The sequence below is a fragment of the Adiantum capillus-veneris genome, chromosome 6 (genome assembly GCF_014529385.1).
Source record: "Adiantum capillus-veneris isolate H3 chromosome 6, ASM1452938v2, whole genome shotgun sequence".
In the NCBI taxonomy this organism is placed as follows: domain Eukaryota; kingdom Viridiplantae; phylum Streptophyta; class Polypodiopsida; order Polypodiales; family Pteridaceae; genus Adiantum; species Adiantum capillus-veneris.
Genome location: NC_140936.1, coordinates 62,385,696 through 62,529,874, shown reverse-complemented (window position 1 = coordinate 62,529,874; position 144,179 = coordinate 62,385,696). Strand labels below are relative to the sequence as shown.

The 144,179-nt window shown below is 41.7% G+C and overlaps 1 long non-coding RNA gene across 1 annotated transcript; it reads left to right on the top strand.

Annotated features, from left to right (window-relative positions):
- The first annotated feature begins 59,121 nt into the window (after window positions 1-59,121).
- On the top strand, window positions 59,122-117,619 carry LOC147455604 (uncharacterized). The gene is made up of 3 exons (XR_015188496.1): window positions 59,122-59,425; window positions 92,545-92,696; window positions 116,982-117,619. It is a non-coding gene; the product is annotated as an uncharacterized LOC147455604 (long non-coding RNA).
- The last annotated feature ends 26,560 nt before the right edge of the window (window positions 117,620-144,179 follow it).

The window sequence follows — 144,179 nt, the reverse complement described above, 5'->3', positions numbered from 1 at the left end:
AGTGCTATGCAGGTTTTTTTACATTCAAATCAAGCACTAAGATACATATCCAATGCCATTTTCAAGCATAAAATCCCAACCAAACAAGCGCAACTCGTCATCCACAGTGTAACTCTCACAAGAAGCGCACATGCAAATCACAGAGAATTTCTTTCATTTAGTGCAAGGGGAATCTTTCAATTAAGCCAGGCACTAGATCATGCACAAGTCGAATTATTGATGCAAGTAAGGTCATTTGTGCATAGACACAATCATAGTACACACAATCAATGCCCACATACGTGCTCTTTTACTAGCAAATATGTCATACATATCAAATGATGAAATGACTATTCATCCCTCTTGATTGCTCAACCAAGACTATTCATTGTACTTCTTCAAAATAGGGCTCAACCATTAGTGCATGAGAGAATTTAGCATTCAAAATAAGCACTAAAAAGAGGCATGATCAATCACAAACGTCGAAAATCTAATGCCATCCATGCTAGAGTCATCTCAAAAATTGATTCTTTGGGCACTCAAGTAGCAACATACAAGGTAAGAGAAAATGTTGTCGATCAATTAATGCACATAGCATGTTTAATAAGCTCATTTTCTACTGTTGAAAAAGATCTATCGATAGATTCGACTAGGTTTCTTTTCATTTTATTTTATTTTTTCCAAATTTTTATAGTATTCCGAGTCTGCTACGGCGTGACATTCAGAAGAACAAAACAAGATAGAGAGGGAGAACGAATCTAAACAATGAATCGAGAGGGTGTTCAATGTTCTCATTGTTGTTCTCCAAAATTCTAATTGGTGCAGTTAAGGAAAGACAACCGCAAATGTGTGTTACACTTTGTGTGGCTGTCAGGCCGGAGGTGTGGGGACCGTGGGGTACTTATGCGAGGCATGGCGGGGATGGGCCTTGAGTTGCAGGTAAAATCGTCAAACCAAGGCAAATAGTGGTCATAAACCCAAGGCCAAGGCCAAGCTAACATATTATGATTGGTTTGCGCAAAAAAAAAAGCTCGTGGTCTATAGCCAAGAAAGGAAGATGGTTTGCACTTTGCAGCCCATAACCTTGAGGGTGTGTGTCGGTGTTTTGTTGTGCTGGAGTCCGAGCATCAAGCAGGATCAACAGTTGATAGGGCAGGGTTGTGGGTGAGAGATGTCGAGTCCCGACCTGAAGCAGCGGGTGTGTGTGCACGTGTTGTGAGCTCTTGAAGGCATGCCAAGGGAGCTCATTAGGCTACAATAGGGCTCGGGAGGCATCTATTTAATGCATTGAAGTGCAAACCAGGGCAGGCAAGCGCAGGGTAACAAGGAGTGGTTTGAGTGTACTGTGTGGACAAGGGGCACCATGACCCTAGCGGCAACGAGCATAAAATGGGCTGCAGGTTATTGCATCAGCAAGGCGGAGGAGTATGGTTGTATGAGCTGAACGTGGCTTTAGTAGAACCAACTGGCAACTTTCAGCTTTGTTCTTATCAAAATCTTAAACAAGCCACAAGTGGGCACTGACCATCGTGGGCACGAGGGAGTGGGGCTAGCTTTGCAGTTGAGGAGGATGGTGTGGTGATTCCGCAAGTGAATTTTCAGGTGTGATGCCATCAGAACTACCAAACGGCTCAAATAATAACTTCAAAAGAGTGTTTGGAGCACGCAGGTTGCACCAATCAAGGAGGGCATGGGCAAGTAGATGGGATTGGGTGTTGGCTCTTCAAATTTGCAAGTGTGTGTGCGCATGATGGAAGAAGCTACCCTCCCATGTAGGCCATAGCTGTGACTCGCGAGTCAGAAGGAGCATTTGGCGTTTAGTAGCTCAGCGAGGTTGTGCCTTGGCAGATGTGAATAATGGGGGTGTGTGCGCGCCAATGTAGGGTTGAGCCAAGTCGAAAAGGTGCCAAAGCTAAAGCCGGGCATGGCGTGTGTGTGTGCGTGGATTTTGTTTGCGCCAAAATCGGCCAACCAAGCATGCTCAACGATTTTTTTTTTAATTTTGGAAAATTTCCCTTTAGGAGTGGATTCTCACGGCTCCAAGAGCCTAGAAGAGGAGTGAGTGTGTTCAGATGATGTTGAGCTAGGTGAGCCACGTTAAGGAGGACGAAAGAGTGAGAAGAAAGGAAAAATTCTCAAGGAGCTTGTATTCAAAGAACAAATCTCGACTCTTGAAAGAATGTCATACATAAATTCGTAGTCACAATGGCAATTTTAACAATGTGATATTTGATTTTGCAATTGATCAGATAGTGATGCAATCTCACTCATTTTTAATTAAAATCTTTGACATTTTATGGTGAGTATGCTCCCCAACCTTAATCCTTTCTTTAAAAAAACAACAAAAGCGCAGAGACCATGCAATCCACAATGATGTTATCTACCGTATCTTTATTTGGGCATTATTCTAGCTTTCAAAATCCATGTTTATTCGTCTTCAAAGAAAGAATTCATGCAATTGAGTTGAAGGAATTCATGAACAAAGTTTCAAATCCATCAACACACAAAATGAGCAATCCTCATCGGCCATTTCAAACCCGATTAGCAATCATCACAAAATCAATTGCTCATCTCTGATTTTCCAAATCATCCAAACCCAATTGGATTTGTCATTTTTTGGTTTGCTTGGATACACACACTTGTACTTATAAACACGTAATGCAATGCACTTTTTACCACACCAATCAATGTAGAATACATTGTAGTGGTAGTGCACTTAAAATCATCCCCACGTGAGTGCCAATTGGGTCATTCATCTTGAATCAATCAATCACATACATACCAATTTTTAGGTCCAATAATAACTATGATTAGTGTTGAGCACCAATCAATTACCCTCAATGTTGATGCCAAATGCCATTGGGTAGGCACACACGCCCAAATTTAGGCCAAAAATTTATGCAATTCACATTTCAATTTCTCATTGAAATGCTTAAATTGCACACTCAATCAAGCATAAACTAATGCATGCATGCTCAATTTCTCAAAAAATTGATCCTAATTACACCTAATCAAGCAATGCACACACTAAAAAATTAAGCACACAAATTCAAATTTGGCTCAATTGACAGTGCATTTAGGCTTACAACTAATGATTGCACACACTTTTCATGCACATTTCACAATCAAAAAACATTTTGGTGCCCCAATTGACCATCAATCATTGAAAATCAAGTGGTCTTGGATGGGCAAACACATTCAAATTTTGCCCAATTTTTTTGGCATTTAGACTTATCCAATGATGGGATTAGCCTATCATTCATATCAATTACATGATTTCACACTCACATATCATCAATTCCACCAATTTATATGCATGCACACACTCAAGATTAGGTGCACACACACTTGAGTTTTATGGCAGTTTTTTCCCTCTTTGGTGCATTACACACACAATGATTTTTATGCACACACATGGTTTCTTGTTCCAAATCAAACTTAATCTTGACACACATTATTCATTAGTCAAAATTGACCATCAATTTCATTCCAAGACAATCAAATTAGGCTCTCAAAGTATGCCAATAGATTTATACACCTAATTTTAGCAATAAATTAGCAACACATTGGAATCAAATTAATCCCAAAATTGAATGGAGTAGGTCAATGCACTTACAATCGATTGCATCCAAGCTAAACCTTGATCTGCACGATGATTCCACCATCATGCACACACATGTGTGGCTCTTCCAAATTAACTAAAAAATTGACCATTGTAGGCCAAAAATCTAACACTCAAATAACCAAATTAGGTATGGATTAGCACAAAGAAACTTGATAAAAGTGTTGATTCCACCTCTTATAAAGGAATTGAACATACATTACACATAAAATGTTAGTGGTTAGGTTAGCAAAGTTAGTAAAAAATTGTTGGAATTAGGGTTGTAGAGAAACACACACAGCTTGGAGAAGACGAAGGAAGCTCAAGACACACAATAGAGATTGTGTTACTTAGTGTGCAATGGAAAGATAGATAGCCCTAGAGTGATGGGCGTATATACAATGCACGTGGGAAAAAACCTCCTAAAGAGGGAAAAAATGCCCCGGCGGTCCTAGTGTGTTCACACACATCACTACCACATGTATATGGTAACAAATCCCCCCCTGGAGTGATGCAGTGAACGAGAGCTGGCACATGAGTAAAGGGAAGTGCCATGCCCTGAGGACATGATCAGTCCACAAAGGGGAGTAAGCCCAAAGCTTTGCGGAAAGCTTCAAGCTTCTCACGAGACAATGCCTTTGTGAAAAGATCTGCAAGGTTGTCCTGTGTTGGCACATAAGCCAAGCTGCTCTCTCCTGCTGAGAGCCTCTCCCTGACATAGTGGTAATGCACCTCAATGTGCTTTGTGCGAGCATGAAAAACTAGGTTCCTCGCAACTGCCAATGTGCTCTGACTGTCAGTGTAGATAGTGTTGGCAGTGTCCTGTCCAACACCCAAATCAGCCATAAGGCATCTGAGCCATACACACTCAATCGTAGCTGTGAAGACTGCCCTATACTCAGCCTCACAACTCGAAGTGGCCACAGTAGGTTGCTTCTTGCTCAACCATGATAGACATGAACTGCCAAGCATGAAACAAAAACCACTTGTGGACACTCGCGTGTCAAAACAACCAGCCCAATCTGAGTCCGAAAAAGCATGTAAGTCTGGCGGCAATGATCCCCCCTTGGGATAAAACAAGCCAAGAATGAAACAAAAACCACTTGTGGACACTCGCGTGTCAAAACAACCAGCCCAATCTGAGTAGGTTGCTTCTTGCTCAACCATGATATACATGAACTGCCAAGCATGAAACAAAAACCACTTGTGGACACTCGCGTGTCAAAACAACCAGCCCAATCTGAGTCCGAAAAAGCATGTAAGTCTGGCGGCAATGATCCCCCCTTGGGATAAAACAAGACAAGATGTAAAGTGCCACTAAGGTAGTGGAAAATCCTCTTGACAGTCTGCCAATGCTTAGACCCTGGGCTATGCATAAATCTGCTGACCTGTGAGACTGCAAACTGAATATCCGGCCTCGTGTTGCATACATAAATGAGGCAGCCAACAGCAGTTTGGTAAAGAGTGACATCAGCAGGATCGCCAGCATCATGTAGACTCAACTTCAAACCTGTTTCCATGGGAGTTGCAATAGGTTTGCAATCCTCAAGTCCAAACTTACATAGCAATGTCTCTATGTAACTTTTCAGACACAAGGCAATACCACCATCACACTGCTTAAACTGTATACCCAAGTAATGATGCAACAACCCCAAATCTTTCATCTTGAAAGTAGCATTCAAATCAGCCTTAAATTCAGCAATACGTCTCTCATTTGGTCCAGTGATCTGCAAATCATCAACATAAAGAACCACAATGAGAAGTACATCACCCTCACGCTTTACATACAATGTGCTTTCTGTTGGACTGTTACGAAAGCCTTGTTTGACCAAATGAGTGTCAGCTTTCTCATACCAAGCACGAGGAGATTGCTTCAACCCATACAAAGCCTTGTTACATTTGCACAATTTATCCTCTTGTCCTTTTATGACAAAACCGCGAGGCTGCGTTACATAAACTTCCTCAAATATGTCACCATTCAAGAAAGCAGTAACAATGTCTGATTGATGTACATCCCAACCAAAATGAGCTGCCAAACACATAGAAAACGCACAGTAGTCATACGACAAGTGGGAGCAAAAGTCTCTTCATAGTCTATGCCTTTTTGCTGTGCATAACCTTTTGCAACAAGTCGAGTCTTATGGCGATCGATCTCACCATCCGGTTTGCGTTTCAACTTGTAAACCCACATCGTACCAATGGCCTTTTTGCCAGGAGGCAAATCACATAAAGTCCATGTGTCATTTTCTATAAGTGCATCATATTCTGATTGCATGGCAGCCATCCAATTTTCTGAATTTTGTGCTTCATCAAAAGTCAGAGGCTCCTCAACATCATGTAATCTAGACACAGCCAAAGCATAACAATCTGATGCATAAGATGCATGGCGAGAGCTTGAAGGAGTACGACTAGACAAAGGTGCATCCAATTTACTGTCACGCAAAGTGTGCACCAGCCATTTTGGCATACCTCTAGCCTTCTCATTTTCAGCCCTTTCCTCATCAAGTACATCATGTACATCTGCATCAGTAATAGGCTGATCTAAAACATTTTCAGAAACCCCCATAGGCTGTACATTTGCCTCATTGGAACTTACATTCGTATTTACACCACTGAAAAGAGGCAACAAAGTGTCATAAATGTCCTGTGAGCTTACATTACCGTCTCTAGTACACGACAACAAGGGCTGAACAGAATCTTCCACAAACACTACATCCGAGAAACCAGAATACGTTTTGTTTGCGGATGATACAACCTGTAACCTTTGCTTTCAGCACTATAACCAACAAAAAATACATTTGACAGCCTTATCATCCAATTTTTTGCGCTGCACTTGTGGCACCAAAGCATATGCCAAACAGCCAAAAACACGCATGTGCTCAATAGAAGGTTTTCTATCATGCCATGCTTCATATGGAGTAATAGACTGCAAAGCTTTCGTAGGACACCTGCTAAGTACATAAGTGGCACACATGATGGCCTCAAGCCAAAAAGAATGCGGTAAAGCTTGACTTTTAACCATACATCGTGCCATTTCCGTCAGTGACCTGTTTTTCCTCTCAGCAACACCATTTTGCTGAGGTGTATAAGGCACTGTACATTGGTGTTTTATCCCACGACTAGCCAGAAATGCATTAAATTCATGAGACATATACTCCCCCCCTCGATCGAAACGGAGGGTGCCCATAGTACATTTCGAGACATTTTCAGCCATAGCCAGAAATTGTTTGAAGCACATAAAAACTTCGGACTTCGCTTTAAGCGGAAATACCCATGCATGCCTGGAGTAATCATCAATGAAAGTCACGAAGTACAGGTAATTACCCAAGGACGGAGTTTGCATGGGCCCACAAACATCACTATGCACAAGCTGCAACCTGCATGTGGCCCGAACTGAACCATCCTTTGGAAATTTAGAACGCTGCATCTTACCCAAAATACAGCCTTCACAAACATGTTTGACAGGTGCTTCAAGAGGCGGCAAAGAAGCAACCATATCAGATTTCTGCATACGCAACAAACTAGCAAAATTCAGATGACCGAAACGTGCATGCCAAAGTTTTGCATCTGAAATAGCCTTGAATCTGCAACAACATTTGCAAAATTTTGTCCACACTTGTCTTACAAAGTGAGCTTATACAGACCACGGCACAAAAGCCCAGATGCAACAATTTCATCACCAAAACTGAGATCATGAACTGTACATCTGTCATCCACAAATTTGACTACAAGTCCAAGCCTAGCAAGTGTGGATACAGACAAGAGATTCTTCTTGATCCCAGGTACATAAAGTGCATCAACAAGTGTGAAGGAACTGCCATTAGCAGCAGTGAGCACAATCTTTCCAACTCCTTGAACTGGATAAGAGGCGTTGTTGGCACAAGTGACTGAATTCCCATGAGGGACTGACTCGAGAGAGGTAAACAATTCACGATGTGAGGTAATGTGCTTTGTAGCACCACTGTCAAAATACCACACATGTGAATCTGCAGCAAGTGACAAGCATGCATCATGGACAACAGGATTGTAAGTGCACTCTGCGCTAAAATCCCATTCTGCATCAACATCAGCAACACAATCTCCTTTCACAGAAGACTCAACAATGGCTGCATTTGTAGTGGAACCAGCATTTGTAGTGGAACCACCCTCTTTCTTCTTAGCCTCTTTGGCCTTCAACTTAGGACACGACTTGATCAAGTGATCATTGGCTTTACAATAATGGCAACGCATCTTCTTTTTGCCCTTATCACCAGAATTGCCAGACGAAGTACTGCCAGCAGAAGCATTAGGAACATAATTTTTGCCACTCGCAGCAGAACCATAAGAAGTGGCTGCATTACTGTTACCACCCTTTCTTTGAGAAGCAATAAAAGCCTGTTCAACTGCACGCTGCCTAGTCCTGTTTTTTCTAGAAAGTGACTCTTGCAACAGCAATGTGCATAATGCGTCAAACTTGACAACTTCAGGATTTCCTTGGGTCATCAGTCTCCAAGTACTAGCAAAAGTCTGGTAGGAATCTGGTAAGGCATCAAGAACAGTCTGCACAAGGGAACTATCAGAAATGACTTCACCTGCAGAAATAAGCTGCTCATTGATATCCTTGACACTAGCAAGGAAAGTGTCCATATCATCTTCCTCATGCATAATCTTCGACTCCACCTCTTTACGCAGCAAAGCAATTTTAGCCTCATTGCGGCTTGCATAAAGACCTGCTAAAATATCCCAATCCTGTTTTGCAGATTTTGCTGAACGGATGTGAGGAACAATGGTGTACTTCACAGACAACGCAATCAATGCATGAGCCTGCGCATCCTTAACATCCCAATGAGCTTGTTCTACCGTAGGCAAAACAACTCTAACAGCTGCAATCCTTGCAGCAAGACCTGCAACATCCTCAACATCGCCTACATCCTCAGAACCAGGACGTACATCAATGCCCTGCACAATGTTCCAGACACCCTTTGACACAAGAACATGTTGCATCATATAAGCCCACATAGGGTAGTTGTCCCCATCCAACCTGTCCTCAGCAACAAACATCTTGAACACATCTGTGTTGTTGTTGTCAACCATGGTAAATGCTGCACCTGATGTGAAAACTGCCCGAAAATAGGAGAAATGGAGCGGGAACAACCTGTGCTATATAGCACAAACCGTAGAAAACTATAAGGCACCTGTTATGCAGAAAACAGCACTGACAAAAATTCTGCACAAAATGACGAAATAGCCTATGCAGTACTGCATGTAGTGGAAACGGAGACCGAAATGAGCCCAAATCAAAATTCTGAGCAGACCAAGCTCATCGAGCTTACCCAAAATTTTTGTCGACCTGCGAACGCTCGCCAAAGCTCACTGAAATCGGAGAAGGTGAGCAGGCGTGTGCTGGAGCAGCTGTGACTAAGCCCGGGAGGACGTGACCTGCTCTAATACCAATTGTTGGAATTAGGGTTGCAGAGAAACACACACAGCTTGGAGAAGACGAAGGAAGCTCAAGGCACACAATAGAGATTGTGTTACTTAGTGTGCAATGGAAAGATAGATAGCCCTAGAGTGATGGGCGTATATACAATGCACGTGGGAAAAAACCTCCTAAACAGGGAAAAAATGTCCCGGCGGTCCTAGTGTGTTCACACACATCACTACCACATGTATATGGTAACAAAAATTAGTAGAAATTAGTAGAAATTAGCATGGAATTAGTACAATTAGCATGGAAATGAAGCAAAATTAGTAATGGTTAGTGAGAAGTTAGTGAAATCGGGGATTTTGGGTATTCATAACTCAAAAATTAGCTTTATTTACTTGCACACACATCATCAAATCAAACCAAAATTGAGTTACACATACTCAAAACCAATGAAATTAGTAGTGAAATTACTCTATTCTAAACATCCTTTACTCACTAGCTTAGGTTATCGATCCCCGGCAATGACGCCAAATGTTGGGGGCAATCGTAGCATAACCTAATCAACCCAAGAGCAAAAAAGTTATCAATCCTAAGAGCGGCAACCCAGCTAGGACATGTAAGCACGAGCATCATTGGATGTATTGAATGAGAGGATTCAAGAGAATGCTCGTCCAATGCAATAGAGATTAGGCATGAATCACTAACTCTAATCACATCATCAATCAAGCATCACCTACACGCATTAAGTCCACCAAAGTCGCAATTGCCATAGACTAGAATCTTAAAGCACACTCATGATAAGCACACACTAATTGCTTTGGTGTTGGCCTCTCCAATCACCACATGTCAATCAAGGTACTTCATCAAATGCTACACACACAAGGTGAATGGTGCTAGAGTTTCATTAAACCCATCCACACACAAACAAACAATAGGGCACATACACTAATCACAAGATTAAAAACCAGCTTAATCAACCTAATTAGAGAAGTTAAATATCACAAAGCAAGTGCTCATAGAAGGATAGGGCTGGTCAATAAGCAAGAAGTCATCACACACACTCAAATCTAGAATAATGAGAAGGTGAAACTACTACATGACATAACGGAATATAGAAGAATTAAGACTAATGAAGAAAGTAGAGATTAAATTAAGAAATGCTTATTTAATTACAATGGATTAGCACTAACCTTCTAAGCATGGGCATTAAGCTCAAGGTTAGGCCATCCATAAAGTGAGCACTCAAGAGAGAGCTCTCAAGAATGGATCCTCAAGAACGACTATGCAAGAATGAAGCCTCCTTGCATAAAGGCTTGCACCACAATCCTTTCTACTATGGGATTAAGTTGAGACCTCTAGCTAACATATACAATTTGGAACTCCCAATGAGCCCAAGACCTTATACAATGTGCATAGGAAATATTGTACACATCCATAGAAAATCTCCAACTTGGTGCATAATCGGTGTCGCATGTGTTAGCTACTACTAACACCATATGGATTTCGACAAGTGAAATTACATGTCCCAAATAGTAAATCTCAAGTGCGCTCTTCCTCAAAGGCACTATACACTAGAATTTCATCGTCGAGAAAAATGATAAGAAACTTGCCGAGATATGGTTTCAAGACACTGTCCATATGTGTCATGAAAGTAGCTGGCGCATTGGTCAACCCAAAGGTCATAACCAAAAACTTAGTGTCTAAACGTTGTTCAAAAGCAATTTTGGGTATATCGATAAGACTAATAAGTACTTGATGATATCCTAACCACAAATATATATTTATAAAGATACAAGCATGGGCGAGTTTATCAAATAACTCATCCACTCTTGACGTATACTTGTCTTTAGTAGTAACCACGTTCATGCCACAATAATCTATGGACATGTGCATACTATCACCTTTCTTCTTCACCAACAAAATGTGAGAGGCCCATAGTGAAGAACTAGTTTTATGAACCCTCTACTAAGGTAGTTAGCAAGCTAATGTTCTATCTCAATATCCTCAGAATGGCTCATTCTCTAGGGCGGTTTATTTACGAGCTTACTGCATACAACCACATCTATGCCGTGTTGCACAACACGTGTCGGCAGTAACCCTGATGTCAAATTATCTACAAACACATCCTTGTACTTCATTAATAATTGTTTTAAATTAGTAGCAATATTTTCGTGTTATAGTGAGAGAGAAGTAGAGATAGATGGAAGAGAAGAATGTGGTGTTGAGGAATTGTCATTTAAAATATTATCAACATTTGACAAGAAATGACACAGGGAGTAACATAAAAAAAGTTCTTCTATATCATCTTGAGAAGAGAGTTTCATAGGCTTGGATGTACAAATAAGCGGTGAGGAAGGAACACCGTTCTCTCCTAGCATTAGCACATGCATGCCATTGACAAATTATTATACTCATAGCTATGTTTTAATGATGACCCTAACCCATATAACCACTCCCGACTACATACCACATCTGGCTGATTCATATTCATGACTTGTAAATTCAAGTACAAGTGATACCCTTGAATCTTCAGTGGTATATACTTCACTTGGGTATCCCATACCTCGGTATCAGGGCAGTTAATTATTGCTACCTTGTAATGGTGGGAACTAGGAGTTTGGGGCAAGTTGAGTCATTTCACTACCTTATAGTTGATAAGATTATGCAAAGCACCATCGTCTACCAAGATTCTCACCGTGTGACATTGGATAAGCCCATACAACTTGTATGGACCAAAGGTCGGCTTCCACATTGAGGCTGTAATATAGCACTCGTGCACCGCTTCAGTGTGTGATACTTCCACATTGGAAAATCAAGTGGAGGACTTGAGAGGTGGCAATTTCACCATGTGCACCGCTTTCTCTTTACCTTGGGTAGCAAATTTTCCCTTGGGACAATCCTTCTTCTTTTTCCACTTCCTAAATAGTTAAAACATAGCTTTTCCTTCTTTCCTTTCTCAAACTCTTCACTAAATAGATGGCCCCTAGGTCCCTTGGGATTCTTGGATGCATCATATGTAGCAAATATAAATTTCTCTTATTATGCCCATGTGGTGTTTGTATATTTGAATGTGCAGTGTCAGGCACATGAGTGTTATGCAATGCTTTTCGTCGGGATCATCATGTATATGCGCCTGCACTATAACTTTCTCAAGTGTCTTGGGGTCTTGGGTTTTAACATGCTTCTTAAGCTTTGGTGTTCTCACAGATGAACCCATATACTTGTTGAAAGGTAGACCCTCTAGCTTGAGAATTACATAATGACAGTGCAAGATACATTCCAATAGTATCTTTTACTGACACATAGAGCACTTGTCCCATGTAAACCTATTTCTATCCGCTTCATTTGTGGTAGAAATTACATTTTGAACACATCCTCGGAGGCTGCCCAAGTTTGTGGTATGATGCCCTTCTCCTTTGAGAAACATCCACCATTTATAGACCTTACCCTCTAGTGTTATACTTGTTTGCAGTGCCTTGATTGCATGTGGAGTGTATCTAAGATTGTGATTACCATTCCATTTTCTCATGAATATATTCAAAGTATCTTTATTGTGCTCCTTTTACTCTTCTCAAAAAATTGGTGGCTTGGTATTCTTTAACAAGTTATCCACCTCTTTTTGAGAAAGAAGGTGCAACCCCTCTAGATTGGAGCCTTGCTCTTGTAGACCAGGGGTTCTCCTGCTAGGTACAGGTGTCGCAAAAACCCTAGTCTGCTCCTTAACTTGGCCCTTGGCTGACTCTTGCCTGAATTGCACAAGAATATTAGACATCTTAATGACATTCACATTCAACTGTGCAAAATTAGACTCTAAAATATTCATACGTGTTTATAGTGCTCTAAACTCTTGGATGTCAAACAATTAGATGCTATCATGCAGCCTAGTTGCCACACGGGCACCCTCCATGAGAGTGGCTGACCGTGGGGTAGCAGTAGATCGAACTGAGGTAGGGTCCAAAAAAACAAATGTATGTTGCATGTCAACGTCCGAATCCATGGCATAACGTGTTGTGCTAGCAAGAAAAAAAAAGTACCTTGTGGTTAAAGTCGCTTGACAAAATCAAAGAGTAACTAGCTCTATAAGTAACCCCAAAAGAAATCGACTGTCCTTGCTAAATCAAAACGATCAATCGGTAATCAATTGCCAATGTCAATCTCAAACGACAAAATTGACCGTTCGCAATTCGCTTCTTACTTTAAGTATGACGTTTGAAAATCGTCAACTTCTATGATAAGGATTAGAAGGTGATGGATGCCCCACACCTCAATGAAAATGACTAGAAACTCTTGAATAATGCTTGATAATTTCAAGAAAAAAATTGCCAGAATTCTCAGGCCTTGCCGGAGAATTTTAAAAAGTGCAGAGATTGTGCTCAGGTACCTTTGTGGTGCCGATACCTTCCCGTCAAAGGAGCTTTTACACTCATCCTCATTTCTAAGTTGCAATGGCTAGTGGGTGTGCACATGCCCTTGGGCTTTAAAATTTTGGGGTGCCCAACCTTTGGGACACCTTAGTATGTAAACACTAGCTTCAAGCTATGGAGGCAATGGACATGAGTGCATGGAGAAGAAGTCTTCACAGTGCTCTACACAGAGCTTAACCGAGGCCATTCAAGAAGAAAAAAACACCCCTAGAAATAGCACAAACGCATCAAGCTCCTCTGTGGGCATTTTGGTGAAGGTCATCCCGACGTCCCTTCCCCCACAAGCCCTCGTGCCCACACCCTACTCTCCGATCATCTTCTCATTCACGGATTCAACCCATGCAACTTTGCTAAAATTAGGACCATGCCTCGGTTTCCTTATATATTAATGTTTTAAGTACCATGAGTCTTGTACTTCATCTTCCTTGTCCATTTGGTGTGAATGGAGGTGACAAAACCATTCCATCTTTTATAAAGGTTCCAAACTTTGCTTGCATGGAAGCTTTCGAGTCTAGTCTTTGAGTGTGACTTACACAATTACTAGATTTTTTACTTGTCCATAGTCTCTATCATTCAAGATATGATGAATTTTTTTAGTAGAAGCTCCTTTGCTCACTTATTCCTTGTAACTGCCTCAATTTTTATGCATCCTTCAAGTGACAACAATGTGGGGTCATCCACACTAGAGAATCAAAGATGGCTCAATTAATGTGGTAATTGTTTTGTTGGTGGTGTGACGACATGTTGTGGCCCAATATCATCACGATTTGAAGAAGATACTTCCTTCACACAATATGGTATGTTGGTGGGACTCCCTTATCACTCATAATCACACTATAGGACATGTATAGATGGGATTAGGTGCTTGATAGTTGATTTGCTTTGACACTCGTTTTTTGCCAATTGATTCATTATCTGCCTAGATCTTGATACATTTCCTACTTAATATTTATGGTTTTCATTATTTGCAATTATGCCAAAATCCCATACCAAAATTTGATCAAATCTTTGCCATACTTTTCTACTTTATTAATGTATGTCATTATCATTGTTTTTTGGTTGACATATTGTATGTTTGATGTTGAAGTTCTGCTAGGTCTCTATAAAAATTTTCTTGCCATATTTTTGATGATTGATCTATGTGTTTTCTCTAGCAATGTTTTGGTTGAGATATTTCCCATCACTATCTAAAATCTCCCAAAATTTCTCGTGAGTTTACCATAATCTCCTACTCAAATATGACAGCTTTTGATTTTAATAAAGAGCTTTACAATATATGTACATTTGATGGTAGCAACTTTCTTTGTGAAAAGAGAAAATCCAAGATGTTCTTGTCCAAAAAAGAAGTTCAAGCCGTTTTTTGGCTTCCCATCAAAGCTTGCTACCACGTCTAATGGGGATTAGCTTGATTTAGATGCATTGTAAAAGTCTAAGATTAAATTTCACTAGGATAATTCTATATATTTCACTCTATCAAATGAGAAGATTAGTATGTTCTTATGGACAAATCTTTGTAGTGCTTATGAGAAGGAAATTGCCACAAATAAGGACTATCTTATACACAAAACCCTTTGATTTGAGAATGAAAAAAGAAAACATAGTTTTGCTTCTCATTTGAACGATTTCAATTTCATTTTTATACATTTACAAACTTAAAATTCAACTTGGATGAGGAAGTAAAAGCTGTGGGTCTTTATGCTCCTTACCTTCATCATGAAACAAATATATTTAATGCTATCAGTAATTCTACACCATCTACTAGTACCCTAAACTTTTGACGATGGAGTTGGCAGCTTGCTTTATGAGGCAATAAGATGGAAGTCTATGGATCAAGGCAAAAGAGTGTTGCCCTCAATGTTGACAGAGGGAGAAAGCAGTTTAGGGGGCAAAAGGGTCACATAAAAAGGACTAGTATAAGTGAAAAGAAGAAAAGAAGAAGGAAAAGCATAAAGATGGCAAGGAAGAGAAAATCAACAATAGATCAATGTTGTGAATAGTGATGATGGTGATATATTATTTTCCTTTCGTACATGCTATTTGATCTGCAAAAATAGCTCATTCAACCAATTTAGGATCATGGATTTTGGTCTCAATTTGGTGCATCCTTTCATGTTACCCTCATTAAGAGTGGTTTCCTACCCCCGACATTAGTAGACGTGGATGTATAATTTAGGCAATGACTTTACTTGTGAGTGACATACATTTGAGGTTTGATAATTGTTCTCTATCGGTGCTCAAGAATCTAAGATATGTGCCTATTCTTGTCCAAATTTTTTTTTTTTGGGCACTTGGTTGCTTATGGTTATCATAAATGCTTTGGCACTGACACTTGGAAGATTCGAAGAGAATCTTTGGTCTTGACTAGAGGAAACAAGTGTGGTACTCCTTACCCTTTATATGTGTCTATAGGCTAAGATAATAATGTAAACATAACCAAGCAGCCAAACTTCAATTATTGGCATAGCTGGTTAGGCCATTTGAGCTAGAATGGACCAAAAGCTAAAAATTGATCATTGCCTCTACACAGAGAAGCTTACCCAAATGATTTTCTCATATTAACTGATCATTTAATGTGGGAGAATAAACGGGAACAAGAGTTAGAATAGAGACATGTGATTTTAGACCTATCTCAGCACGGGACCAAAAGGAGAGATGGTTGCATCTCAATATGGGTCCAAAAGGAGATGGTCTACCAAAGAGCAATGTGCAATAAGTGCTTCTACACTTATCTCAGCAGGGGATCAAAAGGAGAGATGGTTGCATCTCAATACGGGTCCAAAAGGAGGTAGTCTATCAAAGAGCAATGTGCATCTAATGGAGCTTAAAAGACCTTAGGGTTAGCTTCATTAAAGACCTCCAATGGTTAGTGTTAAAACTCCTTTGAGCTTGAGGTGGGAACCAGACCTAAGCTTGAGGTGCTTGTCGTGCTTGATGACTAAGGTGCTTGAGGTGCTGGTCATACTTAATGAGGAAGGTGCTTGAGAAGCTTCCCATGCATGGGGGGTAAGGTGCTTGAGTAAAAAAGATACCCTACAAACTTAATAGGAAGGTGCTTGAGAAGCTTCCCATGCATGGTGGGTAAGGTGCTTGAGTAAAAAAGAGACCCTACAAAGGAGAGGGAAAGTCCCAAAGTTAGGGGAATCTTTGACTTAACCTCCCACTCACCCAAAGGGCACCCCTTTTCTCAAGGAGCACATGGGACACATGTGAGACTCTCCCTAATCTTAGCCACATGGTGTGCTTGAATGCTATTAGTTGGGCTAAAGAGGGGTCCGATGAGCTTCTAGTTCCATCCAACAAATATCTAGATATTTTCAAGCTCTCTCTCTCTAAGGGGTAAGGAGGACACTTGTCCAAAGACTACCCATGTACTTGAATGCATGCTGCATGTGATTGGTTAGGGGGAGAGGGGTCCAATGAGCTTGAAGCATGTGGAAAGGCTAGAACTCACCCCAAGCAAGCAAGGGGTTGCTGGGGGGGGTATACACCACACACACACACACTCATTTTTTAGATCATTCTCACTGGTGAAAGTTGAGAAACTCCACCTCCTTCTCCAAGCTTGTGAGAAGTGAGAGCCTGCACCAACACTCTTGGCTATGGAATGCAAATCCAACCAAGAGACATGCTTCAATGCTTAATCTTTCCATCTTCTGCATCTTCATTACTATGCTATTATGTATGCTAGCAAGAAGAGTGATGATAAGTGAGGAACTATTTCTTTCTCCTATGGAATGTTTCTTCTTCCTCTTCCCTATCCTCATTCCCCACTAGCTCTCTCCACCTTCGAAGGTGTTTGAGGCCTTGGGAGTGAGGCTTCGCATAGTTAATGCTTTCTACAAAGTTTATGTTATGCTTGTGATGCATGAAGCTTTCCATCTTCATTGCATCACCTAGGTCACAAGGAACACAAAGATTGTATTGTACCAAGTCTCTCTTGATGGGAGAAACTATAATACAAATGCCTATTGGAAAGGGGACCAGCTCCGTATGAATCAGGTCTTCAACTGTTCTCTAAACTCTCTCTCTTGCAAAAGTATTGTTCATGCCAAGTTAACTGAGTACCATGTTTATGTTGCTACCATCAATTAAGTTCACCCGCTATGCTCACAAAGTAATCTCACAAAAGTGCTTCATCTAATTTCCTAATTCCACTACTCTCAAAGTTCATAGGCCATTTCCATTACATTGATATCAGAGCATTTGGTTTCTCTTTTCTTGCTTAAGAAGAGAGGTCCTTAAGTAGCCTATTAATGGTTGATTTTGTTAATTATATTAGGGTAAGTGGGACTGGGATCTATTATTGGTTTTGTTGAGCCCACTATGTGGGATATGGTGCACACCTCGGAGACTTGTCTATGGCTTTATCATTATTGAACCATAAGAAGTTCGAAAGGAGCTATCCCTCGGCAACTTCGCTATGTTAGACTCACTCCACTACTCTCTATAATTAACCATTTCGAGCCGTGGGTGTAGATACTTAAGTGCCTATTTTCAAAGGCTAAGAGAAGTAGCAACTAAGGTTTTGAATTTCCAAAGCATACACTAAGTAAACACATAAGTTTAATTAACATGGATGACAATAAACAAGAGAGTAGAATGAACTTTGATAACTTTGATTTTGCACATGAAGGTGCTAATGATGATGCCCCCATGCTTGTTAATTATCTTTTTGCCACAAGCTATGGGCAACCCCGCTTTGCAAGCCGAAGTTACTCAACAACTTCGTGATTATGGGATTTCCCTTCCTCTCCAAGAGGAGAGAGAGCTTAGGAGTCCTCTTGATGAGACCCCCAAAAGAAGACTCTCTCCCATACGAGAGGAGGAATCCAAAGAACAAGAAAGTAATGAATCCCTAAGTTCCTCCAAAGATGTGGCTCCACAAAGACGGCGGACTAAACAATCGCCAACTCCTCCCAAGAGGAACGGTTAACCCATAGTTCTTCTCCTCGTCACTCCGAAAGGGAAGAGAGGAAACAAAGGAAGAAAAGGGCAAGAAAGAGGTCACCCTTTTCTCCTTCTTCTTCACCTTCCTCCTTAGGGGAGGACATCGCAACTCTTACCCTCCATGGCGAAGGTCACAAAAGATAAAGAAGTTCAAAGAGGGAGGAAAAAGTATCTCTTTTCTCACCTATGATGGCACCTTTGGTGCTACTGACAAAGTATTGGCCTTCATCCAGCAATTTGATGCGACCTTTGGAGACGAGGGCTTCACGGAGTCCTCCAAGCTACGCCATGTAGCTATGCACTTCCAAAAGTCAGCTCGTCAATGGTGTGCTAGCCTTCGTGGAAACGACGAAGCCCCAAAAACATGGAAAACTCTACGAGTTTCCATCATGAAGCAATTCCTTTGAAGCGATGCAAGGGACAAAGTGTTCACCGAATGGTGGAGTTTGAGGCTTCTCTCTCATGAGTCTATCCACAAATATGTGGACAAGCTTTGGGATTTACATCTCAAGGCTATTGTCTTTCAAAAGATAGACTTTGCCGTGCAAAAGAAACAATTCTGCGGGATTATTCAAAGAGACGGCCAAGTATGTCAACTCTCAACGGCCTGGTTCTATCACCGAAGTAATCCACCACACCATGGTTGCTTCGTGAATTAATTTCCAACAAGGGGCTAGACGGAATGTCAAGCCCATGGAAATTAGAGACAAAAGTGATGCCAAGAGGAAAACCAATGCCCAAAATTCTTACCAAGGCATTTCAACAACAACAACAATCGGTCCAAGGAGAAGAAGTAAATATAAACTCTTTCCTAAAGAGCTAGAAGATTTTCGTAAGGACCACAAATTTTTTTAAGCATGGGGAGCAAGGCCATGGTTATCATCCTTGCTCCAGGAGAATTGTCCGCAATGAGACTCCTAGAGCCTATATGTTGAAGCTCCAAAAGAGGATGCTCATTGCCAAGGGATTCTCCTTTCCTATGCTCGGGGAAAGATGGAAGAGCATGATGCCTTTATTTTGTTTGACCCTGGTTCAACTCACAACTTCATATCCAGAGAGTTGACCACTAAGCTAGGCATACAAGCCCACGAGATGGGAGATGCATTGAAAGCCAATGGAGCTATCAAGGGACAAGACGTTTTAGTTACTTCCTTAATTGGAAAATTAAGGCTTCATGTCGAAATCTATGTGGACAAAAATGATTTCTTCATCTCCCTTGTCAAACATGAGAATGTTATCGTTGGGGCACCATGGTTTAACCGCATGGCTTCCAACATGAAGTTCCTTGAAACAAGAATCTACTTGACCTACAAGGAAAAGAGCATGTACATAAATGCTAATGAGTTGGGGAACACCATATCCTTGCAATAAAGGGAATCAAGAGGAATTAGAGTTGCCTAATTTCCTAAATGGATCCCAAGATGTTTTCATTGATGAAATCCCTAGTGAGCTACCTCTAAAATGAGGGATGATGACCATGCAATTGAGCTCCTACTAGGAAGCTCACTGCCTAACAAGCCTTCTTATTGAGTTTCACAAGCTCAACAAGAGGAGATGATGAGGCAAGTGCATGAATTGGTGGAAAAAGGGATGGTGAGGTCTAGCTCCTCTCCATTTTGTTTACCATTGCTTTTAGTACAAAAGAAAGACGACACATATCACATGTGTGTCGACTATAGAGAACTAAATAAGATCACTATCAAAAATAGATTTCCCGTGCCGTGGGTAGAAGATCTATTTGATAATTTACAAGTTTTGGCATGACAAATGCTCCAGACGTCTTCAAGCTCATGATGGACAAAAATCTTCAGGCCATTCAAATTCTCTTGAAGAGTACAAGCGACACCTCTAGGTAATCTTTCAAGTTGTGAGAGAGAATAAGCTTTTCATTAATCAAAAGAAAAGTGAATCTTTCCTACAAGAGATTCAATATTTAGGTCACATTATCTCTAAGGATGGCATCCGTATGGATCCAACAAAGTTAGGTATAATAAAAGGATGGCCTAATCCAAGGAATCTACAAGAGGTACGAAGCTTCATATGTATGTGTGCATACTATAGATGCTTCATTAAAAAAATTCTCACTAATAGCAAACCCATTACATGACTTAACAAAAAATAACGTTAAGTATTCATGGACTACAAAAGTGCAAGAAGCTTTTGAAGAAGCTTAAGGAGAATCTTATCTCTCAACGTGTGCTCACACTACTAGATCTCTCAAAGCCATTTGATGTCCAATGTGATGCTTGTGGTCATTAACTTGGAGCTATTTTGCTTGAAGAAGGGCATGCCATAGCATATGAGAGTCAAAGACTCACCTTCGATAAGTGAGTATTGGGAAAATACGAAAAATGGCTACTAGCTATTCTATATGCCCTAAATACGTGGAAAAACTATCATGCAAATCAAGCTCTCCGACAAACAAATGAGGTGGGCAAATTTTATTTTGCAATTTAATTTCATATTGCTCACATTGCTAGCAAGCACAATCAAGTGGTCGATGCACTTTCACAATGACCAAGGGTAAATGTGGTGTCTATAGCAACTCACAATGATCTATCTTTTATGATAGATGAGAATGTTATTGCCCGAGACTTTAAGTACATAATTATAGCCTTTGCAATAGGGAAGAAAAAAGAACCATTCATCTTGAGGGATAGTTATCTTGCAAATGTCAATAGGCTATGTGTTAATCACCCATACAATAAGAAAGTCATGTATGAATCCCATACTTCTCCTTATGCAGGGCAAAGAGGGATTCCATAGTCTAATCTTCGAGGAGTAGAAATGTGTTTTTGTTGGTCTACCATGAAAAGTAAACATACAAGAGTATGTTTCAAAATGCGTGGTATACCAAAAGTTGAAATTTGTCGAGGGAAGCAACTTGGAGTGTTTCAGTCGACAGGCGTAACAAGAAAACACACTCTATGCCTGTCAAAAAGACTATTAAGGCACATCAAATAGCAACCCTCTTGAAATGTCAATTTTTCAAGCATCATGGCTTTCCAACATCCATAGCGTCGGAGAAAGAGCCTAGAATGACCAGTAATTTCTAGAAGGGTCTCTTTTGGAATCTAAGAAGTAGATTAAATTTCTCTTTCGGCCTATCATCCACAAACGGATGACCAAAATGAAATAACTAACTAATTGATTCTTGAATCTACTAAAAGCCTATGTCATGGAAGTAGATCAACGTTCTCTATGATAGAAGTACCTACCTCTTATAGAGTATGCATACAGTGATCATACTTCTATGGGAAAAGTACCTTTTGAGGTTAAAGAAGGAAGTTCCAAAAGTCTCTTACTACTTAAAGTACATGGGAAGATCTTCGCTTACTAATGAATATAGCCAAGACTTACAAGAATCTTTCCCAAATATTAAAATGGCTATATCCATTCCACAACAAAGGAAAAAAGGGCTGCTGGGAATAAGCACAAAAGAGCCTTAGCCTGTAAGGAAAATGACTGGGTCTTGCTAAAGTTTCTCAAAGCTCGTCTGAGGCATACTACGGGGGGCAAGAATCCTTCGGGCCACCAAGAGTATTATGCTAAACCAGCAAAAAGATAATATGGACCTTTTTAAATCCTTAAGCTAATCAGTGAGATGGCTTATCAATTAAATTTTCCCAACCATTGGCTCATGCACAATGTTTTCCATAAAAGCCTAGTAATCCTTACAAAGGAGCGCCACCAAAAGTAGCAATAGTTGCAGACCCTCCAAAAATCGGAGATCAAGTACTTCAATCTGAGTCCATCCTATGACATGAAGACAAGGTATTAAGAAACGGTAAGATTATCTGATGATATCTTATTGGTTGGGCTATTGGTTGGGCTAAAGAGGGGTCCAATGAGCTTCTAGTTCCATCCAACAAATATCTAGATATTTTCAAGCTCTCTCTCTCTAAGGGGCAAGGAGGACACTTGTCCAAAGACTACCCATGTACTTGAATGCATACTGCATGTGATTAGCTAGGGGGAGAGGGGTCCAATGAGCTTGAAGCATGTGGAAAGGCTAGAACTCGCCCCAAGCATGCAAGGGGGGTGCTGGGGTATATATTGTCCACCCTTCTTGCTAATGAAATCCCACAAACTTTATCGTCCACCATTCATGTGATTCTTCCACAAGGTTTACATCATATACGCCTTGTGGATGCACATCATAATGTTCAATGGATTGATCCATGATTTGCAATGCAAAGCGTTCCATAGGAGGAGCTTGTTGCTTATAAACGTGAGACAAACTTCAACCATATACATATACATCAATGCACCCAATGACTTATTGAAAATAATATAACATGAATTACCCTTGTCTGAAGTCATGTACAAGTATCATGACAATCTATGGGGTTTGAAAGGTGCTACTCAATTATTTGGGATTGTAGAAAGCATACCAAATCTACACAAGTAAGAAAGTTTCTATCGTAAACTTAAAGACAAATGTTACAAAGAGGTTCAAACAGTACAAAAAATAAATGGAATCTGTTGAGCTTCTGAGTACGTCATCCCAACCCTGAAGCTCACCTTACCAAAGAGTGCCATATCCTAGGCACGCAAACACAGATACAGTACTTGAAGCCTCTTTTTAAATGACCTTATATTTTTCAACCCACAAAGGTAGTACTTCACATTGTTTTGATGCAAAGATCATCTAAACCAAAACCTCAAATATTAAGCTAAGTAAACTCTACACCTTTATGTCATGCACACAAAGCAACACAACCATAAAGCCAAACAAAAAACATGTGCATTACATTACTCTACCAACACAGTTCAACGCATTGTATGCTTTAGTACATCACACAAAAGTAGGTGCTTAAATTATTCATAGTAGCCAAGATTGAAGGCACTTATAGGGCACGGGCATCAGAAGCTCGAGCCATCTTTGTCATAAGCGCATTCATTCGGTTCAAGTGGACTTTGAGCCTTGTCATCTCTCGTTCAAGAGCACGAACTTGCTCCTTAAGTGCATCAATCTGAATTTGGCATTCCCTACCGGTCAAGTATGAGTTCCATACCGATTCAAATTGTTATTACTCTAGGCGTACCAACATGTCAGACTGGTTTTTCTCAATGTGAGTCATTCTGTCATCAAAATGTTGTGTACATAAATGCACCTCATTCCGAAGTTGTAAAAATTGATGGCCATTGGTTTGTTAAGTCACATCCAAAAGAGCCTCTAAGTGCCTTTCAAATTCCAATTGCCTACACTCAACACGGGAAAAGAAATCCCGCATTGCTACCAAGAGTTGCTCAATCCTATCTTGTACCATTGGATCAGTAGAAGAAGATCCAACAGCACGAGCACTTCTCTTTGCTGCTCAAACATTGGAAATCCTTGGAGGAGTGGGCTCAATCCCATCGGATTCAATCTCAACAATGACTTTGGTATTAGGGAGTAGACCCTTATGTAATATATGCTAGAAACCCAACATTTAATCAAGCCAAAAGAAGCGTATACTACACAATGTCCAAGGTGCTCAAGTGTAGCAAGAATATGTGGAGATACTCTATAGTCTACCTTACGTTTTTGCAACATATATGGTTTTCTCTCTGCCTTAGTGTGTATTATCCTCTCTCTCTCTCTCTCTCTCTCTCTCTCTCTCTCTCTCTCTCTCCCCCCCAATAGCGATAGACCCTTCTACAAAATTGAGGATCAATGCATAAAAATTGACATTCTTAAAAAACAATGCCTACAATAGTGTTAACCACTAGCGTCCACTTCTAGTAGTCATGGGCCGGGCTTATCGCTCCAATAGGGAAAGGATAAGAGTGATCGCCGATGAGAGGCGCACTCTAACAGGAACATTCAAGGGTTAGTTGGCTAAGTATGGGCGCCCAAGTGTGAATGAGGCGAGCTCATATAAAAGTCACCTAAACCTAAAAATCATTCATTCTTTCATTTGTGCAATTGAAGAGTGCTCTTGCTCCATCTCCATCTCCTTATGTGTGTGTGTATTGTGTGCGCGCGCACGCGCGCGCGCGAGAGAGAGAGAGAGAGAGAGAGAGAGAGAGAGAGAGAGAGAGAGAGAGAGAGAGAGAGAGAGAGAGAGAGAGAGAGCATTGCGACGACGGCACGGTGATGGCAAGGCGGTTGAGCGTGGCATGGTGGTAGCTCCTTCTTCTTCGCGGCGAGGAATCCTTCATGAAGGTGAGCGTAGGGTGGTGAGTGCACACACCCTAGCTCTCTTGAGTTTGCTAGATTAGTCTAGTTGTGTGCTTGGAGCCATTTGTGACTCGCACACAGTGTATCAGCAAGTCCCTTGCATTGACACGTGCGACAGACGCGCATATTTTTGGCGTCGCTGCTGGAGAAATGTCTTGCATTAAGCTCGAATATCACTCTATGCTACTTTGTGGTGCATTTTGAAATATAGAAAAGGTAGAGAAGGAAGGTGTGTGTGTTGAGAAGGAGTTTCTTTTGCTTCTATGTATTGTTTTGTTAATAAGGCGTTGAAAGGTACTGTGTTTTTTTTTGTTAATAAGGTGTTGAAAGGTACTGTGTTTTCTCTGTGATAAGGTGTTAAAATTAAGGTAGTAGATCCATAATGTTAGTTCTGTGTAAAATACAGTAAGTAGATCTGTTAGCTAATGAGTTACTATAGTAGTGTGTTAATGTGTAATAGTAGCTGTATTAATTGTAAGTAGGTAGGTTAGGTGTGTGTGTGCTTGCGCACTCAGCGCGCCCAAAAAAAAAAATAAAAAAAAATTAAAGGTATGACCAAGATCAAGAATATCCCCCAGACCCAAGCCCAAACCCAAACCCAAGCCCAAGCTCACGCTCAGGCTCAGGCCTCAGTCCCCCTTTAAAATTACGTATTTTAGCCTCACGCGTAGGTAAAAATCAACCTTTTTTGAGGACCAACAGAGCTTTGGGTAACCGAACATGGTGTTGTAAAGCACACCATGACCCTCTGAGCGATACGCTCGTTTTGAGCTATCACATGCTCTAATCCAAAAATCGATCATTAAAAAACATCAAAAAACGAGTGAAAACGGACGCCTAAAAAAGTAAGCGGTTAACCTTCGAGGTTATTCGCCGATGCTTGTAGGGTGCCCAAGGCACATGCATTTGCGATCTAGTCATGTGCTAGAGATGGAGCAACTAGCGGGCATTTCAAATTACGCGAGTTCTCAATATCCACCTACCTTAGGTTCCGGGCCCTCGACGGGGACCCAAGGTAGTACAAACCAAGACCCAAACATAGCGGCTAGTGACACTTCCTCTGACAATGACGTCATGGAGGGTTACCCAATGCCTAATCCTAATAGCTCAAGCCAAGACATGCATGCCATGGACCCACGGTTTGGGCCGAGTGTGCTTAGCCACTTGAAGAAAACCTTTAGTAGAGCCACTCGCTCCGAACATGGAGCTAACGATGTAAATGAGGGGGGTGGGGAAGTAAATTCGCCATTCATGAACAACGTAGACCCCATGCTCTTGGAGAGTGTGCATGTGAATGCTCCATTCACTGAACCCCCTGACTCTTCAGAGCTATTCCTCTCCGAGGTTATATTACCTGATGGTAGAAGCCTTGCTAAAGTACAAGAAGTTGAGCGGTATATCATCGCGGATAGGGAAAAGGAAATTGAGAGCTTACGCAAGGTGGAGCAACAAAGAGAGTCAAAAGTGAAAGCCCCTATGTCAATATCTTTGCTAGGAGAGCAATCCAGTACTCCTGAATTAGCCACCACTAAGGGTCAAACCATAGAGAGCCACATTGCATCTAGTTCAAAGGACACCCCTAGCACCTCAAGCCTAGATAGAGAGTCCTAAATGAGAAATGGGAGTACAAACTACAAAAATAAACTCTAACAGACCTATACACAGGTCATACCTATCACGTGGATTGGTTAGATGTCCTACAATCCACAACGGGTGCTACTAGCGTGGAGGATCAACAACAAAGAGTTTGTGAGGTCATCCATAGGGTTATTGAGCTAGAGAGACACAACAAGGGGATCCATATGCCTTCAACGGGTCTCATGAGATTCTTGGATACAGGGAAGGCTAAGCAACCTTACCGCAAATGGAGACTCCCTCGGTAAGTCCAATGGGTCCCCCATATGTTGTTTCGCTAGGGGTCTTAGTGCAATCTGAGCCTACAAGTGATAGCTTTACTTTTCCAAGTCTAGCTCATCTTTCCCTTGATGACACCACGGCTACCATGCCTACCCCAATGATGGGCATACCAAGAAGCATGCCATGGACCTCATTTGTTAGTAAAGCACCACTACATGGTAGCTCAATGCCTGCAACAGTACCTACAAGTGTGTATCAATTGTATACAGCTATGGGTCCTCGTACTCATGTAGTCCTTACCCCTCCCATTGTTCAACAACCTATGCTCCACAACCACAACACCCAAGTTCTTATTTCCGTGGGACCATACCGGCTAGCATTAGCATGTCACATCGGACGTCTGCTATGCCTAGGGCCACACATGAACTTTGGATCGCCACATGGCACAACACCGTACCAAACGTGGAACCCAAGGGCTTCCTATGCGCCAAGACCAATTCCAATACCTACTCCACATGTAGTATCTGAAGCAGCTCCACCCACGGTGCCTGCTCACTTAGGTGACTTGGCAACATTTGCTCAAGCTATCGGTCGATCTATTGTTGAGAATATGCGTAACATGACTGATAGAGAACCTAGAAGTAAGGCAATACAAATAGCCAAGCTCACACAAAAATTTAGTGGAGAGGGGAATGTGAGAAAGCATATCGAAGTGTTTGAACAAATATGCGATTCTCTAGGAGAACACAATGACCTGCATAAGAGTAATGCTTTAAGCCTAACCTTAAGTGGGAAGGATGGGGATTGGTATAGAACCCTAAGGGTGGAAGGAAAAACAATTTACCCTACTCTTAGGAGACTGTTCTTAAAAGAATACATACGACAGGGAGTGCTTTGGGGTGTAGCCTCTCAGCTCCAGAAGGCCAAACGAGAGAAAGGAGAGTCGGTGAGAGACTTTATTAGTCGCTTGAAGCATTTGAATTCTCGTTCTAATCCAAATGAGCGCTTCAATAATAATCAATTGCTTGATAGATTCATTAGGGGATTACGACATGAGGATATCTACAATGGCCTAGTCATTAGAGGTATCACCACTTGGGAAGCAGTCACCACCAATGCAATCCAATTGGAGGATAATTTAACGATTCAAGGAGAAAGAGGGTCTGTTGAGCCTAAATCTATTAGCTCGCAAGCATCGGGGCATCAGCCAATACCCTAAAGCCTATTGTTAAGGAGCCAAAGATATCTGAGATGACTTTAGCAGACTCACCAAGGCCATTCAAGAGAGTCTTAGAGACAATCGTGCTCCATAAAACAATCATATGTATCCAAGAAGGGAGCAACAATGTAGCTCAGTATGCTATGGACCGCATAGTACCAGTGAAGCCCTACCTTTAGAGTAAAATTCAATGGGAACTGCAATGCCTGTGGAAGGTATGGTCATCAAGCTAAGGATTGCATAGTATTTAAGCGCGCGATGGCCAATAGGCCAACCTTAGCATGGACAGACACACCTCGAGTGCCTACATTGATGCCGGCCCCACCTCTTGAACAAACATCACAACACATGGTCCCTAGGGCCCAGAATGTTGTTCAAACAATACCCTTACCACCTCCAATGCTAGGACCGCAACCACCACATCCGAGAATCACTTCAATGACTCAAGTGGGTTGTGAGTCATCTATTGCTTGTTTGGAAGGCTGTGAGGAAGATATAGACCCTAATATTTCCCATGGGATGGATGCGCTTGAAGAAAGTCCACAATATTACATGGAGGACTATTGGGGACAAGTCAAACCTGTCTATCAAGTAGCTACTCTTGCTGCAAGAGGCCAAAATATCAATTACACTGCTAAGAGACCACCTCTTCAATGCTATGAGTATGGAGGTCCACATCGTGTGGCCGAGTGTCCTATTAGGCTACAAAAGGACGCCACACTAATGCAAACCAATCAAGCAATCACGTTTACAATACTGATACGCATGTGTAATCAATGTGGCATATATCATTTGATTGCCCAATGTCCAAACAATCCAAATGCACCGAAGATCACGTCATTAAAATTGATTGAGGTTATCGAGGAGACATCACAAACTACACCTGTGGTACCAATAAACGTACTCACACGATCGATGCTCCAAAAACAAAATTATATTCTTGAAGAAAGAGACACGGCATCAATTGCCCATTCTCAGAAAAAGAAGAAAACACGAAGGAAGAGATCACAAAAAGCAACGAACTCAGACCCCAGTTCAAAGACCAACATAGGGACTGGTGACGACCCCATATATAATAAAACAACATCGAAGAGGATTTTGATTCAGGTGAAACCATGGAGACCAAAATGACCACTAAGATAGAAACCAACAAGAAAGATCTTCATGAGCCACAATGGCCAGGATCCAAGAAGAAGATAGGAACTTATCCAAACCCTACAGAGGAGATTGAGCGAGTCAAGAAATTAAGGAGTTTGGTAGAAGATACCCAAAGGGATCTAGAACCAGCACCTAGGTAGATCCAGATTACAGACACAGTGTTCCCTACGCAACAACAACCTCACCAAGTCAATAGACCCTTAGCCATATCTAGTCTCATCCAAGAAGAAAGTGACTTAAAGTCACGGGAAACTCACTTATTGATGGAAACAATGTTTATAGGGGGACTACCTGACCCTATTGAAGAAATGGAGATCCCATCTTCCCCACATCAAGGGATTGAAGCCCAAAAGGTGCCGTTAAACATTGCCAAATTGATGGATTTCATGTCTTCATTAGTTAGAACCACCATCATGTCCAAACTATATAAAGACCCTGAGCTAGTCTCAGCTCTTCGAGCTTTCCTCAATGGAGAATTGAAGTTTGGGCTACCACAATGTGCGCAGATGGATGGAGCTGGGGAGATGCCAATAGAGGAGGAACACTTAGATCCACAACCCAACCTAGATGAGAACCTTATGGTAGAAACACCTGTTAACAAGTTGGGACAATACTTTGAGGGTGATGAATCCAATGCGACCATACCAATCACTACTAAGGGATTAACTATGAAGGGAATCCTTGATGGTGGCGCTGGGGTTAGCATTGTGACTAAAAATTGCTGGGGAACTATGGGAAGACCTTACCTTGCGACCACAACCATAGTAATGAAGATGGCCAATGGGTCTATTGTTAAACCTATTGGGATGTTAGAAGATCTCAAGATCTTGCAAGGTCTTTGGACATAAAATAAGAAATACCTTCATTGTTATGGATTTCTCCAAGCACACTATGGCGTTGGAGATGATCTTAGGACGTCCTTTCATGAGGAAAGCAAAAATGGTGTATGACTGGTCTAAAAATTATGTCTACCTGCAGCTCCAAGATTCTTTCATTCGAGTGGATCTTGTAACTGGTTGAGCACATCCCTTAGGAAACACGTTTATAATTGATCATAGATCTGACACCACAGTTCACTCGGGCCCATTGCAGTATTGTTACACGTGTAAAGCGAACACTGATGTTGGGGAACATTCTCCTTATATGGATGTACTACCTGGGATGACTGAGTCGGACAATGTGGATTGGGTTCACCTAGCAGCAACCATAGACAGTTGGGGAAATAGGGAGACGACCTGGGTAACACCCGAGGGGGATGAAATGCCACCACTCATACCCTTAAATATGCTAGAAGCAATTCATATAGCTTCTGATGACCTACAAGATGAAGGTTTGACTGGCATTGGAACCAGTAGCGCCTCACAAGACTATAGCCCATACGATTTGGGGTCAGAATCATCAATTGAAATTGACTTTGAGGACGAAGAATCTGAGTTAAATCTTAGTGCAAATGTGGGGACAAACCATTCAGGGCCCAGTGGTACCCTAAATGACAATCTATCCAAGGGAGCAGAAGACACAAGTAGCAAATCATCTAGTGACTCTTCACTAGAGATCGGCCGTAATAAAAAATTAGACAAAAACAGTAAGAGATATAAGAGGCGATGATATCGAGCAAATGTGCATGCTAGAATAAATGAAAAGAAATCTACCACGGAATGGCTTAATTATATAGGGGCAAGTGATGCTCATCGGAAGTTGGTAGATAACTGGGGTGAATACCTTCAAAGCGTTATGTGGTGTAGTCCACAACCCATTGACATCGCACAACTAGAGGCTACAGAGAAGCCAAAGTTGAGCCGTACCATAAGGAGACAAAATCAATAGTTATCTCAACAACAAAAGGAATTGGAAGTGAATCACAGTCCACAGAACAATAGGACCCCACAGACTTACACCCTGCACTTGAATATGTCAAATCCTATACCACAGAGGAATGTAAGGTTGTGTATACAAAGGCTCAAAGAAAACCTATCGATGGGAGCAATGGAGTGTATGACGGCCCAGTGATAGTTAAGGAAATAGAGTTAGCAGACTTAGGAGAAGAGTCCAAACCTGTTTTCATTGCCCAAGATCTAACAGAGACTGAGGAGTGTGTACTTAAAGAACTTCTCGAGGAATTCAGGGATATATTTGCCTGGGCATATCATGATATGAAAGGTGTTCCACCTTCCGTGGTGCAACACACAATCCCCATGAATAGCATGGCTAAACTGTTAAGCAACGACTCTACCCAATGAATCCTAAATATGCAAAAATCGTTCAAGAAGAGATTGAAAAGCTTGTGAAATGCGCATTCATATACCCCATTGAGCACTCAGAATGGGTGTCTCCAATAGTGATTGTGCCAAAAAAGAATGGGAAACTTAGAGTGTGCATGGATCTCAAGAAGGTCAATGCCGCCACAAGGAGGGACCATTACCCCTTGCCATATTCAGAACATGTGCTTGAAAGAGTTGCAGGGAAGGAAGCTTATAGCTTTTTAGATGGGTACTCTGGCTACAATCAAATCACAATTGCGTTGGAGGACCAAGCTAAAATAGCCTTTATAACCGAATTTGGAGTGTTCGCATTTCGTGTTATGGATTTTGGCTTTAACCAATGCTCCTACTACCTTTCAAAGATTAATAAACACTGCTTTTAGAGAATATTTGAGGGAGTTTTGTGAAGCTTTCTTAGATGAACTTTGTGTTTATTCCTCTTGGAAAGAACATCTATCATGCTTACGAAAAGTGTTTGAGAAGTGCAGATTGTATCCGCATCTCCTTAAACCCTTTCAAATGCCAATTTTGGGTTAAACATGGAGTCATTTTAGGGCATATAGTGTCCAAAAATGGAATTTTCACAGATGAGAGCAAAACTAAAGCCATTGTTGAATTGCCACCATCTACAAACTATAAAGGAGTTCAAAGGTTCATGGGCCATGTTGGTTATTACCGACGGTTTATTTTAAACTTTGCCGAGATAGCTCGCCCTTTGTACAAGCTTCTTATTGAGTTCCCCTGGACCGCGGAGTGTGACCATGCTTATGAGTCATTGAAAAAGACCTTGACTAGTGCTCCTATTCTACAAGTGCCCAATTGGAATGTAATTTTCCATGTGCATATTGATGCATCAAACTTTGCTATTGGGTGTGTTCTAGCTCAACCGGGAGAACATAAACTAGACTACCCCATTAGCTTTGCAAGTCGTCAATTGAATGATGCCGAGAGAAACTACACCACTACAAAGCGAGAAGGTTTAGGTATAATTTATGCAGTGAAGAAATTTTGTTACTACCTTCTGGCCAATTAGTTTGTTTTCTATGTTGATGATCAAGCCTTGTTGTATCTAGTAAATAAACCTTGTTCCACGGGAAGAATTACACGATGGTTGTTAATTCTCCTTGAGTTTGATTTTACCATGTGGTGAGACCTGGTAAAAGACATGTCATGGTGGATCATTTGTCTCGCATACCCAATGGTGAAGCCCCTACTGGAGTCGATGATGAGTTGCACGATACTTCTCTATTCCTAGTCAAAATTATACCTGAATGGAGTGAGAAGATTGTGAACTTTCTAGTTAATGGTTTTCCACCCAAAGAGCTTCGTAAGGACATAGCTCGAAAACTGTTAAAAGAATGTGAACCTTACTCTCTCATTGCAGGAACTCTCTATAGACTAGGGAAGGATGATAGTTTTAGATGTTGTGCCCATGAGGATGAGTATTTATACATACTGCAAGAGACCCACATGGGTATAGCCGAAGGACATTTCTCAGGGGAACTAACAGCTAGAAAGGTGTTGCAATCAGGCTATTGGTGGCCTACTTTATTCAAGGATGCGTCACTTTTTGCAAAAGGATGTGATGAATGCCAACGTTACAAGATCACGCAACGAAAGGATAGGATGCCCTTACATCCTGTTAAAGTGACTCAATCATTTGAAAAATGGGGTTTGGACTTTGTAGGCCCAATTAGTCCGGCAGCTCGTAGCACTCAATCTCGATATATTATTGTTGCCACTGACTATGTGACAAAGTGGGTGGAAGCTAGGGCAACACGTAAGGCTGATGCGAGGTAAACTACCAAGTTTTTCTTTGAGCACATTATTACAAGATTTGGTTGTCCCTTTGAGATTGTGAGTGACAATGGTACTCATTTTATAAATGGAGTAATAAAAGAACTCACTACCAACTTTATGATAGTTCACCATAAGTCCACACCTTATTATCCACAAGCAAATGGCCAAGCTGATAGCACCAACAAAACCTTAATCTCTATCTTGACCAAAACAGTGGAAGCTCATCGCACAGATTGGGATTTAAAGCTGACTTCAGCTTTATGGGCTTATCATACTGCATACAAGTTGCCATTAACTGCACACCGTTTAAGATGGTGTATGGCCAAGAAGTGGTTATGCCATGGGAGTTTGTTGTTCATAGTCTTCGAGTAGCTTCTCAGGAAGGTTGGGATGGTAACCCCTTAGTTGAACGATTATATATCCTTGAAAGGCTAGATGAAGAGAGGCAATTAGCTATGCAAAATGCACTTGTGGAGAAAGATAGGGGAAGAAATGGTTTGACCGTCATCTAAAGAACAAAGATATCAATGTTGGTGATAAAGTCCTTATGTATGGAGTGCGCAACAAAAAGAAAAAGTTGAAATATGTAGGAAAAGGACCATATAGAGTATGTGAGATCACCCCACAAGGAACCATTCGTGTTGAGACTCTTGATGGAGTTGAAACCATTGGATTCCTCAATGGGAGAAAATTTAAAAGATACTATGATCCTTTAAGCCAAGAGGAGCTACGTGCCATCCATAAAAAAAATGTAGCCAAGGCACAAACAGAATTGAAGAAGATACAAGCTCAAGCTAAGGCTAAGGAGCGACAACAACGGAAAGACACCAACGAGAGGCTAACCTTGGAGTTACACATGCATTCCACGTTGAAATCAATGAGGATTGGTTGGACTCTGACACACCTCTACGATACCCTATTGAGCTAAACAACGCCTATGGAAATGTGCTATATAATGCCTTATTGGACATGAGTGCTAAATATACTCTGCTATCATATGGGGTGTGGTGTCAGTTAGGGAAGCCACCTCTATCTGAAAGTATTATCCAAGTCAAGGGTGTCAACAAGAAAAAAATTGTGGTTTTTGGAATCTGGCACACTTCTGTCAGTTATGACAATGGGGTTGTAGCTCAAGACTTTTTGGTCATGCCTGTTGGAACTATGGAGGGTAATATAAACCTAGGATGCTCGTGGATGATAGCCACCAAATGCACTATTGATTGGGGGACAGGGGGTGTCACAACGCAGAAACCAACTCTTAGCCCTACCACTCAAGCCATAGTCCCTGAGATATTACCTCTTAAGGAAATAAAAACCCAAACATTGCATGTCCAAGAGGTTGAACCATATGTCCCCATAGCCCAACTCTCTAGAGCTTCAACTGATGTAGTTGAAATAAAGCTTGAGACACACAAGACTCATCCCAATATAACAAAGACAACATACAAGTGGGTTCCTAAAGCTTCTTTAACGACCATAGATAGTGCTAAAAGACAGGAGCCTGGTAAGAGATGTCCCACTCGTCCCAAGAAATGTAAAGAAACGTTGCGTTGGATTCTAAAAAAACTATTGGAAGCCCAAGGCTAATATGAAGAAAATGATCAAATCTGGGTGCCAAAACGTAAATTGTGCTCTTACTTGTCACCTGACCCATGTGAGCCCAATCTTGTGGCTCCAAAACGAATTGAAGATCACGGAGAGGAAAAAATCACGGAATGCTACACACCCGCTCCAAAGCTAGTTTGGGTACCGAAGAAAGAACGATTTGCTCCACCTAGCTCAAGAACAGGGAAGTCAAATGAAGCTTCTTGCTCTTCATGTAGTTCCTATACGTAAATAGAAGCTTTGACACAACCTCCACCCACCATTGTACATATCCATACAAACAAGGAAGAGTTTTCACCTCTCGTTGTAAGTTCACCACCTACAACAACATTGCAAATAAAATCATGGGAGAGTACCTTACCACCCTTGCAACTAGATGAAACGCATAGGGCGATCGAAAACTATGGGTTAAAGCCTTCATCCATAATAACTTGGAATAATTGTTTCAAAAGGTGATGATATTGAGAGAGCTAACTGAGGGAGGGGAAGATAGGGGAGGATAGGGCGGTGGTCCGTCGGTGGGAAGAAAACAAGGGGGGGGGGGGGGACGATAGGGAGGAGAGTGGAGCCGAGGGGGTGTGGACGAGAGGGAAGAGGGAGGGGTGAGGTATGGCGGCCTGCTGGGCTGGGATATGGACGAGCAAAGAGAGAGAGAGAGAGAGAGAGAGAGAGAGAGAGAGAGAGAGAGAGAGAGAGAGAGAGAGAGAGAGAGAGAGAGAGAGAATTTACAAAACTGGCGGCCCGCTAGGGAATATAGGAAATGTTTTTTTAATGCGCCCATTGGGCCGGGTGAAGCAGCAGCAGGGTAAGTGAGAGAGAGTGGGTTGGCGGAGATGAGCAGTAGGAGAGAGAGAGCTCTATCTTCTGGAAATAATGGGGAGATGTGGCCGAATTGGTGGCGTCCCGCCAGTGGTTAAGCCTAGAGGGGTGGTGAATGTTAAAGAAACTTTTTTTTTTCTTTCTTGGTAATATGCTCTCCCCTTCTTGAGGTTTGGTTCTCGTAGTTGCGGTTTCGAAAACCGGCCGTCATTAGCCCTCCCGTCTGGCTAGAGGCATTCATGCTTCTAGCCCTACCTCTGATTCTTTAGTTGCAGAGTTGGAGGGTTCTCCCTCTTCTGGAATATCTAGCATGAACTCTTGATCAAACCTAAGGAAATACCTTTTTAGCCTCCATCCATTGACTTTAGTCTTGTGAATTATCCCATCTACTCCCATCAGCTTATAGATGCCGTTGTCATAGCGCCTTTTGACAATGAATGATCCTTCCCATCGGGGTTGAAATTTCTTGTCCTTCCTGGTGTCAAATTTGTTGTTGTATCTCAATACTAACATGCCTTTTTCCAGGCCCTTTTCCTTAAGCCCTTGATTGAAGGTGAGCCGCTGTCGCTTTGACTGCGATGCATAGTGATTGCATCTTCCCTATCTAGTTGGAGCCTTTCTAGATCCAGGATATGGTTGCAAAGATTCATAATTGGGCGTTGTAATTGGCTAGCCATGACTCGTAAGCTGGCTATCTGTACCTCAATGGGTAGAATTGCCTCCTTTTCGTAAACTAGACTAGATGGAAAGGGGTGAAACCTAATGATGTTCGGAATGTCATTCGGTAGGCCCATAGAGCGGCCATGAGATGTTTATCCAAGTCACCTGTGTGGTTATTCACCTGCTTTGTGATGATTTTGCAGATCATTCCATTTACCTTTTCTACTAGGCCATTACACTGTGGATAGTATGGTGTGAAATGTTGGCGTGTAATGCCTAACTTTTTCATCAGTTCTCCCACCAGATCGCCTCTGAAACCTGGTCCTCTATCAGATATTATCTCAAGAGGAGTGCCAAAACGGCAACAGATGTGCTCAAATATGAACTTTGCTACCTCTTGGGTTGTAATGCGGGTGGTGGCTGCTGCTTCCATCCATCGGATCATGTAGTATACACCAACTAGAATGTATAGTTTACCTGATTGGGCCCTTGGTAGAGGACCGACTGCGTCTATTCCCCATTTCTCAAACGGACCATATGAGATGATAGGACTCTGTGGCTCATAGGTTAGTGTGCGATCACTGGCCACTTGACAAGCCTTGCATGTTTTACACCAATGATGCATATCCCTGTTCAGACTAGGCCAAGAGTATCCTACCTGTAGAATCTTCCTACTGGTGATATCTAAAGCAAAATGACCGCCGCAGACACCATCATGGCAACTTGAAATTACTCTGTGATCTCACTGGAGGTTGGTACTCGCCTGAGAATCTGATCCTTGCCTTTACAATACAAGTGGTCGTTTACAAGGTGATATCTTGTAGCCTTCCTTACCAGACACTGTTTCTGGCCCCTAGTGTACCCTTCCGGACATTCTCCTGTATCTAGAAAGCTGATGATATCAGGCATAGCATCACTACCTTGAAAGAGGGGTAGTTTCAGTTTGATTGCTCCTATGGGAACGTCTTGTATTCTTTCCTTGGCTAGAGCATCTGCCTCCTGATTTTCTGTCCCGGGGACATGAAATAATTGCACTGCTTCAAACTTTCTTAAAAGATCCTTAACTTGGCGTAGTTGACCAAGTAAAACCTGATTTTTACAAACCCAAGTGCCGTTTATCTGCTTTATCAAAAGCAGAGCATCGCCAAACACATTCAGGTGCTGAATCCCTTGCGAAATACACTGTTCTAACCCAAGAATTAAAGCTGCATACTCTGCTTCGTTGATGGAGTGGGAGTGTAATGGCTGCCCGATGGAGAATACCCTTTCCTGTTGTTCATTGAAAATGACGATGCAAGCTGTAGACTGTTCCACTGTTCTCTTGTATGCTCCGTCAAAGAAAAGAGAGTGAGCTCTTTCTAGCTTAGGACTTTCTACCATTGGTGTCTCTTCTTTTGCTTCCGCGTTGACCTTCAGCTTCTTCTCATAGTGGCGATGAGTAAGAATACCTGCTAGATTGGCCCTGGTAGAGTTTTCTACTTGCATGGTGTAGTCAAAATCTTGTAATCTAACCAATCATTTAGAGATCCTAGATGAGACATCCATGTGTCGCATTACATACGAAAAACCTCCTCCATTGTCAGAATTACAAAGGGTCTAGGCAGCAGATAAGAGCGAAACTTTGTGGGTAGCAAACATTACTGCGAGCACCATGTGTTCTACTGTGGTGAATCCCTTTTCTGATGGGGTCATGACACGACTAGATAAGTAGATAGGACGCATGAAAGAAGTTTAGGGGTCCTTTTGCATTAGTACTGCTCCAAGTGTATCACTTCCTACACTGGGGTTCACATAAAATGGCTCGTCCCATCGGGGGGGTGAAATGGTCGGGAGCGTGGCTAGGATTTGCTTCACCTCAGTAAATTGTTGCTCATTTTCTTCACTCCATGAGAAGACATCCCTCTGGGTGACTTGTTGTAGAGGGAGAACCACTTGAGATAGCAAGTGACTGAACCTGCTTAAGTATCTTACCTTCTGAAGGAAAGAGACCAACTGCTTAGCTGTGGTGGGTGATGACAAAGATACGAGAGCTTGAATCTTGCTAGGGTCAGCCTCAATCCCTTCTGCTGAAATTACATGGCCAAGGAGAGTGACTTTGCTTTCACCAATGTGACACTTATCCACGTTGAGCTGGCCACCCAAGGTTTGTAGCCTGGTCAGGCCATCATAGACTTTGCTCAAATGGAGGGAGCGTGAACTATAAATGCAAAAATCATCTCTGAAGACTGGTATTGACGTTTCAAAGCATGGTTGGAAGACAAAAGTTACATAGCACTGGAATGTGGCCGGAGCGTTGGTGAGGCCAAAAGGCATCACTCTGTAAGCAAAGCATCCCCAAAATGTTATGAAAGTTGTCTTTTTTTGGTCTTCTTTCGCAATGCTAATCTGAAAGTATCCTGAGTAGCCATCACATACTGTGTAGCACTCATGACCTACCACTTCATTGAGAATTTCATCTTGGAATGGCAGCGGAAAGTGATCCCTCTTTGTGGCTGCATTGAGAGGTTTATAGTCCACACAGACTCTCCATTTGCCATTCTTCTTTGGTGTGACTACTACTGGAGAGACCCATTCTGAGTCTTTGACGGGATAGATGAAACTACCTGTAGCAAATTCCTCACTTCTTTGATTAGTGCCTCTTGTTGGATTACCCCAAGTCTTCTGAGCTTTTGCACTACGGGTTTACTTCCTTCTTTGAGTTTTATGCGGTGTTGTACTAGTGTGATTCCTGTGATCTTATCATAACCATCAATGAACAATGTAGTGAAGTTACCTAGCATGGAGACATATTCCTTCCTCTCTTCATCGGTTAACTCATTGGAGAGCATCCGATGTAACTTACTTGTATCCTCAAAGGATTGCGTACCTGATGGTCCTTCTTGGTTTATCGGTGGTGCTTCAGATTGTGTCAATCTTTTTGGGTCTTTTAGGATGACCCCCATCACTTCGATGCTACTGTCACTTTCTTCAATTGTTGTTGTCTCTTCTCCTGAGGTGGACGAATAGTCACTGGTGGACTCATCTTCTGAAGCCTCCAAGATCATGTTGCGTTGCTTCCCAGTCCTCATGTCATAGAATATGGACTTCCCTTTAGCGTCATTCATTTGAATCATTCCGGTACTCCAGTCTTGCTTAGCTTCCATAGCCATGAGCCAGGGTCTCCCAAGAATGATAGGGTAGCCCTCCCCTTTGTGTGGCATGACAAAGATGTCTACCTCCACTTCTGTATTGAATGCCTTTACTTTGACCGCATTCACAATGCCTACGCATTTCACTCTGTTATTTGCCATTTTGGCTCGGCAGGGTGCCAACCTACTCACCTCTGGGCCTAGATGGTGCATCATTTTTTCACTCATGATTCATATTTGCATGCCACCATCTATGTAGACGTTTGAGATTCGTTGCCCCTTGATGTGGGCATCCATAGTTGGTAGGATGTCATCGAGATCCCTCCTAGAGATAGCCCCAGCTATCCTTGGTCTTGATTTTCTTGTACTTACCATCTTCGTTCATTGCCTCCTCATCCTTGGTGCAAGATGGAGTAATTGGGGCCAAGTTATCTTCGGGCCCTGCATCAACACATTTTGGACTAAGTCATATGGTTTAGCATACTCACCTAGTGAAAATTCCACGATGTCTATTTTCCGTCGTGGCTTAGATGCCTGGTTGCTAGACTCGCCTTTTCCTTTTATTTTCTCTTCTTTTTGAGAGGCTTCTTCATGCTTGGCACGCTTCACCCCCATGGCATCCACTTCTTCTACTTTTGCTTTCCCTCTGTGCTTCTCTCGAACTGGTTCTTCTACCTTTGCCTTTCCTTTAGCTTCCAAGCTAATAACACTTACTGCTTGGTTTACAGTAGGTGATGGGGGTAGTGGTGGAATAAGAGGTTGTGGTGGTGGTTGTTGTACAGGTGGCGAAGGATTTGGACCGGTGGAATTGGCCCTGGTTGCCTGGGTGGTGGTGGTCTTGTCCTTGCCGGAGACATCTGATTCTGTCTCCCTCCTCTATTGAAATTCTTCCTTCTTGGATGTGGGCAGTAGTACATGCCATGGCCGTCTTTCCCGCAATTATAGCAGTGGTACTCTTGGTTTTGCCTTTGTTGTCCTCTTCCTTGCTCTGGATTTTTGATAGGTGCATGCCCTTGCTGCACCAGATTCACGGATAAACTCTCGAGTTGGGTAGTGAGGTGACTCAGCAGGTCTTGTTGCTCTTCTGATGCCTCTTGTGGTTGGGCTCTATGAACGGCTGTTTCAATCACTGGGGTTAGTCGGACTGAGCTCGATTCCTCTAACTCGTTGACTCTTGCTTGCATGCGCAGCTTCTTGTATTTAAGTCGGGCTACTTCCACTGCCAACTCTTATGTTGCAGGAAACCTTCCCTTCACCTTCTCCTTAAGCGACGACCGCAGGCCAGCAATGAAACGGTCCCTCTTTAGGAAATTAGGCACTCCTTCACCTTCCTCCAGTGAGGCAACCCATCTCTCCCACAAATCCACAAACTTGGACTCGTAGGTGGCATACTCTAGCAGACCTCCTTGCTTTAATTCCGTCAGTAGCTGCCATAGCTTTTTTGAGGTTGTGCCTCCACCAAACCTCTTCACAAAGGTAGCACGTAATACATCCCATGCATTTTTGGTAGCTTGGGGCAAAGCATTGTACCAAGACTTGGCCTCTAATTTCATCAGTAGAGGAAAAATTCGTAGCCATGAGGCGTCGTCATCCTTGTTGGAAACCACACAAGCGATGTCAAAATCATCCAGAAAGTCGGTGGCGACGTCTTCTCCCTTTTTTCCTCTGAACGTAGGGAAAGAAACACTTGCCATGGTAGTGACTCACGAAATCACAATTTTTTTATATTAATAGATTTAATAATAGTAGCGGCTCATAACGGCTTTTTATAGGGTTGGGTGGATAGATTAAAATAGGATAAAGATGGAAACATTGAAGGAGTGGTGGTAATCCAATATGGGAAGAATGATAGGGTTTGGGGAGCTAAGGATTTTTCCTAGCACCGCAGCACCAAACAGATACACAATCTTCTGTTGGTAGAATATTTTCCTATCTACATAAATATTCACATGCATATGTTGTAGAAATCTAAACGGCAACGTTGTTGGCCCGTTTTTCATCATGCACAGAGGGTGGAGCACTTACTTATACTCTTACCGTGCCAGTGTTGATGAGTCAGCACATCCACAAGAGGTCATCGCCTTTCATAGGCTCTACTTTTCCTTCATCGCTCAGCATGTATGGGGTGATGGCAACGCGTCTGACTACTCCTAGCCTTTTGGCTAGCAGCAACTACAGATAATTACCGTAGTCGGCATGTTACTCCACTCCATTTAGCTGTAACTCGTCTCCAGCCCACTGGGTTTCACCTGTGGTGGAGAGCTTCTTCAGGATGAGCTGTATGGGGAGAGGAGGAAGACCCTCTACCCGTCTTCCAAAACAACGGGAGTAGTAGCCGAACCACTCCTCTTTAGGGCATGGAAACCTTCTTACCACTATTGCTTCAGGATTGTCAAAATGGACTGGCAGTACTCGCATGCACCGTGTGAATCGGTAGGCGATCTTCCGCCGCTTAGCCTCGGATGACCTTCTCTTTGGCAAACTAGATACGACCTGGCTTTCCGAACTTGAAGCACTCGCGTGGCCGAATGCTTCTTCCTTTGGGGTCATGTGTTTCCAGACTGGCTTAGCCTTTCCTTACCTTTGGCTCGAGCAGCCCCTTTAGGCCATTTTGGAGTAGAGGTTATACCTTTGATTGCAGTTTCCTTAGGGAAGAGAGGCCTTACCGTTTTCTTTCCTCCTTTGATATGGATGACCTCCTCGCGGTGAATGTCGATGTAGATGATTTCAGCCCCTTCGCTTCCTTCGTTGCTAGCACTCATTGACAGTGTGCTTTGGTTGACAGTAGTGATAGCACTTCATAGGCCTCCCACCTGATGCTCTCAATTTGTGGTTAGAACGAGCAACACGAGATGGGGAGCTTACCTCTTGAAAACTGACGACACTACAGCCTGGCAGTAGTACTTCAATGAAGGCGGTTAGTGCCTCTTTAGTCTCCTCCTCTTCCGTCCTCCAGTTAGAGAATTCCTTCAGCCATTCGTCCATGATTGATGATGAGTGTTGCTTCCAGCATTGTAAACTGAAGGTTTTCGAGAAGCCCTCCTTCATGGGGGAACCAAATGACGAGCGCGAAGCGTGACACGAACCCCGATGGCCTCAAAAACGCCGGGAGCCAATGCACGCCGCAAGCCGGTCACGATGAAGTGAACATGGGGGCACCACCTAGCTTTGAGCGGCTAGGACGTAGACAACGGTGAGTTGAAATATCACGGACTCTCCACAGAGAGAGAGAGAGAGAGAGAGAGAGAGAGAGAGAGAGAGAGAGAGAGAGAGAGAGAGAGAGAGAGAGGGAGGGAGGGAGGGAGAGAGAGGAAAATGACAGGTGATGAAAATCCTCAGGGGTGTGAGGGAGAATTATTTTCTTGCAATATTTACAGTAACCTTATTTTCGATGAGGTGGCAAATCATGGTGATAGAGAGATAGTGAGCCTACTTGGTGCGTACTTTAAAGATGACTCACCGACACGAGAACCTTGTTAACATGAGTGTGTGTGCATCGACCATTGGAGTCGAGACGTAGACATACCTTCTTCACATAGTAGAAATTCCCAAAGAAAATTGCTATACTAAGTCCCCTCTCTTGTGATGCAAAGGTTGCCAATTCCTCCCACCAAAATACTACCAAGTGCTGACCTCTGATGAACTTGGCCCCCCCCCGATAGTGACCTCTCAGTGCCGTTTTATAGGTGCTGGCTGCTTTAGATTAGGGTAATCTGGTTTGATTAGGGTAATCTAATCAGGGGAGACAAGCAAGGCGGTGGGCCCTGGGTGGTTGACCCTTGCCTTGTCTTGGGAAATATTATAAGGAAAACCTCTAGGTGGGCCTTTGTGACCATCACCTAGAGAGATGAGAATTTACAATTTTGGGATTTTTTTACAAGATTTGGTTTGAAACTTGAAAAATGACGACAACCTACGGGTTTTACTGAAGAGGGCGTTGTGGATGCGATGCCGGTGGATGGCGGCCTAGCTGGTGCATCGGTGTAACCCATTCATCACTTTCGGGATCGGCCGGGGCATGCCTTCGGTGCCTTTGCTTGTTTTGGTGTTGGAATGTGTGTGTGGGAATGAGGGTGTAATAAATCATATATTATATATAAAAAGAACCCTTTTTTTTTGGCTCGCAGGCTTGCGACTGCACAGAGCGAGGGAGAGGGTGAGAGAATGTGAGTGAGCGGGGGGGGGGGGGGGGGGGGGGGGGATGGCAGGATGCTGAGGGGATTGAGGTGTGTGTGTGTGTGGGTGTGTTTAAGAGAGAGAGAAAATGGTTTGGTGCCATGTTGCGCCATCGGGCCGACTTAGAGAGAGAGAGAGAGAGAGAGAGAGAGAGAGAGAGAGAGAGAGAGAGAGAGAGAGAGAGAGAGAGAGAGAGAGAGAGAGAGAGAGCGTTTCTACTTCATGCATGGCGGCCTTCAGGCTGTGGGCTCGACACAGAGAGAGCGCGAGATGGCGGGGTGAGGGAGCACTTGGCTCGGGTGAAGGTGAGGGTGGATAGAGAGAGAGAGAGAGAGAGAGAGAGAGAGAGAGAGAGAGAGAGAGAGAGAGAGAGAGAGAGAGAGAGAGAGAGAGAGAGCGGGCCTTGGTATGGCAGCTTATGGCCTTTGGGCTTGAGCAGAGAGAGCGCGAGATAGAGAGTCTGAGGGAGCGAGGGCTCGGGTGGCCCATAGCCGACAAAGAGCGAGAATGGGGGGTGTGAGAGTGGTCAACGGAATGGGAAAAAGGGGGGGGGGGGGTTAGTGGGCGTAGAGAGAGAGAGAAGAGAGAGAGAGAGAGAGAGAGAGAGACAGAGAATAATATTGTGGCGGGTTCCCACCCGTGGGAGAGAGTGTGTGAGTGGGGGGGTATAGACAAGAGGAAGAGGTTATGTGGAGGGGGTGAATTGAGAGAGAGAGAGAGAGAGAGAGTGTCATCCTATTTCATGCCCGCGGGGCCGCTCACTCAAAGGGAGAAAAAGTGAGAGAGCTAACTGAGGGAGGGGAAGATAGGGGAGGATAGGGCGGTGGTCTACTGGTGGGAAGAAAACAAGGGGGGGGGGGGGAGGATAGGGAGGAGAGTGGAGCCGAGGGGGTGTGGAAGAGAGGGAAGAGGGAGGGGTAAGGTATGGCGGCCCGCTGGGTTGGGATATGGACGAGAGAGAGAGAGAGAGAGAGAGAGAGAGAGAGAGAGAGAGAGAGAGAGAGAGAGAGAGAGAGAGAGAGAGAGAGAGAGAGAGAGAGAGAGAGAGAGAGAGAGAGAGAATTACAAAACTGACGGCCCGCTAGGGAATATAGGAAATGTTTTTTTATGCACCCATTGGGCCGGGTGATGCAGCGGCAGGGTAAGTGAGAGAGAGTGGGTTGGCAGAGCCGAGAAGTAGGAGAGAGAGAGCTCTGTCTTCTGACAATAATGGGGAGATGTGGCCGAATTGATGGCGCCCCGCCAGTGGTTAAGCCTAGAGGGGTGGTGAATGTTAAAGAAACTTTTTTTTTTCTTTCTTGGTAATATGCTCTCCCCTTCTTGGGGTTTGGTTCTCGTGGTCGTGGTTTTGAAAACCGGCTGTCAACATCATTCCAAAAGGTATGATCTACCCAAGGAAGGGGGGAGTGTTTGCTGACATCCATCATTCACTTGCTTCCCTTTCAACCTTCCTCCCTGACCTCTCAATCTCCAATCCTAGGGAATGTATATATAAAGCCTTATACTCACAAAAACAAGATAAAAATGTAAAAGAGCAAGAGCCACCAAACAATAATGTGGAAACTTACAAGTTCTATACAGAACACAAAATCATAAAAACACATTATGCACAAGAATACGACCCTTGTAATATTTGCACTCTAACCATCATCTATCTCTATGTACAGAATTATCTGACGATATCTTATTAAGTTTAAGAAATATTCTTTTAAAGATGCTAGATGGATGCAAAGAACCTAGCTTAAGGATAATATGAACCTTGTCAATGCTTACAATGATGCCTTAAAGTAAGCATATGAAAATGCATTTTAAATGACCAATGTTTTTGTCTAATAAGACTAGTTCTCTTTTTATTGTGCACAAATTTAAGAAGTATGCATGCTTAGGATCATATTTGTGGTGACGACGTCTCCCAAACACCAAGTAGAACTTGTCACTCTACTTTGGAAGTATGATATGGACTAAAGAGCAAACATGCTTGCGGCCGCTACGTCTCCCAAACACCAACTGGATTAGTCATCCATCTTGGAATGATGTCGAAGGGTCAAAAGGGATCCTCTACACGCTAAGTAGCATGGACTAATGACTAGGCTTTATCTGCTCTACCGCATAGTCGAGGACGACTATGATTTCAAGAGAAAGGTAATGCCATAAAATCTAATATCTACCTTACCCAAATGATTTGCTCATACCAAACTGATCATTTAATGTGGGAGAATAAACGGGAACAAGAGTTAGAATAGAGACATGTGCTTCTAGACCTATCTCAACAGGGGACCAAAAGGAGAGATGGTTGCATCTCAATACGGGTCCAAAAGGAGATGGTCTACCAAAGAGCAATGTGCAATAAGTGCGTCTAGACTTATCTCAGCAGGGGACCAAAAGGAGAGATGGTTGCATCTCAATACGGGTCCAAAAGGAGGTATTATATCAAAGAGCAACGTGCATTGTAATGGAGCTTAAAAGACCTTAGGGTTAGCTTCATTAAAGACCTCCAATGGTTAGCGTTAAAAGTCTTTTGAGCTTGAGGTGGGAAACCTAAGCTTGAGGTGCTTGTTGTGCTTGATGACTAAGGTGCTTTAGGTGCTTGTCGTGCTTGATGACTAAGGTGCTTGAGGTGCTTGTCATGATTGATGACTAAGGTACTTGAGGTGCTTGTCATACTTAATGAGGAAGGTGCTTGAGAAGCTTCCCATGCATGGGGGGTAAGGTGCTTGAGTCAAAAAGATACCTACAAACTTAATGAGGAAGGTGCTTGAGAAGCTTCCCATGCATGGGGGTAAGGTGCTTGAGTAAAAAAGAGACCCTACAAAGGAGGGGGAAAGTCCCAAAGTTAGGGGAATCTTTGACTTAACCTCCCACACACCAAAAGGACATCCCTTTTCTCAAGGGGCACATGGGACACATGTCAGACTCTCCCTATCCTTAGCCACATGGTGTGCTTGAATGCTATTGGTTGGGATAAAGAGGGGTCCAATGAGCTTCTAGTTCCATCCAACAAATATCTAGATATTTTCAAGCTCTCTCTCTCTCTCTCTAAGGGGTAAGGAGGACACTTGTCCAAAGACCATGTCCTTGAATGCATGCTGCATGTGATTGGCTAGGGAGAGAGGGGTCCAATGAGCTTGAAGCATGTGGAAAGGCTAGAACTCGCCCCAAGCAAGCAAGGGGGGTGCTGAGGGGATATACACCACACACACACACACACACACACTCATTTTGTGGACCATTCTCACTTGGTGAAAGTTGAGGATTCTCCAAGCTTGTGAGAAGTGAGAGCCTACACCAACACTCTTGGCTATGGAATGCAAATCCAACCAAGAGCCATGCTTCAATGCTTAAGATTTCCATCTTCTCCATCTTCATTACTATGCTATTATGTATGCTAGCAAGAAGAGTGATAATAAGTGAGGAACTATTTCTTTCTCCCCTGGAATGTTTCTTCCTCCTCTTCCCTATCCTCATTCCCCGCTAGCTCTCTCCACCTTCGAAGGTGTTTGAGGACTTGGGAGTGAGGCTTGGGATAGTTAATGCTTTCTACAAAGTTTATGTTATGCTTGTGATGCATGAATCTTTCCATCTTCATTGCATCACCTAGGTCACAAGGAACACAAAGATTGTAATGTACCAAGTCTCTCTTGATGGGAGAAACTATATCACAAATGCCTATTGGAGGGGGGACCGTGGCTCCGTATAAATCCGGTCCTCAATTGTTGTCATATTCTCTAAACTCTGTCTCGTGCAAAAGTATTGTTCATGCGAAGTTAATTAAGTACCATGTTTATGTTGCTACCATCAATTAAGTTCACCCGCTATTCTCACCCCGGGAGATTCACCATGGAAAACTTATCGCACTACGTAAGTGCAGGGGAGGGGTTTTTTTTACAAGTTTCATAAGCGTATAAGTTAGGGGTAGGCCCCCGATAATTTATCTCCCAAGGTTAAGGGAGGGGTAAGAAGTGAGAAAAGGGAAAAACGAGAGGAAAGTTTTGTGTTTCAAAATCATGGCCCAAAAGAGTTTGTCCTAGAGCTTGTGAGTCAATACCTACAAAGATACATGCAAGAACTAACATTGCTTTGTATTAATTTCTTGTTTTGTGATTAGAGTTCATTTGTTGAGGGATGAAAGCTTTGTATAGATGCAAATTTACACAGAGAACCTAACACAACTTTATAACTGTTTTTTGAGTAATGTAGATGGGTCAAAATTGGACAAGTAGCTAGAGTGTAGGTTGAACGAGCACATAGTTTGAAAGTCAAACTAAGACACAATGAGGGTACATCTAGTTATCAATAGAATTGGTTCTTTAGTACGTTGCCAATCACTATGCTACACGCTCTTTGACTAGTTTTACTCACTTAGATCATGTGAAACCTTAAATTTAAATGTAAGATAGGAGTATGATAGTTTTCTGCATTGATTGGCGTATAAGCGTAGAAAAGGGGGTCGTATCCCTTAATATGAGTCGTATATAGGGGTTTTATCAAAGTTGTCCGCTCGCAGGTGACGTCCCATTTTGTATATAGAGTGAATCCCTCGGGATGCTCACAAAGTAATCTCACAAAAGTGCTTCATCTAATTTCCTAATTCCGCTACTCTCAAAGTTCATAGACCATTTCCATTACAAGTACGTAGCCGAATTACCCACTCATTACTAAACTCTCTAATTATTCTATTATTTTGATCTCTACACAACCAAATAAGAAGCAGATAGTGAAGCTTAGTTGCAATGATTGTAAGAGTGAAGGCTTGGTCGACCATCTCCGTGTATCACTTTTCCCTCTCTCTCGCTCTCTATACACACACCGCAAGTGCATCAACATTGTTGTCACCATGTTTGATGCAAATCAACATCACCTTCTCTTTCCCTCAAGAGGTTGTGGCCACTCTAGTAGTAGTGTTGTCAAACATAATTTTGTGCTCAACTTTAGCACCACAACACTTTCCACAAAGAACGAGGATGGAATAAGCAAATGAATCTATTTGATACCATTCTCATGGAAACTCGACAAACAAGAAGGTATAAGAACACGAAGTGCACTAAGGTTTACCTTTGGAAATTGCTTATTACAGGGGAAACTCCAAGGCAAGTTTTATAACCCCTCTCAACCCTTCCACCGCTTTTTTTGCACTCTCGTGTAAGCATACTGTAACATCTCTCCATAGTTTTGTCCAAAGGAGCTAGCTTAGTTGGTTAAGCATTCACCTGTCCTGACACGGGTCATGGGTTCAAATGACCCTGATAATGCTCATGGACACTCATTGTATCATGCAAGCGGACCCATGCTCGTGCTACTACCCAAAAAACATCTCTCCATTAATTTTAACATTTGAAAAGTGCTCCTCCTTTTTTTTGGAATTGAAATTAAAGACGAATTGTCTTTACGGTATAATTCTAATAAATCATTTCTTGAATACCAACAAGGCTAATCTATATCTTTTATACACCTTATCCTTCTACGGGGAGTTTCTCACCAACATGGTTTAACCTCCACATGCTCATATTTGTAGAACGTTGCCTTGCATTTCCAACTCTATCAATTTTGGCATAGTTGGAAACTCCTCCTTTGTATCCCCTCCCTCATAAAATGTGCTATGTGCATGCAACTTTCATGGACATTGCTGGCAACTACATACGGAAATTCTACTCATGAGAGGCTGAGTATCTACCCTCATTCGTGCGAAACTGCCCTATGATTTTGTAGCATTAAGTATTATAGAATAAGGATTTACAATACCTCGATTGCAAAACATCATCGTCATCGTCTTCTTCTTCTTTTGTCCCCCTGAGGGTGGGCCTCAAGACTAAGTGACACGGACATGGGAGGGTGGGATCTACGGTGAGGCGATTGTGGATCCTACATCTTGGCGGCGGCGTCGAGAGAAAGTAATCTAGGGTACCCTAGATTACTTTTGTAATTACTTTCAACGTTGCTGCCTTGCACACGTGTTTTAAGTAAATTAGGATCGTATCCTTCAGAAGCGCATGCAAGGTGAAGTGGTTAGGACATGTGTCTCGCATGGGTGAGGTCACGTGTTCAAACCCCACAACCGCAAAATGGGATACCCTAGATTACTTTCGAAATGGGGGTACTGTAGATTACAAAAAGCAATCTAGTGTACCCTAAATTACTTTCAACACCGTCGTTAAGATCTACGATCCCAAATTTACGGCTCACAATCCTCCCACCGTAGATCCCACCCTCCCATGCCCGTGTCACTTAGTCGTGAGGGCATGCCTGCCCCCCCCCCCCCCCCCCCCCCCCCCCCCCCCCCCCCCCCCCCCCCCCCCCCCCCTCTCTCTCTCTCTCGGGATAGTTTCCCACGATATTAAAAATTCTCTTCTTCTCGGGCGTGTGTGTGTGTGGATGTGAGTGTGTTAATCAAAAAAGGAAAATGGTATAACCTTTTTGTCACCCAAATGTGGTAGATTGGTTATGCCATTTCGCTCTTGAATAACAAGTCTTGAATTCAACTCTGGTCGGATAGATCTTTGAGGTCTCTTGGGATAGTTTCCTACATGTTAACAAGTCTCTCTCCTCCTCTTCTTTGTCTTCTCCTCTCTCTCTCTCTCTCTCTCTCTCTCTCTCTCTCACACACACACACACACACACACACACACACACACAATCCAATGTTCACAAAAAAATGAGCTTGTGTATTGTAAATTGGCTAAAATTGTAAAATTAAGGCTAGTTTTGAGTTTGCCATGAAGGAAGCAATAAAATCCTACAAGTTTTAGTGTAAAAATGGACAAATCCTTCAAACTTTGATCTAAACAAGTGAAAGGGTCACGACGGCTTTCAAAAAGAAAAAGAAAGTGATAAAATTGTTAGGTTGAATTAAACTCGTATCAGTGTTTGGGAAAGGGTTGCCTCAGCTTAGTCTTGAGCCGATTGAAAATCGAGACTAGCCAACTACAAACCATGGTAAACGAAAGAAAAACCGATGAAATACGTGAGAAAGTCGTCCAAAAATTTACAAATCTCAAAATTTTTCCTAGTATTTTTGATTTTCTTCTTTGTGAAGAAGAAACTTGATCACCAGCCGCTTAATAAAAGAGACTTTCTCGAACGTTAACACTGACTGGAATCAAGCTATAAAATGCAAGAAATGTAAAGCCATGTGAAGTTGTGAAATGAAAGGTGAAATAAAAAGAACTAATTAATATATATGTGTGTATAGAATTTATGAGAATTATACAAAGTGAAGCTTCAATTTAGCATTCTAAAACAATAGAATGCAAAAAAACCATGTATATGTGTGTAAAATTTACTAAAATTTATGCAAGGTGAAGGTGAAGCTTCACTTTAGCATTTTAAAACAATAGAATTCAACAAAAGTAAAGACTTGTTAGGATGTGAAATGAAAGGTAAGTCTCCATCATGTAAGGATCTGAAATGAAAGGAGTCTCCTTAACCCAACACAACACTAAGGGTTTCTTTTAAAAAGCCAAAAAGTATGCCCTTTTCTCACTAGCTGGGAAAATATTTTTTTGGTGAGCCTTGTCACAATTTGATTATTTTCTATTTTCTATTTATTTTTAATGCTCATTTGAGCTTGAATTGCATTAACTTAGCAAAATACATGAAACCTTGGCATATCCTTTGCATATGGCTTGTCCAACATACACAATGATGTTAGTGCAATGGACACGGAGCCCCAAGGTATTTGACACCTACACTTATCGTTACTCCATGTTACAAAACTTCCTACAATCACAATATGATTATTCATAGATCATCTATACTACTTTATTATTGGGCTTAAAAAATTCTCAAGCGCTAGACACTTCCACGTGTCGCCATTCTGCTTGCCTTTGAACATGTAGCACACACCATGCATTTTTGCCAACTTTGTTGCCTCACGTGCGTACAACCGTTTCTCAACCACTCATCGTGTAATTACGTTTACTGACTCACGTGCGTGCAGCCTTTGTGTAGCCAGTCAAAGCGCAAAATGCGCGCGCGCATGCGCGCGCGCGCGTGTGTGTGTGTGTGTGAGAGAGAGAGAGAGAGAGAGAGAGAGAGAGAGAGAGAGAGAGAACGCTAACCATAGCTCCAAGCCTGTGTCTGTCAGTGAGAGTGAGAAGAGAGAGAGAGAGAGAGAGCACTATTCACAACTTTATGTGTGTGTCAGTGTGTGAGACAGAGCTCGCTATCCACAGTTGTGTGGGCGTGTGTGAGTGAGTGAGTGTGTGTGTGTGTGTGTGTGTGTGTGAGAGAGAGAGAGAGAGAGAGAGAGAGAGAGAGAGAGAGAGAGAGAGAGAGTGAGAGAGAGATCTATCCAGAGCTCTATCCTGCGCCTTTTATCGCTCCTTTTGCCAAGGTATGTATCTTGAATCTAGAATGTGCGGTGTGTCCATTTGGTCAGAGCAATGCTACAATCCCTGAAGATGTCGTGGCCAATGCAACATGTCCTTGGCCATGCAATCATGACAACAAACAATTATACAAATATGTTTTTCCAGTCCCTGCAGGCCCATCCAAGAAAAAAATAGCTCCACCATCAATAGTCAATGCATGCAAAACTGTCTCAAAAGCAATTCTTTGATCTTCATTCAAACTCTGCTCCATCGCACGTGATGTGGAAGCTCTTTCATGGAATCAAAGCATTGCTCGTGGAAAATCAAACTATTATCATGAGGTGGCAAAAAGCGCTCATCAAGCATTGGAATTCCAGGATATTTGAATAAAACTCGTCCAAATGTACTTAGAATGTTTTGCAAATCTCGTAATGCATACCCTTCAGCAACCTGTGCACATTCGTCCAAGGAATCATATCTCCTCTCCAATTTGTGTCGATAGTCATCACACAAAGACTAGTGAAATCTCTCCCACAAGTGATCAAGGGAGGAAGGCTCACAAAACAATAGGATTGTCACAAACAAATGACTCAATTGCAAGCCTGAATGTGTACTACAAGCTTCCTCCATGCAAAGCAAACCATTCCCCATCATCATTCAGGATATCTCTTGCAATGATGTTGCCTTGAAGGTGGGGAACAATACACCATTTAAAGAACGCAAATCCTCAAATGATCTACATCCTTTACAAACAACCAAAAGCAGATGAACATAATACCGTTCACCCGCAGAGGGCTGCACAAAATACATCCGACCAATGGTGTCTCCACGGCGTCTCCTTGTCCATTTTTTGGACCTCAAATTCCACACCCAGTTCTGAGGAAAATCAATGTAAAAAGTATCATTTGCATCAGAACTATCTGAGTTACATGTGAACCACTGTGTTAGGGTGGTCTTCTCCGTACCCTCTCTTTGCAAGGCATCATTAAGGTTGTCATTATCTCGAAATGTCACAGTTTGACCAGTCAAAACATGCACGCTCAATCTCTGTACAATTGGTGCATCATTGTGTAAAGGAAAATAAAAAATCCTCCATCAAACCTCAGATGCAGATGCATAGCGGCCATCCACATACATATCTATCTCGTCAACATTCTCCCTTTCAACAACTTGCACCGACGTATGAAATCTTATAGTTGCCCTATCATGACCCTTGTAGATGTACTTGCAGACATACTTTATAGCTGAAATCCTGGAGCATATCTCAACAGTTATATGTGCAGTAAAAAGTGTTGATAATATAGTATTATATGGCACCACCCATTGATTATCAATAGTGGAACCCCTAACCTTGGCAGTGGGGCCATTGTTACATCGCACATAAATGGGGTAACCATTGTTATCTACAATTGTTTGCTCACAAAATGGTCGTGGATATCTTCTGATACATTGTCCATCAACCATGCAAGGAGATGAAGTGTTGAATTCACCACATGGACCGTGAATGTTACACCTGACAATGATATCATGCAACAACACAGAAATCGGTTCTTATTGGGCAACTGTGCACAAACCATATTATCATAGTCAAATGTTGATTGAGGCTTACCTCGAGGATCTAGAATTAGCAGGGTGTGAGAATGTGGCAAGCCCCTCTTTTGGAACTCCACAACATACATGTAAGCCACCACTTCTTTGTTCCTATTTATGCGAGTGTGTCGCACGTGTCAATGCAAGGGACTTGCCGATACACTGTGTGCGAGCTACAAATGGCTCCAAGCACACAACTAGACTAATCTAGCAAGCTCAAGAGAGCAAGGGTGTGTCACTCACCGCCCTACGCTCGCCTTCGTGGAGGATTCTGCGCCGCGAAGAAGAAGGAGCTACCACTGTGCCGCGCTCAACCGCCTCGCCATCGACATGCCGTCGTTGTAATGCTTGATTGCACACACACACACACACACACACACACTCTCTCTCTCTCTCTCACACACACACACACAGACACACACACAGACACACACACACACACACACACACACACACACACACACACACACACACACAAGGAGATGAAGAAGAAGAAGATGGAGATCGAGCAAGAGCACTCTTCAATTGCACAAATGAAAGAATGAATGATTTTTAGGTTTATGTGACTTTTATATAGGCTCGCCCCATTCACACTTGGGTGCCCATACTTAGCCAACTAACCCTTGAATGTTCCTGTTAAAGTGAACCTCTCATCGGCAATCACTCTTACCCTTTTCCTATTGGACCGACAAGCCTAGCCCATGACTACTAGAAGTGGATGCCAGTGGTTAACATGCCCCCCTTCCTGATGTAGATTCCGTGTTCGGAATATATTAGTGCAGCATCGGGTAGTTTAGACTAAGGTCCTGATACCTACTTAAAGCCAACTAATAGACCAAACTCAAAGAGAAGAACAAGGTACTAGAAGTTTGAAAAAATTATGGCATCTAAATTGGCAATGTCACAACTTCATAAATTTTATGCATTGTTAGAATTCAAATGACAAGATGCAAACATGTAAATGTGGAAGCATAGATAAATGGAAGTAGTACACCTTATATAATGGAGAACATCCATTGTAACATGTAAACATCCATTGTCGTTGTCCTTCAAAGGCATCCTTATGTAGTCAAAAACTGCACAATAGTCACTACCAAACATCCAACTTCCCGAGGCACATCAGTGGGAAAAGGTACCAACAATTATTGAACACAATTAAAAAACATAAGGAACCCTTACCTAAATATTTGCACTCCCCCTATAGAGTGAAGGGAATAGGATATTTTAGAGATTGGGGGGGAACCCTAAGGCTAAACCCCTATCCTCGTCATTGACAAAAACGAAGTCATCATCCGTGAGACCATATGTGCCATCCGTGTAATCATGTAAATCTTCTTCTTTGTCACAGGCACCAATGTTTACTAAGAAGGTCACTAGACGCCTATAGTCATCTTGGTCAAAAGGGTAGGCTTGTGCAATGGGAGAAACACTCTCTACTAAGTATAGATCAATCGTGGTCAAGAGACGTATCAGCCATTCTAACTCCTCGAAATTCCTCTCACATGCTAGCATACCTACCAAATCCCATTCACAGGCAAGCACCGAAAATACCATGTGAAATACTTGTGAAAAGTAACGAGGGTACCTCTCACCCAAGGCAGGAGTGGATGACTTAGCGCACTAGCCAATGTATTAGCTCTCTAATAGCTATCATAGTTATGTCCTAAAAGAAAATTTCTATAAATAACTAGTATTTTCATCTATTTGACAACTATTAGTAGCTAATAGCTATCTGACAATTGAAAGCATATATGTGTGTATAACGTGGTGTGTGGTCATGTAGGTAGAGTCTGGCTATCTAGTGTGGTCGGACATGTTATGGTTGTAACGGTTCACTCTTAAAATCAGGAGGTGCCTAACCATGTAGATAGCACATTGAGTTTGGTCCTCTCTTGTCTCACACTCACTCACACCACATTGGTGGAGGAGATAGACATATGCATAAGTAGTTAGAGTCTTTTTTGTTTAGTCATGTAATGGGTTTGGTATTAGCGAGAATTTTCTTAATGAAGCGTCTATAATATGCACACATACCTATGAAGCTTCGTACCTCTTGTAGATTCCTTGGATTAGGCCATCCTTTTATTATCTCTAACTTTGTTGGATCCATACGGGTGCCATCCTTAGAGATAATGTGACCTAAATATTGAATCTCTTGTAGGAAAAATTCACTTTTCTTTTAATTAATGAAAAGCTTATTCTCTCTTACAATTTGAAAGATTACCTGGAGGTGTCGCTTGTACTCTTCAAGAGAATTTGAATGGCCTAAAGATTTTTGTCCATCATGAGTTTGAATGCATCTGGAGCATTTGTCAGTCCCTTGATAGCTCCATTGGCTTTCAATGCAACTCCCATCTTGTGGGCTTGTATGCCTAGCTTAGTGGTCAACTCCGTGGATATGAAGTTGTGAGTTGAACTAGGGTCAAACAAAATAAAGGCATCATGCTCTTCCATCTTTCCCCAAGCATAGGAAAGGAGAAATCCTTGGCAATGAGCATCCTCTTTTGGAGCTTCAACATATAGGCTCTAGGAGTCTCATTGCAGGCAATTCTCTTTAGGCAAGGACGTAACCATAGCCTTGCTCCCCATGCTTAAATTTTTTTTGGTCCTTACGAAAGCTTCTAGCTCTTTAAGAAAGAGTTTATGTAAACTCACTTCTCCTTGGACCAATTGTTGTTGTTGTTGGAATAGCCTTGGTAAGAATTTTGGGCATTGGTTTTCCTCTTGGCATCACTTTTGTCTTTATTTTACATGGGCTTGACATTCCGTCTAGCGCCTTGTTGGAAATTGATGCCCGAATCAACCATGGTATGGTGGATTACTTCGGTGATAGAACCAGGCCGTTGAGAGTTGACATACTTGGCCATCTCTTTGGATAATCCCGCACAGAATTGTTTCTTTTGCACGAGAAAGTCCATCTTTTGAAAGACAATAGCCCTGAGATGTAAATCCCAAAACTTGTCCACATATTTGTGGATAGACTCATGAGAGAGAAGCCTCAAACTTCGCCATTCGGTGAACACTTTGTCCTTTGCGTCGCTTGCAAGGAATTGCTTCATGATGGAAACTCGTAGAGTTTTCCATGTTTTTGGGGCTTCACTGTTTCCACAAAGGCTAGCCCACCATTGACGAGCCGATTTTTGGAAGTGCATAGCTACATGGTGTAGCTTGGAGGACTCTATGAAGCCCTCATCTCCAAAGGTCGCATCAAATTGTTGGATGAAGGCCAATACTTTGTCAATAGCACCAAAGGTGCCATCATAGGTGAGAAAAGAGATACTCTTTCCTCCCTCTTTGAACTTCTTTAGCTTTTGTGACCTTCGCCATGGAGGGTAAGAGTTGCGATGTCCTCCCCTCTTGTATTCTCTAGGAGAATAGCCATAGCTTTCATCGGTAGAGGAGGAAGGTGAAGAAGAAGGAGAAGAGGGTGACCTCTTTCTTGCCCTTTTCTTCCTTTGTTTCCTCTCTTCCCTTTCGGAGTGACGAGGAGAAGAACTATGGGTTAACCGTTTCCTCTTGGGAGGAGTTGGCGACTGTTTAGTCCGCCGTCTTCGTGGAGCCACATCTTCGGAGGAACTTAGGAATTCATTGCTTTCTTGTTCTTTGGATTCCTTCTCTCGTATGGGAGAGAGTCTTCTTTTGGGGGTCTCATCAAGAGGCCTCCTAAGCTCTCTCTCCTCTTGGAGAGGAAGGGAAATCCCATAAGCACGAAGTTGTTGAGTAACTTCGGCTTGCAAAGCGGGGTTGCCCATAGCTTGTGGCAACCTAGTAACAAGATAATTAACAAACATGGGTAGGTATAGGGAACTTGGCCATTGTCACAATTATTATCTGCCACCAACTGTGACTCCACCAAGGCATCCTTTGTATGATAATGGTATGCCACTGCCTGTTTCATTCGTTCTCTAATAGTTTTGATATTTTACATGGAATATACAATGTCAATATGAATTAAATATTTTTTTGTTTGCAGGTCCATTGGCATCACATTTGAAGTTATTTGTTTTCAAAAAAGACATTGAGAATGTCAGCGTTGTCTTTTCTTCCAGATTTTTATATTTGTGTTATAGATGCTTTCGTAAATTGTAACCATTACAAATGCTTTTTTATCTTACTTTGTATGCATAAATGAGTGAGCAAAACTAAAGTTCCGCCATAGATTAAGAGCTTCAATGGCATCGATGGGACTATTTTCTGCTATGCACCACTATTTGGGTCACATACTGTAGTTGTGATTCAATTGTCTGTGCACTTTTCATTGTCATAAGAAGTTGACGTTACATTACGAATGATTAAATGATTGAAGGAAATATGATAGATGATGGAAAACCATAATACCACTGAAAATCATTCATGATCTCATGAGCTTCACAATGAAGCACTCATATAGAGACTACTTGGATGTCGCCTCGGGGCCCGGGGGGGGGGGGGGGATATTTACCAAAATTGTAGCATCTTCTTCTTGGCTGTAGCATCGCGCGGGTCACATACTAGTATTGTTTTTGTCTTGCTTATTCCCCTTAATTGGATGTGTCTAGCTCTACTGGTAACTCTCTAGATATATTCATATAGCTAGCATATTCCAGAAAGATTCTAAGAAGGAAGGTGTATCGATGGCTTTTGAATCCCTCATTAAAATGCATGCTCGGGTTTCGAACTCTTCCAACTCTTCCCTGTGGAAGCTAACACTTCTTAAATTGCTCTAGCCACTCGAATGAGTGAAGGTGCTTGATGCAGCAAGCGCCCAAACAAAAGTACCCATCTTCCTTGCATGCATGGGCTTGCGCCTACACCTCTGCCTCCCTCCTCGCCTCCTCAAATTCCAAGCTTGACTTACAGACGAGGACTCTTCCCCTCGCCCTCTTTCCCTCCATGCACCCTCAAGGAGGCATCTTCTAAAGATTCGATCTTAGAGGGCGGCCTCACACCCTAGCTAAAATATCAGGGCCTACAACTTCATTTCACTCGCATCTACTAGTAACGCAGCCTCACAGACCAGAAAATTTCCGGTTGAAATTGGGAGATGTTGAGAGAAAAGACACAGTGGGCCATGGTAGAGAGAATCTTGAACCGGCTACTGCCAGTGGAGGGGACGCATCTTGAGTTTGGAGGGTGGTTCAACCACCCCTAGTTTATCTGTGATTCGAAGATGGAAGATGTGCCAGCGAGGAGTTCCTTCCTATATGAGAATGCAAAATCAGACAAAAAGCACCGCTAGAGGCATTTTTGGAACCCAATGTGAAGGTCGTCTTATAAAACAACGAGTACTGCCGGCCGAAGGCGGCGGCCTCTCTCTCTCTCTCTCTCTCTCTCTTCCGCTCCCCTTCATCTCACTTGGCGCTTAGCCTTCATCTCGCAGAGAGAGACACGTGTAAAAGGTTATGTACTCCCCTATATTATGTTAGTAGATACACACAGTTGGTACCACTATTTGGACATTTTGGCACAGCTACTCGAGAAGTCTAATTATTCTATGCTGGGGTGTCATTTTCCAAGCGCCGAAAGGATATTTGCGAAAAGCACTGCTTGGACAATGGAGCAAGAAGGTGCGAGGCTGGCCTGGACCAGGTCCGGTGGGCACAGCAACAGAAGAGGAGAATCTATCTGCAGCTGCTGCCAGTTGTTGCAGGGAGAAACGTTCGCCGTTCAGCGCTCGTGCCGCTGAAGGGCGGGGCCCGCGCCGCATATAAAAAAGAAAGAACAAAGAGAAAGGGTAGGGAAAGAGACAAAAGAACTTTAGAACATGCAGAAATGGCGCGCGGCATCATGGAGCTTGCGGTTCCCTCTGTTGGGCAAAGTCGCATCATCGCATGCTGCCAGCCTGCATGCGAGCATTTGTCAACTGAGTAGCGCGTGGGACACAGCTCCACGAATCACGATCTCCCACCCAAAGGTAAAGGTTGACATAGTATCGCATGCTCCTTCACTAGGGGCTGTTCATGCTACAAGGTTTCATATTTTTGTCTCCAACTTCCTCAAAATAATAGCCTCTCATCTTGTGGAGCTACCTTTTTTGAAAATAATCAAGGACTTATATCAGAAAAAAAAAAATTATATATATATATTTACATAAGCACGAGACAGAGCTCCGCCCATGAAGCAACCACCTGTGGCAGTTCAAGTTCTCTTGAAGACGAGCATGTGCAGCTTGATCCTTTCAATATGATGTTACTGGAGGAACGTTGAATTCAGAAACTGTTTAGGGAGAGAGGCTTGTAGATAGAGAAGAAGAGACGATTATGAGATTCACAATGAGGAAATGCACAACCAAGAAATTCAACAACAAGAAGGGCTCATAACATCAAATCAGAATCTGAATGTGGTAAGTCCAGCATCCCCTCAAGTAGGTTTGAGTACATTGTTAGTATTAAGGGCTAGAAGGAGGTTGAAGCTTAATCCTCTAGGCATTAGACATAAGAAACCAACAACCGTGCTAGGAAACCCACAAAATACCCAACAACCGTGCTAGGAAACCCACAAAATACAACACATCAACCAACCAACCCTACGATTAAGGTAGCAAAAGGGGAATCCCAAGGAGGACCATGACTGCTATGCAGATTGGTTCCAAACTAGATGGTGTAGATTCGCTGTGCGGTGAGTGCAAGAGAGAGAAGGAGAGAAGGAGAAGGGGATGATGACAGTAGACAATATCTTGGTGGAGCTTGTGAGAAGTACTTCTCACTCTCCTTATTTTCATTATAAGCTAAAGAATCAGATGGACGGGTGCCCGGCCACAACCCGGCCACAACCCGACCACGGACCATTGGCCTGAAACCTAACAATCTCCCACTTGAAAGCCAACGTCGCCCAAGTGGCTAAAGAATGTAGGGCTATTATGTACAATTGTACAAAACGTGAAGCATGACTGTAGCTTCCTCTTACGCCCATCATTTCTATGCAATATGCGAACCGCTCTGAGGCTAAGCTCTTTGTTAAAGCATCCATTGGGTTTTTATCCGTGTGAACTTTGACTACTCAATGTGTTTGCTAGCCAAAATATCTCGTATCACATGATACTTGACCTCTATGTGTTTCGACTTGGAGTGAAACACGGGGTTCTTTGCTAACGCAATCGCACTTTGACTGTCACAATGTAGCACTGGTGTCTGGTGTATACCAAGGTCTTCCACTAGATGAGATAACCACACAGCTTCCTTACTGGGACTGGAGACTGCAACATACTTTGTCTCAGTGTCGAAAGACGAAGTGCAATTCTGGATAAATGATCTCCACGAGACTGTCGCTCCAACAAACAAGAAAATGTAGCCATATGTGGATCGCCTAGTGTCCACACAACCCGCATAATCGAATCAGTGTATCCAACTATGGATGCATCATTGTCCCAAAGCGAAAGCACTTGCTAGCTGAGCCCTTGATGTATCTCAAGATGTGCTTCATTGCTTCCCAATGCTTTTTGCATGGATTTTTCGTAAACTTGTTGACCACTCCCACTGTATATGCAATGTCTGGCTGTGTGCTAACCATGGCGAACATAAGACGCGAAAAATACGACACCTTTGCTATCTCTGCCTTTTCAACATCCGATTTGGGACAATTGTGCTTGCTACATTTTTCATATGCAACCATTGGGGTACTCAATTCTTTTCCCCCTTGCATATTAAAACATTGCAAGACCTTGTGAATAAACTCTTCCTACAAAAGTTCAAGTATACCACGTTTGCGATCTCTCTTGATACACATACCAAGAAGGTGATGTGCATCACCCAAATCTTTCATAGAAAATTGCTTGCTTAAGCCATCCTTGGGAAGTGCAATCTCATCTTTTGATTTCCTGGTTATGAGCATATCATCAACGTACAAAATCATAACGATGAGGGAACCATTGCTCAACCTCTTTGTGTACAAGCAGTGATCCTCTTGGCTCCGTACGTAACCTTGGGACTGAATATACTTATCAAACTTGATGTACCATTGCCTTGAGCCTTGCTTTAATCCATACAAAGCTTTCTTGAGTCTACACATCAATTCTTCCCGTTTTGGCTTCTTAGGCTTTATCGCAAAACCTTCTGGCTGTTTCATGTAAACATCCTCTTCAAGATCCCCATGAAGAAACGCTGTCTTCACATCCATTTGGACCAATTCCATGTCCTCGATGGCTAATAGACCAAGTATAAGACGCAATCTAGTCATCTTGACCAGTGGAGAAAATATTTCATCGAAATCCACGCCTTTCGTTTGCTTGAACCCTTTAGCAACCAATCTTGCCTTATACTTAGGCTTGGGATCATCGGTGATATACTTCTTCTTGTATACCCATTGCATGGCAATGCCTATTTACCCGTAGGTAATTTTGTCAATTCCCAAGTTTCATTTGCTAAGATCGAGTTATACTCAGATTGTATAGCCTCTTCCCACTTCACACTATCATCCATTTGAATGGCCTCTTTGTAGCAAGAGGGTTCACTGTAATTAGTGACTAGCAAGTAGTCTAATCCTTGCTCAAAATGCTCACATACACGAGATATACGAGTAGATCTCCAAAGTGCCTGAGTGCTGGATTCCACTCTCTCTGGAGCAACATGTGTGTTTGTGTACTAGTGGAAGGTGCTCTAATACTACTTGTAGATCCACTGTGCGGTGAGTGCAAGAGAGAGAAGGGGAAGGGAATGATGACAGTAGATGGTATTTTGGTGGAGCTTGTGAGGAGTACTTCTCACTCTCCTTATTTTCAGTATAAGCTAAAGAATCAAATGGGCGGGCGCGGCCCGCCGACCACGGGCCATTGGCTTGAAACCTAATAGATGGGTGGCTAGTGGATACAATTGAATGTATGGGGATGCAAATAAGATTGTTTCAGTTTGCTACTACACTGGAAGGCAAGCATTTGAAATGGTATAGCAAATTTGGTGCTGGTCACTTTGCCAAATTTGATGCCCTAAAGGAAGCCTTCCTTTCTTAGATTCAGAAAGGAAAAGACACGAAATGATATTTTAAAGAAACTCAAAAGTATGAAATAGGGGGATATGTTAGTAGAGGACTTTTCTAAGCAAACCAGAGGATTGATAAGGAGACTCTAGGGGGTAGATAAACCAACATGAGAAGCTTTGGTTGGCTATTTTCTCAAAGGCCTGAGATAAAAAGTTAAGGCAACAATGGCCAATGTCGATTTGGTTAATGATTTCCAAACATTAGACACTGCAACATGGAGAGTAGAGAAGATACTTGGTTTGACAAGAAGAAAGAAGAAATAAGAAAGAGAGTTTTAAATCAAAATCATGGAACATCTCAGATTATTCAAATTTATATATGGACACAAATAAGGATTTTGATTGATACTTAGGATCACAGAACAGCAAGAGGAGAAAGGGGAAGCACAATTCACCTTCCTCCGGATCCAAGAAAAAAAGAAAAAGAAGTCCAAGAAGGGTGGAAGAGGAATAGTTGTTAAAACAATTTAAGGCCTTAAAATATCTTCCCACAAAGCCCAAGGACAAAATATTCTATGATATTTGTGAAAGAGAGTTCAATCCAACTTCTTTTTGTTGGTACAATCCCAAGAAGAGAGGGAAGCCTAACCTTCTAAAGAGACAAATTAAGAAGGTAGTCCATGCCACTCAGGTGTTTCCTGTTAATCAAAATAGGAGTAATTTTATATTTAACAGAATCATGCCAAGACCAACTAGATGTTTTAGGAAGCTCAATCCACTCAATTGTTTCTTGTTAATTAAAACAAGAGTAAGTAGTAGGACCTGATTGTGAGTTATGGTGCAAGCATAGAGAAGAAAGGGGAATGCCTGTTACTAGATATGGTGGGATAGTCATGATTCCAAAGTGAATTTTGAATCCTTCTCAAAACCATTCATTCAAAGTAATGTGGTATTAATAGATATGGACTAGCCACATCGTGAATGCAGAATGGGTGGTAAAGAGATGGCAAAAAAAAAAGAAAAGGCTCCAGTAATTGATTCAATAATGGGAATCCAATGTGATTTTCCAAATTGCATAGTAATTGAGGAAGTGGAGGATCAGCTGAATACCATAATTCCTGTGATGGCTGTGACAAGGTCCAAGAAGAAGGGTCTTATCCAATGGAAAGATCAATAGGAATAAACAAATCACTTACTACAGATTGTAGGATTTGGATCCAATTTTGGATGAAGTAGATCTGCTGATAACAGAAGCTGGTTGCAATTCGGGTCTTCATGTATCATTATAAGAGAGTAAACCTAAAAACATATTATTGGAAATTTGACGCATGCTTATGTTCAAATTCCCTTAGATCAGTTGTTGAATCTGGTACCCACTTTCAAAGAGCACATTTTTAAGAAATTTCAAGATAGTAAAGAAGAGGGCAGTAAGTATATAGAGGTAGCCTACATTGGGGCTGAAGAGATTTCACCAGATGAAGCGGACTTTAGAGTACTAACTATTCAGATAAAGTTTGCAAGGAATTTTTTAACGAAGTCCTTCTTGATGGAGGATGTAGGGTTAATATCTTACCTTCTTTAATGTATTATAAGATGGGAGACCCTAAACTTGCACCTACCCCATTTCAAGTAAAATGGATGATCAAAGGAGAATCCAACCAATGGGGATTGTGGCATCCTTAACTTTCAGAGTTAATCTAGTTGTGTTGAAGATGGAGTGTGATAATGACTCCTACTCTATGTTATTGGGAAGACCCTGGTTAAGAACTGCTAAAATGAATGAAAAGTTGATAAAACACAATAAGAAGAATGTCAGATTACCCATGATTAGGGAGGTGAATTTGCACAAAGCACATAGTCCATTGTGGGCACAAGCTATAAATTTAGTAGGCTAAAGTGGAGGATCTAGAAGAAGAAAATTTCTTGCTAAGATAATACCTCCATTGATCCTATCTTTGATGTTGATGTTATGATTGCATTGGAAGACAACTCAAAAGCGGCGCAAATCAAATTCTCTGAGGGATAGTAATCTCTAAGAATGAATTTTCAGCTTTGGAAAAGATGCAAATTATGGAAGATGAAGATCAAAAGGAAATGGCAAGAGTAGAAGCTGTAATTGCAGTACAGAAAAGATTTTAGGAAAAACAGTCTCTTCAACGAAGACATCAGAGGAAGAATCAAAAGAATTGAATCTAGGAACAGAAGAAGAACCTAAGATTCCTAGCCCAATCTACATCTATGTAAACAAGAGGAGAGTTAGCTTCGTAAAAGAGACTGTGATCAACCATGCCTTTGATGTATCCTCTTGGCTGCCATCCAATGTGATTCCCTTGGTATCTCCATAAATTGGCTTACAATACTCACGACATATGATTTATTTAGTCTTGTGATTGTAAGATAAATGAGACTTCCAACCAGCTTTCTATACATATAAAAATGTACTTGTTTAGATCCATTATCCTTGATAAGCTTGAGTTTTCTTCCATAGGTGTGTGGGCTGGTTTGCAGCTTTTCATATTGAACCTCTTCACCCGGCAGAATTCCTTTGAGAAAATACTCTCGGGACTCCTATTAGCTTCAATAACAAGAATGAAGTTCTCCAAGGTCCTTCATCTTGTACTCCCTTTGCAAGAGAGTCTTGATCTTGTCGGGTCAATCAAACTTGGGCGGCCATTTTTGTGTGTGAACAGCATGTAAGCCTATTTAAAGACTAAGAAACCATAATCTACTCTCTTTTCATTTTGATTTCACTCGTCTCCTATCTTATCCTCTCTCGCCCTTTCTTCTATGCAACCCCCTCTTAATTGCCATGTCTGTTAGAGACACAATAGGCTTCCGCTTCAAGCTCAATAGGTGGTATTAGAGCTTTAGTGACATCCCTTGCTTCCTTGCATGTGCAACGGTCTCAAGCTTGGCTAAGTCTCAAGCTTAAGGTGCAGAGAAGCAAGAACTTGGAGATCCGATCAACATTTTCAGTTGCTTGCAAGGGAAGCTTTTTTTTTTCTTTGTAGAGATGCAAAGCATTCATCAACAGATCGGTTAGCCTGTGCAAGCAAGGCAACGAAGAAGAATAGGCAAGCAAGAGAAGAGGGACTTGCTGCAAATCAAAATAAGAGAGGAGAGAAGGCGGGGAGCTCTTGGGCTCAACCTGGCATCCTTGGACTACACACAACAGGCCAACATGAGCCCTCAATGGAAACATACGTGATCTCCATCACTTACAAGCGACACCTATACTCACTATTCGAAGCAAAACAAAGCTATAGAAAACGATGAGGTGAGGTGAGGATGACCAGGCATAGGAAATTGGAGGCTGACGGTGGAGTCAAGGGAGACACACACACATGGCAACGTCATCAGTGATGACCAAAGTTCTATTTTTAAACAATTTGCTAAAAAATAAAGCTTTTTAAATGGACTTGATAATTATCTTAAGAGTTTGTTCACACAAACTTTTATACCGGCAATACATATGCAATATCTCGGGATAAATGATTGTATGAAATGATACAATGATGAAAATGTATGATGATGATTGAAATCCCCTCTTAAGCCACTCATGTGTTTTGGTTACGATAGTTTGTAACAAGATTAGACACTGCCTTGGTGAAAATGAAAGATACCGAAGGTAAGACCTTCTCGATGACCTAGGGTTAGAACTACCTTGTGAGCCTAGCACAAGTGCCTTTGTGAACCTGGGTGATGCGTCCTCTACGAGAACCACCATGATGCATCACGCACTATACTTAGATGTATCAGTAGTCGCTAGGATTAATTTTGTGCACCAAGTTTGCCTGAAGGGGGCAATTGTCGGGTAAGCCAAAGAACTTGGGTGGCCATTTTTGTGTGTGAACAACATGTAATCCTATTTAAAGGCTAAGAAAACGTAGTCTACTCTCTTTTCATTTTGAGTTCACTTGTCTCCTGTCTTATCCTCTCTTGCCCTTTCTTCTCTGCAACCCCCTCTTAATTGCCATGGCTGTTAGAGATGCAGTAAGCTTTCGCTTCAAGCTCAACATATCTCCTCAATTAGTGCTTGATTGCTCATTGTATAATGAGATCATCCTCATAAAGTACAAGAAAAATAATATCATCTCCTTCATGCTTGATATTGAGAGTAGGATTTGCAATGCTACTACGAAATCCAAGAGAAATAAGAAACTTAAGAATCGTCTTGTACCAAGCTCTTGAAGTTTGCTTGAGACCATACAAAGCCTTGAAGAGTTGACAAAATTTGTGTGGATACCTTGCACTCACATAACCTTGGGGTTGAAACATATAGACTATTTGATCTGTATCTCCATTAAGAAAAACATTCTTGACATCCATTTGTGTAAGTATCCATCCAAAGAATAAGGCTTAAGCACTGACTAGCATTACCATTGTCATCTTTGCAACCTGGGGGGGGGGGGGGGGGGGGGGGGGGGGGTGGTGGTGGTTCGCTTAATAATTTTCTGACTATCAAGTGAGTGCAATAGAAGGGGTTATTAAATTTCATTTTTTCTTGCATTTTCACATGCAGAAGGGGATCATAAAATGAAATTAAGAAATAAAATTACAATTTGTATAGGAAAGGGGTATATTTTATTTGTCAAAAATTCATAGATAAGGAGTTTCAAAAAAAGTCCTTGAACACACGTGATATACTCAATATATACATAGTGACCCCCCCCCCCCCCGACCCCGAGTTTGCAACCGGGGCAAAGGTTTTATCATAGTCTTCTCCATAGTGCTGAGCAAATCCTTTGGCAACTAACCTTGCCTTATGCTTGTCAATGGAACCATTGGAATTTAACTTTGTTTTGTAAACCCACTTGCTTCCAATAGCTTGCTTTCCTTTGGGTAGATCTACTAGATTCCACGTGTTTTCCTTCATGAGGGCATTGTACTCCTCATCCATGGCTAAAATCCACTCCTTCTTCGTGGATGTTTCCTCATAGCTTTGGGACTCCTCAATGTGTGAGACTTTAGCTATAAATTTTGAATTTTGTTCTTGAAAATTTGATGTATAAGTGAGCCTTTGAGTTGGGTTTCGTGCCCTTATAGATCTTCTTACCTTTGGTGTTAAATCCTCTTCATGTATGTGGCTACCCAAGCTTACTATAGGATTGTTGGGCTATAATGTACCACCTTCTGGAGCACTCTCTTTAGCACTTTCATGGATAATGGTAGACTCTACGGTTGATTCTTGAGGATGAGAGGTTGCATCCTCACCTTCACTCAAGACTTCTTGATAGCTTGATGAAGCATCTTTAAACCACCTATCATTCTCATCAAAGACAACATCTCCAGAAATATAGAGCTTCTTTGTATCTGGGTTTTACCAACATATATCCTTTAGAATTTAGGTCATAATTTATGAATACACACCTCTCTTGTTTGACATTGAGCTCTTTTCTCTTCTCTTCCACAATATGCATGTAAGCAATGCATCAAAAACCTTTCAAATTGGAGACATTGGGCTTGATGTCTGAGTATGCCTCTTCCAAAGTGAGCTTTGTGAGAGCTTTGGCAAGACTCCTATGCATGAGTTAAACTAAGGTGTTGACCATTTCATCCCAATAAACTTTTGGAAGGCTACCTTCTTTGAGTATAGCTCGGGCATGCTCTACAATAACTCTATTCTTTTTCTTAGCCACTTTGTTTTGTTGTGGAGTGTAAGCACATGTGTATTGCCTTCGGATTCCATGTTGCCAATAAAATTCTTCAAAATCCTTGGACTTGAGCTCCCCCTTTGATCTAATCTGAGGGTTTTGATAGAACTTCCACATTCCTTCTCTATCATAGCTTTGAATTGCTTGAAATAAGAGAACACCTTAAATTTTGATTCAAGAAGTAAATCCATACCTTTCTTGACATGTCATCCACAAATATCAAGAAGTAGTGAGCTCCTCCAAGAGATGTGTTTAGACTCCACCCCCAAACATTCAAATGTATGAGTTCAAGAGCTACCTTTCTCTATAAGTGCTCTTATTGAATCTGGTTCTTTGTTGCTTTCCAAATTGAAAAGATGGACATGGATGTTGCTCCTCGTTGACTTGCAAAGATGATAGACCTTCTATAAGTCCTTGCTTCTATTGGAATTAGGGTTACAAAAATATACACAGCTTGGAGAAGATGAAGGAGGCTCAAGGCACACAACAGAGTTTTACTTAGTGTGCAGTGGAAAGATAAGATGGACCTAGAGTGATGGGCGTATATACAATGCACGGGGGCAAACACCTCCTAGTGAGGGAAAAAATGCCCCGGTGGTCCTAAGTGTGTTCACACACATCACTACCACGTGTATATGGTAACGAATCCCCCTAGGAGTGATGCGGTGAACAAGAGCTAGCACATAGAGTATAGGAAAGTGCCATGCATTGAGGACATGATCAATCCACAAAGGGGAATAAGCCCAAAGATTTGTGAAACACTTCTCACTTCTCACGAGACAGTGCGTTTGTGAAAATATCTGCAAGGTTGTCCTATGTTGGCACATAAGCCAAGTTGACTCTCCTATTAAGAGCCTCTCCCTGACATAGTGGTAATGCATCTCAATGTGCTTTGTGCGAGCATGATAAACTAGGCTCCTTGCAACTGCCAATGCACTTTGAATTTAAGTGTATATAGTGTTGGTAGTGTCCTGTCCAACACCCAAATCAGCCATAAGACGTCTAAGCCATACACACTCAACCGTAGCTATGAAGACTGCCTTGTACTTAACATCACAATTGGAAGTGGCCACAATAGGTTACTTCTTGCTCAACCATGATATGCATGAAATGCCGAGCATGAAATAGAAACCACTCGTGGACACTCGCGTGTCAAAACAAGTAGCCCAATTTGAGTCCAAAAAAGCATGTAAATCTGGCGGCAATGATTTCCCCTTGGGATAAAACAACCCAAGATGTAAAGTGACACTCAACTAGCAAAAGATCCACTTGACAACCTGCTAATGCTTAGACCATGGGCTATGATTTCCCCTTGGGATAAAACAACCCAAGATGTAAAGTGACACTCAACTAGCAAAAGATCCACTTGACAACCTGCTAATGCTTAGACCATGGGCTATGGATAAATCTACTGACTTGCAAGACTGCAAACTGAATATCTGGCCTTGTATTGCATACATACATAAGGCAACCAATAGCAGTTTGGTAAAGAGTGACATTGGTAGGATCACCAGTATCATGAAGACTCAATTTCAAACCTATCCTCATGGGAATGGCAATAGGCTTGCAATCCTCAAGTCCAAACTTACATAGCAATGTCTCTATGTAACTTATCTGACGCAAGGCAATACCACCATCACAAGGGTTAAATTGTATGCCAAAGTACTAATGCAACATTCCCAAATCTTTCATCTTGAAAGTAGCATTCAAATCAGCTTTAAATTCAGCAATATGTCTTTCATTTGGTCCAGTGATCAGCAAATCATCCACATAGAGAATGACAATGAGAAGTACATCACCCTCACGCTTTACATACAATGTGATTTTTGTTGGATTGTTACGAAAGCCTCATTTAACCAAATGAGTGTCAGCCTTCTCATACCAAGCACCAGGAGATTTCTTCAACCCATACAAAGCTTTCTTACATTTGCACACTTTATCTTCTTGCCCTTTAATGACAAAACTGTGAGACTGCGTTACATAAACTTTCTCAAAGATGACACCATTCAAGAAAGCAGTAACAATTTCTGACTGATGTCCATCCCACCCAAAATGAGCTACCAATGCACATAGAAAACGCACAGTAGTTATATGACAAGTTGGAGAAAAAGTCTCTTCAAAATCTATGTCTTTTTGTTGTGTATAACCCTTCGCTACAAGTCGAGCCTTATAGCGATCAATCTCACCATCCGGCTTGCATTTCAACTTGTAAGCCCACTTGTACCAATGGATTTTTTGCTAGGAGTCAAATCACATAAAGTCCATGTATCATTTTCTATAAGTGCATCATATTTTGATTGCATTACAGCCATCCAATTTTCTAAATTTTGTGCTTCATTAAAAGATAGAGGTTCCTCAACATCACATATTAAGCTAGATACAACCAAAGCATAGCAATATGATGGATAAGATGCATGGCAAGAACCTGAATGAGTATGACAAGACAAAGGTGCATCCAATTTATTGCCACATAAACTATACACTAGCCATTTTGGCATACCTCTAGACTGCTCATTCTCAGCCCTTTCCTCATCAAGTACATCACAACTGCTTGTGGACTCCTCTTCCAAGCGAAGAAGTTTTCTAGACGTTTTTAGTGCGCGGGAATGGATAGTTACCTGACTAATTAGGTCCACCCGTTCATGATTGACAACCTTAGTCAATCCCCACTTACCATTGTGCACTCACACATGATACTTTGTTATTTAATTACTACCACGTTCTTGTCACAATTAAAATAATGATTCTTTTTATTCCTTCATAACAGGTTTTGTTTAAAACAGCCCTTGAAAGCAACATTGAAAACATTCTTTTAGCAAACAGACATCTTTAGACTTAAGACAAGGTACTGTCAATCTGAAGTAACTCTGACCAGTACTGGCTTGTCTCAAGATCACCTATATAGGGGTGAAAAATGGCACCCATTCCTTATTTATAAAAACCGGGGTGGAAAAAGTCATCACCCAAAATCCGGGCGCCCATACCCAACCGGTTGCCCATACAACTAGGCGGTTCCTCTAGGATAAAAACGATATCCTAAGTAGTATCCAAAAACATAGACAGGCACGGGGTAAAGACTCCATGTGCACGGAGGTAACCGACTCATCCATGGGTGACTCGCCATCATTACTCATCACCTGGAGTAAAATATTCCAAGGAATCAGAGGTGTCTTGAGACAAGCCGTCTTAAGGATGATCAAACATTCTTTCCTAGGCCAACCAGTCTTAGCCCAAACAGTTCCTTCCTATTTACAAACAATACTCGTTGGTTTCTTGGAAGTTACCTTCCGTTTTTCGGCCAATTATTCCTTTCTGATTCTTATATATGCAATGTTAATTTATAAAAGAACTTTAAGCTATTTTAAGACTTAAGTGAATAAATGGAAGCCCACCTGAGACTGATCAGCCATCTGCTACTGCACTGGCGCCTGAAGACTCTCCTCCGTAGGCCTACGACTAGGCCTAGCTTCATGGTCATAGGACGCTCTAGTCCTTTTGTTCGTTGTATCCTCCTCATCGGATTGAGGGTTTCCTTGGATCCTTTTCGGAGCCATAGTGATAGCCTTTATAAAAGGATACTTAATCGATGAGAGAATTAAATGAATAATCTCTCTAATTCCTTTTATCCAAAAATAGGGATTTTTGGACTAAGTAAGTATTTTTGATAAACATCTGGTTGAGATATTTTTTCCTTAGCTTCCTAGTAGTGTTATTGTTCTCCCATAATTATCTTATAATTATCGAGGCTATTTGACTAAATTCCTTGTTTAATTCCTGCTCTAAAATATCCTAATTTGGCTTTAGTAATCTATGAATCACTTATCTTCTTGTGGGATATTTACCCTATGTGTATTTTGAAGTATTATAACTCTAATAATTATCTTGCTAACTTATAAATTGATTTACAAATTTTTCCTTCTCAATTTATAGTCCAAATTAGACAATATTAGCTAAGATAATTAGCTAAAGTGATTATTTGGGATTAAGATAATTATCCCAGCTTTTTAAGGCTATTTCTTATCTCTAGTAATTATCGTGTAATTTAATAAATTAATTTGATAATTTCTCTTCTCAAATTATAGACAAAATCAGGTAATAATAGCTAGGATATTTAGCTAAACTAATTATCTGGGCATGACTTATTTATCTTGGGTTTCTAACAATAATTTCTACCTTTGATAATGATTATATAATTATCTAAGTAATTTGAGTAATTTCCCCTTTTAATTTTTACTCAAAAACAGATAATTTTGGCCTATTTAATTAGAAAAATTAAATTTTTGTGTATACCCTAATTATTCCGGCTTTGTAACCATGATTCCTATCTCAAATAATTACTGTGTAATTATCTAAGTTATTTTTCTAATCTCCCCTTTTAATTTACCCTAAAAAACAGGGTTTTTGGATCGAGATAATTAGCTAAATTAATTTTCTATGGCTAAGCTAATTATCACCACTTTTCTAACATGTAAACTAACTCTAAAAAACAGCACATAATTATCTAACATGCTTTTTTACTTTCCCCATTTAATCTATGGCTAAAAATAGCTAATTTCAGCTTAATTAAATACTTAAATTAATTATTTGTTAGTCAATAATTTACCCTGTGTTCCTAACAGTATTTTATAATTGTGATAATTAACTTAAGGATTTTTGAGCTACTTAAATAGATTTCCCACCAGTTTTTTGATTAAAAACAGCTAATTTTTGCCTAATTAATTACAGAAGCTAATAAAAAATTTAAGAGATAATTTTCCTAGCATCTTGATAGTTTAATACAAATTTAATACTTATACTATACTAATGTAAGTTTAATTAGTATCTTTACCATTAATTTATGACAAATGTAATGGAAATGGCCTATGAACTTTGAGAATAGCGGAATTAAGAAAATTAGAGTGAGCATTATTGTGAGATTACTTTGAGAACTTGGAGGGTGAACTTAATGGATGGTAGCAACATAAACATAGTACTTAATTAACTTGGCACGAACAATACTTTTGAAAGAGAGAGTATTAGAGAACATGACAATAGATGATGACCGGATTTACTTGGAGCTGGTCCCCCCTCCAAAAGGCGTTTGTATTATAGATTCTCCCATCAAGAGAGACTTTGTTACAATACAATCTTTGTTTTCGTTGTGACCGTGGTGATGCTTTGAAGATGGAAAGCTTCATGCATCACGAGCTTAACATAAACTTTGCAAAAAGCATTAACTATCCTGAGCCTCAGTCCTAAGGCCTCATAAACACCTTCGAAGAAGGAGAGAGCTAGCGGGGAATGAGGGTAGGGAAGAGGAAGAAGAAACATTCCATACAAGAAAGAAATAGTTCCTCACTTATCATCACTCTTCTTGCTTACCATATCATAATAGCATAGTAATGAAGATGAAGAAGATGACAAGCTTAAGCATTGAAGCATGGCTCTTGGTTGGATTTGCATTCCATAGCCAAGAGAGTTGGTGTAGCCTCTCCACTTCTCAACAAACTTGGAGAAGGAGATGGAGCTCTTGCATTTTGCACTCCACACAATGAGAGCATGTGTGTGTGTGTGAGAGAGTATACCCCCCCTCTCATGCTTGGTCCACATCTCTCTCTCTCTCTCTCTCCCTCTCTTGTATTATTTTATTATTTCCTTTGGACATGTGTCCTCTTTTTTCTCTTTTGAGAGAAAGAACTTAATTATTTATTTTTATGTATCTAAATTGTCATTGGATCCCTTTAAAACCTAACCAATAGCATTCAAGCACATCATGAGAGCCACATGTGGAGGATCATTTGAACATGTGTCTTTTATGCTTATTAAGTCATTTTGTTGAATGGAATACTTCAAGGACTTATTCAATCAAGCAAGCATGTGTCGTTTATGCTTCTTAAATCAATTGTTTTGAATTGAATACTTCAAGCCTTAATCAATCAAGCATGGATGTTAGTGGCTCTTGAGAACTTATCTTTGGATTTAACATTTCAAAAACCTTAGTCATTTTTAAGCATAAAAATCAACTCAAGCTTTGGGCAAGGTTCCCACAACCACTTTAAGCGTCTTACCACCTCATGCTTGGGTACGACTCCCACCTCGAGGTTAGCCCTAGCTTGCGTAAGGTCAAATGACTTTTTAACACTGACTTTTGGAGGTCTTTAATGAAGCTAACCCTAAGGTCTTTTAAGCTCCATTAGGTAACATTGCTCTTTGACAGACCATCTTTCATTTGGACCCCTTTACCATTGGCCCCGTGTTGAGATAATTCCGTAAGCACATGTCTATATTCTAACCCTTGTTCCCATTTATTATCCCACATTGAATGATCTGTTTAATATGAGAAAATTAGGTTAGTTAGATATTAGATTTTATGACATTACCTCTCTCTTGAAATCATAGTCGACCTCGACTATGAGGTAAAGAGATAAAACCATGGTCATTAGTCAATTTGTCTTAGCGGGTAGAGGATCCCTTTTTACCCTACGACATCATTTCAAGATGGATGACTAATACATTTGGTGCTTGGGAGACATAGCTGCCACAAGCATGTCTGCTCTTTTAGTATATTTCAACCTCCCAAGTAGAGTGACAAATTCTACATGGTATTTGAGAAACGTCATCATCACAAACACGATTCTTAGTATGCATACTACTTAAATTTATGCACAATAAAGAGAGAATTGGCCTTATAAGACAAAAACATTGATCATTTAAAAGAAACATGGACATTTGCTTACTCTAATGTAGCATTGTAAGCGTTGGCAAGGTTGTTGGGGGTTCCATAATTGCAATAGCTCCAATGACCAACAAAATTGTCAATACGGAGGGAGGAGCTACCCGGCTAGGGCATGGAAACACTCACACGGTTAGTGAGCTAATCGTGGCAACACAAATGGTTAACTCTACGAGGTGAGCTTCTCGGACTATGGAGGAGCTAAGCCGCAATGAAGGGCAATCTCAATATCCACTTCTCTTCACCTCCACTCAACCCAATCACACACACTACAATTGCAAGACTCACACAACACTAATCCTAGCATGCAACATACTAATTGCAAGCACATACACATAGATCTATCACGCACCACACTTCAATCAAACGTACATGCACACACAAGCAAAAGAGGGCAATCACACAAGATTAGAGAGGGATTAATCACTAATTAGTTAAGATCTAGTTAATCTAAGCATCATAGGCAATCATAAGAAGTAAGAGAGATGCATAGTGAGAGAGAATGAATCATTGATTAATGTTAATCAAGTCTAATGAGCAAGGAGAAGCTCAAGGACTCCATAGCCACACACCTCAAGAGCTCTCACCAAAGAGTGCTCTCAACAAGTGAGCTTGAGAACCCTAATTTCTTTTACACACTGCCTTATATACCTAGGGTAAAAATATGCAATGTCCGGGCGCCCAAGGCCTTTAGGGCTCTACCACTTAGTGAATTTGCAACCTAGGCACAATAAGTGACCTATTCTTCACAACTTGGAACTCCCATTGAGCCCGTAACACATTAAAATATTACAATGGTTTGAAATAAATCGAGAATTTACAATACGTGACCATTTTGGAAAAACGTGGAAAATGTGTAACTCCAATCTTTACTGCTTCTTTGCATTCATCCTTGATGTGCATTCGTATGTCTTCGGTCTTTAGAAGATTTTGTTAACTGACGTTGACTCAATTAACAAAGGTTCATACTATCCTTAAGCTGGATCCCTTGCATCCATCTAGCATCTTCAAAAGAATAATTTTTGAACTTAATAAGATACCATCGGATAGTCTTACCATGTCGTAGTACCTTCTGTTCATGCTGAAGGATAGCTTTGGGTTGTAGCACCTCTTCTTGGTCTTCGATTTCGGAAGGGTCTTCAATAATTGGTTCATTTGGAGGCTCTCCTTTGTAGGGCTTAAGTAGACTCACATGAAAAGCATTGTGTATGAGCCAATGGTTAGGTAACTTGAGTTGATAAGCCACCTCATTGATTGTCTTCAAAATTTGAAAAGGACCATAGTATCTTTTTGCTAGTTTAGCATAATACTTTTGATGGCCCGTAGGATTTTTGCCCCTCGTTTGCCTCAATCGAGCCTTAGGAAACTTAAGTAAGACCCAATCATTTAATTTGATCGGTAAGGCCCTTCTGTGCTTGTCAGTAGCAACTTTTTGCCTTAGTTGAGAGATGGATATAGCCTCCTTAATCTTTTGAAAAGATGCTTGTAGGTCACGGCTATACTCACTCACAACGAAGATCTTCCTAGCAAGGGACTTTTAGGTCTTCCCTCTATGATTTCAAAAGGTGCTTTTCCCGTAGAAGTATGGATAGTATTATTATATGCATACTCTACAAGAGGTAAGTACTTTTCCCATTGTGAGCGTTGATCTACTTCTGTAACATAGGTCTTTAGTAGATCAAGAACCGTAAGATTGGCTATCTCACTTTGGCCATCTGTTTGTGGGTGATAGGCTGAAGAGAAATTCAATCTTGTACCTAGATTTTTGAAGAGACCTTTCCAGAAATTACTGGTCATTCTAGGATCTCTATCTGACATGAGAGATGTTGGCAATCCATGGTGTTTGAAAATCTGGGATATGAAGAGAGTTGCCATTTGGTGTGCCTTAAGTCTTGACAGGGATAAAGTGTACTTGCTTGCTAAACCTATTAAATACTGTCCATATTCCCGTATTCCCATGGATAGACTTGGGTAATCCAAATATAAAATCCATGGATATACTCTCCCATGGTGGATTAGGGATTGGCAATGGCTAGAGTAATCCAGGTTGCTTCCCTCTATCATACTTGGTCTTTTGGCATACCACACATTTTGAAACATACTCTTGTATGTCCACTTTCATGGTAGGCCAATAAAAGTATGTTTCTACTCCTTGAAGAGTAGGTTGAATGCCTCTACCACATAGGGAGGAGCATGGAATTCATACATGACTTTCTTACGAAGGGAGTGGGTAGCACATAGCCTATTGCCATGGAGATGATAACCATCCTGCAAGGTGAATGGTTCATCTTTCTTCCCTAAAGCAAGGACTGGCATTATGTCTTTAAAGTCAGGGTCAATAGCATACTCATCTATCATAGAAGATACATCATTATGAGTTGCTATAGACACAAAATTAACTTTTGGTCGTCGTGAAAGTGCATCAGCCACTTGATTGTGCTTACCAGCAATGTGGAAATTAAATTCCGAAAGAAAATTTGCCCACCTCATGTGTTTGTAGGAAAGCTTTGTTTGCGTCATGAAGTACTTGAGACTTTGATGGTCTGTTCGTAAAATGAATGAAGACCCCAATAGATAGTGCTTCCATGTGTCTAGGACATGTAGAATAGCTAAAAGCTCTTTCTCATAAATGCCCAAGACCTGTTCATCCATATTGAACCTTCGACTCTCATATGCTATGGCATGCCCTTCTTGAAGCAAGACAACTCCAAGGCAATCACCACAAGCATCACATTGGGCCTTAAATGGTTTTGAGAGATCTGGAAGCATGAGGACTGGTTGAGAGGTAAGCTTCTCTTTAAGCTTGCCAAAAGCTTTTTGCTCCTTAGCAGTCCATGAATACTTAACGTTCTTCTTTGTTAAGTCATGAAATGGTCCTGCTATTTGAGAAAATTTTGCTATGAAGCGTCTATAGTATGCACACATACCAATAAAGCTTCTTAGCTCATGTAGATTCCTTGGATCAGGCCATGCTTTTATTACCTCTAACTTCGATGGATCCATACGGATACCATCTTGAGAGATAATATGGCCTAAGTATTGAATCTCTTGAAGGAAAATTCACTTTTCTTTTGGTTGAGAAAAAGCTTGTTCTCCCTCAATGCTTGAAAAATCACTTGGAGATGTTGCTTGTGTTCCTCCAAGGACTCAATTTTGGTTTGATTTGATGATGTGTGTGCAAGTAAATAAAGCTAATTTTTGAGTTATGAATACCCAAAATCCCCGATTTCACTAACTTCTCACTAACCATTACTAATTTTGCTTCATTTCCATGCTAATTGTACTAATTCCATGCTAATTTCTACTAATTTTTGTTACCATATACATGTGGTAGTGATGTGTGTGAACACACTAGGACCGCCGGGGCATTTTTTCCCTCTTTAGGAGGTTTTTTCCCCCGTGCATTGTATATACGCCCATCACTCTAGGGCTATCTATCTTTCCATTGCACACTAAGTAACACAATCTCTATTGTGTGCCTTGAGCTTCCTTCGTCTTCTCCAAGCTGTGTGTGTTTCTCTGCAACCCTAATTCCAACAATTGGTATCAGAGCAGGTCATGTCCTCCCGGGCTTACTCGCCAGCTGCTCTAGCACATGCCTGCTCACCTTCGCCGATTTCAGTGAGCTTTGGCGAGCGTTCACAGGTCGACAAAATTTTTGGGAGAGCTTGAACAGCTTGGTCTGCTCAGAATTTTGATTTGGGCTCATTTCGGCCTCTGTTTCCACTACATGCAGTACTGCACAGGCTATTTCGTCATTTTGTGCAGAATTTTTGTCAGTGCCGTTTTCTGCATAACAGGTGCCTTATAGTCTTCTACGGTTTGTGCTATATAGCACAGGTTGTTCCCGCTCCATTTCTCCTATTTTCGGGCAGTTTTCACATCAGGTGCAGCATTTACCATGGCTGACAACAACAACACAGATGTGTTCAAGATGTTTACTGCTGAGGACAGGTTGGATGGGGACAACTACCCTATGTGGGCTTATATGATGCAACATGTTCTTGTGTCAAAGGGTGTCTGGAACATTGTGCAGGGCATTGATGTACGTCCTGGTTCTGAGGATGTAGGCGATGTTGAGGAAAAGACTACCTAGTGCAATGAAGATGGAAACTTCATGCACTAAGCAAAACACTTAATCAAACACAACTAGAATTATCCCCGTTCTCAGACCCAAGACCTCACACACCTTCGAAGATGGTGAGAGCTAGCAGGGTATGAGAGTAGATTGAGAGGAAGAAGGAGTATCTTACGAGAAAGATGTACATCTCCTCACATAATCACTCATATTAGCATAGCTTAGCTTAGTAATTAGCTTGGTAGAGAAGATGAGCATGCATTGAAGCTTGGCTCTTGGTTGGATGTGCATCCACATGCCAAGAGAGTGTTGATGTAGGCTTCTATCTCACAAGCTTGGAGTAGGTGATGAGCTCTCCCTTAAAGCTTGGGAGGAGATAGAGTATTCTTTCTTCACACATGAGCTTGTGTGTGTGTGTGTGATAATGCCAAGCAAAAATCAGCCCCCTCTCTCTCTTGGGCGAGCCCTTGTTGCTAATTTGGTCTGGCTTTTGCCTCATTGGCCCTCCCCAAGTCAAGCCAATGGGTGTTAAGCAGCATAAGTGATAGCCTTCTGACATGTGTCCCCCTTTCCCCTTTTGTGAGAGCTTTAGGTAATTAAATAATTAAACTAAACTCTCATTGGACCCCTTTGCCTCCTGGCCAATAGGAATCAGGCAAGCCATTGGGCTCCTGAATGCTCATTGGACCCCTTGGGAGACTGCCCAATAGTCTTCTAGGAGACTTAATTCTCATTGGTTTCTTTTATTAAATGTTTTTAAATTAATTAAACTAGATTTACTCTAGCTTAATTCTCATTGGTCCACTTCAAGGGTCTTCCAATAGGAATTGGGCACACCTTGTGGGCATCTGGGCTAGGGAGCTGACATGTGTCCCTCATTCCCTTTGTGTAAAGGGAGCCTGTGTGTGTGTGTGTGTGTGGCTTTCTCTCTCATCCCCTACCTTTGGGGCTCGCCCCCTCCCATGTAGGGATGTGCAAAGACTTTTAGGGCACACACAAAGCATCCAATTTTCCCTAGGGTTGACCTTTGGACACAACCTTTGAATTTTGGAACCTTAGCATTTTGGAAGTCTTAATGGGCTAAACCTTAGGGTCTTTTTAGCCCATTGTTGCACATGGCTCTTTTGCAGATGGCCCCCCCTTTGGATCCCTATTTTCCCTCCTTTGGATCCCTAATGTGGCCGGTCTGCTAGCTTAACCAATATTCTAGCTTTTTCTCCCCTGCCACTTCCCCACATTAAATGATCAGTTTAATATGAGAAAATCATTTAGGAGAATTAGATATTGATTATTATGACATTACCTCTCTCTTGAAATCATAGTCATCCTCGACTATGGTGTAGAGAAGATAAAGCATGTTCATGAGTCCTTTTCTTAGCGGGTAGAGGATCCCTATGTTACCCTACGACATCATTCCACAATGGATGACTAGTCCATTTGGTGCTTGAGAGCCTGAGGCTGCCGCAAGCATGTCTGCACATCAGTCCTATCAGTCTTCCATAGTAGAGTGACAAGCTCTACTTGGTGTTTGGGAGAGGTCGTCTCCACAAACTTGATCTAAGCATGCATACTACTTTATTTTTATGCACAAATAAAGAAAAAGAGAGAGTCTTATAAGACAAAAATTTTGTTCATTTTTAACATTTTGTACATTTGCTTACTCTTGGGAAGCATTGTAAGCATTGACAAGGTTTAGGTTATCCTTTAATTGTATGCCTTGCATCCATCTAGCATCTTCAAAAGGATAATTCTTAAATTTAATAAGATATCATCGGATAGTCTTACCGCCTCTTAATACCTTGTCTTCATGTCGGAGAATGGACTCGGGCTGCAGCACCTCCTCTTGGTCCTCGATCTCCGGTGGGTCTTCAATAGTTGGTTCTTGAGGTGTCTCTCCTTTATAAGGCTTTAATAGGCTCACATGAAAAGCATTGTGTATGAGCCAATGATTGGGCAACTTAAGTTGATAGGCCATGTCATTGATTGGCCTAAGAATCTGGAAGGGACCATAGTACCTTTTTGCTAGTTTAGCATAGTACTTTTGGTGGCCCGTAGGATTCTTGCCAGTCGTGTGCCTTAATCGAGCCTTGGGAAACTTTAACAAGACCCAATCGTTTTCTTTAAAGGCTTGGGCTCTTCTATGCTTGTCTGCAGCAGCCTTTTGCCTTTGCTGTGAGATAGAGATAGCATCCTTAATCTTTTGGAAAGATTCTTGTAGGTCTCGGCTATACTCATCTGCAGCGAAGATCTTCCCATGTACCTTAAGTAGCAAGGGACTTTTTGGTCTTCCCTCAATTACCTCGAAAGGTGCTTTTCCCGTGGAAGTATGTACAGTGTTATTGTAAGCATACTCCACTAAGGGTAAGTACTTCTCCCATTGGGATCTTTGATCTACTTCCGTTACATAGGCTTTGAGTAGATCGAGAATGGTTAGGTTAGCTATTTCACTTTGGCCATCAGTTTGTGGATGATAGGCCGAAGAGAAGTTTAGCCTTGTTCCTAAATTCTCAAAGAGACCCTTCCAGAAATTACGGGTCATTCTAGGATCTCTATCCGACACTATGGACATTGGCAAGCCATGGTATTTGAAAATTTGTGAAATGAAGAGGGTTGCCATTTGATGGGCTTTGATAGTCTTTTTGACAGGTATAAAATGTGCTTGTTTACTGAACCTGTCTACTATCGTCCAAATTCCCGTATTCCCATGGATAGACTTAGGCAATCCAAAGATAAAATCCATGGATATGCTCTCCCATGTTGAATTAGGGATTGGCAAGGGTTGAAGCAATCCAGGTTGCTTCCCTCTATCAAATTTTGTCTTTTGGCATACCACACATTTGGAAACATACTCTTGTATGCTCACTTTCATGGTAGGCCAATAGAAATATGTTTCAATTCCTTTTAAGGTAGACTGAATCCCTCTATGCCCCGCATATGGTGGAGCATGATATTCATACATTACTTTCTCATGTAGTGAGTTAGTAACGCATAGTCTATTGCCATAGAGAAGATAACCATCTTGTAAAGTAAATGGTTCTTCTTTCTTCCCTAATGCAAGGGCTGAAATCACATCTCTAAAATCGGGATCAATAGCATACTCATGTATCATTGAAGATAGATCATTGTGAGTTGCTATGGAAACCGCATTCACTCTCGGCCGTCTTGAGAGTGCATCAGCTACTTGATTATGCTTGCCAGCAATGTGAGCAATATGAAAATGAAATTGCAAAAGGAAATTTGCCCACCTCATTTGTTTGTCGGAGAGCTTGGTCTGCGTCATGAAGTACTTAAGACTTTGGTGATCCGTTCGCAGAATGAAAGGAGTCCCCAATAAATAGTGCTTCCATGAGTCTAAGGCATGTAGAACTGCAAGGAGTTCCTTTTCGTATATGCCTAGAGCTTGCTCAACAGGGTCGAGCCTTCGACTCTCATAGCCTATGGCGTGCCCTTCCTGGAGCAAAACAGCTCCAAGGCAATCACCACAAGCATCGCATTGGACCTCAAATGGTTTTGAGAGATCCGGTAGTGTAAGCACAGGTTGAGAGATAAGCTTTTCTTTAAGCTTTTGGAAAGCATTGTTCTCCTTAGCAGACCATGTATACCTAACGCTTTTCTTTGTTAGGTCATGTAATGGTCCCGCAATTTGTGAGAACTTTTCTATGAAGCGTCTATAGTATGCACACATACCTATGAAGCTTCTTAGTTCATGAAGATTCCTTGGTTTAGGCCATCCTTTTATTACCTCTAACTTGGATGGATCCATTTGGATGCCATCTTGAGAGATAATGTGATCTAAATACTGAATCTCTTGCAAGAAAAATTCACTTTTCTTTCGATTAACATAAAGATTATTCTCTCTTAAAACTTGAAATATTACCTAGAGGTGTTGCTTGTGTTCCTCCAATGAATTAGAGTAGATGATAATATCATCAAAGAACACTCCAGTGAAGGTTCGATGAGGCCTGAACAGCTTCTCCATCAAGCGGTTGAATGTGGCTGGTGCATTGGTCATGCCAAAAGGCATGACAATGTATTCGTAAAGACCATATGTTGTACGAAATGCGGTCTTTACAATGTCTTGATCAACTATCCTTATTTGATGATAGCTCCCCGATTTCACTAACTTCTCACTAACCATTACTAATTTTGCTTCATTTCCATGCTAATTGTACTAATTCCATGCTAATTTCTACTAATTTCTACTAATTTTTGTTACCATATACATGTGGTAGTGATGTGTGTGAACACACTAGGACCGCCGGGGCATTTTTTCCCTCTTTAGGAGGTTTTTTCCCCCGTGCATTGTATATACGCCCATCACTCTAGGGCTATCTATCTTTCCATTGCACACTAAGAAACACAATCTCTATTGTGTGCCTTGAGCTTCCTTCGTCTTCTCCAAGCTGTGTGTGTTTCTCTGCAACCCTAATTCCAACAATTGGTATTAGAGCAGGTCACGTCCTCCCGGGCTTAGTCACAACTGCTCCAGCACACGCCTGCTCACCTTCTCCGATTTCAGTGAGCTTTGGCGAGCGTTCGCAGGCCGACAAAAATTTTGGGAAAGCTCGATGAGCTTGGTCTGCTCAGAATTTTGATTTGGGCTCATTTCGATCTCCGTTTCCACTACAGGCAGTACTGCACAGGCTATTTCGTCATTTTGTGCAAAATTTTTGTCAGTGCTGTTTTTTGCATAACAGGTGCCTTATAGTCTTCTACGGTTTGTGCTATATAGCACAGGTTGTTCCCGCTCCATTTCTCCTATTTTCGGGCAGTTTTCACATCAGGTGCAGCATTTACCATGGCTGACAACAACAACACAGATGTGTTCAAGATGTTTGCTGCTGAGGATAGGTTGGATGGGGACAACTACCCTATGTGGGCTTATATGATGCAACATGTTCTTGTGTCAAAGGGTGTCTGGAACATTGTGCAGGGCATTGATGTACGTCCTGGTTCTGAGGATGTAGGCGATGTTGAGGATGTTGCAGGTCTTGCTGCAAGGATTGCAGCTGTTAGAGTTGTTTTGCCTACGGTAGAACAAGCTCGTTGGGATGTTAAGGATGCGCAGGCTCATGCATTGATTGCGTTGTCTGTGAAGCGTACCATTGTTCCTCACATCCATTCAGCAAAATCTGCAAAACAGGCTTGGGATATTTTAGCAGGTCTTTATGCAAGCCGCAATGAGGCTAAAATTGCTTTGCTGCGTAAAGAGCTGGAGTCGAAGATTATGCATGAGGAAGATGATATGGACACTTTCCTTGCTAGTGTCAAGGATATCAATGAGCAGCTTATTTCTGCAGGTGAAGTCATTTCTGACAGTTCCCTTGTGCAGACTGTTCTTGATGCCTTACCAGATTCCTACCAGACTTTTGCTAGTACTTGGAGACTGATGACCCAAGGAAATCCTGAAGTTGTCAAGTTTGATGCATTATGCACATTGCTGTTGCAAGAGTCACTTTCTAGGAAAAACAGGACTAGGCAGCGTGCAGTTGAACAGGCTTTTATTGCTTCTCAAAGAAAGGGTGGTAACAGTAATGCAGCCACTTCTTATGGTTCTGCTGCGAGTGGCAAAAATTATGTTGCTAATGCTTCTGCTGGCACTACTTCGTCTGGCAATTCTGGTGATAAGGGCAAAAAGAAGATGCGTTGCCATTATTGTAAAGCCAATGATCACTTGATCAAGTCGTGTCCTAAGTTGAAGGCCAAAGAGGCTAAGAAGAAAGAGGGTGGTTCCACTACAAATGCTGGTTCCACTACAAAGTCCTGTTGTCCATGATGCATGCTTGTCACTTGCTGCAGATTCACATGTGTGGTATTTTGACAGTGGTGCTACAAAGCACATTACCTCACATCGTGAATTGTTTACCTCTCTCGAGTCAGTCGCTCATGGGAATTCAGTCACTTGTGCCAACAACGCCTCTTATCCAGTTCAAGGAGTTGGAAAGATTGTGCTCACTGCTGCTAATGGCAGTTCCTTCACACTTGTTGATGCACTTTATGTACCTGGGATCAAGAAGAATCTCTTGTCTGTATCCACACTTGCTAGGCTTGGACTTGTAGTCAAATTTATGGATGACAGATGTACAGTTCATGATCTCAGTTTTGGTGATGAAATTGTTGCATCTGGGCTTTTGTGCCGTGGGCTGTATAAGCTCACTTTGTATGACAAGTGTGGACAAAATTTTGCAAATGCTGTTGCAGATTCAAGGGCTATTTCAGATGCAAAACTTTGGCATGCACGTTTCGGTCATCTGAATTTTGCCAGTTTGCTGCGTTTGCAGAAATTTGATATGGTTGCTTCTTTGCCGCCTCTTGAAGCACCTGTCAAACATGTTTGTGAAGGCTGTATTTTGGGTAAGATGCAGCGTTCTAAATTTCCAAAGGATGGTTCAGTTCGGGCCACATGCAGGTTGCAACTTGTTCATAGTGATGTTTGTGGGCCCATGCAAACTCCGTCCTTGGGTAATTACCTGTACTTCGTGACTTTCATTGATGATTACTCCAGGCATGCATGGGTATTTCCGCTTAAAGCGAAGTCCGAAGTTTTTATGTGCTTCAAACAATTTCTGGCTATGGCTGAAAATGTCTCGAAATGTACTATGGGCACCCTCCGTTCCGATCGAGGGGGGGAGTATATGTCTCATGAATTTAATGCATTTCTGGCTAGTCGTGGGATAAAACACCAATGTACAGTGCCTTATACACCTCAGCAAAATGGTGTTGCTGAGAGGAAAAACAGGTCACTGACGGAAATGGCACGATGTATGGTTAAAAGTCAAGCTTTACAGCATTATTTTTGGCTTGAGGCCATCATGTGTGCCACTTATGTACTTAGCAGGTGTCCTACGAAAGCTTTGCAGTCTATTACTCCATATGAAGCATGGCATGATAGAAAACCTTCTATTGAGCACATGCGTGTTTTTGGCTGTTTGGCATATACTTTGGTGCCACAAGTGCAGCGCAGAAAATTGGATGATAAGGCTGTCAAATGTATTTTTGTTGGTTATAGTGCTGAAAGCAAAGGTTACAGGTTGTATCATCCGCAAACAAAACGTATTCTGGTTTCTCGGGATGTAGTGTTTGTGGAAGATTCTGTTCAGCCCTTGCTGTCGTGTACTAGAGACGGTAATGTAAGCTCACAGGACATTTATGACACTTTGTTGCCTCTTTTCAGTGGTGTAAATACGAATGTAAGTTCCAATGAGGCAAATGTACAGCCTATGGGGGTTTCTGAAAATGTTTTAGATAAGCCTATTACTGATGCAGATGTACATGATGTACTTGATGAGGAAAGGGCTGAAAATGAGCAGGCTAGAGGTATGCCAAAATGGCTGGTGCACACTTGCCGTGACAGTAAATTGGATGCACCTTTGTCTAGTCGTACTCCTTCAAGCTCTCGCCATGCATCTTATGCATCAGATTGTTATGCTTTGGCTGTGTCTAGCTTACATGATGTTGAGGAGCCTCTGACTTTTGCTGAAGCACAAAATTCAAAAAATTGGATGGCTGCCATGCAATCAGAATATGATGCACTTATAGAAAATGACACATGGACTTTATGTGAGTTTTGCCTCCTGGCAAAAAGGCCATTGGTACGATGTGGGTTTACAAGTTGAAACGCAAACCGGATGGTGAGATCGATCGCCATAAGACTCGACTTGTTGCAAAAGGTTATGCACAGCAAAAAGGCATAGACTATGAAGAGACTTTTGCTCCCACTTGTCGTATGACTACTGTGCGTTTTCTATGTGATTGGCAGCTCATTTTGGTTGGGATGTACATCAATCAGACATTGTTACTGCTTTCTTGAATGGTGACATATTTGAGGAAGTTTATGTAACGCAGCCTCGCGGTTTTGTCATAAAAGGACAAGAGGATAAATTGTGCAAATGTAACAAGGCTTTGTATGGGTTGAAGCAATCTCCTCGTGCTTGGTATGAGAAAGCTGACACTCATTTGGTCAAACAAGGCTTTCGTAACAGTCCAACAGAAAGCACATTGTATGTAAAGCGTGAGGGTGATGTACTTCTCATTGTGGTTCTTTATGTTGATGATTTGCTGATCACTGGACCAAATGAGAGACATATTGCTGAATTTAAGGCTGATTTGAATGCTACTTTCAAGATGAAAGATTTGGGGCTGCTGCATCATTACTTGGGTATACAATTTAAGCAGTGTGATGGTGGTATTGCCTTGTGTCAGAAAAGTTACATAGAGACATTGCTATGTAAGTTTGGACTTGAGGATTGCAAACCTATTGCAACTCCCATGGAAACAGGTTTGAAGTTGAGTCTACATGATGCTGGCGATCTTGCTGATGTCACTCTTTACCAAACTGCTGTTGGCTGCCTCATTTATGTATGCAACACGAGGCCGGATATTCAGTTTGCAGTCTCACAGGTCAGCAGATTTATGCATAGCCCAGGGTCTAAGCATTGGCAGACTGTCAAGAGGATTTTCCGCTACCTTAGTGGCACTTTACATCTTGGCTTGTTTTATCCCAAGGGGGGATCATTGCCGCCAGACTTACATGCTTTTTCGGACTTAGATTGGGCTGGTTGTTTTGACACGCGAGTGTCCACAAGTGGTTTTTGTTTCATGCTTGGCAGTTCATGTATATCATGGTTGAGCAAGAAGCAACCTACTGTGGCCACTTCGAGTTGTGAGGCTGAGTACAGGGCAGTCTTCACAGCTACGGTTGAGTGTGTATGGCTCAGACGCCTTATGGCTGATTTGGGTGTTGGACAGGACACTGCCAACACTATCTACATTGACAGTCAGAGTGCATTGGCAGTTGCGAGGAACCCAGTTTTTCATGCTCGCACAAAGCACATTGAGGTGCATTACCACTATGTCAGGGAGAGGCTCTTAGCAAGAGAGATCAGCTTTGGCTTATGTGCCAACATAGGACAACCTTGCAGATCTTTTCACAAAGGCATTGTCTCGTGAGAAGCTTGAAGATTTCCGCAAAGCTTTGGGCTTACTCCCCTTTGTGGACTGATCCTGTCCTCAAGGCATGGCACTTCCCTTTACTCATGTGCCAGCTCTCGTTCACCGCATCACTCTAGGGGGGATTTGTTACCATATACATGTGGTAGTGATGTGTGTGAACACACTAGGACCGCCGGGGCATTTTTTCTCTCTTTAGGAGGCTTTTCCCCCCGTGCATTGTATATACGCCCATCACTCTAGGGCTATCTATCTTTCCATTGCACACTAAGTAACACAATCTCTATTGTGTGCCTTGAGCTTCCTTCATCTTCTCCAAGCTGTGTGTGTTTCTCTGCAACCCTAATTCCAACAGGATTAATTAAGAAAATATACGTAAATTAGCATAATTTTGCTAATTAAAAAGAGGTTAAATTAATTACTATGGATAATCAACTAGAGTTTTTGCTCTCTAGTGATTTTTGAGTAGAGTTCTCTCTAGGTGAGAGAGAAATGGCTAGGACTCGGAGTCTGGACTTTTTGTGAGAGGGGGGGCCTATTTATAGGTTTTGAGGATTCCCAGGCTGCTTCTGGAATTTATTTGCACCTCAAGCCAGCCCTCAGCCTTCCCCTATTGCCACCTACTGCTAGATCCAATCGTGACAAGTTCATCACTGCCCCACACAGCCCCCCAGATACACAAAATCCTTTTTTTGCTATTTTTTTGACCTTTCATGATTAATTTGAAAAATATTTGCAATTATCTGTAAATATCTAGGAACTTTAGGATAAAAGTCTTTTGCAGTAATGATTAATTAAACTTTACAATTTATCTAATTAGATTAATCCACAGTGTAAACTTCCAGGGCCCATAATATGCCATTTTTTATCAGAATTCAGTTCTAAAAATTTCTAACCATAGTAAAGTCATGATTAGGTTCAAAAAGTGCCAATATTTTCCATGGTTGGATAATTCTACACTGTTTTCTTAACAAACATATTGATCTGATTATGCTTTGTATAATTTCTAAGGTTTCGGAAGCTGGAAACCTTACAGTTTGTGCAATTGTGCATGGGTGCGAACAATGTGTCTATGCAAGGCCGTGGAATGTGGCCCTATCATGCTTATGGAAGAGATACAATGTGGAACACTATGCTGTGCAAGATGTAGATAATGAATTGATTGTCTAGTGGTCTCTATTGGTGAGGTTCCATTTAAACTACGTGGTCCAAACAAATTTTTGGGAGATGGTACGCCCGTTCCTTGATTGGTTGTTTAGTGAGTACTAATGGTGGGTTGTTGATTTGGTTGGTCCTTGCTTTGGGTACCCACTTATGGACTTGTTTTGGAGAGTGTGAAGATTGTTGTGTATTCACAATTGTTTTGGTCTCTAGTGCGAGGTTGGTTTTTTGTCAGTTCTTGACTTCTCCGACTTAAACTCATGCAGGCATTTTGGATAGCTAACTAACAGTAAGTTCTAATTTGGGAGATTGGTTTGTCTCAAGAGCTTTAGCTCACTATCATGATCACCAAAATGGAACGACCTGGAGGGCTTGACAATTGCTCCACAGCTAGGCTTGGATTAATCGGTCAAGAATTCATACTAGCACACTCCTAGCAACAAAATCAGACAAGCAAATTGCTGATGATAGAATCAGATAAGCAGAGTTTTGATGACACATGACTAAATTAAATTGATTAGATAATTGAATGAGAGAATTGAGAATATATTGAGATCTGTATTAAAGAATATAGTGTGGAGTATAACTGGTTCAGATTCTGATTACAAGGTTACAGAACCCTGAAATGATTGACTGGAAAGTACAAATGATACAAAGACCATCACAGAGTGTTCTTGAGCTCTGATAGGCTCTCCTAAGTGATACATTACAATGACAAGAGTCTCAATAGTGTCAAGATACAAGAAGCTAGAAGAAGACTAAAGACGAAGACCCTAAAATGAGATTAACGGTCCTATTTATAGATGCTGGTACTGGATTTTGACTGCCCGACTTAGTCGAACAATATGGAACTGCTTTACTATGCCTCTACGTGGCATCTGCCAGTGTTGGTAACTTTTGGAAAGCCTCAACTTGTAGGCTTCATAGTGGACCCGTGTGACCGACCTTCTAGAGTATGACATGTGATCAACTCTAAATAGAAGCAAGAGCTAGGCTACATGAGTCCGAGACAAGCTTTTCGGTACTTTCGCCCCCTAATGCAATTGCTCCCAAAGAGAAAAGATAATGCTAAGTTTTTTGCTTCTTGAAGTTGGATGAATGAGGTCCAATGTGATGGATTGAAGGTAAAGGTTGATGCTACTAACACACATAACATTATCTTCCCTAATTCCCACGATGTAATACACCATATTTCTCCTCACACCTAATCAAAACAATCTGCATTAAACCTTCTATTATGGCATGAGTCTAAGCATGCTCCTCAAAGGGTGTGGACAAGGATGTGCATGGCCACCAAAGTTTATGTACGTCTTAGTTATTGCAAAGACGGATGTAAGAAAAGCATAAGGGAAGGCTAGCATTTACTAACATAATATGGTGGAAGGGGGAGCCCTTTACATGTCGCAATCTGCGAGCTGAAGGCTAAAGTCCAAAACTAAAAAAAGCCCCTTTGCACGCGATAAAGAGGGAGAGAGGGGGAGAGAGAGAGGCCGCCGAAGGCGGCCGGCCGTAATAGTAACATTTAGAAGCCTGGCTTTCACTTTGTTGCTTTATGTTAGGAGGGTTTTGGGCAATGTGAGAAATTCAACAAACCTAAAGTTATCTAGACAAATTTCTCTCTTAGATTTGTCCCTATCTTGGTTGCAATCATGTATCCCCTCATCCCTTCTCAAAACAGATAGCTCCAATCATGGATTTAAATGTTGTTTTGCTAGAACAAGATGATAAGAGTCAATGGAGGCCTATATCATTCATTAGCAGATCCCTCACTTGCCAAATGTAATTGCCCCACTACCTAGAAAGATGACAAGTTAAGGTTATTAAGTGTGTACTTTCTTACATATTAACACACCAAAGCTTTAGCATGTGGGCCGATTTACCCTAGTGGTCAAAATCGTGCGGTGACCCAGGCGGCCCGGGTTTGATCACATCTTTAGACCCGCACTACTAATAAGGAATTCCTAGTTTTTGATGTACAATCTTCATAATTTGTTCTTCCGTAGCCAGCTCGCAAGATAGCAAACGATGCTTCAAGTGCGCAACTCAGCCTAAAAGAAAAACTTTTCGCCTAGCACTCCCCCCTTGCAGGAAAGGAGGGAGACGTGGGGCCGGTTGCATGCAGAAGAGAGAGCGCCACTGGAGACTGCAAAGGGAAGATCACCAAGGGAGTAAAAGGGGGTGTCGCAAGATGCATGGGGTTAGGGCCCGTTGGGTGGAGCGAAGGGCAGCATCGAAGGGGGCCCGTCAGTGGTGAGGGACGTGCAATACAAAGGATTGGCCAAGAGCTGTCGAAGGAGAGGGAGTATCATGAACAGGCCTTGGGGAGTTGAAGGAAAAGCATCGTGAGCTGGCTGGGGTTGGTCTCAAGCAGGGCCAGTTGCAAGGGCGACCCCTGCAAGGTCTTGAACGGCTGAAACGGACTGCGCCGGGGCTGATCCTGAGCTAAGGCTTGGAGAGCGGGTAGCTCCAAAGGTTACCAAGGGGGAGTCTGTAGAGGCCGAAAAGGCCACGTCATAGAAGGAGACAAAGGCCGAGGACAACCAGCTGAATGGAGAAGGCCAAGAGCAGGCAAGAGTGCCATGCGGGGCCAGGCCTCATTAAGAAGGAAGAAAGAGCATTGCAGGAGCGCTCTGTGTGGTGTAGGGGTGCAAGAAGCTAGCCATGCGCAGGGTCAAGGATGCATCCACGAGCAAGAAAAACGATGCAATGGTGGCTTGAGGCAGTGAGAAAGCAGCGAGGCCGCTTTGTGCAGCAAATAGAAGGGGTGGCCATATGCAGACGACGGTGGCCGTGAGAAAAATGATTATTGTGGGTAACCATGAGTCAACTTAAAGAGAACCTTTGGTCGAAGGTGGCATATCAAAATTCTGATTCAAGGCCCGAAGTGGGAGATAGCCAACCACATTATCTTGCTTGTGCTTATCCACCGAGGATTTGCTGGATCCTATGCCAAAGGAGGGTAATTTTGGCGCCCATGGCCTTTGTCACTGTACATCCATATTTGAAAATCCCCCCCCCCCCCCCCCCCCCCCTTCCCGAGTTATGTCAATCTTTCCTCTTGCTCTTGAGTCTAGTTGTTTGTCGGGTATAAGTGTGTGAGAGGGAGTGTTGCATGCGAGGGATTTGTGTACGGGTCTACGTATTGGCCAATTTTGAGGTGCTTATATGTGGAAGTGTGATGCAAAGGTTATAGGACAGGGTTAAGATTGCTTGCTTTGTGGCCGCGTGTACACAGTTAGGGTTGCTTGGGCAGTAGTCTTTTGTAGACCGGGTGTCTGGGTGTGTGATTATTAGGGGATAGGGGTGTTGTGGAATCATTGGGCTATAGAGAGGCATTCATCGTGGGTGCTGAGTGTTTTTTCGTTTTCTCCTTTCCAACATGCATAGTTCATTGAAAATTGAACTACACGTGTGCTTTCTTTTACTTATGCTTGTCCAAGTTTTTTCTCTCAATGTTCGAGTTTACAAATTTGTCCCACTTTAGTTTTTTCTAGATCGGACGAGAATGCGCATCTCTGCTTTTGTGCTTGGACTTCTCCTCCGTGGGTTCCATCACACGGGGTTCATTGAAGACCCCATGCTCTCTACTGTTAAGGCTCCGTCACCTGCCACCTCTCTTGTATTTCCCATCTAATCAAAGGGGCATCTCCGTCATATAGCGAGATTCCACAAGCTCGCATCTCCTTCGTCCACATGGAAGCACTTTTCAAACGGTTGCATTTTTATTTTTAGCAAATCGCATGCGCTGTTTTAATGGTTGCAAGTAGATGTAGGTAGCAAAGCTCACTTTGCAGTATGGAGGAGGAAAAAACCTAATTACATCCTATGGCATGTAATCGGTATAATGCCTTTTGTAACCTAGGTCAAAGACATGATGACTGTCCCTATATTGCTTTTTGCTGGACTGACTTTTGTAACTTCGTTCTCTCTTTAATATAATACTCTCTTGCTTTTATGGAAAAAAAAGCTCACTCTTTTTAATTCATGCGGGAGCAGTTTGTCTATCGCAATTGCAGCAAGCCGTTGCAATCAGCATCTCGTAAGCTTGGAGGAACACATCCACCAGGTCCTTGCAATTAGAGCAAATCCTCTATCACAACTGCAGCAAGCAGTCACAATCAGTAGCTCGTCAGCATTCCTGTAGCAAGGTTGGTAACCTCCCTCTCTTTCTCTCTCTCATTGTTTTTTTCTCACACTTGTCTGTGTTTGTGAGTTGTTGAAATGTTTCTAGTTCCAGCTATTCTCACTATGTTCAAAGTGGGTTTTCTTTCAAGAACATGTGCACGTGTTTACATCGCCTCTTGAAATGCAATGATTGTGGAATTTTGTCTCTTCAAGTGCAATGATTGCAGGATATGCCCACAGGGATAGGGCCAAGAAGCTCTAGCTACGTGTAGCAATCTCAAATGAGCATGTGCGCAGATTTATGTCGCCTCATGAACCACAATGATTGTGAAATGTTGTCGTTCTTGGCCCTAGCTACCCCTCAGGACTAAATAACACATAGTATTAATGAGGGGGGGTAAGGGGATCGAGGGCAGAGAAGTGCGCGCACGAAAATCGGAGAGGTTGCAGCCGTAGATGGGCACTTAAAAACTAAACCCGGCCACAGATTAAACCCGGGCAGCGCCTATATTTTAAATATAAAACCCCAAAAACTCGGGCCATGGGTACAACATGTGCGCGCGGGTGGGATGGTTACCCCATGCATCACAATCTGGGCGACGAGGCCCTGGGTTCAAATCGAGTCGCCGCCCGGGTTCTTTTTCGCGTTGACTTGCCGCGCGTCCGGGTTTAATCTGCCTCGGGCTCCCCGCATCCACTTCTGCGTCGTCGATCCCCTTACCCCCCCCTCTTTAATGTTATGTGTCACTTAGTGTCGTGGCTAGCCACTTGTAGCAATCTCAAATGAGCATGTGCGCAGATTTATGTCGCCTAATGAAACACAATGATTGCGAAATGTTGTCTCTTCAAGTGCATTGATTGTGAGATATTCCCAATAGGGATAGGGACAAGAAGCTCTAGCTACCTATAACACTCTCAATTGAATATGTGCGAACGTTTATGTCGCCTCTTGAAACACACTAATTGCATAATGTCGTCTCTTTTGAAGTGCATTGATTGCGGGATATGCCCAACAAGGACAAGACCAAGAAGCTCTAGCCATATGTAGCGATCTCAATTGAACATGTGCACATGTTTATGTCACTTCTTGAAATGCACTCAAGAAGCTCCACCTGGCTGTGCCGAACATCGGCGTGGCAAGGAAGCTCTAAACTATGTCCAGCTAATGCAAAGCGAGCACATCTCTCTATATGAAGCGAGTCATTCTCTGTAGATGCAGACACATGCTCGAAAAAAGTAGGCTTGCTTTCAATTGAACATGAGTGATACAGGAAAGAAGTTATGCTTAGATCCAAATGATGCGAAGCGAGTACATCTTTCTATATGAAGCGTGTGCATCTCTGTAGATGCAAAAATATACTTGAAGCAAGCCTAATGTAATTGGGAAGCTGAGGAAGCTCTTGATTGTTTTTAATAGTGGATGCACCAAGAAGGCACCTTATTAAACCAACAACAATGCACTTCCGCGGTTGAGAAATGCTGTGATAGCTGATGATCCACATTTGGTGATCATGCTCTGAAATTGGGTATGGTGGATAATAAAAGCTGTTTGGGGGATGGTTTTGAAGACAATTGTGTGGCAAATGCAATGGAGATAGAATGGACATACACTTCCTTGAATTTCTACTAGGCAACAACAAAACATTTGGCAAGAGACGACAAGAGCCTCAAGGACGCCGACATGAATCATAGTGTGCATGTACGGTGTTGAGCTTACTTCTTCAAATAGAATATTCATATGGAGTCAAAGCCTTGAGGTAAAGGAATATGAAATGCTGAATATATATATCCATGAGGGCACTAAGTGCCAACTTGTATCATGTGATAAGCTTGATGGCTACCACAAAACTGATGCATGAGGAGAAATTGCTGATTTGGAAACTTGTGAAAGCCACATATGGCTAGCTCCTCTTGGACTTATATTGAAGGCATAAAAAAAGCTAAAAAATGGTTGGGTCATGAGTCTAATGAGGTCTTAAATCCAATCTGAGAATCCTCACAAAAGAGGCACCAATGACCAAAATCTTGTTGTATCTCTGCAAAGGCTCCCTCAATGGGGCATATACGTACACATATAAAAAAGCTATGTTAGGCCTGTTGAAATACTAGATCAGGCCAGAGGGAGTCCTGGTAAAATACTGGCTCATAATCTTTGATGGTGTCACACTTGGCATCAAAGCTCTTAGTTTGAGCTATGGAAATGTATAGTTTGAGCGAGTCCATAAGGATCTTTGTGACCTTTTAAAGGATTTTTCTTGGTAGATTGGGAGCTTTCAATAAGGAAACATTATATTTAAAAATGTAGAGTAGGACCTTGAGTTAGTTGTAGATCTACATAGGAATACAATTTTGTATGCATGCAATCACCTATGCAGGCATCTTGAAGGCATGTGGCTCTACGCAAGATCCTGATATGGGCACAAAACTTCACAATTAGTCAGAGTATATCAAAAAAATATGTTGTGCTTGGCACTATATTGGTCAATATGTATGCCCATTGTGGTGCGCTTGAGAAAATAGAAAAAGTGCTCGAAGAGCTTCTTGTCCAGAATGACGCCTCTTGCAATGCACTGACTGCGGGATTATATTGTTAGTCACAGGTTATCAAAAAAGATGTCATGCTTACTGTCTTGGTCGATACATATGCTAAATGTGGTGTGCTTCAAAAAACACAAAAAGAGATCGAGCAGCTTCCTATCTAGAATGTCGTCTCTTGGAATGCACTGATTGTGGGATGTGCCAAATATCGGTGGGTCTAGCAAGCTCTAGACTATTTTTAGTTGATGCAAAGTGAGAACATCTCTCTTTATGAAGCGAGCATATCTCTCTAGATGCAATCACCTATGCTTGCATCTTGAAGGCATGTCACAATTTGGAAGAGGTTGAGATGGGCAAAAGCCCTAGGGTGCTTTGAAGAGATGCAAAGAGGGGGTGTCTCTCAGCTTGATGGACATCAAGACAAACCTAAGTTGTTCTGATCCATCCTGAATATATGTCTTACATCCATCCATAACATGCTCACAAAACTAGGAAAGAAGTTGTGCTTGTGATTCAAGAGGCGACATTCTATACAAGAGGGGTGAATTAAAAGAGAATCATTGAGATGGTGAAGCTTTGAAGAAGCTTGAACTCACCCTTGTGTAGATTGTGGAAAAAATGACCGCTGGTCTTCTTCTTCTTCTTCGCTTCTTTACGCCGCCGCCACGGTTGACCACCACGATGAAAAGAGGATTGTTGATGAAAAATCCTAATTTGCAGAAGTTATCATGGTTAAGATGCTGAATTTTAGATATTTTTAGGAGAGGTAAATGAAATTGTAACATAGAAGCAATAGAGAGAGACATGGAGAGGGTGTATGTATGTAGAGGTTCATAAAAGAACTATAGGGATGAGAGAGAAGAGTAATGGTGAAGAGGGTGGGAGAAGCCATGGAAATTGCAGGTTTGAGTGAGGAAAGGAGAGGGAGGGATGTGTAAGAGTGAGTAGGTGTGTGGAAGGGTGAGAGAAGACTAAGGGCTACTTGTGAGAAAAGTGGGCAGACTGGGGTCCACTCAAAAAATCATAGCTCACCGTTGGTAGCTCCAAAAATCATGAAAAAATTTGAGGTGATTATTCAGAGCGTGGGCTACATTTTCTCTTTTGACCACCGCTCAAAATTCGGAGTGGAGATAGGTGCCAAAATTCTCACCAAAAAGCCTGTTTTTTATGCCTGCAAAAGTCTTTTAGTGGCCCCCTCCTTTGTTGAATTTGTACAATGCATCCAAGAGTGAGCCCCTCCTTTGTCATATCATAATACAAAGCATCCAAGTTGCCCTTGACACATGCATGGAGGAGGATTATTGGTGGATAAAGAAATATATACATGGTGGGACTAGTGTATGGGCTATTCATGGACTTTAGCTCAATGAGCATATGGTGTTAGAATAATGAGTAAAAATAATAATAAAAATATGGAGGAGTTATGGATATGGAAAGATATTGGAATCATATGATATGGTCCTCTTTGAATTATTTTGGGTGAAAGAGGAAAAGGTATGCAAGTAAATAATATAATAAATGTGACCAATGAGTAGAAATCAATTTTTTGTTTTCACGGGGTGAGGGTGAAAATGTGGGAGTGATTTGTATAAAGGAAAAATATGAGGTTAGAGTATGTACATATTGGCAAAAAATATAATTATGGTGTAAGAGGATGAAAGAAGGTGTACATAGGTTTAATAAAACACACACCTAAGTAGAAATATTTAAATAAAATACCAAAATAATTATAAAAAATCCCTATATTTAGGCCATATATACAATGAAATATTTACACATAAAGAGGCCATAATATACTTTTATTTTTTTATTTTTTTAATTTTTTGGCTCAACTAGCCCAGTGACTAGCTAGCTGAGGGTTTTTAAGAAGATATGGGAAAAGCCCCCTAACTCACACACGGCTATGTACAGTGAAATGGTAGGGATAGCCATAGCGTTTGGGTGAATTTGGTAGGGTGGAGTAACTTACTATGGCAATTATGGAGAGCCGAAAAACGGCTATCATTAGCCCTCCCCCAGGATGATGGTATATTCATGTACCATCATAGAGCATCTTTTCCAAAGAGAGTGCTTCAGAGTCCTTGACGAGATCTTCATTGTTTGGCCCCTCAGAATTTTGGCTGGAGTTACACTCATGCTTCATGTAACAATACTTACATGAGACAGCGTCCTTTGGACAGATCTTTGGTAGATCCTTTGGTAGAAGGCGACTCAAATAGGGCTTCAAGCGATACCCGTTTACCTTCCTGGAGTGCTCTTTACCATTCAAGTCCATAAGCTGATAGTAACTAGAATTGAAAGCCTTCTTGACTATGTATGGCCCTTGCCATCTAGTTTCAAACTTGGCATCAAAACGATTGTCAAGTCGATTGTCATACCTTAGCACAAGCTCTCCTTCCTTGATGCCTTTGTCCTTCAGTTTCTTGTCGTGCGTTTCTTTCGCTTGTGTGGCTTTCCTCTTGTAGCACTCATATGCTGCTTCTCTGATCCACTCAAGCTCCACTAACGTAAGAAGTCGATCCATCCATACCTCTTGATCATCTTGTGCTCCTTTTCCATGAAGTCGCATTGTTGGAATGTTGAGCTCGATAGGCTGCAAAGCCTCTTGACCATACACCAAGTGAAATGGTGTGAACTCCGTGGCTTCCCTATATGTGGTTCGATATACCCACAAGGCACCATCCAAGAAGTCATCCCATAATTTTGTCTTGTTTTGCACCATCTTTCTAATGATTCCTGCAATGACACCATTAGCCTTCTCCACCAAACCATTTGACTGTGGGTAGTATGGTGTGCTATGACGATGTAGAATGTGAAGTTCTTCACAAACTTCTGTGAGCAAGCCCTTCCTAAACCCTGGACCATTATCAGAAACAATCTCCAAAGGTGTCCCAAATCTGCAACAAATGTGATTGTACACAAACTTGCTAACTGTCCTCTCATTCACTCTTGCCACACTTTGAGCTTCCACCCACCTAGTCATATAGTCTACAGCCACTAGAATGTAGAGTTTACCATTTTTTGTCCTAGGCAGAGGACCCATAGCATCAATGCCCCACTTTTCAAAGGGTCCATTTGCAAGAACTATTTGCCTCGGGCCATGCACCAACCTTCTATTTCCATTTATCTGACAATTGTGACAGCTTTTACACCAATGTTGAACATCCACATGCAAGCTTGGCCAAACATACCCCGCAAGCAAAATCTTCTTCACAGTTGATTCTTGGGCAAAATGACCACCACATGCCTCTTCATGCAAACCTTTTAGAATGGTTTGAATTTCCTTGATAGTTGGTACTCTTCTGCACACTTGATCCTTCCCTTTTTGATAGAGGGAGCCTTCTAGGAAGAGATAGAAACTTGCCTTCTTCATGAGTCTCCTCTTCTGAGCCTTCGTGAAGTCTTGTGGAAACTCACCCTCCAAAATGTAGCCAATAATGGGAGCCAATGACTCCAATCCCTGGTATCTCGGTTGCTTGACAGCTGCTGCCACCATGATGACCTGCACTTCTCTCTCAACACATGTAACTGCTTGTTGTGCAAGTAAATCGGCATCTTCATTTTGTTTCCTCGAAATATGATATAGTTGCACTTCTTCAAACTGATTAAACATCTTACGAATGGCATGAACTTTTGTCCTTAAGCTTTCATTCTTGCATGCCCAAATGCCTAAAATCTGTTTAACAATGAGAAGTGCATGTCCCTTTACCATGAGACGTTTTATCCCTTGGCCAATGCACATCTTCAAACCATGAAGTAGTGTGTCGTATTCTGCTTCATTGTTGCTAGTTGAACCTGGTAGATTGACCTTCTCTTTCATGACCACCTCTCCACTTGGGTTGAGCAACACTAGCCCTCCCCCTGCTTTCCCTGTGGCTCGTCGAAAAGCTCCATCAAAGAACAAGGTAAAAGCATTGGGAATACTTTTTGGTGGTGGCAATGGTAGGGTCTTTACTTGAGGCACCTTAATTTCCTTCTCATGTACCCTATAAGTGAGAATCCCTGCCAATTGTGCACGCACACTATCTTCTACCTTGAAAGAGTATTGGAACTCTTGCAACTCCATAATCCACTTTGAGATCCTAGTACTAAGATTCATTTGAGATGACACCCAAGGGAACAAATTTTCTGCAGTGAGAATTACAAAAGGTTTTGGTAGCAGGTAGGATCTAAACTTTCTCACCGCAAACATGAGAGAAAGCATCATGAGTTCTGCTTCTGTGCAGTCTCTCTCCAAAGCATTCATGACCCTACTAGCAAAGTAAATGGGTCGCATCCTTGTACTGTGGGGATCTTGTTGTAGCAACACAGCACCAATTGTTTCCCTTCCAACACTAGAGCTAACAAAGAATGTGTACTCCCAACAAGGAGGCATGAGTGTTGGTAGCTCTGACAAAAGGACTTTAATGTTGCAAAAATACTCTTCAAGCTCATCAGACCATGCAAATTCTACTTGTTGTGTCAACTTTTGCAAAGGATGAAGCAACTCCGAGGCTAAGTGAATGAAGCGTGACATATACTTCACCTTCTGAATGAAAGAGATGACCTCCTTAAGACTCTTCGGTGATGGAAGCTCAATAAGAGCCTTTGCCTTTGAAGGATCCACCTCAATGCCTTTATAGGAAACCTTGTGACCGAGCAAGATCACTTCATCCTCACCTATGTGGCACTTGTCGGGGTTGAGTTGACCTCCCATGTCGTAGAGCTTCTTTAAACCTTCTTCTACCCTTTGTAGATGCAATGATTTTGAGCTATAAATGCAGAAATCATCAATGAACACCCTAATTGACTTTCCAAAGAATGCTTGAAACACCATGTTCATGAAACATTGGAATGTTGCAGGAGCATTTGTCAGACCAAATGGCATGACTCTAAAAGCATAACAACCCCAAGGAGTGATAAAGGTTGTTTTCAATTGATCTTCCAATGCGATACCTATTTGAAAGTAGCCTGAGTAGCCATCACACACAGTGTACTTCTCATGACCAACTACCTCATTTAGTATCTCATCCTGAAATGGGAGGGGAAAGTGATCTCTTTTTGTTGCCTCATTGAGTGGACGGTAATCCACACACACCCTCCACTATTCGTTTTTCTTAGGAGTGACAACAACGGGAGAGACCCACTCTGAATTCTCCACTGAATGAAACCTGCTGCTAGAAGCTTTCTTACCTCCTTGAGTAAAGCCTGCTCCTTGATGACTCCTAGCCTTCGTAGCTTCTGAGCCTTAGGTGTGGCCTCTGGCTTCAACTCAATTTTGTGTTGAACAACATCTACTCCACGCACATCGGTGTAGTCTTTAGCAAAAAGCCTAGGAAATTTCCTTAGCACACATTTGAACTCCTCTCTTTCATCCTTTGTAAGTGTTGTAGATAGCATACCTTCTAGCATTCTTTCATCTTCCACTTTTTGGTTCTCTTGGGAACCTACCTCCTCCAAACCTTGACAAGAGGTCTCTTGGTTGGTTGGCTTAAACCTTACCCCCATGACTTCGATGGAAGACTCCTCTTCAGTAATGCTGCCGCTACTCTCTTCTTCTAAAGTGTTATCGGTCCAACCTTCTTCCGTCTCACTTTGAGATGATTCTTCATGGAGCTCCTCTTGGCGTTGCTCCTTCATGTCAAAGACAACCTTCTTATGATTGTCGTTCCTGCAAATTAGCTTTCCACTCTCCCAATCCTGCAAAGCTCGCATTTTCATTAGCCATGGTCTCCCTAGGATAAATGGGTAACCATTTCCTTTTATAGACATGACATAGAAATCCACTGCCTTCTTAATGCCAAAGGCCTCCACAAAAACATTTTTACAAATGCCTACGCACCTAGCCTTGCTATTGTTTGCCATCTTGACCTTAATTTCAGGTGTCTCATGGATGTGCATGCCTAATTTTTGCATGAGTCCCTCTGTCATGATGCAAATTTGTGCACCCCCATCCACTAGACCTTTCCTAACCAATCTCCCTTTTATGTAACAATCTAGCACAGGTGTAATGTCCTCATTCATTTTAGCTTGTGCAATTTTTACAACAGGCACACTCTCTTTTACCTTTCTCCTAGTGCTAACTGCCCTTGTTAAATCCCTCCTAACTTGTGGACATAATGCAAGAAATTGAGGCCATGAGATATCAGGACCCTTACCTCTCATGTCTTCCAACAGGTTGTATGGAGCCATTCCATGTCCAAGAGGAAAGTCTTGGAGGTTGATACGACGTCGAGTCCTCTTAGCTTCCTTGGTCTCCTTTGCCTTCTTTTCTCGTCCATGGTCACTTTGTGATGTAACACCTTCTTTCTCCTTACCTTTCCCTCGGCCACGCTTAATGCCATTTGCTTCCATGTCAACCTCTCTTGAATTTGTCACCTCTACCACATGCACGTTTGGGTCTGGCAAAGGTGGAACTCCTTCCACTCCTTGTGGAGGTGGTCTTGCTCCATTTGGCCTTTGTATAAGCCGTGGTTGTTGACTAGTTCCTTCATCTGCATTCATCACTGGGTAATTCAAGTTAGGTCTCCCTGGCTCCCCACGGGGCCAAGGACAATTATACATCCCATGTCGAGACTCACCGCAATTCCAACATTGCAAGACTCTCCTAGGTCGTGGGTCTCGCTCTTCAGACTTCTTTGCTTGTCCCTTTGGACCTACAGCTTGTGCAAGGTGAATTGACAAGCTGCTTAAAGATTCATTTAACTTCTCAATCACTTCCGCCGTTACCTCAGGAAGCTCCTTAGATGTTGATGCTTGTGACTTACCTTTGGGTCTAAGAACTTCTATTGGAACCTCCCCCCTTAAGCACTTGAGTTTCCTATATTTCTCAGAAGCCCTAGTTTCAGCTGCATCAAAGGTAGCAGGTGCACCCGCCTCAACTTTTACCTTAAGGTCAGGAAAGGGTCCGGCTATGAACCTCTCCTTCTTTAGAAATTCTGCACCATCACCAGGGTTGGCAACATTTCGTATCCATAGAGCCCAAAGACGTAGGAACTCTTGCTTGTACAAGTAGTAGTCATCTAAGTCTTTTTGCTTGTGAGAAACAATGTCTTGCCATAATTTCTGAGTGTTTTGGGGATCAAAGAAGTATTTCTTGAAACGATTCAAAACTTCCGTGTAATTCCCTTTAACTTCCTCAGGCAAAGAGTCAAACCAAGTGCTAGCATCTTTCCTAAGGACCACCTCAAACATTTCTACACGTTCTTGATCAGTTACTATCCTCTTGATACGGCAAGACATCTTGAGATTCGCTAGAAATAATTCTGCATCCTCTCCAGGCTCTCCAAAGAAAAGAGGATATCCAGATATTTGGCGTTGGCTCTCCATTGAATTGATTTCAAAGTGACGCGTTTTTGTTTTTTCTTTCTTTAAAATATTTACACAATAATATTTTCTAAATTGCAATCTATTCTACAACAAAATAAAAATATTCGCATCAAATGACCTATGATAATCAATAAGAGGTAGAATGACAGGGTTTGGTGACACGAGAATTTCTCCTACTCTTTGGGCACCAAACATGAATACCATACGTTGTTGAAAATGGATTTTTCTACTAATTGCAATGTTTACTCTAATGTGTGGAGTGAAATAAAAGGGAAAAACCTGTATTCCTGGGCCATTATCCACGGTCTATGCATGACCAGGTCTATGCATGACCAGGTCTATGCATGACCTAATTCTTAAAACAAAACAAAAATATAGACGTCCAAACTAAGGTCGTACCTAATGAGAGGCAAAATAAAAGGATTACTGATGCGTTTATCTCTACCAACCTAAGAGGACCTAAAATTCTACGAATTACTCGCTGAAATTGCAACTTAGTACTAACAATTCATTGATGTTGGAGTAGATACAACAATGGTAGGAAGAATATCTTCTACTCTCACTCACTCAAACTAGCTCAAGCTTTTCTATGCACCAAGGTGATGGTGTATAGAAAGCTTACTCTCTCTTTACAACCAAGATAGAACTGGCGTGTGGTACGCTCAATCTAGTGTGCAATGGTATAGTGATGTCTTTTACAAGGAGGAATGGGTTCTATTTATAGGTTTTAGAAGCTTTGATTAGGATTAAACCTAATCAATTTTATTAGGAAAGATCAAGGATTATGAATTTTTATGAATTTCAAATAAGAGTGGGGTCTCTCTTATCTCTTGAGTCACATGGATGTGGGCTCAAGTAAGAGAATTATTGATGTGGTGAAAGGAGAGAAGCGTCCATGGGAGTGAGTGAATTTGGTTTACTTGTGCGGTTGCCTACTCCATATGTTGATAGTGTGGGTGCATTTTTACAAGAGAAGTTAGTTTGTTAGTGGTAATAATCACTAGAATTGTTAGTGATACAGTTACAATGGGTAGGATGAGTTGATTTGATGAAGGAAGAGGGGTGAATTAAAAGAGAATCATTGAGATGGTGAAGCTTTGAAGAAGCTTGAACTCACCCTATTATAGATTGTGGAAAAAATGACCGCTGGTCTTCTTCTTCTTCTTCGCTTCTTTACGCCGTCGCCACGGTTGACCACCACGATGAAAAGAGGATTTGTTGATGAAAAATCCTCAATTTGCAGAAGTTATCATGGTTAAGATGCTGAATTTTAGATATTTTTAGGAGAAGTAAATGAAATTGTAACATAGAAGCAGTAGAGAGAGACATGGAGAGGGTGTATGTATGTAGAGGTTCATAAAAGAACTATAGGGATGAGAGAGAAGGGTAATGGTGAAGAGGGTGGGAGAAGCCATGGAAATTGCAGGTTTGAGTGAGGGAAGGAGAGGGAGGGATGTGTAAGAGTGAGTAGGTGTGTGGAAGGGTGAGAGAAGACTAAGGGCTACTTGTGAGAAAAGTGGGCAGACTGGGGTCCACTCAAAAAATCATAGCTCACCGTTGGTAGCTCCAAAAATCATGAAAAAATTTGAGGTAATTATTCAGAGCGTGGGCTACATTTTCTCTTTTGACCACCGCTCCAAATTCGGAGTGGAGATAGGTGCCAAAATTCTCACCAAAAAGCATGTTTTTTGTGCCTGCAAAAGTCTTTTAGTGGCCCCCTCCTTTGTTGAATTTGTACAATGCATCCAAGAGTGAGCCCCTCCTTTGTCATATCATAATACAAAGCATCCAAGTTACTCTTAACACATGCATGGAGGAGGATTATTGGTGGATAAAGAAATATATACATGGTGGGACTAGTGTATGGGCTATTCATGGACTTTAGCTCAATGAGCACATGGTGTTAGAATAATGAGTAAAAATAATAATAAAAATATGGAGGAGTTATGGATATGGAAAGATATTGGAATCATATGATATGGTCCCTCTTTGAATTATTTTGGGTGAAAGAGGAAAAGGTATGCAAGTAAATAATATAATAAATGTGACCAATGAGTAGAAATCAATTTTTTGTTTTCACGAGGGTGAGGGTGAAAATGTGGGAGTGATTTGTATAAAGGAAAAATATGAGGTTAGAGTATGTACATATTGGCAAAAAATATAATTATGGTGTAAGAGGATGAAAGAAGGTGTACATAGGTTTAATAAAACACACACCTAAGTAGAAATATTTAAATAAAATACCAAAATAATTATAAAAAATCCCTATATTTAGGCCATATATACAATGAAATATTTACACACAAAGAGGCCATAATATACTTTTATTTTTTTATTTTTTTATTTTTTTGGCTCAACTAGCCCATAGACTAGCTAGCTGAGGGTTTTTAAGAAGATATGGGAAAAGCCCCCTAACTCACACACGGCTATGTACAGTGAAATGGTAGGGATAGCCATAGCGTTTGGGTGAATTTGGTTGGGTGGAGTAACTTACTATGGCAATTATGGAGAGCCAAAAAACGGCTATCAAATACAAAGCCTTTATGGAGGGGGGACCGGCTCCATTTAAATCCGGTCCTCAACTGTTGTCAATTGTTCTATTTCTCTCTCTTTTCAAGTATTATCAATACCAAATTATCTAGGTGTAAATTGTTATGTTGCTTTATCAAATTAAGTACTCTCTCTATGCTCATTAGGAACTCGTTCTTAATGAAATGCTCACTATGTTATCAATTTTTACTACACACAAGTTACTAGTGCATTAAATGTTTCATTGGTATCAGAGCTATTGGTTTTCTTTTTTTGCTCAAGAAGAGAGGTCCTCAAACTTGCTACAAATGGTTGGTGTTATTAATTGCAAAGAGTAAGTAGAATAGGGATTTTCATCCTTGAAGCACACTTGCTTTATGTAGTTAATGGGGATCCGTCGAGAGCTATGGTCTTAATAATGGAGTCCTATGAGGCTTGCCTATCACTTAACCATTATTGAGCTATTAGAATCTTGAAAAAAACCGGCGCTATCTTGGCTCTATTGAACCCTCTCTTCTATTCCTTGCAATTAATAATATTCGAGCCATGGGTATATATGCTTGAGTGCTTACCTTTGAAGGTAAAGAGAAGTAGCAACTAGGGCTTGAAGTGCCAAAGTACAAGTAAAACTTATACCTAAAATTTGCTAGTATTGCTGGCAAGGGAAAAGAGATTGAAATGAATGTGGATAGCTTTGATTTTGCTATGAAAGAGCAACTAATGATGCCCCTATGCTTGTAAATTATCTTGTTCTAGGCTTCAACAAGCCCTAGGAAGTCCATCCCTCCAAGGTGAAGTGCTACAACAAATGCACACCCATGGCATTTTCCAAACTCCCTACAAAGAAGAGAGAGTACCTAGGAAGCCTCCTTGTGAGACTTCCAAAAGAGGACTCTCTCCAATAAGGAAAGAAGAGGAGAATCCGTACAAAGGACTCAAAAATTTACTACTTGATGACGCATCTCTCTCTCAAAGGAGAACCCAAGCTTCAACGGTAGAACCCCCACCAAAAGAACGAGAAAGAAGTGAGTCTCCTGCCACCTCGACGGAGATGGCTCCACGAAGACGGTGGGCAAAATGCTCTCCAACAACCCCTAAGCGGAGAATACCATCACATACTTCTCTACACCATAATTCAAAGAGGGAAGAGAATAAACAAGAGAAGAAAAAGGCGAGAAATAGGTCACCCTCTTCTCCATCTTCTTCATCCTCTTCCTCTTCTGAAGAAAGTGATGGTGTAGACAAGGAGGAACAAGGGAAGAAAAAGGCGAGAAAGAGGTCACCCTTTTCTCCATCCTCCTCCAACACGAGGTTGGATATTCAGTTTGCATTCTCACAGGTCATCAGATTTATGCATAGCCCAGGGTCTAAGCAGTGGCAGGCTGTCAAGAGGATTTTTCACTACCTTAGTGGCACTTTACATGTTGGCTTGTTTTATCCCAAGGGGGGATCATTGCCGCCAGACTTACATGCTTTTTCGGACTTAGATTGGGCTGGTTGTTTTGATACGCGAGTGTCCACAAGTGGTTTTTGTTTCATGCTTGGCAGTTCATGTATATCATGGTTGAGCAAGAAGTAACCTACTGTGGCCACTTCGAGTTGTGAGGCTGAGTACAGGGCATTCTTCACAGCTACGGTTGAGTGTGTATGGCTCAGACGCCTTATGGTTGATTTGGGTGTTGGACAAGACACTGCCAATACTATCTACACTGACAGCCAGAGCGCAGTGGCAGTTGCAAGGAACCTAGTTTTTCATGCTCGCACAAAGCACATTGAGGTGCATTACCACTATGTTAGGGAGAGGCTCTCAGCAGGAGAGATCACCTTGGCTTATGTGCCAACACAGGACAACCTTGCAGATCTTTTCACAAAGGCATTCTCTCGTAAGAAGCTTGAAGCTTTTCGCAAAGCTTTGGGCTTACTCCCCTTTGTGGACTGATCCTGTCCTCAAGGCACGGCACTTCCCTTTACTCATGTGCCAGCTCTCGTTCACCGCATCACTCCAGGGCGTTCACCACATCACTCCAAGGGGGATTTGTTACCATATACATGTGGTAGTGATGTGTGTGAACACACTAGGACCGCCGGGGCATTTTTTCCCTCTTTAGGAGGTTTTCCCCCCCGTGCATTGTATATACGCCCATCACTCTAGGGCTATCTATCTTTCCATTGCACACTAAGTAACACACTCTCTATTGTGTGCCTTGAGCTTCCTTCGTCTTCTCCAAGCTATGTGTGTTTCTCTGCAACCCTAATTCCAACATGAGCAAACGGTGAAGCTCCACGAACATGGAGAGCTTTAAGAGAATCCATCATAAAGTAGTTTTTGGCTACTGATGCCAAAGACAAAACCTCACCGAATGGCGAAGCTTAAAGCTCTCTCCCTAAAAATCTATTCACAAATATGTAGACAAGTTTTGGGATTTACATCTCAAAGACACTGTCTTCAAATTTTGCAAAAACAACAATTTTGCGTGGGTTTAACCAAGGATATGGTGGAGTATGTTAACTCCCAAAGGCCACGCACCATATATGCGGTCATACACCATATCATGGTGGCTTTAAGAATCAACTTCCATCAAGGGGTAAGAGAAATCTTAAGCCCACGGAAAACAAGGACTGTAACGAGCCTAAGGGGAAGGACAACGTCCAAAAGTCTCCTAAAGGCAATGCCAACAACAACAAAGCTAAGGAGAAGGGAGTTTATAAAGGCAAAAATAAACTCTCTCCTGAAGAGCTAGAGTGTTATCATAAAGATAGCCGTTGTTTCAAGTGCGCGGAGCAAGGGCATGCCTATCGTGCTTGTCCCCACAAGAATACACGAAATGAGCCTCCTAGAGCTACCTTGGTCAAAATTCAAGAAGAGGATGCTCATCACAAAGGATCTCCTCTATGCCATGCTTGGAAAGAGGTAAGAGAACATGATGCTATCATTCTCTTTGACCCTGTTCTACTCACAATTCATATCCACAGAGCTGGCCACCAAGCTAGGCATTGAAGCCTATGAGATGGGAGATGTCCTACTTGCCGATGGTGCTTTCAAGGGGCAAGAAGACTCAATCACTCCCTTAATTGGGGAAATTGAGGCTTCATGTCCAAATCTATGTGGACAAGGAGGATTTCTTCATCTCTCCTCTCAAGCATGAGGATGCAATCCTAGGGGCACCATGGTTTGATTGCATAGCTGCCAATGTCAAATTCCAAAGGCAAATCTACTTTAGGTTCAGGAAAAAGGATATGTACATAGATGCTAAGGAGTTGGGTAACACCATACCCATTGTACATAAGCAAGCTTTCAATAAGTCAATAAAGAGCTCTATTTTTGTGTACATGATTTTTGTTAAAGATTCTCAAAATGAATCTAATGCTTTAGCAAAAAAAAAAAAAAACAATCACAAGAAATTAGAGTTATCCAATTTTCTTACGGGATTTCAAGATGTTTTTATTGATGACATCCCTTGTGCTCCTAAATGAGGGGATGACAACCATGCAATTGAACTTCTTCCAGGAAGCTCACCGCCTAATAAACCTCCTTGCCGAGTTTCTCAAGATCAACAAGAGGAGATTATGCGGCAAGTGCATGAGTTGGTTGAGAAAGGCATAGTTAGGCCTAGCTCATCTCCATTTTTTCACTAGTGTTATTAGTGCAAAAGAAAGATGGCACATATCGTATGTGTATCGACTATAGAGCACTAAAGAGGATAACTATCAAGAATAGGTTTCCCATTCCACGGGTAGAAGACCTATTTGATAAGATACAGGGGTCGACCTAATTCAGTAGAATTGACCTAAAAAGTGGCTACCATCAAATAAGGATAGTTGATCAAGACATTGTAAAGACCGCATTTTTGCACTACGTTTGGTCTTTACGAGTACATGTCATGCCCTTTGGCTTGATCAATGCACCAACCACATTTAACCGTCTGATGGAGAAGCTATTCAGGCCTCACCAAACCTTTACTTCTTTGATGATATAATCATCTACTCTAATTCATTAGACAAACACAAGCAGCACCTCCAAGTAATATTTCAAGTTTTACAAGAGAATAAACTTTATATTAATAAAAAAAAGTGAATTTTTCTTACAAGAGATTCAATATTTAGGTCACATTATCTCTCAAGATGGCATAGAGGTAATAAAATAATGACCTAATCCAAGGAATCTGTATCAACTAAGAAGCTTTATAGGTATGTGTGCATACTGTAGATGCTTCATAGAAAAGTTCTCACAAATTGGAGGAGCATTACATGACCTAGCAAAGAAAAATGTTAGGTATACATGGTCTACCAAGGAGAACAATGCTTTTGAAAAGCTTAAAGCAAAGCTTATCTCTCTACCTGTGCTTATACTACCGGATCTCTCTAAGCCATTTGAGGTCCAATGTGACGCCTATGGTGATTGCCTTGGAGCTTTTTGCTTCAAGAAGGGCACACCATAGCCTACAAAAGTGAAAGGCTCGAACCTGTTGAGCAAGCTCTAGGGATATATGAGAAGGAACTATTAGCAGTTCTACATGCTCTAGACTCATGGAAGCACTATTTATTGGGGACTCCTTTCATTCTGCAAACGGATCACCAAAGCTGTAAATATTTCATGACGCAGACCAAGCTCTCCGACAAACAAATGAGGTGGGAAAATTTCCTTTTGCAATCTCATTCTTATATTTCTCACATTGCTGGCAAGCATAATCAAGTAGTTGATGCACTCTCAAGACGATCGAGAGTGAATGCGGTATCCATAGCAACTCACAATGATCTATCTTCTATGATAGATGAGTACGCTATTGATTCCAATTTTAGAGATGTGATTACAACCCTTGCACTAGGAAAGAAGGAAGAACCACTTATTCTACAAGATGGTTATCTTCTTTATGGCAATAGACTATGCTTTACTAGCTCACTACGTGAGAAAGTAATGTATGAATCTCATGCTCCTCCTTATGCGGGGCATAGAGGGATTCAGTCTACCCTAAAAAGAATAGAAACACATTTCTATTGGCCTGCCATGAAAACAAACATACAAGAGTATGTTTCAAAATGCGTGGTATAAAAGATAAAGTTTGATAGAGGGAAGCAACCTGGATTGCTTCAACATTTGCCAATCCCTAATTCACCATGGGAGAGCATATCCATGGATTTTATCTTTGGATTGCCCAAGTCTATCCATGGGAATACAGGAATATGGATGATAGTAGACAAGTTTAATAAACAAGCACATTTCATACCTGTTGATCCGAGCCTATCACAAATTTTTGTTTATTATATTTTGTTGGTTTTCCTTGCTTCTAGAGGTTTACAATAAAAGAAAGAGTGAGAACAACCTCTTGGAAAAATTTAAAAAATGATTTGATAGGAATTTTTTCTTGACTAGTTCACCGGAGGTGAAAGGTAGAGGGAGAACCTAGTGGTAAAGGGAAGGAAAAATATGTAAATGTGAAAAGAAAAGATATGATGTGGTTGTGGAGCCATGCACCCATGATTCAAGGGTCATGAGTGGCTCATATCATCATGGCTTTGGAGCCATATGATGATTCAAACAGATGGGACCCAAGTGGAAGACTTGGTAAAGGAAGGAACCAGACACATGGTTTTGCTGAATTTTTAAAAAATACTTCCACTCCGATCCAAGAAAAGTTGTCTTCATCAAAGTTGTAGCTGATGAGCTGGAGATTCTGACCATAGTTTTTTTTATAATTTTTGCATCTACGGTCTAGGAGATATGGCCAAAATGGCGGACGCCAGTTTTTTCAACTGTGGTGGAGACCACCCCCTCTACCTTTACACACACACACCCTTCCTTTTCCACATTGAGACCTTCTCTAAAAATCAGCCATTAGTCTTCTCACCCTCCTCTCCTTCCTCCTCTCTCTCAAGCTCAAAAACCCATCAAAATTCCTCTTCTAATCACCTCTCAAGTCATGCTTAATCTTGTTGTAATTCATAAGTTCTCATTCAACTCCTTTCTATTATTACTAGATATGTATTGATTTTATGTAGATTCTTTACATTTTAAAATAAGGAAGCTCTTAGACTCAAGCTATGGAGGAAGGAGCTTCTTCATTGGTTGAATGCCCCTAATCAAGCTTCATTTGTACAAATTACACTTGGATCTTAACCTCACTCCTAATCACTCTCTTTCCTAAATAAAGAGGCCTTCCCCTTTGTAATTTCAAGCCTCCCTCAGCCCATTGAGTCTTTGTATCACTCACCATGAGCCCATAAGCTCATTCATTCACTCTATTCTTGCACATCCTAGAGTGCAAATTGTTTCATGCTAGTAACCTCTCCTCCTCTTACTTATGTTAATTAAGAGAAATCTTTTATATGTGTGTGAGAGTGCTTGATGTGATCTTGGCTAATCCTTGAGTGGTTGTTTGGTAACCTACATGCTATTTGTGGTGGGAGTGTTTGAAGTCATCCATTCCTTGTACACACACTAAGGTTAATGCTTCATTCATAGTGATCTCTCTCTCTCTCTCTCTCTCTCTCTCTCTCTCTCTCTCTCTCTTTGTGTAGCGGTCCTAGTCCACGCTTCCAAGACTAGGTGGTGCCCTCATCTCATTTCCCTTGTGGCGCAATGGAGTTTGTTTTGGTGTAGAGGCCGCCATTCCAAATTTCCTTCGTCACTGTCAAAAAGACTATCAAGGCCCATCAAATGGCAACCCTCTTTATATCATAAATATGCAAGTACCACGGCTTGCCAATGTCCATAGTGTCAGATAGAGATCCTAGAATGAGTAGTAATTTTTGGAAGGGTCTCTTTGAGAATTTAGGTACAAGGCTAAACTTCTTTTCAGCCTATCATCCCCAAACGGATGGCCAAAGTGAAATAGCTAACCTAAAGATTCTTGATCTACTAAAAGCTTATGTCACAGAAGTAAATCAAAAGTCCCAATGGGAGAAGTACTTACCCTTAGTGGAGTATGCTTACAATAACACTGTACATACTTCCATGAAAAATGCACCTTTTGAGGTGATGGAGGGAAGATCAAAAGGTCCCCTGCTACTCAAGGTACATGGAAAGATCTTCGTTGCATATGAATATAGCCAAGACCTGCAAGAATCTTTCCAAAATATTAAGGATGCTATATCCATCTCTCAACAAAGGGAAAAGACTGCTGTTGATAAAAGCACAGAAGTGCCCTAGCCTTTAAAAAAAATGATTGGGTCTTGCTCAAGTTTCCCAAGGGTCGATTAAGGTACACAACACGGGAAAAAATCCTACAGGACACCAAAAGTACTATGCTAAGTTAGCAAAAAAATAATGACAGGAGCAAAGTGACACCCGAACCCCGATGGCCTCTAAAACGCCGGGGGCCGATGGCACGCCTCGAGCCGGTCACGGTAAGCGAATAGGGGGGGCACCACCTAGCTTTGAGCGGCTAGGACGCAGAGCACGGTGATGTGAACACCACAAACTTACACACACACACACACACACACACACACACACACACACACACACACACACACACACACACACACACACACACAGAGAGAGAGAGAGAGAGAGAGAGAGAGAGAGAGAGAGAGAGAGAGAGAGAGAGAGAGAGAGAGATTGACAAATGATGAAAACCCTCGGGGGTGTGAGGGAGAATTATTTTTGCAGTATTTACAATGACCTTCCTTCCGTCGAGGCGGCACACCGTGATGATAGAGAGGTAGAGAGAAGAGATGGTGAAACTACTTGGTGCGTTCTCTAAAGACGACTCGATGATTGTGAAACTTGCTACCAAGAACGTGTATGTGTGTGTGCATCGACCATTGGAGTTGAGAGGTGTACGTAGCTCCCTTCACATGGTGCAATTTCCAAAGCAAACCATCACACAAGTCCCCTCCCCGTGATGCCAATAGTATCAATTCTTTCCACTAAAACTCTACCAAATGCTGACCTCTCATGAACTGCCTCCCCCCCCCTGATAGTGACCTCTTAGTGCCCTTTTATAGGTGTTGGCTGCTTGGATTAGGGTAATCCCGGTTTGATTAGGGTAAGCTAATTGGGGAGACAAAGCAAGGCGGTGGGCCCGATGTGGTTGACCCTTGCTTTGTCTTGGGAGTTATTAAAAATGAAAACCTCTAGGTGGGCCTTTGTGACCATCACCTAGAGAGAGGGAATTTACAAATTGGGAATTTTACAATACTTGGGTGAAAACTGAAAAAATGATGATGATAACCTACGGTTTACTGAAAATGGTGTTGTGGTTGCATGATGCCGGCAAATGGTGTGTTGCCGGTACGTTGGTGTAGCGCGTACGTCTTTTCGGGGTCGGCCGGGGCATGCCTTCAGCACCTTTGCTCTTTTTGTTGTCGGTGTCGCGTGCTTTTGGCCGCTTTCTTCTGTGGATGGTGTCCATGCCGTTGAATCTTCCGTTTTTTTTTTTTTTTTTGTAGTTCGGTGTGTGATTTTATGCGTGTGTGTGTATGTATGTATGGGTGGGTAGGTGTATGGATATAGGTGTGTGCGTACACATGAGTGTGTGTGTGTAGTTGTATATGTATATGTGCGAATGCGTGCGTGGGAGCGGGGGGGGGGGGATTATATAATGCAGAGGCGGGGGAGGAGATGGGGCGAGAGAGGGGGGACATGTGTGTGCGTGTATATGTGTAGGTGTGTGTGTGTGTGTAGCGTCGCGAGGGCCTGCATTGGCTAAGGAGAGAGAGAGCACGGAGATGGCGGCTGCCTGCAGGGCACGCACACAACGTGAAGGAGAGAGGGAGAGGGTGTGGAGAGGGGGGGGGGGGGGAAATAGAGGGGCGTGTGTGGTTGTGTGTGGTTCCAAGCGCCCGCGAGGGCCGGGGGTAGGTGTGTGGGCGTGACAGGGAGAGGGCGGGGCCGCCTGCTGCCGAAATTTGAGGGGGGGGGGGGTATAGCGGGCGTAGTCAACGGGAGACAAGAGGGAGGGAGAGGATGAGTTAAGAGAATGGGGGGGGGGGGGAGGGGGGTTCCCACCATGGGAGTAAGAGAGAGGGAGAGCAAGGGTTGAGGAGGGAGGGAGAGGATAAGTGAGGGAGGAGGGTAGAGAGAGAGAGAGAGAGAGAGAGAGAGAGAGAGAGAGAGAGAGAGAGAGAGAGAGAGAGAGAGAGAGAGAGAGAGAGAGAGAGAGAGAGAGAGAGAGAGAGAGAGAGAGAGAGAGAGAGAGAGAGAGAGGGCTTGCCCTAAGGCCCGCAGGGCCTTACTAAAGGAGAGAGTGAGAGAGAGCTAGAGTTAGGGCTAGGTGAGGGGGGGGGATATTAGGAGGTGGTCCCCCAGGAAGAAAACAGGGGGGGGGGAGGGGGGGGTATAGTGGCCCGTCGGGGCTGGGTGTGGACAAGCAGAGAGAGGGAGGGAGAATATTAGGAAGAGAGAGAGAGAGGATAATATCTGTGGCGGCCCGCCGGAGGGTGTGACAGAGGCACCAATGCACCTACCGGGCCGGGTGATGCAGTGGAGAGTAGGAGAGAGAGAGAATATTGGCAGAGCCGGGCAGTAGGAGAGAGAGGAGTTCGTCTCCTGGCGATAATGGAGAGATGTGTGGCCAAACTGGCGGCGCCCAGTAGTGGTTAACCTTGGGGAGGGGGGGGGGGGGGGGTATGGTGAATGGTAAGAGCTTCTTTTTTGTTTTTGTTTTTTTTCTTCTTTTGGTAACAAACCTTCCCTTCCTTAGGGTGTGGTTCTCACGGTCACGGTTTTGAAAGCCGACCATCAATACTATGGTCCCTTTCAGATTCTTAGGCCAATCAATGAGATGGCCTATCAACTCAAGCTGCCCAACCATTGGCTCATACACAATGCTTTCCACGTGAGCCTACTAAAGCCTTACAAAGGAGACTCACCGAAGATCGAGGACCAAGAAGAAGTGTTGTAGCCCAAGTCCATTCTCTAACACAAAGACAAGGTATTACGAGGCGGTAAGACTATCCAACAATATCTTATCAAGTTTAAGAATTATCATTTTGAAGATGCTAGATGGATGCAAGGCTTGCAATTAAAGGATAACCTAAACCTTGTCAATGCTTACAATGATTCCCTAGAGTAAACAAATGTAAATATTTTTTAATGAACAAAGTTTTTGTCTTACAAGACTCTCTTTTTCTTTATTGTCTGCACATGTTAATGAGTATGCATACTTAGGATCATGTTTGTGGAGACGACGTCTCTCAAACATCAAGTAGAGCTTGTCACTCTACTATGGAAGATTGATACAGACTAATGTGTAGACATGCTTGCGGTAGCTAACGCTCTCAAGCACCAAATGGAAGGGGGACAATCTGCAAAGAGCAATGTGCTTCAATGGGCCTTAAAAGACCTAAGGTTCAGCTTCATTAAGACTTCCATAGGCTAAGGTTCCAAAACTTAAATCATTTATCCAATGGCCAAGGTAAGGAGAAAATTGGATGGTCATGGGAAGACTAAAAAGTCTTCCCACATCCCTAGGAAGGAGAGGACGAGCCCTTATTGTAGGGGATGAGAGAGAAACACACACACACACACACACACACACACACACACACACACACACACACACACACACACACACACACACACACACTCACTCCAAGGCTCCCCCTTTACACAAAGGGAAAACTGGACACATGTCAGGCTCCTAGGCCAATTGCCCCCAACCTCCCCTTAAATCCTATTGGATGGCCATAGAGGTGGACCAATGAAATTAGGCTAGAGTAAATTTAGTCTAAGCAATTTAAAAATGCTTGATAAAAGAACCAATAGAAATTAAGCTCCCTAGAAGACAATTGGACAGTCTACCAAGGGGTCCAATGAGCATCCAGTAGCCGAATGGCTTGCCTGATTCTTAATGGCCAGAAGAGTAAGAGGTCCAATGAGAGTTTAATTGAATTATTTTATTACCTAAAGCTCTCACAAAAGGGAAAACGGGGACACATGCCTCAAGGCTATTAACTATGCTGCTAATTTTTTATTGGCTAAGCTTTACATGAGCCGATGGGATGCCAGCATGAGAAAATAGCAAGAGGGGTCGACCAAGATGAGAGAGAAGGCTGCATTTTACTCTAACACATTGCTACACACACACACATACACACACACACACACACACACCACACACACACACACACACACACACACACACACACACAACTCATGTGTGCAAGAAGAACTCCATCTTCTCCAAGCATGGAGAAGTAGAGGCCTACACCAAAAACTCTTGGCTATGGAATGCAAATCCAACCAAGAGCCAAGCTTCAATGGCATGATCATCTCCTCTACCATGCTAATTACTAAGCTAAGCTATGATATTAGAGTGATTATGTGAGGAGAATAATTCTTTCTCATAAGATACATCTTCTTCCTCTCAATCTATCCTCACTCCCTGCTAGCTCTCACCATTTTTGAAGGTGTGTGAGGTCTTGGGACTGAGGCTAGGGATATTAGGTGTATTTTTCAAGCATAGTTTTGTGCATGAAGCTCCCATCTTCATTGCACCAACGATTAAGGAACACAAGAGTTGTATTGTACAAAAGTCTCCTTTGATGGGAGAAGCTATAATACAGAGCCTTTATGGAGGGGGGACCGGCTCCATGTAAATCCGGTCCTCAATTGTGTAGCTAGGTGTAAATTGTTATATTGCTTTCTTGCATTAAGTATTCACTCTATGCTCATTAGGAACTTGTTTAATAAAATGCTCACTATGTTATCAATTTCCGCTACACACAAGTTACTAGCGTATTAAATGTTACAAAATGTTTCATGCACCCTACTTAATTTTCAAACCTTTCTGATGTTATTATGTTTCATTGCAGTCAACGTATAAGAAAGCCTAGATACAACTCTTGTATATTTACAAACACGAGATATTTGATTGTGTAGTGAGTAAGAGCTAGTGATGGCCAATGTAATATTTGCTTGTCGATGATTTTGTCATTACTTGCTACCACAACCTTTTGTTTTCTTAACGAGTTATGCCTTTTTTCCACAGTTAATTAATGGCACTAACATGTCAAATGTGGTGAAGAAATGGGTAATTGAGCTGTAAGAGTTTGAATTCTCTTTCTTAGTGGAAGACAGTGGAAGAGCTACCCTAGCTGATTTGTTGACTTACAAGGAGAATCCCCTTCTTGCTAAGGAAGAGGTGGTGAGAAGGGTAGTTGAATAAGTGCCACAGATCAGCAATGCACATGCGTTGTTCTTTGATGGTTCATACAGAAAGAGCCATGATGCGGTGTCATGCAGCTTCGCTGCCAACATGGAAAAAAGAGCAAAGAACTGCAAGATAAGCTTTGTAGAAGCCTAAATAGTTATTAAGCAGTCATCAGGGCTTGTTAACAGGCCAAGTTTAATGATTAATGTATGCTAGATGCGGCTTGAAAAGGCCAACACATGCGTTAATGATGCCAAAAATGAGTATGCTTGAAGTGAGCACTACCACATTTTATTCTTGGCCACTGAGAACGCAGTGAAATGAACGTCGAAATTTGCACACTGCCATGGGAATGACACGTTTCCTTGTATTATAAAAATTAGGGAGGACCGTGCAAAGTCCCCCATGCAAGGACACTTGCATGTTTTCTATTTTTTTTAAATAACTAAAGAATGGAAGAACACATAAAAATAATGAGATTCCGTTTAGCTTGTTCAAAACTACTTATCTAGCCTTTCGTATATGTTGTTTTTCAAGGCACACTAGAACAAGCATCCTTCTTTCGTGTCTATACCCAGTTACAACACCCATAGGAATGAGATCAAGCACCATGTACATAGTTGTCTCACATGCTTTCGTTATTTTCTGCTTGCACATGACTAGTATCTGAATGTCACAATGTTCTCATCATAGTGAAGCCGAATACATACTTATTGAGTCTAAAATAAGTGTTCAATGGACCAACACAAAAAACATATGATACATTTCAATAGATCAAAGGCGAGAGATTTCACTTTAGTGAGAAATAAGCTCAGATGTTTGACATCTGCACAATCATGGGTTGATATCTCTGACATATCCTACCAATGGAGTTTAGATGTTGAAAAAATATTCAAACCTTCAAGCATACGCCATGTCTGTGATATAGTTTTCATCCACAGAAGCACATCCATTGATTGTACTCAAGATCCAACTGAGACATCGATTGTAATGTTTACTAATAGTGTTCTTCTGCTATCTAGATTAGAGAGAGCACACATACAAGTGAAATGGGTGCAATGCTATGCTTGTGAGAGCTTCAATACACATAAAAGATATTGTCTGTCCTTACTTCTAGACTACATGAGGAGAATGCTGAATGGAAATCAACTTCACATATAGCTACTGAGTGTGATTGTAGCCCATTGCTTTCATGGAGTGGAGAGCATAGAACAAGCTTCATAGAGCAAGAACTAGTGGCATCACAGCTGGCATACATACTTGCATTCAATCTTGAGAACAACTTTGTACTGCATAAGTACTTGTCAATGGCTGAACGTTCAAATAAGCTTGAACTTTGCATCTTGAGCCATGACAATGTGGATAATATTGTTGGGACAATGCACCGTTTGCACTAGTGGTGCAACTTGATACAAGCTTGATGCTTAGAATTATACAAAACATTGACAATCCAACCAGGCCAAGAGCATACATTGCTAACAATACTTATGCATTTTCTTCTTTGCAACTCTATAGCAATAAATGGTTTCTTGAGAGAACAACTACTTTCAGGCCTGACAACTTGCCCACCTCATTGACCTCCTCAAAGAACACCATAATAGAGGTAGTAACCTTCCCATTTTTGTTCCCTTCTGGGAAAGGCCAATATGACGACAAAATCAACTTCAATGCATATGTAAAGATGCGTGCATAAACTTTATTCTCTGTGTATACTCTATACAAGCCATACCTGCTCATCATGTACCAGCTAAAATAGTCACTCATGTTAGCAAACAATACACACACGAGCTTGTTGTAGAAGGACATTGAAAATTACAAGAGGACCAATTGTACATCAATGGACGAATACACTATCAAGTATGTGCTTCGATGAAACACCCCTTCTATGATGCTAGGCTCTTGCTAGTGGCACCACAAGAACCTAAAAGTCCTGATAACAATGGTTCATGAATGGGGAATGCTTGATTTCTTCTTGAGTTTTACTATTGATGAGGTCACAAAAAATAAGATACCTTCAAATCAACAACATTGAGCTAATTGCACAACACTTAAGTGCCTCCTTTACTACTCTCAACTTCCACTCTAAGTTCCAAATGCTTTTGTGGGATTACATACTCACAAAAGGTGTAGTGGGCTATGTGCAACACTACTTGGTTAGATATGAGGTCCAGAATAGAGGATCATTGCATGCTCATGTGATACTCTGGGTGCATGAAGAAGAAAACATTCAAGTATCTAGTGAAATAGCAACATACATCTCCACAGGAATAGAATCCTTAAAATCACCAAAAATACACCGGCTCCAAGACCTTGTACTCAAAAAGAAACTACATAAGTGCCATACGAGTTGTTACCAAGGTCAAAGAGATGGATTTTGCAAGCACGGGTTCCCATTTCACGTACAACTGAACCCAAACCCATTCTTCAATGAGCACAACAACATATGGCACTACTTTATGCCAAGATACTCATCCGTATCCTACTACCTCCTGAAGTATGCACTCAAAATGGAACCAATGGGCCATCACAACATTCACTCAAAAGATGCAGAGCACTGAGGCCTGGATGGCCATGACACTATGAAGTTGAAGATGATTTCAACCTCCCTACTATCACAGCCAATCTCAAACAAAGGTGACATTAAAATGTTTGAAAATCCCAATCATTTCAAAGAGTAGCAACATCCACTATGTTGACTCCTCATCCTTGACTCTAAGAAAATGAATAATCACTCACAACAACAACGTTGTACTGCACTCCGTTGATGTGTACTATGCACGACCACATACTTTGGAGAATCTTACATTCTATGACTTCCACAAGATTTATATAGTGGCAAAGAAAAATGAAAAGAAATAGCGCTTTAAAAAAAGAGCACATATGGCCAAACTCTATAGCTGCAATGTTGACTATTCTGATTCACACACTATCACCCTTGTCACCACACTAATGCATACTTCTATAATGTGTTGCTAAAGAGCATCACATTCAAAAATGAATCCCAACTACTTTAACCTGAGAACATGTCAAGGTCATACTATGTTGAGTGCAAACTAAGGAATCTAATATTGACAGACAAGGACCTTGAGATGTACATCACAGAGTACACACAATGAAATATGCGCACAATAGATCATACTCATTAATTTAAGAACATGATCCTATAAAAGACGTCTTCAACAAATTCTACCTCATTTCAATCTCAAAATGTCCAAACATACTATGAGCAATATGACACGTCATCTTGTGTCCTTGCACTTTTGAACAAACTTCAGAATGTCCAAAATGCGACATTGACAATCGAGCAAGCAGAAATCTAAAGAAGCTCACAACATCAAATGGTGGCCTACATGTGACCACATGCACGCCGGGAGTGGCAAAAGCTTCCTCATAAGGTACATCACAAGCCAACTCATAAAGCAAAGGAAGGTTATGATCCTCACAACTTTGATCGGTGCATCAACTACAAAGCTGAGTAGCATCGCAAAAATAGTCTACTACCAATTCAAGTTACTAGTACGTGCACAATAGTACCCACTATCAATCTCTGAGCCTGATGACATATACATCAGCATTAACTAAGCAGACATGATCATTATAGACAAGATTTCAATGTTGACAAAGCAGACTTTTAACCTTATAGTCTGATAAATTGTGAACATTAGCAATGACACATTGCTAGACCCATTCAAAGATAAAAAGGTCCTATTATTTGTTGATTTAGCACAACTGCCTTCAGTATGTAGGCATCAAACTGATTAATACTACTCTTGTCACATCACAAGCTCCACTTACTCGTCATATGCTACTCCCCACAAAGAAAGGGATTGAGAATATGCTAGGTGATTGCATTATAAAGTTGAAGGAAATAGAGCAGCACCTAGACAATAACACAAAAATCATTTGCACTCATAGGAGTGATGTTAATATTATGATAACTTTGTGTTGGAATTTTTTTGGGGATGTACTCACATCATTCAAATCAGTCTCAACACAAATACACACAATGTGCCCGAGTTCCAAATGTGGATCGAAGATCCCGACTTTCACGCAATTGGCAAAATAGCCAAAGGAGCAAAGGCTATGATAACAAAGAGTATATACTTAACAATTGAAGTGGCTAATAGATCATTATGTTGGGTGGATGATATCCAACAAGATAAAGATAGTAACTTCAATGCAATAGAGTGACGTTAGACATATCAAAACAAGGACTTACCTACAACGATCAAAACATAGTAGGCAAACATTCAATGGATGGTGGTATCATAAGTCAACTTTTCCTATAACTCTTGCCTATGCTATGATTGGACACACTCCGTTCCACCTTGTACACATTTATTCCTCTTCATTAGCTCAATTCATCTATTCATATTTATATGATTGTGATATGTAATGCTTCAAAACGACCACAATATATTATCAAAACGACTATTCCTATGTGCAAACTCTTAAATTAAAAATGGATCACAACATGGTATATTTTGATATTATGCAAACATCTCTTGGATAGCATGGGCCAAAGAGAGAGAGAGAGAGAGAGAGAGAGAGAGAGAGAAAATCTCCAAGATTCTCCTCTTTCCATGATGTTTTGAATCATGCACAGATAGTGGTGCTTGTCTTGAAAAAAGTAGATAAGTTTCAAAGATTCCTTCTTCATTTTCAAAAGTTGCACCGAACGTGTGCACATTTTGTGTGTGCGCACGCGCGCGCGCGCGTGTGTGTGTGTGTGTGTGTGTGTGTGTGAGAGAGAGAGAGAGAGAGAGAGAGAGAGACTCCCTCATGCCTCATGCCTGCACTTAGAGGTAGTGAGGTACCATGCATTGTCTTCATCAAGCCCACTAGTGCCTCTATCTTGCATAGTCAAAGCACCTCTGTCTTGTGCCACTTTGGACATCCCCTCACCCCCAATGACATTTCTATATTGTCGAGCCTCACAACCTCATCTTTGAACTCCCTGCATGGGTACACTAATCCCTTGTAGTCCTATTGTATCATGTCTACTGCCCTATCACTTCCTAATCTAATGTTTTCACACCCATACATTCTGCATAGCAGGTGGAATTATATGTGTGTGTGTGTGTGTGTGTGTGAGAGAGAGAGAGAGAGAGAGAGAGAGAGAGAGGAGAGAGAGAGAGATAATCTTGAAAGATTCTTACGTTCCATAATTTTACAAAATGCACACTCAAAAATAAATTCATCAGATGGCAAGCATCCTCAGGATCATGGATCTAATATTTATGTAATCACAAGGTCTTATTGACACATTTACATGATTACACTAAACATGATCACAAAGAATCCGGTTAAGGTGAACTTGGAAACTCACTAAAATCCCATAGGGCTTTTTAGTATTCCCGGCGGGCCCGCCGGGCTTTTTCATTTTCTCTGCGGGCCCGTCGGGAATACTGAAAAGCCCGGCGGGCCCACTGGGTGTTATTTCATTGCTCATCTTCTGTGTGTGTGTGTGTGTGTGTGTGTGTGAGAGAGAGAGAGAGAGAGAGAGAGAGAGAGAGAGAGAGAGAGAGAGAGAGAGAGAGAGAGAGAGAGAGAGAGAGAGAGAGAGAGAGACCGTCTTTGCAGGTACATGAAGACGAGAGAGGAGAGACGAGAGAGGGGGTCGTGTGGGAGCGTGCTCTGTGTCACAGTGCACGGCAGTAGCGGAGTACCTGACCACACGATCCGGGTATATGTTATGTGTGTGTATGCGTTGTGTGGTACCATGCCTTTTGTTGTATTGCGCAGTAGTCATAAGGTACCTTAGCACACAATGGGAGTGTGTGCGTAAGATGTTCTACGGAACAGTGCTTACCACGGGGCCATCACCTCGGTGATGCAGGGAAGATGGTGTCCTTGTGATAAGTGTTGGCTTACTGTTTGGATACTACGTCGGTAACGCGACGAATCTAATATCCTTATAGTAAGTCAACTTCCCTTCCCCTTTCCCAAAAAACATATGGACATCGATCGGTAAGCGGCCACATGATGTTCGTATGCAAGCCATTATTTCTCCTTAGATTCAGGCGGGACTCGATCGGTAACGTGGCTAATAGAGCATCATTTGTTAGAAGCATCTGTTTTTACATAAATGTGGCATTGAGGTTGTTAACCCGATCGTACAAATGTCATATAATTTGTATGTACATGTGCAATTAATTTTTTAATTATTAAAAATATAAAATACTTGGTCGGTAACGCGACTGTGAAGAGTATTTCATATATAAATGTTTGAATTGTTTGATTTTTTGTTTTTAACTGTCCATATAAAATTATATACCAGCTAATCATATTCAAAAGAATGCTTTATTTATCAATCATCGCTATTATAAATGCTCCATTTATATAAATTATATGCAAAAAAGTATTTGCATACAATTTGCATGTTAAATATTATGTTTAGTCTTTTTAAAGGACCTCAAGCATCATCGCTATTTTTAATGCTTCATTTACATAAATTCTCTGTAAAAAGAATTTGCACACAATTTGTATGTTAAATATTCTTTTGTATCTTTTTAAAGAGCATCAATTATCATCGCTATTTTGAATGCTACATTTACATAAATTCTATGTAAAAAAGTATGTGAACACAATTTGCATGTTAAATATTTATTTCTATCTTTTTGAAGAGCAAGACATTCTTTGCAATTTTCTAGTCCGATTTGTATGTCCAATGTTTTAAATGTTTTTGAAGTCTTTAAGTCGGTGTGTGCTTTGCTTGAACTGGTATGTGCACACAGAGAAAAATATAAGTTAAAAATTCAATATATGCTAAAATGTGCCAGACTGTTATTATGTATTGTTTGATCTGCGTTTTACACGTGTAACAGATTGCAATTTTAAGCGAAGATTGTTTTTAAATTTTTATCAATATTTCCTTGCATAATTTTTAAAGTCTACAAGTCGTGGTTAAGGGTTTGCCTAAAATAGTGTGAGAGTGTTAGTGTCATTCGTAACCATGAATGGCTATTTGATATGCTATTTTTTATTGTCCAGTGCAAATATAACGCCAGATCAAAAGAAAAGTATTATGCCTGCCATCCGTAAAGAGTGTATTTTGGCAATCTCATCATGTGCAGATGGTCACATATAGCATATTAGTGAAAGCGATGTCTTCATCAAAGACCTCACTAGCATTATATGGGAACATAGTCGGCGGGTCTCATCGGCGAGCGTCGGCAAGGCGCTACACGCGGACGGGTTGTCCGTTTTGGACGTTTGAGTACTCCACGCAGAGGTCTTGACTTCCTCTTCAAGCTTAGCTATGTACATTCACGAACGCGCGCCCGAGGTGCTCCTCGTTCGCAGTCGACGGTTGTCGGCAGATTCGTAGTCGATTCTCATCGGTGAGCATCAGCTAGGTGCTACACGCAGACGGCTTGTTCGTTTTGGATGTTTAGGTACTCCACACGTAGACCTTGGATTCCTCTTTGAGTTCAGCCATTCACACTCATGAACGCGTGCCCGAGGTGCTCCTCGTTCACAGCCGACAGGTTTGCCCCTCCCTGGGTTCGGGGCATAAGAGAGTTCCAGCGGGACCTCTTAGATATGTGCTCAAGGCCCGAATAGCCTCGTTCGCTCAACATTGATCCTAAAGACGCTTCTGCACTCAACCAAACTTCATGTACGCGCGGTGTGACGAAGGCTCTCGCGCGCGTCGAGCTAGAGGTGATCTCGGGCCGTTTTTTGAACGAGCCCATCAATGAGCCGCCAAAGGGACTCAAGTCAGTGGACGCGAGCCTCCCAACCCACGAGCTCCAAGTTGCGGGCCCTTGCCCTCTAGGTGAAGGTGTTCATCCTGAGTGTCCCGGGAAGCCCCGTAACACTTGGGCGAGGTGAAGGCCAATACGAGTTGTTGATTCCAGCAGGGATTCGAGAATTTGACCCCCACCACAAGGTTAGGACAGTGTTGGGAAATATGAAAGTATGTTGCAGAGACTTAAAGGAAGATATACCACCTGCCTACGACATGTTAAAATTAGAGCTCTGGGATAAATTGTGGGAAGAATAGAAGGTAAAGATGAAGCGTGTGAAAGCGTAGGACGAAGCAGCCTTACCCAAGAGATTGAAGATGTTCCAAGATGCGCAAGCAACTTTGGAGGTCAATCCGATGCCAATGGCACCGGCACAATCATGCGCACGGCTTTGAATGCCAAGTGCGCTCATCTTGTCGGCATCCCTCACAAAGCCTTGGTAGAAGGTATGAGAGTTGGAGCAGGGTCCTTTGGTGTGTGCACATTGTACACCATCAAAGGCATCTCTTTTTTTCCAGACCACATTACATATGTGGGAAAATGTTACAAGGGAGGGAGTGAGGCAAAATTTGACAGCTTTCAGACAGAGCAAGGAGTACAAACGCTTCACCCCTCCATTGTAAGGTGAATTGGCTTTACTACCGAAGCTCCTTGGATCACAATATTTCTATACTACAATGGGGGTACTGTGGGTGACATGATGTGCCGCCTACCATTTGCTCACGGATTGTTCAGATGACAAATGCACAGGCTACAATATGACTTGAGGTCATTGCCTGCAGTAAATCTTCCTATATAAGAGATAGACACGGCACAGATCAAAGCAATGATCGAGTAAATGCCAGCCATTTGTCACGCCTTAATCGATGGTGTTGCGATCGCCCACTCGGCTGGGATAGTGCATAGTGACCTGCAACCGTTCAACATAATGTTGGGCTTTACTCGCACCAATAAACCCCGCGTCAGCATCATTGATTGAGGGATGATGCGTAGAACACCAGCTAAGCGTGCAGCAATTAATTATCTGCATTATAGCACACAGTTGAACTCTAAAGCTTTGGAGGCATAGAGAGTAGGGGATGCCGAGATGGCTAAGCGACCGTGGATTGCTCCAGAACTATACGATCCACGGTGCATAGATGTATACACAAAAGCAAGTGACATTGGGCTATCTATTCGACATGCTGGAAAATTTCTGGAGTGCAGCCACAAAAGTTTATTTTCCAGAAGAAGTTTTTTACCACTCGGATGAAGATGTTATAAGGGCTATTCGAATTAAAGTAGATTGTTGGATGATGTTAAGAGAGCGGGAGCAAAAAAGAAATGCTTCTGACGTTTTGATATTTTTCAAAGAACAATTAAAGACAAACCCTAACCCTATCCAACGTCCCCTTGTTGAACTTGCACCATCATTTTATCCGATCTAAAATTTTTTATGAGCTACATGTCTTGTCCAGGGTATTCTTATTTTTATTGAAATGTATTATCTGGGTTGAAGTGGTTCACCTAATTGAGTCAATTATCTTTAGTCATTTCAAATTTGTCATGTTGAGTGTTGGTATTTCAACTTTTCCTTGTGGTTCAATTAGTCGCATTAGTTGTGGTTTGATTTAGTGGATTTTGATGTCTAATGTAGTGGACGAGAAGTTGCTATCTTGTGCATCTGTGTGACTGTTCAATCGTGAGAATATATATTTGCCAAGATATTGAATATTTGTCATATGTTGATTGCAGCTCTGTTGGGTATTCAAGCCCTTTGCAGTGATGTCTAGCCTATGGGAACTCCCTCATAGTGCATGCAGCTATAGACCACCGCTTTAGTGGAGTTTGCATGATACACATTTTTGCTTTATATATGTTGTAAGCATTAGAAAGCACATACACATCAATATAGCGTTTTTTTTTTGTATCGTGTTGAGTACTCTCTCTCTCTCTCTCTCTCTCTCTCTCTCTCTCTCTCTCTCTCTCTCTCTCTCTCTCTCTCTCTCTCGTTCAACTCGCTGCTGCACCTGCACGCCATGGCTCCTGAGAGGCTTCACTCCCCATAGCCCATATCCTAACATGTGTTATCAGAGCTTTAGGCTCTCAGGCGGTTCAAGATCTCAGGCAGGGTCCGTTTTCTACTGCATCTCAAAGAGCATCGCAAGTTTGGCGGCTGCAGGCGGGCTGCACACAAGTTTGGTGGTTGCAGGTGGGTGTTGCAGGCATAAGAGTTTGAACGACCTGCATCGCTCAAAGACAAGGTGATGAAGATCATGTCGGTGCAGAAGCACACTCGTGCTGGGCAGCAAACCCGATTCAAGGTGTTCGCGGGTTGTGGGTGACAATAATGGGCACGTGGGTCTTGGGGTAAAGTGCAGCCAGGAAGTGGCGACCACCATCCGGGGGGCTATCATTCTTGCCCAACTCTTTATGATACCTGTGCGTAGAGGTTATTGGGGTAAGAAAATCAATACACCCCACAGAGTTCCATGAAAGGTTATGGGTAAGTGCAGCTCTATTGCAATACGCCTTGTTCCTGTCGCTCCTCGTGTGCCAAAGAAGGTTCTTCACTTTGCTAGAATTAAGGATGTGTTTACGGCCTCACGTGGATTTACGAAAACTTTGGGAAATTTTATGAAGGCTACCTTTGACTGCTTATTGACGACTTATGCATAGGCATGTTCCAAGTGCCAAGCAAGCTTTTCACAACATATCAAACGCCTTGTGTCCACCTGCAAGCGATGAAGCAGCCGTACCGTGAAACAACAAGCTTGCATATCAAAAGCACTCTCATCGACTTATGGCTTGCGTGCTAGATGCTGCCACAATAAGGTTTTTTGAAGAAAAGACAGATGATGATTATCAAATAAACATGACAGTAGATGTGGTTCAAGTAAGACAGAGACATGCGGCCCCAGAAATGGTAAAGAATTATCGACGTGGTTATCCAATCTATGTTAAGCTGTCAATTCTTGAAAAAGTCAACGATCGATACATGAAGAACAACTTCAAGACTGCGGTACCAGTTTTGCTAACTATCTTCGTCTATTTAGTGTCATAGATCTATGGTTTGTCCATTGTCAACATCATTGTTCAAAACCTTGTTTTAGATTTTCTATTGTCAGCTATTGTCATGCTAGTCAGTTGCATCATGTCAAAATTGTACGGGTTATAGACACTGCCATAAAATAAAATGGTAAGACCACCATTTGTTGTTTGATCGAGTTCTGGTATGTCTCACGTTGATGGTTGTTTGAGGGAAGTACACACACATACACACCTATGCTATAGTCAGGGGGGGAGGGGAGGGGGGGAGGGCTTCTACTCATGGTTTCAGGTGAATGAACTCTGCCATGGTCTGTCTGTCTCGAGTCCATTGTCAGTAGTTTGGGCTTGAGGGGGCGGGGGGGGGGGGGGTTTGGGTATTCAAGCCCTTTGCAGTGATGTCTAGCCTGTGGGAACTCCCTCATAGTGCATGCAGCTATAGATCACCGCTTTAGTGGAGTTTCCATGATACACATTTTTTATTTATATGTTGTAAGCATTACAAAGCACAGACACATCAATATAGCATTTTTTTGTGTGTATCGTGTTGACTACTCTCTCTCTCTCTCTCTCTCTCTCTCTCTCTCTCTCTCTCTCTCTCTCTCTCTCTCTCTCTCTCTCTCTCTCTCTCTCTCTCGTTCAACTCGTTGCTGCACCTGCACGCCATGGCTCCTCAGAGGCTTCACCCCCCATAGCCCATATCCTAACAAGCTCCAAGAGAAAATGGCCGATGAAGAACAAGATATTGGCACATCATCAGTGCCCGATGATCAACAACGAGCGACTGTTAATGCATTTCAGTGCATGAAATCTCTAGCACACGGTATGTCGGCACAACAAGCGACGCGCACTGCTCGACGACTCTCAAAATGGTCAAATCCAAACCATATGCAATGGAAAGAGATCAATAAAGAAGTGGCGAAGGACATGATCAAGACAATATGGCCATGTGAGGACACAGAGCTCAAGAAAGGAAGGTGGAAGGTTTCGAAGTGCAACCATGATGTAATCAAAGGAAGGTGGAAGGTTTCGAAGTGCAACCATGATGTAATCAAAGAAAACGCTGTGATGATTTACTTGGAAGTTTATGGCCATCCCATGCACAATGCAGATTGTGTGCTATATTTTGCAAAAATGTTATATGTTCACTTTGTGCAACAACGACCAGTAGACTTTTTGTCAAAGGAGACAACTGTTGCCACTCATGATATAAGGGAGAGTTGTGTCACTTTCACCCGAGATGAGCTGGCATTGATAGTGGAAAGCACCGACCTACAGTTAAAGAGAGAGAAGGATATTTACATGACACAGTTAGCAGAAAAAGATACAAAAATAACACGGCTTTCCGTAGCCACCCAGACACCCCAACCCTCACAAGTCCGGATGGAGAAAAGTATTCACCATTTAAGCCAGGGCGTTCAAAATCTGACACAATGAGTGAATCCAACACCTGTACCAGGGAGACACATCAACCACCTTGTCCTCCATCCAGATTTGGACTCCTGTCTACTTCAGATGCATCCTCTTCTTTCCAATGTCCAGTTTGCTACAAGAGTTTTGATGGATGGAGTGGATATTATACATTGACATGCAATCATTATTATCACTTCATTTATCTTGTTTGTTTAATGCAAAATAGTAGCCGATGTGCAATCTGTTCACAAGATATTCCACAAGGAATATATATTATGTTTGGCATGGCAAATGAGTATAAATTCAAGCAAGCCCGCCAAGATACCCCTAGCACAATTAGAAATCTATTTGGTGAACAAGATGCTACTTCAATGGAACACAATTGAAATTGACAAACTATGTATGATTGCGAAATATGAAGGATTGTATATGATCAAAACACATTTGAATACAAGGTCTTTTACAATGGTTTTTGACACGATCTTCATTCTACTCTCAAGCTATATTGAATCTGTAAAGTTGTTATCTGGTTCTAAGTCTGAGTGTTGTGGTTCTCCTTGTATTTCAACCTCCACATCTAGTATCAAATTCTCTTCTATTTTGTCTATAGTGCATTGGGATACACCAACATTGAACTCTTCTTCGTCTTCGTTTTGACAATCATATAACTAGGTTGGCATTTCCTCCTCGTAGCCAGCACTTTCGATGCGATTCAATATCTTTTCGTTGCTAAAAATATACAGTAATTTTTTTGCTCTGTTTGCTAATTGCAAATAGTGATGTGAACATACTTGTACATACTCCAGTTTCTCTCTAAACTTGATTTTGCGTGCCATTAACTGTACAAAATCATTCGCAAAAGGACCTTCTTTTAATTTAAATGCACTCATTGCTTTGATGCAATCAATTTGGTCTTGAACGTTGGAGTAGAACATGTTCACCACGTGATAGAAATGAGGAATCTCAAAGCTCGAGCGAGATTTTCTGAGCAATCCCTAAAACGAGCAAAATAGGACAAGGCACATATACAAAACAAAAATCAAACGTTATTTCTTAGGTGACTTCAAGCACAACAACAAAAAATTAATTCAAGATTGCACCTATTTTTGATGGTAAATCAACCACAAATTTTTGACCGACAAAACCCTTTTAGAGAAACTTAGTGGAAAAACCTTCTCTTAAATTTTCCATGTTTATATGAGCACTGCTCCAAGTTCGTAGACTGCTTGGGATTCCTAGTCTACTGACTTGTCCATCATTCCTCAACCCAGATTACTAAACCAATATGCGATGCCCTTATGTTGAAAGTATTTTTTGGCAACTTCTAACTCTAACTATAAGAATGGAGAGAGGTGTCTCTCGAAACTGCCACATGGCAACAGGAAGCGGGTCTGTGTCTACGATTCTCTCTATTTTCTTCATGATTGTTTAGAGACACCAAACATCTACTAGTGAGGTTGCCAACACCATCCCCAAAGGTTGTTTGATAGAGTAGCCCTCCATGTTCTATAGGTCTCTCTCTCTCTCTCTCCAAAGAACAGGTGGATATACTAGTACACCTTAACAAAAATGAGGATACAACACAAAAGACCCTTACTCACATGGATCGAGGCACAACATTGGGATCAAAAAGCAGTAGGTTGAGGAGGTGGGGCCAAAGGGAGGGCAGTACTTGAATGAAAAGCGTTGGAGGCAACAACAGGTGGCAAATGGAGTATCAGTAACATCGCCATCATCATTACCAACAAGCGTGAAGAATCAGGAACATGCTGGACCAAGCAAGGCATGGGAGGGAGAGTAGGCGTTCCTGGGAGTCGGGAGTCCATAGTTGCTGGTGGGAACTGGTAGAGGGTAGCGATGGAGACTGGCTTGGATATCTCTATCTGTCTCTCTCTCTCTCTCTCTCTCTCTCTCTCTCTCTCTCTGCAAAAGTTAGCATTTTGGCATAGTTACCGAAAGAGTTGCATAGTTGCATGTAAGGCAAATAATTGGTATACGTACAACCATGCATGAGGCACAATTGTTTCAAAAAGTAACTGATAATTATGGCCCAAGTCTGTCTCAAAAAACAACTGTACAAAGATCCAAAGAATATATAGGCATGCTATTTCCATGGCAATAGATACCGCCTACTCATGCAAACTGATCGAAAGCACCCAACACTCCTGATGTAGTAAACCTGGTAAGAAGACCACAAAGGGGTGACTCTGAACTCATCTATGATAGGCATAGACAAGACACACATTGGCAATCGATATATAACTTCTTTTTCCATTGTTTTTGACAAAGCAAGACGCACATTGACGGCCACTATACCATTTCCTTTTTACATTTTTTTTGATGAAGCAAGCGACAACAGCAACTAGCACATTAAATAAGTAGCTAGGTTTGTTAAAGCTTGCCTATAACAGGCACATTTCTGACGGCGGATTTCACTTGGTGTCTCTTAGAGATAGTGATGGTTAGCACATTAGATTCAATACAGCTTTCACATCATCCAATTTGACATTATCAGGTAGTTGAAATTGTCGAACAAAACGACCAAGCGATCTCTCTACATCATACCATGTCACGGGTTCTTTCTCTTCCACATTCTTGAACTCCCCAGTGATTTCCAAGGTACCATCTTCATGCGCATGCACTTGCACATCCAATTTGAAGATGTGGGCGCTGGAAGTCCTCTTTCAAATCGTAGGGACGTGCTAACAATAAAATACATCAGTTTGACAGATTCCTAGAACATTCAGAGAGCCCTCCAAGCCCACGATAGCGCTCTCATCTGCTTCTTCACGCGCGTACACACACTCTCTCTCGCTCTGATGCTCGCCTTCCTCATCCCCTAACTAGAAATCTCATTGCATGCCAACGTCTCACAGGCTTTCCAAACTTTCACGACAGGGTCAAAGATGAAGCGGGAGAGGGAGCTTTCATGGATGCGATATCAACCAAAAGAAGGAAGAAGAAAGCGAGCAAACTTTCATCCACAAAGCATACTAAAATGCTTGTAGCACCATGCAATCGGCCTATGCTTTATTTGCCATTACACAGGAACCGTGAGAGATGCTTATTTAGGACTTGTGCTACCATTGTTGCTCCTGCGTAATGCTACTGCGTACTGTTACATACTGGTAGCTTCGTTTATTTAGCGGAATCTCCACATATTCCCTTGCTTCCCTCCCTTGCTCTTAAGTTTCTCCAAAACGCAGCAACGATATTCGAACACAGACAAACAAAAAATTGACATGATTACGCCTCTCGTCTAACCACTCGAACTGCCCTTGTTCACTGCCTGCAAAGCTGATATTGTTTATTAAAAAAAGTCAGAAACCTCGTCTATGCTGCTCAGCCTACCTGCACGTCATCTCCTTCCTGCAACTCAGCCTACTTGCGCATCCTCATCTCCTGCTGCTGCTCCTGCTGCGCATCACTGTCGCCGTCTACCTCCCGCAGCTCAGTTTGATGTGCGCCTATTCAAGGCAGATCTTGCAAGATTCCACTTTATAGGAACTTTTTGAAATCGTAGGGACATACTCTTTTAGTTAAAAAAAAACTCTCTGAAAAAGCGCGCGCCGGCGTGCACTTTTTCATAGAGTTTTTTTCTTAACTCTCTCTCTCTCTTTCTCTCTCTCTCTCTCTCTCTCTCTCTCTCTCTCTCTCTCCCCTGCTTCTGCTCGCGCTGCTGGCTTTTGTTTTTGCTCTCGCTGCTGCTGAACACTTCTGAGCGCGCTGCCCCTGATCCGCTTTTTGTTTCGCGCTGCTAATGGGGTCTCTGCGCATGTGAGGGAGGACTGTTTTCTTCCTGTGTAAGTGGTTTACAAAAGGTTAGGGTTCAATGCAGGTCGGACCGCAATGCCATGCGCCCCACACCTGCTGACAAGAAATGACGAAGCAGTGGGGGAGTGATGATGAAAATCAGGTTTAATAAAGTGCGATGGCAATTGGGCTAGAAACACGTTGTGTGCTGTCCGTTCAGATGAGAGAGCCGAAGGCCCATGCGCCGGCGGGGGGGACGTGGTTGCTACGCGTCAGCACCTCATTAGGATTACGCAAGTGCATGAGAGAAAAAGTGACACGAAACTGCAGCTTCTGTCCCAGCGCAGAGAAAGAGTGCCAAGATGGCACCACCTGCAAGCGCATGCCACATGGCGGTCGCACAATGGCCTCGTAGTTGTTATGGCCCCCAACGTAGGTGACGGTGCGCAGCACGGTGCGGTTCATGTTACGGGGGAGTCGCGAAAGCGCGAAAGAGGGATAGTTGAGGTCCAGCAGAGACGGGGGATACTGGGGGCATTTCCACTTGCGCTCACTCATCGTGTTCCCCGTCAGGTTTTTGTACAATCACGCAAACTTCAGCTCGGGTGCTGCCTCTACGTACACTCAGCCCTGCACCTCAACGCCCTAAATAAGCCTGCATGCCCTGCCCACTCTCGGCAGCAGCTGGCTCTCAGTTAAGTAGCTTCCTCTGTGTGTGTGTGTGTGTGTGTGTGTGTGTGTGTGTGAGAGAGAGAGAGAGAGAGAGAGAGAGAGAGAGAGAGAGAGAGAGAGAGAGAGGAAACCAGCACATCAACGCCCTAATTTATAAGCCTGCATGCCTTGCACACTCTCAATAACAGCTGGCTCTCAGTTAAGTAGCTTCCTCTGAGAGAAAGAGAGAGAGAAGAAGAAGAAGAAGAGAGTTTAAACGTCGTAGGAAACTATCCCAAGAGACCTTAAAGATCTAGCCTACAAGGAGTTGAACTCAAGACATGTTATGAGAGAGAGAGAGAGAGAGAGAGAGAGAGAGAGAGAGAGAGAGAGAGAGAGAGAGAGAGAGTTTTAAAAAAAGCTCTGAAAGAGCGCGCGCTGGCGCGCAGAGTTTTTTTTTTAAAACTGGAAAAGAGAGAGAGAGACAGAGACAGAGAGAGAGAGAGCCTCCATCGTTCTTTTTTTGACAAAGAGAAATTACGCTGAAGCACGCACTTATGTGTGTGTGTGTGTGTGTGTGTGAGAGAGAGAGAGAGAGAGAGAGAGAGAGAGAGAGAGAGAGAGAGAGAGAGAGAGAGAGAGAGAGAGAGAGAGAGAGAGAGGTGCGCGCCTCCTCTCTCCTACCAAGCCGGCAGTGTCGACGGTTTGTGTGAGAGAGAGGGGGAAAGCTGGGGAAAGAGGGGGGCAGTTGAGGCCTACAAGAAGATATTACGTGTGTGTATTTAGGGTGTATCTTTTTGATGTAGGACTCCCTCTATATCCTACGCACGGCCTGACGCACAATATCCACCATGTTGACGCCTCCGCTCACGATTTGTATCCCCCTCGCTTGACGTTTGAGGCCTCTGCTGGCTTCAATTTCATTCTACGCAGCATTGTCGCCTCTGCTCACATCATCTGAGATCTCAATTTTTTTTGAATACTTTCCAGCTGGTACCCCCTACTCTATTCAACTGTTTAGGAAAAACCATTTTTTCAAACATACAAATTCCTTTCCTTGAATTTGTCAGGAGAAAGTTTAAGAAAATAAGCTTCAATCTTTTGTGAAAGAAGCTCTTCATATGAAGACTCACGCACCTAAGCTTTAAGGTTGCCACATTGTATGGTAGAAATATCCTAATTATTTTATTTATTTACAACTAACTTTTTTCAGTTATGACGATGCCTTTCTAGAAAATTTTAGTCATAGAATTAAGGATTGGTCAATTAAGGATAAACATGATTTTATTGTAATAGAAGAAGTCTTTCATAATTAATGGTGTTTGTAGGCAATGTGTCGTGTAAGAAGGGTGTCTTTGTATGAAGATCACAGCCTTGTAGTATAGATAGGGCAAGACAACATGGAAAAGACAATTGGTGTATAAATGAACTAGTGAGGTGCAATAAATTGCTATAAATTGATGCATCTAAGATGAGGAAGGATTCGCATGCTCTCAAGTGTAAATGACAGTCAAGAACCAAAGTACTAGACAGAGGAGCACTACAAATGACCTTACAAAAAGAAACTTACGATGACTTCAAAACATGTGAAGCCCATACGAGCTTAAGAGAGAAGATAATAATTTCAAATATTGTGTTTATTTTCTTAAAAGTAAACTTTGATCTTTTGGAATTTAGCAAGTAGTCTATCCATTGAGAACCCTTTTTGTTGTGGTGCATGAATATATAAAAAACGATAAATATTCTATTGACGATAAAATCTACTATATCTGCTCGGGTTTATCCTTGCTCAGAAAAACTCGCTCGGTGTATGGTAACACTCGATAGAAATCGCTTACCACCTCTATATTGGACATCAGATCTAAATTCCAATACTCTGGATCGAGCATGTAAGCAACATTATGGAGTGGACTATGAGCACTCTTCCACCTTGCATGAAAATACTTGGCCAAAATTTTTTGCTGTTTGGCTGAGAATGGTAGTCGCCACTCCTTCTCTACTATAGACTCTTTGAGCTCTTTGGGATTTTCAAGACTCTGTTGGACTGACCACCATGTCATCCACACTTTGCCCAAGTTTGGCGCCCTTTGATCAAGATTAAGGATTGCGAACATGATGGGCATCATTACATGGTATGCATCCATTACCCTCCTCCACCAAGCAGCCTTGTTTACATTGCCACGTAGACATGTAATGTTATCTTTCACTTTTTCTTTCTGCTCAAGCTCCCATTCATTAAAGGCCGCGCAATTGAATGTGTCAATCACAACGCATTTATTGAGAAGAAGTGATTCCATGGTATAAAAGCGTGTGCAGAACCGAGTTTTAGCAAGAAGCTTCAACATCACTGACATGCGCATCCTATACAAATCGAGCACTCTTTGTCGCTTCAAGATAAATTTCACAACCTGACGCACTGTATCAATTACATTGGCGAACCATGGGCTTCATCGCTAGTGTACCAATCTTTAAGCACCAAGTTTAAACTACGCATTGTCAAAGAGTTGGCGGTCTTGCCAGGAAGGTGCCGGGCCTCTAGCTGTGAGGGTTTGTGAAGGCTTTCACTTAGGCAAGCTTAGTGTTTGTAGCAAATACATTGTGTGTAGCCATTGGAATCTTACACGCAGACACACACATGAAATCCTCAAAAAAAAGCAAAGACGAAAACGTCAAGGCTTTGATCGTATCTAATCAAAGATAAGATGAAAGAGTTTACTGATGCATTTATAGCACCAAGTCGTTGTGCTCCAAATAGACTACAAATGGTTCTTTGAAACTGTAACTTATTGCTTACAAAGATGTAGATGTTTTGCCTAGTGATAGGAGTGACTCCGTGTGTACAAGTCTTCTTGGTTCATAGTAATATTAAGAAAGCAAGACTCAACCCCTAGAGGAGAATAAATATGTGCACATCAAAAGAATTAGAGTAGTCTAGTAGTGGAAAAATAAGAGGATGTGGAGAAAGAAGAATTTCTCACAGTCTTTTCGACCCAAAGAGTACCACAATTCTCTGTTGGAAATGGATTTTATGGCTAATACAAACGTTAATCCTAATATTTTGCACAAAGTGAAAGGGTTGAAAGGTTACACCATTGGGATTATTCATCTAAGAAAGTTTAGAAAGCAGTCAAACAATGGAGGAAAGAGATAAGAGAGACGACCAACACACAAAGACCCACACAAGCTCAAGCCAAAGAAGTGAAGCACACCTCAAGACTTTGTGGCTTGTAGCCAACTTGATGAAGTAGAAGATGAGTAGTAGTACCTAACACCGTTTGCAAGCCACCAACAATGCATCTTTATTGATGAAAGAAGGTTACATAGAGTGCATGAGTAATACAAGTAGGAGATAGAAGGCTTGAGGCATGAAGTAGCAGGCTCAAGATGTGTTTGGCTGAAATTGAGAGAAAGTTTCACTCAAGGAGATGGCTAGGAGGTTGGGTGATGGCTTGATAGAGTGGCTTGATTGGGGGGATTGCTTTGAGTGCTTGATTGCTTGATGGTTTGCCTTCCCCCCAAGTGAGGGGCAAGAGGCTCTATTTATAGGTGAAGTTGCCCCTTGAAGAAGATATTTGCTTAGAAATATCCAAGGGATTTGTGTGACAAGTGTCTATCTTTTCAAAATATCTTGAAATGATCTTCAAAGTTTCTAGATCTTTCTCTTCAAGAAATATCTAGAGGTTCTTCTAGATCTTTCTCCAGATATCTTCTCCTTGCCGCCACATGTCAAGGGCTAAGCCTCCAAGCGTTGTTGAGCTATGGTGGGAACATGTGCATAAAGTAGCTTCATAAAAAAAATTGAGAGAGAGCTTGGCATACATCATGGATGACATCAAACAAACTCGTAACCACTTTTCTAAGGGATTTTTCTAGGTCCATAGTCACTCCAAAGTGCACCTACTATGTGTAGAATGACACCTCATGGGGTATACTATGACTAAGGCCACTTTTGGCCATGTTACACATGTTATATGCCACCTAGGATGCCTAGTAGATAGGAGGTATGTTTTATAGGCTTATTTCATCATGGCTCCAAGAAGAGGTTCACAAAGAAGCCCGGGATCATAGGATGAAGCCCATTCCCAACAAGAGTGACACATCAGACTTCGACTAGCTTTTTGCATGCTAAATAAAAAATGCATATACTTATGCACACATAAAATCCATAATATTGTAGGGCTTAGCATCTGTTCCCACTATGCAGGTGCCATGGCACGACATCCACCCCCTCTAAATCTGCACATCCTCTGGTATGTTCCACAACCGATGTTTGCAGGTTTGACTCTCTTGGAGTTTGTTCTTCTTCATCTTCACTGGGTGATTCCAAACCTTCTTTCTTGCTTACTTTATCAGCCGGATGACTATCCTCTCTTCTTTTGAATACCTTGATTCTCTTTTCTGCAATGGGTATCTTTATCTCAGTTCCATCTAATTCAGCCAGGGTGTAAGTGGCATTATCATGTACGTACTTGACTATATATTGTCCAAACTATCTTTTTGAAACCTTTCACATGACAGTATGCTGGTTATCAAGACTACTGTCATACACTAAACCCAATCTCCTTGCTTAATTACTTTCCTTATTAGCCTGTGTTGTCTATCAAAGTAGTCCTTGATTTTCAACCTGGCATTCTTCAATCTTTCTTTTGCAACCTCAATGTCTTCAAGCCTTCTTTCTAGCTGTCTTATACGCAAGGCAAGGAGTTCTTCTCTGCTAAGCCCATCTTGCCATTGTAGCACATTCCATGTGGGAATGGTCTCTTCAATGGGCATTATAGGCTTTTATCCATACATCAATTCTGCAAGCATGTAGCCAGTTACTGAGCTGTGTGTCATGTGATCAGCCCATAGAGCATATGGCAATAGTTTTGGCCACTCACTGATTCTCCCTTCACAAGCTTTAGCCAAGGCTTTGATGATTGGCGGATTCCCTCTTTCACTTTTCCCGTTGCCTTCCGGATTGTAAGCGGTGGTAAGGGAAAGCTTGATTCCTATCCTGGAAAAGAATTCCCTTGCTTCCTTGGCATCCAGATCTCCTCTATCTGCAGTTATCTTTCCCACACAACCATAGAGGCAGAGTTACATCCTCAAGGAGAAATTTATATACTGCCTCTGTAGTCTTTGTCCTTAAAGCACGCCCTTCAACCTGATTAGTCAAGTCTTCTCTTGCAAGAACCAAGTACCTCATCTGCCAAAGTCCTAAAGGCATGGTGACTAGATCCACGACCCATTTGTAATGCATGGCTAGTGGATAAGTAGGATGTAACCTATCACGATGTCGCACATTTGAATACATTTGACATGTTACACATGATTCCACAAAGTGGGATACATCTTTGTACATACCTTTCCACCAATACCTTTCCTTTAGCTTTGAAAAGGTTTCCCACACACCACGGTGTCCAACCCATAGGTTCTTGTCAAACTCCTGCATGAGCTTTACTTGACTCTGTTTCTTACATACTACCCTTTGTGGTATAGAACCCCTCTGTTTTGGATGCTTCCATAAGTAACCATCCTACAGAAAGTACCCATATGCTTTTCTGCGTATCCTCTTAAACTCATGCTCAGACCAATCACCTTGTTTGTTAAAGTACTCAAATAACGACCAATAAGCAAGCAATCTACTTCATACCCATCTTCTAAAAATAACTCAAGTGCACTAGGTGTGCCAACATCATTATGCTCAACATGATAATGGAGTAGAACCATGTGCCTACATCTTCACTATCATCTTGCTCATCATCATACCTTGCCCTTGATAGCATATCCTCTACCGGATTGTCTTTTCCTGCAATATGGTTGAACTCGGGATTCAAGGACTTAATGTAGGCAATCCATCTTAGCATGGCAATGTCTGGTGTTGAGCAGCTTGTAATCATTCCAAGGAGTGGTAGAAAATATATTTCCACAATCACATTTACTCCAATCAAGTACTCCTTTTCACACTTTAGTGCTGTAACCATGCCCACAACTCCCGTTTTACCTGTGGGTAGTTCCTTTGTTGAGGACTTAGAACCTTGGCTCCAAATCTTACCACATAACTATGTCCCTCTTCGTCACCCTGCCCTATTGCCCATCCAATTCCTGTCGGACTCGTATCCACTGTCACTTTTACTGGATTTCCACACTCATAGTTTACCTTTCTTAAAGTCGGTGCTTGTTGTAGAAAATCCTTTAGCTTTCTTATAGCCCTTGCTTGTGCGTCTCCCCGATGAAACTTTTGATTTTTCCTTAGGCACCCCTTGGAATCCAAAGCTTCATCTTTATTACTTATTTCACATCCTTTGATAGGAACATCAAGAATGGGCATAGTTACTTGGGGAATAAAGTCATGTAAGACCTTATTCATACCATCCATCATATGTGCAACCGAATTGGTTTCTCCCTGTGGTAAGGTACACATATTTACCAAACCCAAAGGTGTCCTCATGGTAGTCAGATCCCCGCTTTCCATTGCTAGTTGGAACTGATCATACCCTGAGTACAAATCTCCCATAGAATATATTGCCCTTCCTACAAATGCTTCTGCAAACTCATCCACAATTGGCTCTGTACCCATATTCGTGATTGTGACTTTGTTTACCGGATGCATATCTTGGATGAAGTGCAAAGCTCCAGTGTTACTGTGAACCACCTGTTTGAGTATGGAGCACATGAAGGCTCCAAAATACCCATCTTGATCTTCTCATTTAGCATCTCAATTAACTTTGGTAAGTGAGCCTTTGGAGCTAGTATTGGCCGTAAGTTCCAAGGTACATGAGGGATGGTAAAGATCACCATAGGAGCAACAATGGTAGGATCTACACATCCTATCTCATGTGTGTAATGTCCCCAACCCTGACTACACCAAGATCGGGATGGGATCCTTGACAAGTCTCTAGGCCTTATAAAAATCGGAGTCTCTAAACAAGAAAAATCCAAGAATAGACCTTTACCATTGACAATGGCTTGGGTCTATAGCTTTAGAAGCAGACCTAGTTCTGTCTCGCAGCGAAAACGGGACAACCTTTTAAAAGTCCAAAAAACTATTTCGGCCCTATAACTGCCACAATTGGGCTAAGGTATCCTCAACCAACGCTTTTTTCCCCCTAACAGATGTGAGGGCACAGCCGCTGGTGGACTCCTCTTCCAAGTGAAGAAGTTTTCTAAACATTTTAGTGCGTAGGGATGGATAGTTACCTGACTAATCAGGTCCACCCGCCATGATTGACAACCTTAGTCAATCCCCACTTACCACCCCGCACTCACACAAGATTCATTTATCTTACTATCACATTGTTTTAACATTTAAATAATGGTTTCTTTTAACGTTCCATCACAATAATTCCTTGAAGACAACATTGAAAGCATTCTTTTAGAAAACAAGCATCTTTAAACTTAAGACAGGGTGCTGTCAATCAAAACATTGTCCATAATAATTATGACCAGTACTCTTCTTGTCTCAAGACCACCTAAGGGTGAAAAACGGCACCCATTCCTTATTCAAATCCGGAGTGGAATAAACCCCCACCCAAGGTTCCGGGTGCCCATACACCAAACCAGTTGCCCATACAACCGGGCGGCTCCCCTAGGATAAAAAACGGTATCCTAACTCATGTAGAAACATCAAGACATGACACAGAGTAGAAACTCATCGTTCATGGGGGTAACCGACTTATCCATGGCTAGAAAGCCAATCATTATCATCAATTTATACTAAGGAGTAGGAGGTGTCTTGAGACAAGCTGTCTTAAGGATGATCAATCATATCTTTTCTATTTCAGCCAATCATAACCCAATCATATCTTTCCTAGTTTATAAATAAATGCTCGTTGGAAGTTACCTTCTAATTTCAGCTAGTTTATCCTTCTCACGTATGCAATGCTAACTTATAAAAGAACTTAAACTAATTAAAGACTTAATTGAATAATGGGAAACCCACCTAGGATTGATTGGCCATCTGTTGTTGCATTGGCGCCTGAAGACTCCCCTCCGTAGGCCTACTACTAGACCCGGCTTTGTCGTCGTGCGACGCTCTAGTTCGTTTTGGAGCTACGTCCTCATCATCAGATGTAGGATTTGCTCGGGTCCTTTTTGGTATCATAACTTATTATTCTTATAAAAAGGACGTCTAATCATTAGGTAAATAGTTCAAAATGTAGACTTAACCTTTGTATTCAACCGTAACCCATCCAAGGTTAAATTTATAGTCTTAATTGATAAATTCTTGACCTAGTAATTTCTTATTTGTTTATATAGGTATGATAAATTTTTCCACCGCTTCCCTAAGGGTTTCCTAAGCTCTCCTAATTTTATTATAATTTTCTATATCTTTTTTCCTAATTTTCCCATTGACTTTTAAGCTAATAATCTACTTATTTTGGGCTTAATATTTATTGTATTTAATTTCTCTTAAAGATTTCATTTCCTCAACTTGATATCATAGGTTTACACTTACTATAATTTTCCTAAAAACTTTTGACCACAAGGTCTATTTATTTTAATTAATCATTCGCTAAAAATAGGACTTTTGTTCAATTATAATTTTCAAACCTCACCAATTAACTATGGTATAATTACCACACGTAGATAAAGATATTTTTGACCTTTGGTAATTATCTTATCATTTTCTAACTTAATTATATAATTTTCATCTTTAATTTTCAGCTAAAATTTAGATAATTTGACTTAGATAAATATTTATACTACTTTTCTAACCTTGGCATAATTATCACGGCCTCTTTACCCTATAATACAGCTCTGATAAATAGCATGTAATTATAGCACATAATTTACTAATTTCCCTCTTTAGTTTTTAGGTAGAAATAGTATAATTTGACTTAGATAAATATCTATACTACTTTTCTAACCTTGGCATAATTATCACAGCCTCTATACCCTATAATACAGCTTTGATAAATAGCATGTAATTATAGCACATGATTTACTAATTTCCCTCTTTAGTTTTTAACTAAAAATAGTATGATTTGACATAGATAAATATCTATACTACTTTTCTAACCTTGGAATAATTATCATGGTCTCTTTACCCTATAATACAGCTCTGATAAATAGCATGTAATTATAGCAGATGATTTACTAATTTCTCCCTTTAATTTTTAGCTAGAAATAATATAGTTTGACTTAAATAAATATCTATACTACTTTTCTAACTTTGACATAATTATCACAGCCTCTTTACCCTATAATAAAGCTCTGATAAATAACATGTAATTATAGCACATGATTTACTAATTTTCCCCTTTACTTTTTAGCTAGAAATAGTATAATTTGATTTAGATAAATATCTATACTACTTTCCTAACCTTGGCATAATTATGACGGCCTCTTTACCTTATACATTACAGTGCATGATTTACTAATTCCCCCCTTTAATTTTTAGCTAGAAATAGTATAATTTGACTTAAATAAATATCTATACTACTTTTCTAACCTTGGAATAATTATCACAACCTCTTTACCCTATAACACAGCTCTGATAAATAACATGTAATTATAGCACATGATTTACTAATTTCCCTCTTTAATTTTTAGCTAAAAATAGTATAATTTGACCTAGATAAATATCTATACTACTTTTTTAACCTTGGCATAATTATCATGGCCTCTTTACCCTATAATACAGCTCTAATAAATAGTATGTAATTATAGTGCATGATTTACTAACTTCCCCCTTTAATTTACCCCTAAAAATAGCATAATTCCACTAAGATAATTAGTTAAACTAATTATCTGAGATTAGAATAATTATCACAGGTTATTTAACATTTAATTAATGTCTGAAAAATAACTCAATTCAATTTGAATCTATTTAATAATTTCCCTTATTTAAATTCTCCAAAAAATAGAGTATTTCTGCTAAAGTAATTAGCTAAATTAATTATCTGAGCTTCTCCTAATTATCATACGTTTCTTAATATCTAATTAACCATTGATAAATATATCACAGCAATTGAAATCAATTTACTAATTTCCCCTATTTAAATGTCTCAAAAAATAGAGTAATTCTGCCTAATTAATTATCTAGAGTAATTATTTAAGCTTCTCCTAATTATCACGGGTTTCTTAACACCTAATTAACCACTAATAAATATATCACAGCAATTAAAAGCAATTTACTAATTTCCCCTATTTAAATTTCTCACAAAACAGAGTAATTCTACCTAATTAATTAGCTAGATTAATTATCTAAAATTCTCCTAAATATCAGAGGTTTTTTAACACGTAATTAACCACTAATAAATATATCACAGCAATTAAAATCAATTTACTAATTTCCCTTATTTAAATGTCTCAAAAAACAAAGTAATTCTGCCTAATTAATTAGCTAGATTAATTATCTGAGCTTGTCCTAATTATCACCGGTTCCTTAACACCTAATGAATCACTTATATATATATCACAGCAATTGAGATCAATTTATTAATTTCCCCTATTT